Source organism: Populus alba, chromosome 4, assembly GCF_005239225.2.
Source record: "Populus alba chromosome 4, ASM523922v2, whole genome shotgun sequence".
Lineage (NCBI taxonomy): Eukaryota > Viridiplantae > Streptophyta > Magnoliopsida > Malpighiales > Salicaceae > Populus > Populus alba.
Window position 1 is genome coordinate 19,351,047 of NC_133287.1, and position 121,896 is coordinate 19,472,942.

A 121,896-nucleotide genomic window follows, 5' to 3' on the forward strand; every position below is an offset into this window, starting at 1 on the left:
CTTAAGTGTAACTTACATTAAAATACAACTGGTTGAGTGCATAGCATGAATTATGGTGGTAATTATTCTTAGCACCAGAATGAATTATCATGCTTGTAAGTTCCTGTGGTTCCAGAATTTCATAATTACTTGAATATGTGATCGCATCCTTGGTAGTAAAAGTAAAGCTAATAGTAAATAAAATCAAAGTCCCATAACATAGCAAGATACAATTTGTTCAACTGAAATCACGGGTAGTGTGTTAGCTACCTGTGCCAGACCTATGCCACTGAAGGCAGATGGAAACTAAGTTCACAACTCACTAGTCCAAAAGCTACACTCCAAGCAACCTAGTTCCATTCCTCTTTTTGAAAATTTGTTCTTATCAGTTATCAAATAAAATCCCTTTTGAGGTAGCTAGTTAACACTTGAAACCAATTCAAAAGAGTACGAGTTCATATTCATTCAGCTCAGAAGATTAAATTGTGTCATAAAGAACTTTTCAGAGGCAGATGTTCATAAGATAATTGGCAGTTATATAAATCCAAATCCAGCAAATCTAGTCAACAATAAATATTATACAAAGAGATTTCCAGAAACCTTAACCAGCAGAAAAATTTAGCTCTACTAGAACTCTTACGGATGGGTTTCACAAGAAGGTTCAGGTCTGTCTCTAATTAGACATCATCTTGCATCCAACCAAAATACTCAAAAGCATCATCCAAGCTTAAAGATTAAAAATGATGTAAAAAATGATATGATCAGTCTAATTCTTATTACGATTTTTTAAAGATAAATCTTCTTCTGGATAATGTAAGAACCTATTCGGTTATTCTTACCTGCAAATTACATTTGGTAAGATAAAGGAAGGACAGGGATCATGAAACTCAGCTTCTGGAGCAAATTCCCGAACACGTACATATTTTAACAGATTCCTTCTCATCACCTGTAAAATGATGGCAAGCAAATGAGATATCACGTCATTTCTGAAAGACAACTGGAACACAAATATAAATAGTCTTCAAGAGTTTAGCTTCCAATTATAGTTCCTACTCTAAGGTTTTGTTTGTCCATCATGCAAAAGAATGATAAAAAATTTAATTCACTTTTAAATTAGAAAACGAATTCTATATTTTTTTATCTTTTAGATCACAGACAAACAAAACACTACTTGTGGAGTAAAAAGACTTGTTGTATGTTGAAGCAAAAAAGAAATTAGAATTTTGTGCTAGCTCCTATTTATGTGATGTTCTGGTGCTGGTCAGTTGAGCAGAAATTACCAGAACTTCATGCTGCACGTGCTGGTCAAGAGCCAGGACAGCACAAACATGCTTAATGAATTCCAGTGCAGGATCCCCTTTGCGGTTCATGCCCGCAGGTTGCTGGATACCAAGTGAAATCTGTTGGCCATTCTCAGATTTGTTTATCCCCTTCATGTGAAGAACAGTATCTCGAGCAATTCCTAGAAGTTTGTCTGTGAAGTGTGTGCCGATCTGCATATATGAAAATCAAAAGAATCAATTCAAAATTTATGAAGGAATCAAGACATTCATCTTTCACTGACAAATATCCTCATTAATACCTGCCCCTTAATATATTCCACCATGTGTGATTCAAAATTCTCAGCAGCTACAATGGTGATTGATGGAGTACATGAGTTGCCATCACGCAAAGCTTCTCTTGTTGCAGCTTGCTTTTGTGCATAGTCCCAGGGAATAAACATGAATTCTGAGACAATTAAAACGAAATGATCCTGCAAAAGGCTCAAAAGATTATTGAAAAAGACAACCCAGCAAAAAAATAAAGAACAAATCATAGCATAAAGAGAAGTTCCATATTCTAAAATGGGTGGTTTAATATTGACCCAACAAAATCATTATATTAGTTGGCCAGTAAAGTAGTCCCGTGTACATGCCACAATTGTTGCAGAGAAGATACCTGGATTTTCTTGGGCAGGTATTCAGCAATATTCCAGTTTGACACAATATCCACTTTTGGTTCTTTTCTTGGGGAGTGATGATGCAAATCATTGTGAGAACTTTCATCAGGTCTGGCTGGAATGCCACCGTAGTTATACTGTTACCCAGAAAGTAAAGTGACCATGAATTGATTGGAACACGAAAAAACCAACATTTTTTTTATGATTTCAGTAGATTAAGAAAAGGAAAGATCTTTCAAAGCAAATGCAGTAATTTCCAAACAAGAATTCAAACCCTTTTATTAATTTAGTTGTCAATTCCAATGGCATCATTTTGGAGGCTTTTGAAAAAAAAATGGAAAACATCAATTGAAGAGTACAATAATGGAAGGACAATGTCAAAGCTATGTAAATGATAGAAGAAATCCAAATTCCAAATGGAAAAATCAGATTTCAATTCCAATGGCATAATTTTGGAGGCTTTTGATAAAAAAATGGAATTGTCAGTTGAAGAGTGCGATGCTGGAATGACAATGTCAGAGAAATCTATGTAAATGATAGAAGAATTCTAAATTCAAAGCCCCTTGACAATTGACAAAAACAAGGGAAAATCATAGCTTGGGAATTTCTCATATAATGTTGAAATTAGAAAAAGATAATACACCAAATACAGTTTAAAAGTTGTCCAACACATTTTTGGTGAAAAAGTTCATTTCTGAAAGTGTCAATAGCACATCAAAAAACTGAATATATGGAGGATCTGTCACAAATTTATTTATCATGATTGATCACAATCAGTGTCTTTACAAACCTGATCCATAAAGAGCAAGGAATGCCAAAACTGCAATGGTTCAAGCTCAATCCACTCAAAAAGTTCTCTACAATTCAGCAAAGACAGAAGAATTACAAGAAGGAAGAGAAAACGGAGGATATATCTTATAATTGTTGGGCATAACAAACCTATTTTGCAAAGTTTTGAGCACGCTGTCACAGTAAGCCTTGGCAGCAGTTAATTCGAATTTTCCTGTGTCTATGATAACCTTCGAAAAATTGGCAAATATGATTGTGGCACCTAATTTGCGTAATTCAGCCAACAGCAAAGCAAAAACCTTTTGCATGACCTAAGAATGTAAAATGGAAGTATCATCAACTTAATGGTATGGAAAAATGTCAATATACATTCACATATTGAGAAAGAATTACTACACACCATCAATTAAATGAGATGAGCTAGAAAATAGAAAAATGAGTGAGATGGTGGAAGACTGATATCAGAGATTCCTTGTGACCCTAATCTAATGGTGGGACATTTTCCTCGTGGCACAAAAATATCCGTGTGAAGCCAGCATTTACCTTGTGGAGTATGCGGTGAAGAGCTGGATCATGAAGCTTTGATTGAGGGCTGTGACATTAAAGCAAAAGAAATGAATAAACAAATCCAAAAATAACAGGTGTATGTTAAAGATTATAGCACTACGACCTGCAAAGCCAACGATACAGATGTTGTAAAATTGCATCAGCAAAAACATTTCCTGATGTAACTGCATCTGCAAGGCACCTCTGGATCAGCTGTTTCAGGACACGCAATCCAGATGCAGATGAGGTAACCTCGTCAAAGCCACTCTGATCATAAAGAGTTGTACTGGAATTTATGTCCTGGTCGAATCCTAACAAAGCACCTCCTTCCATTTCATTTATTTGGTTACTTTTCAGAAGAGCATCTACAGCCAGGTGATGTATCTGCACAGAAAAATTTACTCTTGGTTACTTGCAATCAAGGCCGATTAGCATCTCCCTAGATCACACCCTAAATAAAAGGAGAGAATGACAAAAAAAATCTGAACCTTTAATTCGACAGAAACTTTCCTATATGCTCCAGGGTATGTTAGAACAGGTTGTTGGACCTATTTCAGAACAAATAGTGAGTTCACAAAAAACAACAACAAAGTAAACAGATATTGCTACAGAAACAAGAAAAATCCAAAGTGTACTGAAAATAAGTTCAACTAACTTTCCTTACACAAAGAAAACAAAATTATCTCCAGATTTCTACAACTTAGGGGTTTTCCTAATTTTGTTTGCGATTATTTGAAACTAACCTCATCAGCAAAACATGTAGATTCTTCATGATTACCTCCTAAATCTGGAACACCATCATCAGATATCCAAAGCACCTGCAAGAATTGATACACTTAAGCTGGAACGGAAAAAATTGTAAAACAATTTGCATATATAAAAGTAACTCTTTGAGTAACAGAAATAACTGTGGCTGGTTTGCTGCCTGCCATCAACTTCAGCCTCTCAGAATAAATGCACAAGTGCAAGAAAATCTTAATCAATTTACACAAAAATGGAAGCTATTGTCCCATTAGAGTACCTGTTGTTGATCATGTAATGCTCTCGAAAAGAAGACATCTGCCGTGAATATAAGCCAGTCAAGTTCAAAATTTCCCAAGGGTACCTGCACAGCAGATTTAAAAAGTTTATATTTATATAAGCAAAAGGGACAGATGGACTAACAATTTGCTCCAGAAGAAAAAAATTACATGGGCATATCTTGAGAGAGAAATTCTTTCATTCAACCACTGAGATGATGCAGCAGAACATTGCATGCCAATTTTTGCAGATGCTTGTTGCCACCCAAGTACCTATTCAATGCATAGCACAAGAATTAAGCAGTGAAAAGAACGTAATCCGATGCAAAGGAACTTGTGCATGTGAAGAAGCTATTGATTTAGCATTATATTACCTGATACTGACTATCACGAGCATTCGAAGGTATGCTCACACAAGGGAAATCATCAAGAGCTGGTACACCTGACTTCATCAAGTGTGCATTTGGGCATTCAATGACAGCAAGTGTAGGTCCATGATGCTTGTCTCTGATAATCAAAGAAAATAAGCAAGCATATTTTATTTGGCTAGCAAAAAACAAATGAAATCTCATCTGACTATATCTAGATGATGGAAGTTCAGCAAAATCCTACAATATAGCAGATAGGAAGTCACTGATATGTACTCAGAACAAATTCAGGAATTTAAAGCCCTTCAGGAGTTTTAAATGCACCACGCATGATATTATCACTTAATAGGCCACTTATACATGACAATATCACATGAGCACACATGTGTAATGAAGACACCATTTTATTACCTACATGTCTTTATGAGTTTATAACATTGTGGAAATAGTAGACATAATCCATTCACTTTTCTATGCAGTTGGTGAGGAGATGCAGCATCCATGATGATGCAACTAAATCATATGGAGAGATTAATGCAACAGCTGTCCTTAGAATCTTATGTGTTTTATCAAGATTTTGAAGCTACATGTTAGCTGCTATGAGTAAAACCTGAGTTCGCTAATTGTTCCTTGTAAAATCTTTTCAGCATCCCTGACATGTCCAACATAGTCCACCTGAAATTAGCACCCAAGATTAACCACCAAACATAAGAGCTACTGCAGTAGAAGAAAGCCAAGATAGCAAGCCACGTAAAGAAAAGGAAGGCTACCAATTCACCTTGAAAACAATACTATTCCTAGGAGGTATTGCTTCAATTGACAATGCTTGGCAAGCTTCTCGAAATTGTCTTTCAAGAAAAGATGGTGTTATATCCTTATTTTGGTAAGGATTAACAACCACAACAGATACCGTCCCCAATGCAGGCAAATAAATGACATATATAGCACGTCCTTCAGAGATGCTGTAGTGGGTAGTAAAAAAATGAGCAATCAGCATGAATACTAGGCTTCAAGATAATAATGAAAATGAGCAGGATAGGAAAAGAACCTGACAACAAACTTAAATATTCTTGAAGAAATTGGATTTATTGTTTAAGAAAAATAGCATTTAACAGAAAAATATGCAGTTTAAGTAACTAAACCAACCTGCTCATTACACATAAGATAGAAACAGTTCAATAGTTCTTAACACCCCACTCTCTCTCCCCTCAGGTTACCTATCCAGTTCCAGATGTTGTATGCTGGATTGATTAGTTATGGAGCATTTAAAATCCTAAACTATCCATCTTCTATGCTAATGATTTAAATCAAAGACAAATAACAGTGAAATATGCTCAAAATAGAAGAATTTTAAAGCTTGAATTAAGGAAAGGCCTCCTGATCAGTTTTTAACTATTGAAATATTAAAGTACTACTTAGCCTAATCATATATAATAAAGCAATATCTCTATACGGTACAGTGAGTTACCTATGATATATGTAAAAGAAAGATATCGATTGCTCCAAATAGGAGCATTCTGTTGTAGTCTTCATATGCAGCTCACTCAGACTCCAGCCATCCTGGGCATTTCGTTTTTTAGCAGTTTTATCCACTTTACAGACACAACCAATTTGGATTACTGCATTAAACTCCAATGGCACCTTTGATTCATATATCCCCTGATCAAAAATTTTAAATTAAGAAAAATCAAAATTATATCACAAGACAAGAAGACTGCAACTGCTGCAGTTTAATCAATTACCAAATAAAATCTTGCAATTTCAAAAACTATAATAACCCTCTCATTAGAAACTTGCTAACAAGTGCACTTTACCTAGTTCATGAATCCACATGTTTTGCAGAAACGTTTGAATATCCATTTATATTTTGGAACAAAAAGGAGAAAATAGCCACTAAAGCAGCACTATGAAATATCATCTTGAGCAGAACTATAATTCAGCAAAACATGTAAACAGAAGTATCACAATATATAACTTATCACATCCATGCCATGACATTAATTACTCAAACGCAGTAACGATATATATTTCAAAGGAGGATTAGATCACAGATCATCACAGCTGAAGGTCACTAATAAAAACTTGTAAATACTTTTCAGTGTTGGAATACCTTCTTAAAGATTCAAAAGTGAAGTTAGTGACAATAAAATATGAGATGGGCAACACTGAAAAGATCTCCTACAAGACAAAGGTGGAGAGCTCAACCAGATCAGGTTTGGTATCCACATGATTCAGTAATAATCTCGCTCTTCATAACAATTAGTCACTCAAAAGTGTGAGGGCCCCGGTAACAATAAGCAAGCGTGCACAAAGAGAAATATATCAGAAATTGAAGGGCCAAGTCAAAGGAATTTGTGTAAAAATAGAAGGGTTGTCTGCAGTTCCTGAAGCATGTTTCAAGACTGCATTAACATAAATCTTATTAGGGAAATACATCAAACACAGATCCACCTCAATGGCATCTGCACATGAATACCCACACAGTGAGAACCATGTGAAGTTCAGCAGCATATATGCATTCTAATATGCTTACCTCCACTTCTGGGTCTGCAAGAAGAGCTGCTAGTTTCTTGCTTTCCTTCCTAAACTTGTCTTCATCTACAATGACCTATCGAGGCATCATAGCTCAAAAAGAATTAGAATGAGAGGCAAATGGCAAGACCAGAAATAACCACCTACAAGTGATGTACTATAGACATACCTCAACTAGGTTATAGCTTGGCCTTCCATGAGGAAGCGTCTTAGTGACACGCCTACCAGGAAAATTTTCCATCACGGGTGCTTTAGAGTTGAGGTAAAATGCTCGTGGAATAGTTATAGGAATCTTAAGCATGATTCCATCCACAACAACCCATGCAAAAAATTGGCCACAACGTGAACTTGGAAGTAGCTGTATTATCTGAACCCAAGAAGAGATACAGCAGTCACAAAGCAATAACAATGGCCAAATGTTCCAAGTTCATTGCTACCAATTTTTTTAAATGACAGAAATTACAAACCTGCCAGTGGCATCGTGTTAGGGCTACTTCATGTGTAGTAAAATATGAACCAACTCCAGTTCTTCGCTGAGCTCCTTTATGATTGGTTAGACCACCCAGCAGTTCAGATGCATCAGTAATATGGTGTGAAGTCCTTGTATTGCTCAACCTACCAAAGTTCACCAAAGCACATCATTAACACCCTTCACAAAAATACCACAACTCACAGTAGAGCATCCTGCAACCTCAGACAGAAAGACATAAGACATGTAGATGAACAAGCACAAAAAAAAAACATAGGGAGGAGCATCCACTGCAAAATCATTGTCTGGAAGACCTCAATGAGCTCAAAAATGCAGTGAACTGTCATATCATAAATTGTCAAGAAGGTCAATCCTCTGACATGAAAAACTAAGCTTGAATCAGAGTGTGCTGTTTTCTTTTTCACAGTGCCCATGGCACTTGAACAATATTTGAGGTCATCATAGGGAAACTTATTCGCTCCTGGACAAGTAGCTAAATGTGTGGAGAGTATTAAAACTAAGCTTGCCTCAAAGAGAGTGAAATATATAAGACTAGTAACATCTCTTTATTTTTTAAGTTGAATCGAAGCCCACAGGACTTTATGCATTCTTAGCTAAATTATAATGTACCTTTGTTTCTTCCTCCTGTCTAAAATATCTTTCCATTTTCTCTTCTTTAATTCAAGCCATCCTTGATAATCTACATTTCTGTCAATATTTTCAGCATAGGAAGTATTGTGTTCTGGCTGTGAAGACAATTCATGCACACTATCAGTTTGCTGTTCTGCAAAATTCAATTGGCAAGTTTTCTTTGCTGAACGTTTTTCATTGACATCATAACAACGAACAATTGGTCTAGGCCTATTTATAGAACTGCTTTTGATTTGGAAGTCTTCCAAATCTTTAACATTCGCCTCATCATGATTTGTGATGGTGCCATCATCCATCTTTCTGGAGAGATCATCCCTGCTGCGTAAGTTGAAGATATCAACCAATTTCCGCTGACGAAATTTGTCCTCCTTCTCACGAACTTTTCTGTGCAGCCAATCAGGATGAACTACCCTAGGAACAGGGTTGGCAACCTAAAAAGACACAATTCATTTCAAGAAGGCTACAAGAGGATACATGTGTTCAGCTGCCAAACAGACAAGCCATCTAACCTTTTGCATTGCAGCAGGAATTGTAACAATTTTTTGAATTGCTGAACCAAGTCGTTGCTTGTAATAAGACCAGTCAATGATGGAGCGGATACCAACATCTGAAGAAGTCTTGAACCATTTTCGTAAATAGAACTTCACTATTTCTGCAAAATGAAAATGTATTCCTACTCTGTAAAGCACATAAATGAAACAGAAAGTGATCAGTGGAAAAAAGGTTGAGCTTTACCGGGATCAGTTTCAAATATTGCAACAGGAACAGCACGCTCACTAACAGGAGTTCCCTGCACACACCATAATTGATTAATTAAAGCAATCTTGAAAACAATCATCCATCCAAACAAAATGAAATTATATTTTAAATACTTGAAGAGGCATGGATGTAGCACTGGTAAATTGATCGATTAATCTCGACCGCTTAACCATCTAACAAGATTTATACATGGATATGGCAGCCAAAAGATATTGTTGAATAATCCATATTAGTCAAGTGGTAGGTATGGGGTATATTGCCTTATCATGAATGTATGGGCCTGTCCTCCCAGTACATTAAATCATTGGGTTGATTGCCATCATGACAGAGATTTAGGAAATTTCAAGCTTCACTTGGATCAAAACATGAGGGTGTAAACTCAATTTGGGTTCAAGCTTGAGCTGTATGCGTGAATAACCAAACCAAACTCAGATGTGCTCGTTTTTAGCATGCAAACTGAAACAAAGTTAAACATCAGTACCATATTCCAGATATAATTGGTTACTCAATGTTGTAACTCAAAGTGTAGACTATTGCCCAAAGTTTTCTAATTAGTTCCCTTCTCAAGGTAGTTTCACATGGAAAAACAAGGTTAAATCTGTTTGCGCATGATCCAGCTAATAAACAAGCCTAAAAATGAGTAGCTTGCATTCATTTATTAAATAAATTACCTGAACCAAACAAGTTCTGGGATCAGACCCAGGCAGGTCATGAAGAGTTTGGTTCATTCGCAGGCATAGATACTAACAAAGCATCATAGTCTGCCATCAATTTAATTTCATTTTTGTTGTTAAACCATAGAATCAGCCCACTTGTTGCCTGGCATATGGTGAGGATGAACAATTCAACACTCGATAGTATGGCTAAACTCAATAGTCTAAGATATAAATTGTGATTCTTTGATCATACTGAAACCTATCTCCAGTTGCTTAATTCCACAGCAATTGTGGAAGTAAGATGGAGCTAAAATGACAATTAACACTATAAAATTCTTAGAGCCCCATGCTCACCTAAAATAATCAGTATTCAGTGCATCATTAAGCTAAAACAAAAAACATACCCTTGGTTCACATGCAACTATATACTGGCAACGCAATCCTTTATCTTTAACCATTGTATCACCAAGAAAATCAGCAAGACGCCTAGCAGTAGTTACGGCACATGACTTTTGTTCACCATATTCGGACAAGGACTTGCTCATTGTACTTGATTCAGATATGTAATCAAGCAACTCACTGTCAGCAATATCCTTTCCTTGATTCTGAAACAAGAGTGAAACGAGAATAATACAATTAAAGGAATTCCCACTAGTAGCCCTTGAAATAATCATGCATTCAGAAACAAAACATCCTCAGTTTAAAAGGAGAGAAAGGGGCATGCAGGAGGAAAAGGAAAAGGAAAGGGAAAGGGAAAAGGAAGCTCGCAGAGGAACTTTGCAGCATTGTTTCTTAGGGGAGATCATTACTAAAACAAAATGATTTTTTACATACATCAAGAAGATCCAGCCAGCGGTTTGCCACAGCAGCTACAGCTGAGTAGCATTCCTCTAAGGTTGACCCATGGAGGAACTTGTCGAAAAGCTCAGCCTGCAAGCAAGAAAAGCATCTCATGCACAATCAGAAAATATTCTTACTTCAATAAAAAAAGATGTGGCATCTAAACACACATTAATTATGAAAAGCATAAAGTAGAAGGAAGCATCAAGACTGAGTTATATTTCAGAACAACTCCCTCTATAGAATACACAAACATTCAGGTAAAGACTTCTAGCATTTAAAGTTGCAATCACCTAAAATAAATGTATTCATTTGCTCATAGTATATAGTGATAAAGACATGCATAAATGCACAGGGGGGAGAAGTCACAAGAACATAAGCCCACGCATATAAAAAGATAAAATCTAAATTTAAATGTCATCTGTCAGGAAAGCAGTGTATTCAATGAGCCCCTCTTTACTCTCTGTTAAATATAGTTTCTATAATTATCAGATTAGTCATTGGAAGTTCATGGATTCATGAGATTTTTTTATGTTGCCAATATAAAAGTCTTAAGCGAATGTGCTTCACATTTACAAATATTTATCTGCTGCCACACTTTTGAAAGCTCCATAAGAAGCAAATGGATTTTGATGATAAAGGAAAGAAAGGAAGAAGTACATGGCATTTTTTTATGCTGCCAAGATTAAAGTATTAATTGAATGACATGACCATATAATTTATAATCATATTTTTTTCCAGCATTTTGAAATAGTTTTACTTATTTTAGATCTACAAATTCACCAAAAGCACATGCCAGTATGTTTCGCTCCTTGACTGAGACAGAGAGCTACCACCGCCACATGTGCACTGCAATTCAACTTGCATCTTCTTATAATATTATTTTCACATGGCCTAACTGGAGAATAGACTTCTGTGGGAATACAAAAGCTCCAGGAGAATTACTTTTTAGAATTTTACAGTATAAAATTAATTAGTTAATCTAGATGGAAATAATTATGGCATAACACCATAACAGTCCAACTGGTTGGGCCCCCTGTAACCACCAATCTTTCAACAATCAATTTTACAGGTTGAACATTCTAGTTTTAGACCATTTTTAAAAAATCTTTTGAGATGTAGAGTTTGTAACTGCAGAACACAACAAGATGGGGAACAAGAGATACCTGGAAAACTTTGATGAGCTTCAGCTCACCTCTACGCTTGATCTCAAAACCTTTCAGCTCTGCAAGGGTTCCATCATCATTGAAAACAGCATATCGCTTCTTAATTAAAATTCCTTCTTCCTTGGAAGCAGGAAGAATCATTGCCTATATCATACAAAAACAAAATGATAACAGAATACCACGAAAAAATACGCATTTGTAATTCAATGACAACATGACAATTCCAAATTACCTTGTATGGGCCATCCACTTCAAATTCAATTGAGCATTCACTATGAGTTGCATATGTTTTATTTACAGGGTCTACAAGTGTCTGTTTAAAAAACGAGTAAGATCATCATATGATTGCTGTAGTTCCAGTGAAAAAGAAACTCATGATGACATAGAGAATTCCAGAACCACCACAACAAGAAACTTGTGGAAGTAAGACATGTAGGAACATAATCTAAAAAATATAGGTCAACCTGGTATTGTTCATTTGTGTTGTTTCTAGCCACATCGACATTGAGCATAACACATGGATACGAGATTGTCAGCTTTTTCTTCGAGTCCCTAAAATTACATATTTCCGAAATGAAAGTTATCAGAGAAGAGATAAAAAAACATTTCCAGTACTTTAAGGACTAGTTTTATACAAATGAAGAAAACAAGATGCATAAAGCAATGATGACGTTATCACCAGTCATAATTATGTACAGACATGCAAATCATAAAGGAGCAGCAGCTTACTTTGTTTTGAAAGTAAAGTTCTCTGGAAAACATCCAGGGAGGACACACCAAATACCATCTGTGTCCAATTCAAGTGGCTTTCCAATTTTATCAACAAGCAAACGAGCATTCTGAATGATTTTTGCTCCTGTATATGTAACTACACCAGCCATTTCCATTGAATACCATCTTGCACCCCTAAAACACAAACAATTAAAGTATGATGCAAACATTTCAAAGACACATGTAAACAACCAAATACATGTTATGATATCTGAAAGAATCAGAAGTCACCGACTCACTTGCGCATGACATATCCATAGAATGAATTCAGAATACATTTGTGAGCAAGTTGCAACGAATCATAAAGCACTACCATGTCCTGCAAGTATCAATAAGCAAAGGTGAATAGTATGGAAAACTAGCTCCATCAAAAGACAAAGTGACTATCAATATTGAAAAAATTGGAGAATAGCCATACATGTGCTTCTTGGATCTTAATAGAATTTCCACTAGCCTTGGCTTCTGACAACTTCCCCTTCCAAACCTTATTAAGCCCTTTATATTCATACCTTCTATCTCGAAAGCTTGAAATAAGGAAATAGAAAGTATTAAGAGGTTATTTAAAAACAAAAATATGAAGTTTCAACTACAATTAAATGCCTGTCATGCTTTCAGAAATAAAATGCAACAGTGCACAGAAAGAAATGACTGCTGAAGTAAAAACTAAGCACAGAAAACAAATGACACAACAAATCCAAATTGCATACCTACGAACAGTGTCTACATAAAATGAGTTTTCCCGCATGCAGATCCCGGCTTCTCGAACTTCAGTAACAGGTTTGTCGAGTACCCGTTTATATGCCTATGGCAAGCACAAACTAGTAAGATAGATATTGTTTATGTTAGGCAAAAAAATTTAAGCAGACAAACAGACCTTTTGACAGTATTTCTTAAGACGCTCTTTCAGCTTTGATTGTTGATCCATCTTGGACAGATCAAGAAAAGATTTTGAAAACTGACTATCAGTGCCATCAACAAACTCGGATTCAATTTGCTTCTTCAAATGATAATAGTCACTGAAATTGTGAGAAGTGATGTCCACATGTTGTTAGCAATTATCAGCATTATGCCTGATCTCACGCCAAACAGGAAAAAAAAAAAAAACAAAAACAAAACAAAACACAGGGAGATAGAGGAAAAGAGTGAACCTTTTCTTTGCCATAAATATCTCTCCACGCCAAACCCATTCAAGCTTCCGTAGACAAGTTTTGTCTGGGCGGTTGAAGTCACAAGCAGTACAGATCTCGTCTGTAACTATAGACGGGGGCTGCAATTGAGCAAGAAACCTCACTACATGTTGATTGCAAAGATTTGTACGTGAAGGGAGAGGGAAAAACAGAAAAGAAAAAAAATCAAAGCCTCTTCATTATGTGTATTTTTTTAGTGTGCTTCTCTGTGTATGTCTGATTTGATGGAATACCTATGATGTACAAACTAGAAAGATGGTTCTCAGAAGGCCAAATGATTGCCATTAGAATTCATCAATCTAGTATCCTGACATTGTACAGCATGATGATTGATTAATATCATATAGGAAGAAGGCAGGACAATGAATTCCACAACATGGAATGAGTAGCAGAGGGCAGAAGAAATGAAGTAGACACTCACATAAGCAAACCAGAAAATTCCAGTCACGTAATGAATAACCAACTAGCCATAAATAACAAAGACTCTGGTAGTGCAATGGAGTAAAATGCCAACACTCCCAAACAAAGTTATTACTCTTTACTGTCCCAGATTTGAAGACAAAAGGAGCCTTTCACTCTTAATACCTTCATTCAACCCAAGCTTGACATATTCTTTTTTCTTTTTTCCCAAAACTATTGAATACTAGTAGAAAGGGCAATTTTAAAGCATAATATATAGAAAAGAGTTTTTTCAAAAACATATCTAAAAACAAATCAAGGTACAAGCTTCTTCACTAAACTTGGAGAATTCTAGTGATGGTCAAGATCAGTGCTGCATCATGATCATAAGATGAAACAAACATGAACAACTCCCATAAACATAGAAGAATCCTTCTACCCTAAATATTCAAGGCACTTTCCTAAGATGTGGGGAACAGACTTCGAGACCTATAACATTAAACCCCATAGCTAATTTATGTTTACTTCGGATAAATGATGGTAGGACAAAAGGCAGTCTTCTGGCTGCCTTGATTCAGATTCTAAGTTACTAAAGGAAACATGATGAGATTATCAAACTGCATCTTATCGTCAATTAAAGCAAATTAAGCATTAGATGGTAAGACCTATAAATACTTCTTATGATTTCCACATATTTCCAATACATGATTATGGCAAGTCAAAACTGTCTGATTGTTTATAACACTTATTGGATTCCAATTACATGGACTTTAAACAGCACAGCTCCAACTTTGCTCATAGTGCAAACCCTATATTAATGTAATGGACTGCTGCATGTTGCATTCAAGTATACATGATATTGCATCTTGACATTCAGTTATAGATACACCATTTTCATCCCATACAGCCAACCACCAATTTTTCACACCAAACACTATTTCCCCATGCTGATATACTAACCAAAATGCAAAGATAAACAAAATTAAAAAAACATGAACTGTTAAAAAAAACTACTATTCGTACTTATTAGCCATCTTACCTGAAGCCTGTTTGTTAAGATAATGTTTGGATACATTGCAGCCACATCAAGATGATAAATAAGTGGACATTCTTCACGAACAGGTTCATCTCTCAAACACACAAGCTGAACAAGAAGAAACATTTCAGGAATGCATATTATCCTCTCGATATCCATTCTTATTGCATGTAATTGTGCATCTAGGCTATAACATTATCTTTCCCAATATTTCATAAAACATGAAGATGGCAACACCACAATTCAGAGAAAAAAAGGAATAATTAAGTAAAACAAATAGTTGACAACATAAGACAAATGTCTGCATAACTGATTGCACAAGATAAAGGATTGTGAGTAAGATTTTTTGTCCATATGATAATAGGTGAAGATCTTATTAGAAGGAAGAGAAACCAGGAATATCCTCCAAAGAGCAAAGCAAAACAATAAATAATAAAGAATACAGAAATCCATAAACAAGAGAGGCCAATCAAATCAAATCAAATCAAGCAATGTTGAGAACAGTCATGGCATAAGAATGAAAACATTTGATTTGAGAGAGTATCAGCACCTTTTCCACGATAGCATTCTTCACTTCATCATAATTGGAGATTGAATCCAGGTCCATCTTACCCTCTACTCTTATAGCATATTGCAGATCTCGATCAAGGTTTTTGATAAGTAGCTGGAAATCAAGCATCAGCCAAGTAGGAACTATGATGTTAATTATGAAATTGTTTACTAAAAAAGAAATATTGAGTCAGGCCCAGACAGAGAATGCCTTGGCTAACATGAGCTGAAAATGAATCCTATTCAAGAAAATAATTTTCATAACAAAACAATACACATTAATGTATTCGGGCACATAAATCATTTTATTGGCACAATTTGAAATGTTCCAACTATAAGGAATGGCCCCTCTGCAGAATAAACGCACAGGTGAAAATGACACTTGAGAGCATAAAAAATAAAGTTGTATCCGGTGTGTTAGTCTTATCAATTGCTTGAAAGAAACACTCACTTCATAGGCAGAAGGATCAAGCTTAAAACTGGTTGGAAGATCAGATCTGAAAACACCACTTTCAAGGCACTCCACATGACCCCCTATATATGTCTCGCTCTCAAGAAGGTGACTCTTATAGAACTTCTCTTGGTCAGATTGGTGCTTGTTAGGGCAGATAACATTTGCCATATACGCCTGCAGAAAATGCAATAAAGAAGTGAGAGACAGAAGGAAACTTAGCACAATGAACAAGCACCATAGAGTTCACAAGAACCCACCTGCACCATTAGAAGCATTTCACAAAGCGTCCCACTACCTTTGCGTAAGACCTCATCTGGTGACATAGGAATTATGGTTGCGAGAGAGAAAATGAAGGGGTGCACATAGGTCATGTACAAATAATAAGTTGCAACAGCATCAGAAACCGAATAGGAGGCCATCATCTATAATAAATTATGCAAAAACAAGACAGTATTAGGATTTATTCAATGTAGAGAATGAAGATTAAACAATCTTAACTTAAAAAGAAAAGACAACCGAGCTGTGATTCATGGAAAGAATGCAGAGGGGGTGAAAACGGACAGTGCTCATTGCCAAAAAAAAAATGCACTAATCAATAATGTTTCAGGGCAAGTTTCTTTGGTTTCCACAAACTAATACCTGAGGCTTTTCTTTAGCAAAGCGAACCATGTCCTCTGGATTCACCTCAAGCGGATCATAACCCAACTTTGCCTTTGTAACTGCCTGAAACAGATTAAAGAAAAGGAAGTTAGTAACTTCTCGATAAATAATAAACGGAGAGATACAGCAAGCTTAATTGCAAAAGTAAACTACAAATATTACAGGAGTAATATAAATGTGAAGTGCAATATTCCCCACCCGAAGACTAAGGGTGTTATTCAGGCAATTTAGTCTTCCAGTCCTAAGAGGCTTTCAACCAAAAGAACTAATAAGCATTTTAGACATAATCAGAAATAATCACAATTATAGATCAGTTTACCCAAACAACTGCTGTATCAGTTGGGTCCATGTCATATAAGACATGACTTGTTCCATACTAATCATGATATGCGAAACCCTTCTTTCCTATCCAAGTTCAGGATCAACTATGCCTAACAAGTGACAAACTAAAAAACAGGCTTCCTTTATAGACCATACTTTTTTCTCAGGATATGGACTAGTCCTTTAGAGTCTTCGGAAATCCATGTACTCCACTTGTTCAAACCAAAAGGATCGCAAGTGAGTGTTTGTTGGGGTATTGAGTTACTCTCGAGCAAAGAAATGCAAAAGAACTTGATGCATTTAATTCACTAGGTTTTACTTTAGAATTGTAACTTCACATGCAATTTCCCAGGTTGAAGAATATTTATTTGACATAACCAAAAAAAAAACAGTAATCAAAAAGTAACCATAAGACAAACGCATCTATCATGCATTAGCTACATATCCTCTGAACAGAATTTTTCAATGCAAGAGAGACTACAAGGATAAATCCAATCATGAAAACTTATATGATGAATAGGGGAGCAAATTCATTGATGGTTCCAACTTAACACAGAAAACATTTCTAATAGCATTGCTCGAAGTATTACTCAAAAGTTATGCTAAAGATTGAAAGTGCATATAATCTTCTGCCAGATAGTGTGTGCACAAGAATAAACCCAGAGTCTACAGTGACATCTTTGTTTAAAAAAAAACCAATAGTGCTATTGTTAAAAAACCCCAAGAGTACCATTGCTATACTGAAGACCCAATATCCATTTGATTACTTCAAATAGTCAGCACAAAAATGATATACAAAAAAAAATGGCTTTAATTAAAGTACAATAGCAAAGAAACCATGAAAACTTAATGCAAAATGCTTGAAAAACAGTTTTCTAACAAACAAAAAATAAATTCATCACAAGTGAAAATGTCAAAAATAAATGTTCGCACCTTAAGGCCTTGGCTTCCCTGAGGCAAATAACTATCACGTTTGACCCAAGCAAAACAATCCAAATGGCAAGCAAATCTAGCACGGCACTCCCCTTGATTCTTGTCACATGAGAATCCAACCTCCTGAAAGCTCAGTTAAGAAAAACAGGAAAAAAAAATTAGCAATAAGTTAAACGCTCAACATAAAAATAAACATGAATAGATTAATTTATAATTGAACTTAAGAAATACAAAGTGTCATCCTTGAGATAGAAAAATGAAAATTGCTAACCTCAAAGCAAGCAACAATTAACAAATTCAGAGAAAAAAAAATTAGCTAACAATGCTTTCAAAAAGGAAAGGATAAAGTTAAGCTTCCCATAGAAGTTAGAATCAAACAATCCTCCAGAAGTAAATGTACAAGAAACATTATTTTCCTAGAAAAACATCACTGAATTTTTTCTAGCAAAACAGGAAAGACAATGCCAATTCCTATAGTTTGAATTTGCCATTTGTTGTCTAACAACCAGAAAAAAAGAGATCATGTCCCATCAAAAGAATTAGGTTCGTAGGAAAGAAACTGAGCAAGAGTAGCTTTAGATTTTTCCCTCTCAATTTCATAGCTAGTGAAAGCACTAGAAGATGAATGCCTGAAGACTAAGCCTTAGTGTTACTTATCACAGTTATGTACCAAGAGATACACTGATAACAGATAAGAACAACGTGGAGCCAAAAAAATACTCAAAAAATAACAAAGTTAATTTTTAATCTGTAGGGAGTTTATGCAAATAACAAAAAGCACAGTGCTTGGGTTTATCTGATGTTGTTTAAGTTGTGACTTTTTATCAATACAAACAAGCTAAAATGCTGAACTCAAAGTTCCAAGTGGATGCAACAAGAAAAGGCTGCTTACATCACTCATCTTGAAACCGTGATAAGCTGCTCTGCTTTCTAGGAAGGGCCAGTCAAAATAATCACCATTGTATGTAACATAAATACCAGGCTTCACATCTCGCATGTGGGCAAACCACTGTTTAAGAAGCTCAACCTACAAGCAACGACAAGTCATACACAAAGAAAAGGATGTGCTACAGTGCAACTAAACAGAGAACTTTCATTACCTCATTTTTCACATTTGTCACTTTGAAACATCCTTCATATTCGGGTTTTGGTGTATATTCTAAATCCTCTATATCTTCCCCCACGCACTGAAGATTAGTGTAAAACACATAGATGTCACGAGTTCAAATATACAGACTGAGAATGAAAGAGAAGAGATGGAGAAACAAATGGACAATCTAAGAGAGATCATGAGTCAATTCTTTTGCAATTGTGTTAATTGAGAAAGAAAATATTTACATTAAAATGCTCTATTTATCAACTCTGGAAAGATTTTAGGATAGCGATGTGGTGCAACTAAATGGATAAGAAATAATCAAGAGCCATTCACTTCAGTTTTTTAGGTTTTATAATCCATGAGAATAGTTTCGGAAAAATGTCAACCATAGAATTAGAGGAGTTCCAAGAAAGCATTTTCAGTGCAGTTCAATCTAATGAAATGATGGTAGTTTAGCATTACCATTGTGCCATAAAGCATAGTAGACTTATCGTTTTATGTATTAAGTGTTTCAATTTTTCACTCTTCACTTTGTTCGACTTGTATTGATTCTATCATTATAGCATGGGATGGTAAAATAAAAGGCTGTAGAATAAGACTCCAAAACATTCAGCAAAAGTAGGTGACAGCAACACAAGAAAATCTAACTAAGGTCATTTAAGATGGTTCAGTCAATTATATGCAACACAGACCATTAAATTGTCAAATAAGGAAAACTGGCTGAGCTGCAAGTTCAAGGGACAAAAAGGATGAGGGAGACCAAGTGAAGTGGTTTGAGTGTATAAGAGGAACATAATTTCTAAACACACCACAGAGAATATGACCCTAAGCAAGGATGAATAGAGAAACAGCTTCAGGCAAGTGACCACAACTAGTTTAGGACTAAGTTTAAGTTGATTTGTCTAGATGTTAAACCAGCCACATAAAAAGCATGCATATATATACATATATATCAATTGCAATATCCTGCAAATTTACCAAAGAATTTTTTACATAGAAGTTACAGCCTTTAATGCACTGACACAGGTGATGGTATGTCCCTTTACATGAATGAAACTTCAGATTTTGCGATTAGATGATAAAGTGAAAAGAAACCCTCGGGCAACACTCATACAAGTCCAAACTTGTCCAAACTCATCAGAACCATATCATATCTCACTTTCATTTTACAATAATCATACATTCTCAGGCATGTCTTCTCACAAAAAAAATTAAAAATACAAAAACATGCATACAAGCCCAGTGGATGAATCTGCTTGTAAATATAGTGAATGAGTAGTGCCAATTGCACTCAGCAAAGATGTATTGAGACAACTGTTATATAGTTGTTAAATAGTGAAAGGCTCTGAGAATGAGAACATGTGCCACAAAGAAAAATCACAAAATGCCATTTTTCTCAAAAGATGAATACAATAGAGAAGATAAAACGCATCTTAGATACCTCTCTGTTGGTAATCAGATAACCTTGTCCATCAACCATGTATGATATCATCATTATCAAATCATAGTCAGCATCTGGAAATTTCAAAGGAAGCTTGGTTGTTTCAATATCAAATGCGCAAACATGAACCTCAGCCCGTTGCAGAAGATCTGTCCTCTTCTCAAGCATGACACCAGTACTAGAGACACTAACATCATACCACTGGCCACAACGTATATCTGAAAACCATGAAATTCTGGGGTTTCATTAATAGAATATGCAACTTCATATGACTGCACAAAAATTATATCATAAATTAGTTTAAAGACCAGCAGGATTGCATAAGAAATACCATTATCAATGGCAAAGCGAACATGGTATGGGACATCATACTCCCGAAGGTCAATGATGCAATCAAGAAAATCCTGAGGTCTTTGTTCCCTGCTAGTCAAACAACAAATTAGAACCAACACCCACCGAAGAATAAGATGCAAAAGGTCAAGCCTATGCTTGCATTAAAATCGCCTGGTGAAAGACAGGCAGTTGTTTACTGAAGAAGGGATCTATTAACTTTTCAAGCATGACAATTTGTTGCTTCATGCATATGAAATGTAAAGTAGGACCAACAAGCTTTTACCTTTTTCCTGTTAATATGGACTCATATGCTTCTGCTGCATCAGACTTTGCCTGATTTCTTTCAACAACATGCAACAGATCTTTCTTGACATCCATTAATTGTTGTACGGTAGCAAAAGATATTTTTAAATATGATTTGTGTAAACCAGACAAATGGTTTTTCTGTCAATGAACATACAAAAGAAATCAGGCATCATTAGCTTGGCAGTGAATGCAGAATAACTTGGCATGCAACCACGCTGATAACAGAAAATGATAGATACTGTTAATCAGCAGGTTGAAACAAATCCAATTCATCTTACCAGGGACAAATATGAGTTGTACAGAGATAAAGAAAACATATAGATTAGAATATTATTTGGAATGATACTATGGAAGAATCTCAGATATACACAACAAGCAGCTGTGTGCATAAATATATGTTGTGTTGTTTTTGCATCTTTTGTGAAACATAATTCTTCTTTGAACAAAAAATCTACACGTAAAGTTATCAAAAAATAAGAACCTTGTGATTATTAACGGCAAAGGGAACAAAAAAGTTTTCAAGGAGTATAATAGTGGATGCAACTAATTCTGCTATCTATGATCTTTTCAATAGCTTTTGTATCATATTGCCATTCCATTCTTTCTGCCACGATCATCCCCAAAATTCTAACTGCAAATCAATGGTAACTGATTAATTCCAATTTATTCAATCCTGAGAACTACTCTGAAATGATATTGCAGGGCATAGTCAAGTCATAAAATATAGAGTCAAAAGTCCAATGACTCATACATCAGAGTCTTGATTGTTCTGACAAATAATTGTCCCTGTGATCACAAATTTGTGAAGGGTTAATAATACCATTGTTTATCCCTCTATGGAACGAAAATTTTCTTTGTTCACTTTAAGGGGAAATGAGAATGGTAAACCTGCCATCAGTAACGGTTGAATTATCTAGGAATATAACTGCTTACTGATAAGTCTTGATGCTAGTAGCAAAGTTACTCCCAAGAACACTTCAATCCTAAGGAATTTAGTTGTATAGTGACCAGTTTTAAGATAGCCTCTCCTAGAACATTTTTCCCTCAACGATCTAAGTAGATTGCGAGTTATCTTCTTGTTGGCTTTGGAAAGGTGCTTCCAAGATTTAGCTGTGAGGCACTTCACTCAGAAGTATCATCCTTAATGATAAGCTCAGGGTTGCATGTCTCATTTTAAAATTGAGCAGAAAGTTTTCACCCTCTCCTCCTTTGTGAGAGTTAAGTTCAACACTCAGTGGATATTGATGCATCCAATCCCACATGTGATTTTGAGATCCTAGCTAGTGATTCCTAAGAAACTTTAAAACTTACTCTACCACTCTGCTTGTATTTGTTAGTGATCTAGGTTTTAATTCTGCTTGTATATAGTTACTTATCTAGGTTCTAATACATGCGTCTAACATGGTCCTCCTAAAACATTCCAATTTTCATGCACCAGGTCTGCCTCAAAACATTTCACGTCAGTTATAAACACCTCTATTGCTAATTTCAAAATCCCAAAAAATAAGAACCTCTGTGTGGAAATTATAATTATGAGATAAACCAATCATTTCAGAGCACCGTTGAAGCTTTAAAATTGCTAAACAAAATCCCAAGTCGTGACAGCAGGCAGAGGAGGCAAAGAAAAGAAAGTGTGATCACAAAAGAGATGCAACCTAAACAAATATAAATCACAGTCTAAAGGCAAAAGGCTAGCAATGCATTAAGAATTAAAAGAGAGAGTGAGAGAGTCACTCACAAGATCTAAATCCTCCTTCTCTACAATCTCAATATCAGCAATTTGACTTTCATATCGCCGTCGCAAATAGCCCTCCACGTCCATTTCCATTTTCTCCTACAACATTCGCAATTTATCACCACATCACCAACAGCATCAGACAAGCATTTCTAACTGAAATCAAAACTCCAACAAAAAAATAAAAAAATATAATCAAAGGCAGGAAAAAAAAACAATATACCTTCGTAGCCGCGTAGAAGTATGGACGGAACTTGTACTTCGACTTGAAAGCCGAACCATCCTATAATTCAAGAGAGATAGTAGTTCAAGTAAATAAAAAATAAAATAAAATAATTCAAGAATTGTAAAAAACAGTTAGAGACTTATGTAAAGGTTCTTCACCTGAGAAACGAAGTAGAGATCGACGCAACTATAGACTCTACCAGTCTCCTCATCATCCAAAGAAGACTGCAAATCATTAAAGATTTTTAAAAAATAAAAATAAAAAATGTATTATTATATTGAGGTGACAAAAAATAGGGAAAGTTCGATTGACTTACGGAAGAGAAAGTGAGGAGCCAACCGAGACGTTTATCACCTTCAGTGAAGAGATCAAAGCCAAGCTTGGACTCCAACTCTTCTTCGGCGGTGCGCATCAGCTTTTGCTTCTTCGAGCTCCGCCGTAGGTCCTTGCGGTCCCATCTCCGGCTCTCGCCGTTCATTTTAGGATCTTGATGGGATTTTTAGTGGAGAGATTGCGATTTTTAGTGAGGAAAAGGAATTGGTTTGGAAAACCCTTGTGGACTGTGAAGGGATTGGGGATGTGATGCCGGGAGGGTGAAGTAGACAGGGATCCAGCATTTTCCCGCCCAAATACGTTGCCCTTAATTTTAATTTGTTAATGACGTAAATATCCCTATGGAATGGTGTAAATTGCAGAGTCCGTATTCTGTAATGACGTAAATGTCCTCTCTTTCACTGCTTTTCTCGGGTGGACCAGGAAGTCAAAGGACAAAGGGGAAAGAATGGATTTGCGGTGGTATTTTGCGTTTGTATTTATTTATCATTAAATTTCTCTAAATCACGTTATAATTTTTTCTATAAAAAAATATTTTCTGATCAATAAAAAAATATTTTACAGTTAAAAAAAAAATTTATCTTGATTTTAAAAAAAAAAATTCCGAAAAAATTTAAAAATATTATATTATTTACTAATTATATTAAATTTGATCCTTAAAATTTTAATTGCTATATATATTTTTTATTTTAAATATTTATTTTTCAATTTCATTTATTAGAATTTAATTTTTATATTAATTTTGGTCCTTATTTTTGTAATTTTTATTTATTTTTTCCTTATATTTTTTAATTGAAATTTTTTATTTATCAAATTTGATTCTCATTCTTTTAATTATTACTTATTTTATTTGAAATAATTTATGAAATATTAATTATTATTATTATTATTTTAATTTCTTCATCTTTCAATTTTTTTATTTTTTAGATTTTATCTCTGTTATTTTGATTATTATTTATTTTATTTGAGATAATTTATGAAAAAAAATTTAAATTTCATTATCATTCAACTTTTTAATTTGTAAGATTTGTTCCTCATTATTCTAATAAACTTGAAAAAATAAAACAGTAATAAGTTGTTTTCGATGATATAATAAACACTAGAAAGTGTTTTCCAACTTATTTTTCATTTTACTATCAAAAATCAAATTCATTTTTCAAAAAAAAAAAACTATTTTTTAGCAAACAAATAGAGCCTATTTATATTATGTTGTGATGATGAGTTGAGATATATTTGTATGGGTTTTAGTTTTTTGTGTTTTAAAACTAATTTTAAAAAATTACTTTTTTTATTTTAAATTATTTTTTTATATATTTATATATGTTTAATTAAAAATAATTTTTAAAAATAAATCGAGGAGAGTTTCTATAGTAAAGGGGCAAAACTTGCGCTGTTAAAGGATTAAAAATTCCTCTGTTATGCCTGCAGCCACACACAGCATATAACTTGTCCCCGATGGCCCCTTAAAACAAAACTCGTGCCCCCTGCTGGAATTGGTTGAAGACTGCAGCATCAATGTTGCATTTCATATAACCTTCCCCTGGCTTGCACCATCTAGGCCTTGCCGTGTTACTGATCACCTCACTTCTAACGTGTCCAGCAGCTTGAAGATGGGCTGACGGAGCTGCCTTCCATTGCTCATGAAGCTCCAACCCCAATCTGACAGTAATCATTACAGCCTTGACTGCCTTAGAAAGTACTGTACGACCCCTCCAGCCATTTATCCGCTTCCATAACTTATCTCTAATAAAGGAGAATATCACCTTCTTGTTCCTCCCTGTAAGAGAAGGGAGTCCAAGGTATCTCCCATGATTTAATGGTGTGTGGACAGCTGGTATGTCAGAGATATATTGCTTACATTCAATTCTGACATTAAAACTGAAAAAGATACCGGACTTCTGAAGGTTAATCGATTGACCAGCTGACGCCACCTCGTATTGCTGTAACAGAAGCTTCACCGTGTTGATTTCCTGGGCGTTAACCCGAACAAGCAGAAAGCTATCATCTGCAAAAAATAGGTGATCGAGACACTGAAGGAGCCACCTTGCTAATTTTACAGCCATGGATAGCCCCACTGTGTTCAGCCTTGTTGAACAAAGCTGATAATCCTTAATTCATTACATAAGATAAATAAATATGGAGAAAGAGGATCTCCTTGCCTTAAACCCCGAGCAGGAGTCACAGGACCAACTTATCTGCCATTCAAGATAAGTCCACCCACGACTCCGCAAACCCGAGTCTAAACATCATCCTCCTTGAGAAACTCCAGCTGATGCCATCATAGGCCTTACTAATATCGATCTTGAGAGCCACCACTCCCTTCCTACCCTTAATAAGCCTCCTCATGTAATGAATAGATTCAAATGCCACTGTTACACTATCTGCAATTGCCCTTCCTGGTACAAAGGCTACCTGGTTAAGAGACACAATGTTCGGCAAAATCACCTCAAACAACCCACCACAATAATTCACCACCACATCCCTCATTCCTTGATTCCCACGTTTCATGCACCGTGCCCACTTCGTCTGTGAGTCTATTCAGCTTCTTCCTATTCTGTCTGCCTGACGCAGCATTATGGAAGTATTTTGAATTTTGAGTGAAAATTAAAAAATTTATACATATATATAATCAAATAAATTAACAATTATATGTATTAATAAGTGGAAAAAAATATATAAATGACAATTAAAAATAAAAACTGGAAAATCAAGAGAAATGTTTAAATTAAAATATTTAATTTCACAAGATGTGATATTTATACGGTTGTATTTGCTAAATTTATTAATTGAAAATTTATTTAATCAAGCGATTATAAAAATAGAAATGCACATTAAATTGATTGGATAAAAAAAAAATATGCAAAACTAAACATATTATAAATATTATTTGAAAATAAATTTCTTTTTATTTTTAAAAATAAAGTTCATCTATGCAAGAGATTGAAAAAACATATATTAACCATAAAAACCTTTTTAAAAATTAATTGTGCAACTAAAACAAATCATCATTTGAAATAGGTTTTCTAAATAACATAAAAGAGAGAAGGGATATTAATCTAAATATAAATAAAAATAGGATTAAGGTTAATTTTAAAACATATAAAAAATAATAATTTTTCTTAAACCAAAAAAAAAAGTAAAATAGCGTCCACAGTAAAACTTGTGGGATAAACCTGGATCATAAACTCAACCAGGTTTAATATTTTTTTCCCCTTGAATTTATAGCAAACCTAAAAAAAGTAAACAATGTTGTCCCATGGTAAAACATGAGGAGGTAAGTAGTGCGGTTGTTCAATGTTCACCTCACATATTTTTCTTTTAAATTCATAGCAAAACCTTGAAAAAAAACAATAATCACTATTGTCCACAATAGAACGTAAAGAGATTAACAATACTTCTACACAATATTCACCTTGCGCACTTCAGTTTATTTAAGGTGAACCTATACCATGCACTCTATAAAGTTTTAATGTCCCCCTTGAATTTATAAAAAACTTGTAAAAAATAAACAATGTCGTTTATGGTGAAACACAAGTGAGTAAATAGTGTGATTGCATAGTGTTCACCTCATTCATTTCCCTCTTAAATTTATAACCAAAAAAAAATAATGAACAATGATGTATTAAAAAATAAATAGTGGGACTGCATAATATTCACCAAATACATAAGTAATATATATATAATATATATATATATATATATATAGAGAGAGAGAGAGAGAGAGAGAGAGAGAACACTATAATATTTTCTTCACATGATTGGTGATATTTTATTTATATTTTATCTTAACATGAAAAAAATAAATTGATCACAGTGATATTTCAATTCTAGTCATCTCCGACAAGGCATTATAGCACGGGAGTTTGTGTAAAAAATTCAGGTAATTTAGAATTTGATAAAAAGTTACATGAAAATAACACCAACTATATAAAAAAAAACATATTAGAAAAGTAATGTGATTAAAACACATTTTTTAATAGTGGTTAATCTGAACAGTTATTTTAAATGGTGGCTGAACATAGTTGCTATTGAAAAATTCATAGCTATAATTTAAAAAGATTTTGGTTTGAGGTTACTTTATAATTAATTACTAGCTAGGTAGCATGCACTACACCATGAGCTCAAGCCTATTTGAATCCTGCCAGGTCTAGTCCTAAGCAAATTTGGGTCTTATCTCTAGGATGGCACCCCTACCCCCTAGCCTTATCATATCCTTGTCAAAAAATACAATCTACAGTGAAAATTCTTATAGTCCACAATGAGTGCCGCCCAAGCGCCACGTAGCGCCTAGTTTGCTCGTGTCCAATACCTAATGCTATTTTGAATCGTGTATTGTCAAGCCCAAAACTAGTCTTAGGCCATGCCTAACAGTGCCCAAGCCAAAGCACCACCTGGCACTTGGATTGCAACGCAAAGGAAGCATGTCAGTGCTTAGGATGTCCATCCTTCGGAGGAAACCCAAGTGCCACATGTCCTAGTGTAGTCCTTTTCATAATAATAATAGTTTTTAAAAATTTATTAATGATGATAATAACACCTACACTCTTGTAAATTTTAATGAAAATAATAATATTTAAAATATAAATAATAATATTTTTAGCAACAATAATATGAACAATTATAAAAATAATATTATTTACAACACCGAATATAATAATATTTTAGAGATGAATACTATTAATTATACTAAAAAATAATATTAATAGAACAAATAATAAAAGCTTTAAAATCAATACTGTTAACCAGACTAAAAAAATAATAATATTTGTAATACCAATACTATCAATTATACTAAAAAAAATATATTGAGAAATCATATAATTTTAATATTAATTGTACTAAAAAAATAATATTGACAAAACAAACAATAATATTTTTACCATTAATACTCTAAACATTAATTATACTACAGAGAGAATAATTTTAATACAACTATACTAAAAATATAAGCAGCCCAAGCACCATATGGCGCCTACACCCATGAGAAAGGAAATCAAGTGCCATGCGGCGCTTGACGGCTTGCTTGTGGGTGTGACAACCAAAGCTCCACAAGCGCTCTTAATCTGCCCCAGCGCTCAAGGCTAGGCAGACAAAATGCCAGGTGGCAACGCACCTATCGCTCTGGTTTGCCGGCAGGTATAACAAGTGTCCGGGAGGCTTGTCTCCAGGCTAACGCCCTTGCCCCCCGACCCAATCACACCCTTGCCAAAAACAGTGCAGTCCATCATGAAAGCTCTTGCAATCCATGGTAAAAGCACTCACAATACATCCATAATGAATTCACTCACAATGAACAATATTCCGCGCTGCAGTAAAACACTGATCGGTTTTAGTTATCGTTAATAATTTTTTAAAAATATATGATTAAAATTATCTTATTAAAAATTTTCTAACAATATCGAGTTTGATAAAAATAAAGTCATGATAACCCTTTATTTCTTTCCCTTATAACATCACCTCCTTTTTTTTTTTAAATGTAATTTGTCAATTAGATCCTCAAAAAGATTTTGGTTAACTTTTGTTCATGCTACTTAAATTTTTTTAAAAAGTCTTGGAATATGGCCAACACAACTACTGTTTAAAATATCAGTTTTGTACAAAAACACAACTCAACACAGCAATTGCTATTTAAAATAACCGTTGTATATAAAAATGATATTTCTAAATGTTGTTGTATTTAAACAATGTCATTTTCTAAATATTTTGTAATTCGTGTTACTTTACCAAAACTCCAAGTGAAATACATTATTTTTTCAAATAATTTAAAAAAATACGATGAAAATTCAAATAATTAAAAAAATATGATGAAAATTACCTTGCAAGTCATGGGTTTAAGACTAGTTATTTAAATGTTGTTTCAATGGAAAAAAAATAATTTACGACGCGGTTTGTTTTTGTAATTGGCAAAAGCCTTTGTAAAAATTATTTGTTGTTGTAATTTTAGATTGTTTTAATGTGATGGTGTTAAAAATAAAATTAAAAAATATTATTTTAACCCATTTCAAAACAAAACACTTTAAAAAATAATTATTACCAAAATTTAAAACAAGATTTTTTATCCCTAACCTAACATTGTACATGTAAACAAAATTACAAAAGAAACTTCAGGGGTTACAATGCCTGATTTCTCTTTCCTGCATATTTTCAAGAATTTTTTCTTTCTCAATATTTTGAAGAATTAAAGAGAGATTATTAAATCATTTTTATGTTTTAAAAATAAATTTTAAAAAATTCAAATATTTTATTTATTTATTTTAAATTAATAATTTTTTTGTATTTTTTAAATTATTTTGATGTATTGATATAAAAAATAATTAAAAAAAATTATATTCTAATATATTTTTAAATAAAAAACACTTTTAAAACACAATGTCCAAACACCCTTAAAAAAGTCATAACACCCACAAAGCGGTTTCTCAATTTCCTTGACTTGTCATAGTGATTAACCTTAACCGTGACAGATACATTCCTCTTTCTTGAACCAAACATAGAAACAACAAAACCAGGGATACAACCGCCAAAACAAATAATGAACGGACAAGATTTAATCACGAGAACTCATTCTTCAAACGCCCTATATATATTGGCTTGTAAGCCGTGCCATCCGTCTCAGCCTTCAAAAACCCTAGCAAGTACCAGTCTCTAGCTATTTGCTCCCAGCCCCTCTTCCTAAAAATACAATGAAGGTTGTAGCCGCTTACTTGCTCGCCGTTCTCGGTGGCAACACCTGCCCTACCGCCGAGGACTTGAAGAACATCCTCGGATCTGGTAATCTCTTCGCTCCCTCTCCACATTATGTTTTCCTTTTCCCGTTACTAGATCCTTATATCTTTTTTGGAAAAATGATCGTTTTTTTGGTTTTTGGATTTCCAGTTGGAGCAGATGCTGATGATGACAGGATTGAGCTGCTGTTGTCCAGTGTGAAAGGAAAGGACATAACTGAGCTGATTGCTTCCGGAAGGGAGAAGTTGGCTTCCGTCCCTTCTGGTGGCGGCGTTGCTGTCGCTGCCGGTGGAGCTCCAGCTGCTGCTTCCGGTGGTGCTGCCCCTGCTGCCGAGGCAAAGAAAGAGGAGAAAGTTGAAGAGAAAGAGGAGTCTGATGATGTAAGCGCCATTTTTCATTTTCATTTTTTTGTATTTATGAAATTGATTTTTATTTGGTTTTTGCTCTGTTGGTATTAAGTTTTTTGACTGACTGGATATTTTGTTACTGTTGTTGCAGGATATGGGTTTCAGTCTATTCGATTAAGATGTCCGGTTTTGAGGCGGTCTTGTTTTTCATTTCTCTAGTTTTGTAGTTGGATAATTTACAAGTTTTTTATTTAGTTTGCTACTATGATATCAAGATCTTGTTTGAGCTTCGGATTTTTGGATTTAAGATAACGGAGTTTAATGTTAAATGTTTTCAATATAATTGTTAATTTTGGATTTTGGTTATGGGATTGTTTGCTGGTTTTGTAGTTTGTAGTAGATGTGTGGAATGATTGGTTGTTGCTGTTGTTGGGCGCATTCATATTTTCTAGAGGGTTTCAATAGTTGGTTTGATGGTTTTGCCTATCTTCACAGCATTGTGGGTTCATTTTCATGCCTGGTGTCATGGTCTTGCTGTTTTTTTTGTTTGTAGTAGATGTGTGGAGTGATTAGTTGTTGGGATTGTTCATATTTTCACGAGTGTTTCAATAGTTGGCTTGATGATTTTGCCAATTTATGTTATTGATATTAATCAGGGTCTGTATTTTCCCGTGTTTATGTTGATCTTTGTTTAATGGTTTTTCCAAATTTGACAGTGTTGGTGGTTCTTTTTCTGTGCCCATTGTATCATGTTGTTTATGGTAATTAGGGTTTGCATTTTTTCCATGGACATGTATATATATTTTCATGAGAAAATGAGAATCAGATTGTTCCTTGTTTCTGCCAGTTAGTAATTCGAGTCGTAGGAAGCAAAATAACTTTGTAAAGCAATTGACACCACAATACTAAACAAGCACATAGTTATGAGAATGCTAGTCTAATCATAGGAGTTTGTGTGATGAGTCCAAACCTATAGATGTATTAGGTGTAGTTTTAGAAAGATTCTTTTACCTGGAATGAGGTTCTTTTGTGTATTGGCTTTTTGAAACAAATTTGAGATTGTTGTTCACTCTGAGTTTATTTGTAACTTGAAAGTTAAAACTACTGTCCTCACCAGATAAACAACCATTTATGCCAGAACCCGTAACTGTTTGAGGACGACGTATTATCATGGATGTGTTTAGTCAGGAAAACTCTTTGTTGAACTTGTTGCTTGATGCATAATAATAATAATAATAATAATTAATGTGTTACCTGGTTCGTGCTTTATGATTGGAATAGGAGTTATCTAATTGTTATAAAGCCCTCTGCTGCTAGTGCCTGCTTGTGCACCAGTCATTTTATGTTTTGAACTTTTTGACGTAACTTAACTTGGCGGCGAGTCTTTTTCCTTGTACTTTAGAACTCCGTTGTTTGCATGTTTGAAGTGCCTGTTTGGCGTTGCCGACTATTGGTTATTGCTTTGGATTGTTTTGATGTTTTTGTATTTTTAAGTCAAAATTTCTTAGTCTCGTGGCTCAGATAAGCTGGGCTTCATATTTGATTATGTTTTGTTTTTTGAGGTAGTTTTTGCTGTTATTGAATTTTAGTTGTGATTAGTTGTATTTAGATATGTATTTGGTAACAATTGTTGCAGAAGTTTTTTGTGGTGGTGTTTATTTTTTTAAAAGTTTTTTTTTTCAAAAATATATTAAAATAATCTGAAAGTATTAAAAGAATAATTAATTTTAATCAGAAAAAAAATAAAAAATTTCTAAAATTGCCCGTAGAAATTTAAAAAACAAATAAGATTTTAGGATTTCTCATGAAATTTAATTAAAAAGGTATATAAAATTTTTTGTGCAAAAAATATTTTGAGTGGGTTTTCATCACAAATACAAAAGTTAACCTAGTGAAAACAGCCTTCAGCAGTGATATATTCAAAGTTCAAACACTAGATGATGAGGTTTCTCAAGTGAAGCTTGAGAACCTTGCCTAAGCTTTCAAGTAGATTAGTAGAAAACAATGTCTTTGCACTGTGATTTGCAAGATTTTTGCCATTTTTTACGGAGGACAAAAACCTAATGGGCTCAATCTAAGTAGATTAAGTGAATGACGTTAAAAAACAAGTCATTTTTTTTTTTTAATTGATGTCCAAAAGAAAAGGCTATTGGGGGAGGAAAAATAGATATGCAGCCCTGTAAATAGAGTTGTAGAAGATGTAGGCTGCTGCTGCATGTGTCGAACATCTGGGCTCGTTTCTAATTTAAACTCGTGGAAATGATAAAGGCTATAATTGTTTTCTACTTAGGCCCCGTTTGTTTACAGTAATGTTGTTTTTTCTTGGAAAAAATAAATTTCGAGAAAGTGAATTCCAAGAAAGTATTTTTCGATGTTTGACAGTGTTATGAAAAATAAACTGAAAAATAATTTATTATTAATGAATTAATTTTTTTCAGGTTTATCTAATATATATAAAATATTTAATATAAATATTTAATCACTTTACAATAAAAAAATAAAATCTAAAAAGTATAATAATGAATTTTTATTATTATTTATATGCTATTTTCATATATAACTTATTTTATAAAATATAACTATATATGTCATATCATATTATATAGAAAATAAGCCTATAAAATATTTTTTAAGTAAAACCTATTAATATATTTTTTTCAATTTTAAAAGCTTAAAATAAGTTTTTTTTTTTCATATGAAGAAAACCAGATTGGTTTTTTTTTTTTTTTTTTTTCATATGACAATATTTGCTTGGGGAGCATTTTATGATGTTGAGTGCACCTGCAAACTATGCTCATCTTGCTGCATTCGAGCTCGTTTCTACATGGAACCAGAGACATCAGATAGTGAATCAATTGCAAGTGGTATGGCTGGTGGACGTGGAGGTGCTAGTGCGGGTCCCTGAAGGAGAGATTTGTTTCAAGTGAAAAAGGAAAGTGTAAGGAAAGTGTTTTCAAAGAATAAAAAGTAGAAAACACTTTCCTGATGTTAAAGTTAACATTTTTATTTGACCAGAATTTGATTTTCTTTGACTCACTTTCCATGTATTTGCCAAACATGGAAAAGTAAGGAAAATGATTTCCAGGAAAGTGAATTCCTAGAAACAAACGGGTCCTAGTTTCACAATTCTTACTTGTAGTTATTTTCAGCAATCCATTTCCCTACTCTCAATCTTGTAAATGTATACTTAGTTTCTGTAACTTTTTACTGGGCAAAACAATCAAACAGCCAAATCAAACTGGACTGCACTCTCATTTCTATTTGAATTATGCCCTTATTCCCTTCGGTGCTTTGCTTAGGATGACAATCAAATGTGCTGTCCTGTATATGAATAAACCTTGTAGGAGGATGTTATTTTTCGAGAGAGATGTTGGATTTCAGATTTGCTCATTACAGTTCCTTGAAGGTCTACCCCTCGCAAATTGTTAACTGGATAACTTCAAATCTTGGGGAGGCATTGTGTTTGCAGAAGCCGTTCATGATAAGTCCAGAATTCGATTGTTATGAGCTTATGTTTATTTGCCTTTTGTACGCACAGAGAGCAGAGTTGGCAAATATTGGTTGGGTTTCTAGCGTTCATGGTTACTGTCTAGCTGATTTCCAATCTAGACCAAAAATTGCCCTGGGGAATTCGGGGGATTGAAAATCTTCCTCATGTGATAAGTCCTCTCCCGTTTGTTTCTTGTCTGACTAGATTCCTGGGAATTGACAAGGCCAATTAATAATGCAAAATGTTACTTTCTCCTTTATTTTGAAATGAAAAGGGAAGATTTACACATGCCAGGTCGAACACAGTTAGGAATCAAGACTACAATAACCTTTTAGAATGGTTCCTCATGAAAAAGTAGAGGGCTGAAAAGATTTTCATTCCGCATTAACTCTTCTTCTCCATGGTTTTTTGGTTACGAGGAGTGGAATACGGGGGCAGTGATTGAAACTTGAAAGGTTTTTGGTGCTCAATTGCACGGGGTTGTTTGGTATTTACGGTAGTTGTTGTGGTTGTGGTTTGAAAAATTTTTTTTTATAAAAAATAATTTTAGTTGAGGTTGGTTTGGAAAAATATATGTTTAGTTAAAACTGTGATTGAAAAATTGAGGTTGAACAAAAAATAATTTAATGTATTTCTGGTTAAGAATGCTTTTGAAATTGAGGTTATCAAAATATTTTTAAACAATATATATTAATATTTATGGTTTTTTAATTTAAATATTGTAGATTTAACAATTGTTATTAAAATTATGAAATAAATAATAGACTTTATATTAAATATTTTTTGGGGATTGTGATAGCCATTAAACTATCTACAATTCCATCAACGTATGAAATACAATCCGATCAAAGACTATAATTTTCACAAATTTCTTAAGAGAGCGAAACAACATCATGTAAAATATAATCAGGGGGAACAGAAAGTTTGAGATTGCGATCAAATTCTACAAATACTACGTCATTAAGTGATCTCCGTCAATTAATTTATATAGAATGTTATTAAAAATAAATATTTAACACTAGTATTGTTTCGAAAATAATCTAATTAAAAATAATAAAAAATATTTTTTATTTTGTGAGTGAGTCGAACCAATTCAATGTATTTTTAGCTTTGACAATTGGACCAATTCGGTCAGAACAGTAAAGAACATGGGCTAGAAACAAAATAGGTCATAATAAATAGTGGAGCATTGTTCACGTAGATTTGGGGTAAATTCTCAACACAAAGAAATAGTAAAGAGCTGCTTCCTGTAATCTATGACACAACCTCATATAAAGAGTGGGTCCTACCAAAAAAAAATTATGGTTTTTTACTTATAATCAAATAACAAAAATTAAATAGCTGCGGATTGAATTTTACCCGCGCAACTACAATGCCAAAACGAAAACACCAGCGAATTCAGATCTAGTCTGAGCAGCGTGCACTATCTGCCAGAAACCGAAGCCAAGTCTTGCATGTGGACTTGGCCTTTACCAACACTACTGGGACCAATCGTAATATATCAGCTAGTATGCGCAGATGCAGCAGCAAGAAATACAACAGTAACGTTTTCCAGTTTCCAGGTTACGTCAGGGATTAAGTTGTAGTTGCTGTTGTTATGCATACAAACAGGATTAAAATCCCCAAAACATTATCATTTCTCTCAACTCTGCTTGTTTTGTTCAACAATTGTCTTAGAAGAAGGAAACTATGCCATGTGAAAGATCAGGAGGTAACTAACATATATCCTTATATTTGCTACCCTGAACCAGCTAACATAAAAAAAACATGCTAAATGGGCAAATAATAATACTCAACAAAAAATATTAATGGTCTAAAACAATCTGAACTATGAGTTCCAGTAACTCTTTATTTACATGCCCATTGCAGATAGAAGCAGACTCTGGTCTTCCACCGAGTCAGCTGACACAGCAGCAGAGACAATTCAGGACTCTATTGTCGGCCTCTTTTAGATTCACCGGAAATCATAGTTCTCTCCATCTGTGTCCAAATCCAGTAACAGATGGTGAACAATTTTATTTGTAAAGAAAATTTACTATTTTGGAAAAATCATAAACAAGACAGGCAATGGTGATTAAAACTAATTGAAAACATACAAAGAAGTAAGAGAGTCATCTTGCTTTTTATCATATTTATTTGAATCTCATGGATTACACTCTCTTTAATTGATTGCACCCTAGAGCTAGCCTTCTACTTTATGCTTTATAGAACACACAATGGAGAGATATTTGTCATGCTTCACTGTATATTTGACCTCATTTCTCCAAGAGAGAGGAAATCTTTCCTGAGAGCTGATGAAAAATAGGCCTGAAATGAGTAACCAGCTAAATGCTCGATAGAATTTGGACAATCAGAATGTGATTTTAAGAATTACTACCAATTACTACAAGATTTGAAAATAGAGAAATTTTCTAGACTCCGTAAAATCTAATCTTGCTATTATGTTCTTATCAAGCATTCCACCTGAATATAAAAGATCAAATTTGACCGGGAAAAAAAGCCAAGCCAAGCAACATTACCTGCAAGATGATATTGAACTTCTCCTTCAAAATTTGATATTCATCCCTGGTCTTGCCACAAGCTGCAAGGCACCTGAAAAAAGTGAAAAAGCCTTTAAAATGACAAAGAAAGAATGGTATCCAGGATTTCAGCATCATTATGAATATCAGAAAGCACCATTGAAGTGGAGAAAAGGGGATGAACAGCAGAAAATGTTGCCGTCCAAGAAGTTTTTCAGCTAGCACACTATCCATCACAAGAGAGAACCCAGACAAGATTAAAACCTTGGGAAAGAGTTAATCATTTTGGCTGTGATTATGGGGGGTGGTTCAGGGGTTCAAATCCAACTGTTTAAAATAATAAAAAAATCCATTTAATTCCTCCGAATCCTTCCACGGTTCCGCCAACTATTTAAAGAGAGAATCTGTCTTCCCTTAACCTGCGATACCAGCACGCCACGGTGACACTCATATGAAAACCACAAATCAAATGGTACCATGAAACTAACAACATGAAATTTTTTAAAAACCACGACTATATGTTGGTCAGAACATGACTAAGCTATCCAAAAAAATGGTAGAGCAGAACACACGACTGAAAGCACAAGGTACCACATGTGTTTTTCAATAAATTATTGAAATTAAAGTTAGCCATAAAATCTATAAAAATTTAGCCACTACTGTATGAAAATACCATCGCTGAAAAATCATATCTAGAAATACACAATTGAGATTAATCAATATAAACTCGTAAAGTATGGTGAATAAATGAATTAAGGTAATGAAAGAATGGCGCTTTGTTCACAAAGGAAAATTAGAAGAAAGGCACTCATCTTACCTGTCCTTGTCCTTGTCTTCACAAGCATATCGGAGCTCACGACAAGCAAGGGCCATCCTATGGCCACCAATACTGTAACAAAAAATGCACACAGAGGACTAAGATTCAGTCTACCATCTGTGGATCAATTAAGGATCAAGTGCCCATTTAATGGCATTGCCTCATGAACTTTTAGAAGCAATTCTGGCGACTGTACTGGAACATGCAATGTCGAAGTGGGAAAGCAAGATTGGGAACTTGCTTTTAATGCATCACAAACAATGATAAGAAGAAGATGGTATTGTAATCTCAAGAAATTACAATTCACAAATCCATTGAAACATTGTGGGTCAGAAGCTTACTGGTCTTATCACCTTAAATTCAGTTCTACCTTTTGATTATACATGTCTGCCTTTATCTCTCTACTTCTAAGATGAATGAAGATGTGCACATGCTAATTGATAAGTTCTAAATTTTTGGTTCCTAACAGCAGAAAAGGGATACATTGAATGAATCACACCCGTGTAAAAGCATAGGTCATAAGTTCATTTGCATAGACTGAATTATCAAGTATCAAATGTGTAGCATCCATGATATGATTGTTTCTAAATGAAGCATTTTTTGCTGCTAATGAATACTTCATAATGTTTTGGACTCTGAGATATAGCAGCTTCCAACGTTCTATATAATCACCTGCAGCGACACCTGTGAACATGTCTATAAAGCTTCTGATATTTCAATTATGTGCCGGCCACAGGTAATGCATACATTCTTCTCTTTAGTTTCCAACATTTTGTTAAGCGTAATGCAGGACACGCGCGCGTGCAGTTGACTATATTGATATTACCACATGCCACCTAATATTAATAAGGAAGCTTTCCATATGGCTTTAGACATGCTCCAAATTCCATGCATATAACTGTCTAGAATGGAAAATTCTCAACTGAGAAAGGAATAAACTGGAATGACAAATAATCAAGTTTCTAACAAATTTAAATATCAATGGATGTAAAGAACAGGCTACCAAGAGCTAGCGCCTCTGATCTGGTGAACTTGGTCAATAATTCTGGAATAGTTGATATCAGGTTCATTTCTGATGACAGGACAGGACAGTTGCTCAGAAATCAATTAGAAAATGGAAGAATAATAATATTTAACTAAGAGAATGCGGTGAAATATTTTTGAGAATTACAAGTATCTGATCAATGCTGCTATGGCATTTTCAGCATCACTGCAGAATGTGCTGACCAAATCAATCACAAACTGAGGGCTCTCTCTAGGTAAATCAAGGATTTCATCAAAATGACTGTCCAATATCCCCTGCAATGAACAAAAGAATTAGCCAGAATATACAAATCGTTTTAGCATTTTCTTGGAAAGAAGAATCAGTGAAAAAATCGAGACAATACACTAATAATGAAGCAAACCGTCCATTTCCATAAGATTAGTCACAAAATATCCAAAATATTTACAATATTTTTTTCTCTTTTAGTAGGAAACTTCACTTCTTTTATTGTCAATGATGAACCAAAAACTCACCCTTATCCTACTTGTATATATGGCATGAAGCCAAGAAAAAAGGAGGAAAACTTCACAAGAGGAAAAGGATGGGCTTCAAATTCTAATTGTACATTACTCTTTTCTTTTGGTAGATTTTATTGAGAAAGCAATTGAACTCTTGAAAGACACTAATGTTTTCCCTTTCTTTTCTATCCCTCTTGAACAGTTTCACATCAACCAAACAAATTACACACACACAAACACAATAAGATAAGAAATGGACCATGTTCTCTAGCAAAAACACGAGAACACAAAGAACTTAACAATGGCAGTACTACATCCAAAAAGAAAGATACAGAGGAAGATAAGCAAAAAGCAAGTGAAGAAAAGCTGATGTCTTCCTAGCAAATATACGCCATCAAGATTACAATTCAATATAAGATCACACCAAATTAGATAAAGAGAAGAAAAGGGGCTGTACTCCACCTGCTCATGCAAACTCTTGACAAAGTTCCTTTGCTCTTGCCAAACATTAGAACCCCCCATTTTTGTTCTACAAGACAAAAGCTAGCACAGAAGAAATACGGGAACACTCAAAAAGAAATGAATACAAAGCTAGCTCTCGTTTATTGACAACTCCCTATTTTCTAGTGAGACAGCAGAGAATTGAGAGCATGCAGTGTTGAATATAGTTCTTTTTGCGAGTGAGAGAGAGAGAGAGAGAGAGAGAGAGAGAGAGAGGGTGGAAACTGAAAAGGCAGTTAGTCACTCTGGTATCTAAATTTGGCAGGAAACCTGCACTCAGCTGTCAGCTATACGTGGTAACGCCTCCCATGGAACAGTTTAAAAAAGAAAATGTAGGATGAGGACAGAGTTTACGTGCTTTTCACTTCACGCTCTTATCCACGCACCACCAAAGATAAATATGGCTTTAATTCATAAGCTTATCTTAATTTTGAACCTTTCTTTTCAGAAAATATGATTTAAATTGTTTCATGTTTTGGGTGTTAGATGGTTTAATTGCGAATTAGTTATTTAATAGTTATCCTTAATCGGCCAAAGAGCAGGCAGTTGCGTTAGAGAATTCAACGTCTTCTTTACCCTTTTTTTCCTAAAATTTCAAGGACGCATTTTAGGAAATGTTTTTAGAATTTAGTTTTTTTTTGCATTGTACTAAACATTTTGGGTTACAATTTCTTCCACTCCTATTTGCCATATTTTGACTAAAAACTCATCAGGCAATCATATTTTTAGGGAAAAAAACAATGATTGACTAAGAAATTTAGGGTAAAAAAATATTTCATACTGATTGAATTGCAACTTGAAAGTTGTGCTGCTTACCCTATTTAAGTAATTAATAAATGGGTTATAACTTGAAAAAAAATTATCTTATTATTCCAAATTCATATCCATATATATCTTAAGTTTGTTTTCAAAATACCTCTCTGTTGTGCAAAATTTTAGAAGGGCAGACCGTTGAAGGAATTTGACTTTGTATGAAGATGGACGAATTGAAGAAACTGGAATGAAGCCACCAACCTGCTCCCAAGTCTTGAGTATGGGAAAGGGGATCAACAGAACTAGAAGTCTAGAACGACAAAGCAGAAACCTGTGGACCCGTGATGTGCAAGAGATTCCAGAAAGGGCAAAGGGTTTTAATAAGTGGAACAAGCAATGCTAAAATCATTAGAAACAAAGCACAATTTCTCTGGTTGTTGTAACATGATATCACCAAGAAAATCAGCTGAAGAAATCCAAGAACCAAACATGACAGAACTCAAAAATGTTCTACTTTTTTATTCATATTTTTTTATGGAGGAGAGTCCATCTAGAACTGGCACTAAAGCAATGGGATTGATGAAAAAACTACACTAAAGTTGAAGAGGATAAATGGGAGCTGTGTACACAAATTGTTCATATAATATCACAAAGCAGGGTAAGTAAGAGCACCAAGGAAGGGCGGGATGGACCTCTTTGGAGGCGTCTCAGGTTGTAGAATGAATCTTCCTTGCGGTCTCATTGACAAGAACATACAAAACCTGGCAGAGCAACACAATTCACAGTGAGGCAACTTACAACACTACAACTAATGTAATTGTTGAAGATGCAGAAAAAAATGTTCTTGGGCAAAATGTGGGAGATATTTGGATATTTTTCATCCTTTAGAAAAAATCAGTTGAAATAAAATTAGCGAGTCACCTTTTGTGAACTAAATTGCCAGCATAGCAAAACCTTTGGCAACCCAATCCATCCCAACTGATAACAGGAGTTGAACTTTGTCTGATCAACGATTTTGAAGAAATCAACACCACTCAGTTCATTTAGAAATCTTCAGTTCAGCTCTCTCAACTCCTATCAGAAACATTAAATTGTCCTCTCCTTATTTCAGGGGTATAGTTCTTAATAATCAAAAACCTTAGGATCGCAGATGAGTGAATATGTCTGATGTAACTAGCTGCATCTTTCTTTCGGTGCCATGGAAATTGGAAACTGTATGAGATATATTAGTTTTTTTTTTGAAGTGGTAGTTCACATGTTAGCAAATGGACTCAATTGATCATAGTGGAAAACAGCATGTATCCTTGCCACATAATATGGTTTAGTATGATCACAGAAAGCATTGATTTGCTGCTCTCTAAGGCAAGAGTACATTCTTCTAAAAATTATATCCCTTCTTTGTGCCTTCCGTATTCCCCAACAAGAGTTGCCAAATCATGAACAAAAATAAAAAACTTCAAGTAAGATACACTGCAGGCAAGTGAGTTGAGAGATGAAAACAAAGCACTTACTTTGACACGTGATTCTTTGCCACACCATCAACCATATCAATATAGATTCACCCCTAAAAGAAGATTATACTAAGACTTGGGGACAGTCACGTTTAGGATTTTTACATCTTGGCATGGCTTGTCTGCTTTGTCCACCTTCTCAATAGCCTGTCATCAAAATGCATCCGCTCTATGTCAGATGAAAGAATAGGTACTGGGTAACATGCAAACAAGCGTAAAGCAGGTCGCAAGGGTGTGTTTATCCAACCCAGGTTCTAGAGCAATCTGTCCATGGATGCTAGGACAATACCCAAACTAAACTGCTATAAATCTCCCTTGATCAATATATAGGGGACGGAAGTTAATGAAGAGATGGAGCAAAACGACGCCATCTCTCCAAAGCACCATCCATCAAATTTTCACATGCAGGAAATCATAAAAAAATTAACAGAAAGAAGAGGCAAATACTAGTGGATACAGAAGTACAAGCTCAAGTTTACCTGTACAGCATCCATTCCCTTCACAAATCTACCAAACACTGTATGCTTGTTGTGCAGCCATGGAGTGGCCACTGTGGTAATAAAGAACTGAGAACCATTGGTATTTGGGCTTGCATTGCCATCAATACTGTGAAAGGCCTGTCGTATCGTAAACTGCAGAACAGAAATATTCATCCAGTTAGTTTACAAGTGATGACAGGGGAAATTAAATACAGTAACAGGAGTTGACAAAAGAATCAGCAAGAAAGCCACATGACCACAGGAGTGGAGGTTTTTCATTGAGCACTTCCCTACCTTTAGTCGCATCCTCAGGTTCCTCCGGTTCTCTCTAGCTATTCGCACCATTAAAACAATCTTTAAAAACAATGTAACATTTCAGATTAAGCAACAATCCAAAGTGTTGGGGCAAATTTCCAGTGCATAGAAACAATGCCAGAAATACATCTTTCCTAGTAAAAAGTAGAAGCGACCTAAATATATACGAGCATGCTAGTTGGCTCTTTTGGGGAAAAATGATCTAATAGGTGGAAAAATGTATGACAGAAGTTGTTTATCCTCTGACATGCGAACCAGAAGTTACTTACACTTTTCTCACTTTTACAAATCGCAACTGCTTTTCACATTGGTGAATTTGCTTTGTTATTAATTATTGGCCATGAATCAATAACAGTAATTTTACCCTGCATTTTGCATGATCAGCCACATGATATTGATATTCCCTCATTCAGTGATCGGACGGGAGCTTGACAAACAAGATGATCACTTCCTCTTCGACACAAGCATTCAAGGTGAAGTAGAAGCGTGTCAAATTCTTGAGGACACAAGTTTCCCTATATCTGAGTTGGACACTCCAAGCAATCTTCAAGTGATTGTTGAAGATGGTCCTATAAATTCTGCCTTGGGGGCTTCAGTGGAAACAAAACATCACTCTGCTCCTGGAACAGGCTTATCTGGAAAAACAAAATCGAAGAGACAGCCTTGGGAAGAACAGGGTTCGGGGAAAGGTCAAGGAATTTGTTAAAATTTTCAACCAGGAAGTTCCAGAAAAACCCAACTTTGATCTTAACGACTCACAACATCAAGATTCTAGACGAAAGGAAAGGAGCAAATTCAGGACTGAGGATACCATAAATGAGAAAATACACTCGAATATTGTGTACGAGAAGAACATGCCAGAATGCTTCAATCCTGGTACTCTGCTGAAAATGATTTTGCATTTATTTTGTCAGATTTTAGCAACAACAAAGTGTTTTTTGTTAACCTCAATCAGTAATTTTGCACAGTAAACCTTACTTTTATGTAATTTGCTTTGCCTGGGGCTGCAATAACAAAGTGTTTTTTGTTAACTAATTTTTATTAATGATAAATAAACAAGAAAAAGTTTAGACATGAAACAAGAGCGAGGTCTTCAAATAAATTGGTCAATTTAACTAACCGGCCCGACCAAATCTGTACAACAACCCCCGCATCAACTAGAAATTAAAACCCGAGAAATTCCAATCCTGCTAAAAAAAAAAAAAACAACTATCACCTCCTCTGCTACGCTCTTTCGAGGATCTTTTAAAAAACTAGTAGTTTGATAAAAGTTTTGGGATATAACACAAGAGAGGAAATATTTAGAAAATAATATAATTTTAACTTAATTGTTATTAAAAAAACACAATTTTATTAATAACACTAATGATTATAAAAGTTGTTTAAAACCTGTAATTGTAAATTTGTAATAGCCGTTGTATCATGATGTTGTTTCTGAGATTGTGTAAGAAGTTCATCCTCTTTAAAATTACAAAAAAAAAGGTTGAAAATTTTAGATTCACTAGGAGATGGACATCTCTCACCCAGAAAACTATCGAATTGTATCTGCTGTTGCTAAAATCTGACAAAATAAATGCAAAATCATTTTCAGCAGAGTACCAGGATTGAAGCATTCTGGCATGTTTTTCTCGTACACAATATCCGAGTGCATTTTCTCATTTGTGGTATCCTCAGTCCTGAATTTGCTCCTTTCCTTTCGTCTAGAATCTTGATGTTGTAAGTCATTAAGATCAAAGCTGGGTTTTTCTGGAAATTTCATTGAATATTCATAATACTTGACATTTCATATTTAACATGCTCGTTCTCACTCACACATGTATATATTAAAAAAGGAAAAAAAAGAAAGAAACATAAGAAATTTTAGAAAAAATCATATTGATAGTTTTTCTTGTATTGTTGGATACATATCTATGATTATTTTTATATAAAAAATACAATAATATAATAACGAAATTACAAAATCATAGAATATTTAGGTTATGTTTGGGTTTGAAATTTAAGTTATTTTTTTTTTTAACTTTTAACTAAGGAAAAATAAAAATATATTTAGTTGGAATTAACTTCTGACATAAATTAAAAATTAGTTATAAAATTGATTTAAAATCTTGATTTAATCAAAAGTTAAAAGTTAAAATTTTAACTTTTAATTTATGAATTATACCTTATATTACATTCTTTCTTAAAATGTGCTTTGAGTCATTTTCTTAAACATCCTTCCAACTTAAATTTATTTTAACTCATCTAGTAAATATATAGATAATGTAACAGTCAGGGAGGCCTCGGCATCATGCACAGAATGTTAAAACAGTTCCAACTTCATGGCATATAGATAGCACCACCGATTAACGGACATAACCCCGATTAAACTGGTGCCTTGAATGATAAATATGTTCTGTTTACTTGTTTATATGTTTTAAAAATATTTTTATATTATTTTAATATATTGATATCAAAAATAATTTTTTAAAATTAAAAAAAACAAATATTATTTTGATATATTAATAAAAAATTATTATTTTAATATATTTTTAAATAAAAAATATTTTAAAAAACAACTATAATTACCCTCTCAAACAAACCACGCGGTCTTTAAAGATTAGACCTCACTGGAGAATTATTATGCAAGAATCATGTGACCATTAAAGCAGAAAAAAACGAAAATTCTCCTAAACCTCCAGCCTAGACGATTTCTCTGTGCCCCCAACAAATCACATGGGCGGAGGTTGATTTGGTTTCCACAACCAAACACCCACACACCAGCAACCATTCCCTCGTGGCCTGGTGCTGGCCATGCCCCCGGGGCCCCCGTGGACAACCTATCAGGCGGTGCCACTAGCTTTGCTCTGGGAAGTCAATGCCATTCTTATAATGTTTATATTGTCAGGATCCAAAATTTCCGACACTTGCATTGACCGTGAAAACGGAGAGGTTTGCAAATCACCGCATAATTTCTTATATAGAATATTGAAATAATTAAGCAAGTGACTGCTTCGCTATTGCTCAACAATCTTCAATCATGGCTAAAAAATAATCAAGAAATGACCAGACTATTGTGAGGGGTATTTATTAATTCTTTTGCTCAAATTACTAATAATATTCTACAGGGGTCTCAGGACAACTTTCATCTGATACAGCTGCTGTATTAAATGGAGGAGGAACATATGGTGGAGGTGTACATCGCAACAATGCCCAATTAACCCCTTGGAAAAAAGGATGGTGCTTGACTGCCGATGCACCCATGGTGGAACCCATTCGTCTTGCCGGATCTTTAACCAGTAGCTGCGAAATAAGGTCTTTTGCTGTGGCAGGCACAACTGGTTCTTTAGGGAACTCGAGCGCTCGAGCCACGATATTAGCTAGGGTTAGCTCATGGTCAACACCTCTAAAAGGCGTAACCCCATAAAATAGTTCGAACATGAATATTCCTAGTGTCCACCAATCCACAGGACTACCATGGCCCTCGCCGGATACAATCTCCGGCGCCAAATACTCGTGGGTCCCAACAAATGACATGGACCGAACATCAACGGGCTCGGCTACGAACTCAGGCCCACCACGGTTGCCCATCTTCTTCTTGCGTTTACGTCTTGGGTGGAAACATGACACAGCAGGGACTATACAGTTAGGAATAATGCATGAAGATGAAGTATAACGAGGATGCTTAACCAGGTAGTCATTTTTCGGGGCTGCAGCAGCGTGGTTTTTGTCGGAGATGATCTGAGGCGTTGACGTAGAATCATCACATTTTAACGAGAGGTCAAAATCAGTGAGCATTATATGACCATCTGATCGAACAAGAACATTTTCAGGCTTGAGATCACGGTAAACAATCCCCATCATATGAAGGTACTCTAAAGCCACAATCACCTCCGATGCAAAGAACCTGGAAAAATCACCAACAGAACACTTGAGTTACTATTAATTAAGAAACCATTTCCTTGTTAACCCTCTATTTGAAGCAAACCTGATCACGAGTAGGAAAAAACAAAATAGAACAATGCGATCTCGAGTAAGGGTCCAACGAGGACTTCACAGTTCATCAAAAAAGGAGATGACAAGTGCCTGGAATATTTTGATGCAAATGTAATGATACATTTGAGCAAGAAAATAATTGAGATGCTGCACGACTCCTGAGCATGAAGCAGAAGGACCTAGCTACAACTGCTAAATTGTATATTGGCATCTTGGATTTGCAGGCTTTGATTATCATATCATTAAACCTCACAAATAATTAATATTTTTACTCTCTTTTTGTTTCATGATTCATACCCCCCAACGACAAGGGACCTACGTCCACAGTATCTACACTCTCATGCGAATAAGGAGACACTGAAAGTATAATTTCTTGACATGAAGGGCGGAGAAGAAAAGCACATAAAGATTCTGATAACATGTCCTTCTGTATTTGCATATTCGTATTTTGGAGTTAACTTTTCTTTTTCAGTACAATGTCAGAACTTTTCTTTATTCCTACCTTTCCATGTATCAATGCATCTCAATAAATAAAAAAGAAGAATTATTACCAAGTTATTGCATTAAGAACTGTTCTTCTTCTTTATTACCCAGTATTTTCTTCAAGCAAGTAATAGATTTCTGGGCTACTTTGTCATCTAAAACCTCTCACTGGTCTCTCGTGCACCTACTCCTATATCCATTGACAAAGGGAAAGGGCTAAAGGGACATAAAATGACTGAGAGGAGAGGCATAGGATGTCTGTTTGTAAAATATTGGACAAAGGAACTGGAAAACAGATGGTGTGGAACAAGGGGCCAAAAAGCAACGAGATAAAATTGGGGCCACCACTCACCAGCGCTGGATAAAGTCTCCGAAGAAAACCCAGAAAGCCAGCGAAAGATGACGGAAAGCTGTGAGCATTCAAATTTCAGATATCCTGGAGATCTTTCTGTTTCTTCCAAATAAGAGCAAACTTTTTTTCATAGAGCAACACACAGAATTCCATATATGAATTCACCAAAGCAAAAGGAGAAACCACTACTGTTCTTCCATGGACCATCAATTACCTCGTGAATTTCTCTCATTCATTTTTTTTTTTATCCTTCTCTGGTTCAGCAAAAGATATGCAATGCTGATCAATATCCAATTAACATCTCCCATGCCTTGTAAATTTTCTCCAACGAAATTGAAGTTTTTCATGTTATACATCCTACTCTATAAAAATACAATTGAAGTTATGAACCATTTTTAAAAACAATGATATCGACTCCTAGCATTGACTCAGAAAGCTGGAAAGAGGTTAAAATTGAAAACCATTTTTTTCCTAAAAAAGCAAGACGTACATTTCCTGTACAAACATGACGTGGACTCAACAATGATGATAGGATACCATTATTATATATATGATAACCTCAAGCGGCCTTTTGTCATGAAGATGTTAGGTGACATCCATGTACATATACACGTCCGACAGTTGATGTCCAAGCTAGTCGATTACCGCCATTATAAGCAAAATTAAGACGGTTGGTATTACTAGCTACTAAATTTAAAACAACCAATTGCGACAGTAATTGCAACCGGTACAAATTTCTCAATTAATGAAATCAAAACCACCACGCTTTATTAATTACTATTCAGTAACTGGCACATGGTATCAAAACATGTACATGAAATTCTAATAAAAAATTGCTATGCGTTTTTTTTTAAAAAAAAAAAATTCTTAAGAGCACTTTTACTATTTTGTTATTTATTATTTTAAAATGAATTTTACTTGAAAATATATTAAAATAATATATTTTTTATTTTTAAAATTTATTTTTAACATCTAAGTACCAAAATAATTTGAAAATATAAAAAAATAATTTATCCTCAAAATTAGAAAATCAGCAACTCAAAAAATTAGATTCAAAATGAAACATTATACAGGTTATAAACTTTGAGTTGATGAATCAATTCAAGGGTTAAATTACTAGCCTGAGTTAGGTTTCATAACTAAAAAGAAAGCATAGCCAGTGATGATGATCCCTTAACAGCCGTGGGAAGGAAGTGATATTAATCTAATTTATCCCTGAAGTTATTCAAGAATGCCATTTGACAGTTACTTAATAGTTAATAATAATACGTAAATTACGTTCTTAGCATCTTGCTTCATGATTGACTCTTAACCCAATAAAATTTAAAAAGGCAAAAAGTCAAATATCAGTACTTGGACGGCACCCGCACGTGATCATCCCCCCCCCCGACAGAAAACAATACTCTGTTACGACAAAGACATGTAAGTCCTGTTCACTCAATGCACTGGTTACTAGTAAAGTAACTGAAAAGATGAAAAACACGGTAACCGATCAGCCAGGTCCACGTCCGCAGAAGGCACCGTGCCTTCTCCCGGTTTAAGGTCCCCACCTCCCCGATCTATCACTCCTCTTTCTCTAACTGTTTCCCGAATTCGTGTGCATCGAGAAAAGATATTGAAATTTAATATTTTCAAATAAAAGTGGAAATGCTAACTCACGCACCTGACGGCGGTTTCTTCGAATCGTTTAAGAGGCTGGCGTTGACGGAGAACATGAAGGTCACCGCCGGGACAAAACTCCGTTAACAAACATAGCCATCGTTGAGAGTCAATACAAGCGTATAATGTAGGCAAAAACGGATGATCCAGAGTTTCAAGTATTTCCCGCTCAGTCCTCGCTCTTCCTTCTTTACTTCTGCTAACTAACTCCTTCTTATCCATGATTTTCGCCGCAAAAACCGGAGATTCCTTCTCGTTAGGTTTAGCTTTGAGTTCGACTAGGTAAACGGAACCGATGTCGCCGGAACCCAGGCGGAGGGAGAAGCGGAGATCAGAGAGGGAGAGAGAGTGTTTGCTTGTGGATTTAGAGGAGAAAGATGTGTGAGTGGAGGGAGCAGGAGTGAGTGAGGCGGAGAAGGAGCCGGAGCTGGTGCTCCGGTGGAGTGTGGTTGCTGTTGTGGCGGTGGATGTGAAACTTATGCTTTGGAGGTCGTCGGCTAAATCGTCCAGCCATGGAGGAGGCTCCATTGCACAGGGAGGGGGGGGGGGGATAGACAAAGAGAAGAGGTGAATAAAATTATAGAGAGAGAGGGGGGGAGATATGGTTTTTTGAAGAGAGAGGGAGAATGGGCCGTATGGGCCGGTATTGGGGAGGAATGGTGGGCCGGGGATCTGGAAAGACATGGAAAGTACTGTGCCTAATTATAAGGAGATCATGGTTTCTAATCAATAGATTGCGTCAATCTATGATTTTTGTTTGGTATTGTTTCTATTTTATTAAAGAAACTTTTTTTAATCTTAGCCAATCTTCAAGGAAATAAAAGGTAGAGATGGGATTGATTGATGATTACCCTTTTGCCATGTGTTGGTGAGTCTTTGGGGTAATAACTGGTCAATAATTTATAGAGGTAAAATTCTCACATCCTCGACTGTAATTTGCAGAAGCCTTGTTTGTGCTTAAGGGTATTTCATCTCTCTTCCTTTTATTTTTATTTTTATTTTGAGCTAGTTTTAAATTAGATTATGAAGAAATTAGGGGTGATTACATGCTCCTTAAAATGGTAAATAGGGTGATTAGAGATTTAAGTATTAGGAAAGTGGAATTAGGCTTCATTGAATCATGAGGAAGCATTGCTATATTATGGTTTTAATAAATTATAATGCAAGCAAAATGCTTAATTAATGCAATTTAATGAGTTTCCCCTAATAACTTCCTTCCAAGTTCCGGGAAAAACATTTAAGAATGAATTTGGTGGTAGACTTAGGTGTCATTTGAAATTAATATTTTTATAAAATTTTAGTTTTTTATTTTATTTAAAATTAATTTTTTTATATTTTCATATTTTTTAATAATTCAATATTAAAAAATAATTATTAATAACTTTTCAAACTCTCGTGTTCGGCCGGCTTCAACCCAGCTCTATTCTCTTCTTTACATCGGCATTTGACTTCATTTTACTTTGGCCAATAATTAATCACGTGCCACCATCACTATCATTTTTGCTCACATGAGATACGTGTCTTAAATCTTAATCACGATTATACGAGGACAATCCTTGATTATTGTGGATTAAAAAGCATCATTAGTCCAATTCAAGACAAGAAACATGATTCCAGTTTGGCAATAATTTCACACTAATTAGGCTGCTGTTTTAGCTAAGATTTTCTACTGCCAGCCAACTATAAACAATAGTTAGAGATATGGTAGAGGCTGTGACGAAGTTGTTGAAAAATTTCACAGAAAAATAAACTATCCCCAGCTAATGAATTTTGGGAATATGTTGATCCTGCAAAATAAATCTTTTGTGAAATGAGATATACTTCGATGCTCGAGTTGATATTTGAACTTATTTGATCATGTAATATTTGAACTTATTTGATCATGTAACAAGCATGTAAAAAATCAATAAAATAAAAAATATATTTTTTTATTTGTAGAGAAGAGATGGCGAGAGTTTAGTGTTGTTCAGATCAATCTTTCTTCTCTCTCCAACTATAAGAATATTCGGTATTTAAAAATATCTATAAGAAAATACAATATATATTACTATCCATAAATAGTAATAAATAGTAAATCAAAGTGAGATAAATTAGCTCGGTTAGACAAAAACTCAACTTGATTGAGTCTCACTTAAAGCCTGTTTGGTAGTGTGGTTACGATTATTTTTTAAATAATTTTTCGTGCTAAAATGCATGTTAATGATATTTTTTATTTTTTAAAAAAATATTTTTGATATTAGCATATCAAAATAATTTAAAAACACTCAAAATATATTAATTTGAAGTAAATAAAAAAAATTATTATTTTTTAAATACAAAAACAAATAATCCTTTAACCAAATTTTGTGAAGCACGATGTTTGAGCTGACCATGAAAAAAATAAAAGAAAAGAAAAAAGAAAAGAAGATAGAGAAAAGAGGGTAGCTCGGTTGGGACATTTATTATTTTTTTTCCTGTGCTCATAAATAGAAAAGAAGAAGAAGACACAATTAAACTTGGTTAGTTTCCAGCTTCTATTTAATGTCATAAAGTCTTTTTTCTTTCTTTGGCAAATCTAAAAACATTGCTATAACTACTCAAGATGTTTTAATTTTGCCAATAAACAAAATTTTATTTCAATTTCACCCTTAAGTTTCATAAAACTATAAATCAAATATATATCTCTATCCATAATTGATCATAACTCACATCTATATTATTTTTTTCTTCCCAATAAATGATGTTGTTTTCGTTGAGAATTCAACAACTTTCGTCAAGGAATCCCAATAAATTATTTAATTATTTTTTCATTTTCTTACTTTTCTCTCGCTTTCCCTTTCAAATTCAAAAGCCTAATTAGATGATGGTTTTACTTTTCAATTTTCATTGATTCTGAATTAAAGAAAAAATAAACAAATCAAACAAAAACTAGCTAGTGCTTAAATTGATCCTTCAATTTTAAAATAGTGTGATCTTATATACAGTTATTTTGGCCTAAAATCACTTCGAAGTTCGAACCATCATATGCTTGACCTTAGCACTTTTGATATACAAGGGTCAAATGAGACGCTTTTAATGTTAGTTATGCTTTTAAAACCTCTAAATCTTTCCAGCGTTCAATCAATACAGGAATAGGAATGAACAAAAAAATAAAAAAAATAATTAAATCAAGAAAATTAAAAAAAATATATAACTGAAAAATCCAAATCGTGAAAAAAACCGATTAAAATTTAAAAAAAAACTAATCAGTTCGGTTTTGGTTTAATAAACCTGAAATTGAAAAAATTGAGCCTAACTGAACTCAAATAAAAAAAAAACGAGCCAAATAAAAAAAAAAACCGAGTCAAACCGAAAAAAACTTAGCCAAACCAATTTGAATTTATTTTTATTCAAAAAAACCGAACCGAAACTAGTTGGTTTGAACCGGTTTTTTTTTTGTTTTGTTTTTTTTTAAATTTGATTTAGTTATTTTTTTTTATAAAAATCGAATCAAAGCGAAAATGATCACCCCTACACGGGATGATGATTGGTGAGAGAGCATAATTTCTTGAGCTTTTTCAAACCCTATACCTTCTAGTTTATTGCAATTCAATGTAGTTGTGGAACGCTTGCAATTAATTTAGGTTCGGCGTCACTTCCTCTTTCTATCTTTTTTTTTTTTTTTTATGTGATTAATTGCCTAATTAGTGGTAATTTCGGTTTGCAATTTTTAATGTTGAAAGATTTTGGTGTGATGACATAATTTTTTCCCTAAACCAATGCTGACCCCTACTTTAAAAGCAGAGGGATCAAATTGGACAATTAGAATGCAACTATATTCTTAGAATTTCAATCTTTCCGACATTCGGCCACACGCTCGATGATGATTCGATGAAAGAACAAAAAATCCCAATCTTTTGCATGCAATTAACTTGTGAATCAATCAAGCTAGTATAAGCGTTGAAAACACCTTTTTAATTTTTTTTTATATTTTCAAATATTTTAATTTATTAATATAAAAAAAACAAATAAAAAAAGCCACCGCCATGGTATTAAACACGGTCGTAGTCGTAGCCATTCTTGGGAGACTTTTGGAGTCGGACAATATTTGAGCAGCGATTGCCATGCTAGTGTCCTGCATGGCTGTGATGGAGACATGAAATTTGGCCGATAACACATGTTCCGACGAGCATGTCTTGTCCTTTGCAAGGATGGTCGTCGGTGGAGTTCACGACAGCACGTGTCTTGTTTGTATGGACACGGACGACAAGCCCCTTTTTTCTGGTTTGAATTGGCTAGAGGCATGCCCAAGTGTTCCAGTCGTTTGATATCGAATTTACTAGCTGGCTTGCTGCTGGATATCAGCGATTAATCTTCCTCTTCAACCGTCCCCACTTTATAATGCCACTCCCACGAAATGCCATTAAAGCTTTGCTGGAAGATGAATAAGCTTTTCGGGGGGGTGGTGTTACAAATAAGAAGAGTTACATTATCACCATATTTTAATTCTCTCTCTTTTTTATAATTTGTGAAGAGATAGAAGAGAGAAAAATAAAAAATAAAATGAAATAACCTCAAAGGAAAGAAGATGGAATGGGCCATCGAAACCAAATCGTGTTGAAGAGGCAAACACATTCTTCCAGCACGCATCCCAACATAAAATATTACCAATCAAGCAAGGAAGACCTGTGAATCAGACCAGGGATGACAGAAACAAAGTTGCCAAGCCGCGCCATCACTGCAAATTGAAGGGACAAAGAGATGCACTCCCATTGGTGGCTTCAATTGAGAGGGAAGGGCAGGGCGGGTGAGTGACAGGCAGATGCAAAATGAGATGATGAGCCACACGCAATAGGTAGCAGGCCCAAATGGTAGATGAAAAAATTGCCCAAGAATGAAAACAGCATCACCCAAATGGATGGGAAAAAAGCCGGGCTAGATAAGTTAACCCTCGGCCTAAATGGTTGTTCCAATAAATAGGTGCTTCTGTCTTGATATTCTGCGTTCCAAAGGGTATTTTTCTAAGTTTTGAGTTTTTTTAATTTAATTTTTTTATATATATTTTTAGATCATATATTAATGTTAAAATAATAATAATAATAAATATGAGCACTCTAAAGACATGGATTACTTTTAACTCCAGCAGTAAGAAAGTTATGTATATCATATTCTGCCATTAATCAGGCAACCTATCTGTAAATCATTCAATACTTCATTGACGCTTCATATTGTAATGATTTTTTCAAGGGATGGTCTCAATTAGTCTTTAATTCACACGCCAATTCTTAATTGCATCCCCAACTTATACACACGTTGATCCTCTTAATTAAATTACATATCAAGATTCATCAATGTTTTTCACCCAAAGTATTTGCATTATGCACTAGAACAACATTATTTCCAAGAGAAGTTACCGTTTTTTCATAAAATTAGCAATTTATCATGATTCTAGATGAAAAAACTTTATTGAGGGTATATTGTGTTTATATTCCAATTTATATATGAAAAAAAAAACATTCGAGAAATAAGTAACAGGTGGCTGAGATCAGCTAGCCTTCTTGTTCAGAATTGTGGAGGTAATTGGGGACATCCAGGGACCAAAGCATTATTGTTTTAGTTCTACTTTTATGCTAAGATTAAGGCAAGCGATGTACTTTTTCAGGACATGAAGAATCATTAAAAATGCATATTCGGGAATTTTGAAAGTACATTTCCAAATGGAGCTTACTTGGAATTCTCTCGTTTGCTATAGAAAAAAGGTCGCAGCAGAAAAGGCTTCAAGTTCTTGACATTTACACTGTTCCAGGAATCCAACGCACATTCAAAGAGAGATCACAGCACCCCAGCTAACATTCATCATGATGGTTAAAACAATAAGGCTCTCTCCACCAAGTAAAAAGGAAAGGGAAAAAACTATTTATTGGAGTGTTATGTTTTAGCCATAAAAGCACGTTGCTTTAGTTCATCGGGTTTGATTACTTTTTGCAGTGTTATCATTGTTAGAGGATAATCAAAATCCCTCTTCTTTCCAAGGTATCATGAGAGGGATCAAGTTCAGTGGATTTTCATGGAAGCATGTGGTAGGACAGGGAGATCACAACATGCTGATTTCTCGTGTCCTTACGAACCTTTTTGTTTATTCACATCTTGCTCGCTTTTTTCAGTCAACTTTTTGTTTATAATAGGACCGCAGGAGAGGAACTTTATGGGAGGGAAATATGAGAGAAGGGTTCTGTAGCATATGAGAGAAAAGAAGAGACCCCTAACGTCTCGTTTGGTTTAAGGATGTTGTAGGATTTCTTTCACCTTAGGATTTGAGATGTAAGTAATATATATTGTGTTGGGTTTGCTGAAAAATCTCAAGTCTCCGAGAATACAAAAAATATTATGTTTGTTTAATGCTCAGAAACCCTAAATTCTTGAAATATAAGATACATGGGATGTAAGTAAATATATATTGTGTTTGGTTTGTTGAAAATGCTACATTTCCAGGCATTCAAGAGCATGGACAGCTAGATAGCAGCCCTGACATTTCTAAGAGGTTAATTATTTCCCTCAAGGAGTGACATGTTTAAACTAGTTGGAGCCTTCTTGATAATATTCCCACCTGTGTGTTTTGCAACCAAGCATGTGAGAGAGTAGAGATCATCTGTTCCTTGATTGTTCATTTCCCAAAACAATTTGGCAAAAAATCTTGCAAACATTGCTTGAAATGTGGGTGATCGATCACTAGAACCGGGAGTTTGATCGGGCTAAGCTGCATCTTCAGAAATATATAACCTTTCTTTTACCTGCTCTTGATATCTTGGTGTGCTTTTCTATGTCTCTTGGCACAAGAAAAAAGTATATATATATATATTGGCATTCATACTAATTTTATAGTATTGTACATAACATGGTATTCATAGTAAAGAATAGGCTATAAAACAAGGTGAAGATGCCATTAGAAACCTCTAATTAATTAATGAGTGTTGAAGAGTGGTAATGGTTGCTTTTTAAAATGTGTTTTTACTTGGAAATATATCAAAATATTTTTTTTAAAAAAAATTATTTTTAATATCAATAACATCAAGATGATATGAAAAAAATATAATTTTTAATAAATATGTTTTTTTAAAATATTTTTCACTAGTTAGCTTTGTAATGTAAATAGAGATTGACCCTTACTTTTTTTATTTATTTATGAAACTTATCCATTCATGGAAAAAATATACAAATGGTCTTCAAAACGTTGCAGGATTTATTTTTAAAGTTCAGGTGAGTATTGCAAAGATTCAGTTGAAGCACGTAAAGTTTCAAAATATACATTGCGATTCTTTTCAAGTCAATTTGGCAACGAAGAACCTTGCCTTTAGTTGACTACAAAAGCCTTTTATGTTTTTCGTGAGTTTTAAAAGTGTTTTAAAAAAAAATAAAAATTATTATTTTTTACTTCAAATTATATATATTTTTTATTTCTAAAAAAAATAAATAGTAAATACACTCCCTAACATAATTGAAGACTCGTCGGTTACCGCGCCAACAGCACTTTAACGTTTGCTTGTGGAGGTATGATCAACCAATGGGTCGTTAGTGCAGATTGGAACTTGGGCTGTGTCAGGCTTTTTGTTTCCTCTGTTCCTTAGATATTCACTCTCTCTGTTACTTGCTAGTGGCTAATAATGTATTTGGACCGGATCCAATAAAAACATAATCTGAAAGGCAGTGGAAACATGTTTAGTACTGTGATGTATTAAAATATATTTTTTAAAAATTTTAATATTAATATATTAAAATAATTAAAAATAATAATAAATGCAAAACAGCTAATTTTATGACGACTGTTTTATTATTAATAACTTCACATGGAATATGTTTGTATTAAAATATTTTTTTAATTTTGATATTAATATATTAAAATAATTAAAAAATAATAAATGCAAAACAACTAATTTTATGATGATTGTTTTATCATTAATAACTTCACATGGGATATGTTTGTATTGTATATTTAGGGGCTGTTTGTAAATGCAATTTCCACAATTTTCATAAAAAAATAATTTTTATGTTTTTTTAATTGTTTTTATATTCTGATATTAAAATTATTTTTTTAAAAAAATATTATTTTAATATACTTTTAAATAAAAAATATTCTAAAAAATAATTATTATTACATGATATCATATAACTAGTCATGTACAGTTTGGGAGTTGATGTTACATCCTCCTCTTATAAGCACCTAATTATTAATTGCTGAAAAAAAAGTTAATATATCTTAAGTTATTTTGTTTTTAACTAATTAGATATGTCCAAATAAGTTATTTTAAATAACAAGATTAAATTCATATTTTTAACAATATAGGATATATAAATATGAATATATCCTTATATTGTTAATACCAACTCTTAGATTTTAAGCTATCAACGATCCTTTTAATTAATTAGAAATTTGTCAGATTTCTAAATTTGTTATCTAAAAATTACCAGTTCAAGTCTTATAAATTTTAAAATCACTTGAAGCTTACATAATGTCATTAATTTTAGAGCTTATAGAATTAGTCGAGATGCATGTAAATTAGTCCGGACATCAACATTATTTTTTTAAAAAAAAAAAACTAGGAACTGCCCATGCATATAGGTTGGTCACTGAATTGAGTGGGCTTGATATAGAGAGGAGACCTATTCCGAAACAGAAAATTCCCATCTTAAAATTGATAGTAGGAAATAAATTAGGGGAATATTGGGGCAAATCTAAGGAAGAATTCTCTTTTTCCTTGCAAAGAGGTGACAAAGGTCTCGATTTGAAACAGAAAAACACTGATTTCAAACTTGTCTATGTTCATAGAATTTATAGAAATTTATTGTCATTCTTTTTTTTTTTCCCCTCTCCTCTCAAGAGTAGTTTTTGAGTGATAAAATTCTGGATGATCTGCTTATCAAACACTAGATGGTAATTTTAACTGAGATCAAAATATTAACAATATTAATACTAATATTAATATTAATATCAAACACTGATAGGGCCTTCAGGTACACCTGCCTCTGTGAAGTTTTATTCAAGCATTTAGACTTGGGGTTGTGGCCGGCAAGGATAGGAAATAAACTGGACGGAAGGTGGTGTTGAGCGCTAAACACTGTTCACACATCTGTGTGTGTGTGTGTATATATATATATATGTATGTATGTATGTATTTTTGTTAAAATTTTAATTTTTATATTTTATTTTAAATTATGTTTTATATGTTTTTGAAATATTTTGATATGATGTTAAAAATTTAAAATAAATATTATCTTAATATATTTTAAAAAGCATTTTAAAAAATAAATATTACCATAATTTTAAATACAAATTTTAATTTTAGTGGAGCTTTTAATTAAAATTATAGAAAAATGAATATAAAACATGACCTCGGGGCATGGGCAAGTTGAGTTGACTGATTTTTTTAAAAGAATAATGAAAGATTGTTTTGATTAATTTTTTTTAATTCAGAACTGAATTTTTATCATGTTTTTTATTTGGATTTTTGACCGGTCAAAGCTGGGTTAATTCCTTTAATTATTCCTTAACCTAGAGATTAACTTGCCGGGATAGTTGGGTTTTATTATAATTATCGAAAAGAAAATGTTGAAGTGATAGTATAATTGGTGACGTGGTTTATTTATTTAAAAAAAGAGAGGAAGAAATAAGTCAATGGGTTCTTTAAAGGATAGTTGTTGGATTTTTTTAAATTAGTTAAGACTCTCCTTCCGTGTGGTCCTCTTCGTTACATTATGACCTTAATTAATTAGTTAACGAAACAAAACTAAAGAGACTAGAATACACCTTAACGTAGACAATCCCAACCCACAGCACAGGTAAACGTAGCGAGCAGCATTGGGTACCCAATACCCACTCCTCTCTGTTTTTTTTTTTTTTTTTTTTTTCTTCTATATATATATATATATATTCACACTGTCTCTCATTTTTCCGCCATTTCAGAGAAAGAAACAGGGAAAAAGATTGGTTGACATTTCGTTGTCAGAGAATAGACTTTGACAACATTATGGTGCAAAGTGGCAGGCTGATAAACACACGTTATTTGAGCAGTTATCATGGTTATAACTTATAACTTATAAGAACCGACTTAGGATAGACCTGTACAAGGTTGAGGTTATAGGTCGGGTTTAAGGGAATATTTGGCAGCCCAGTACAATCATGCAGACCCAAATTCTTTATCTAAGTTATTAAGGGTACGTTTATTTTTTTAAAAGTAATTTTTAAATAATTACTTTTTAAATTTTTTTATATTTATTTATCATTAAAAAATTTGATCAACAAAAAATATTTTTTGATTATTAAAAAATACTTTCCTGTTAAAAAAAAAATTAGTTTTATTTTTAGAAAATTATTTTCCTTTATTTTGGGCAGAAAACACTTTCCAAAGTTGTGAAAAAATTAAAAATATCATATTATTTGCTGATTATATCAAATTTGATCCTTAAACTTTTGATTGCTATATATTTTATTTGAATCTTTTCTTTTTCAAATTCATCCCTTAAAATTTGATTTAATTTGATTTTTATATTAACTTTGGTCCTTATTTTTATGATTGTTATTTACTTTTCTCTTATATTTTTTAAATTGAAATTTTTTATCTATCAAATTTGGTCCTTATTATTTTAATTGTTACTTATTTTATTTAAAATAATTTATAAAATTGTAATTATTATTATTTTAATTTCATCATTTTTTAATTTTTTTATCTGTTAGGTTCGATCTCGATTATTTTGGTTATTATTTATTTTATTTGAAATAATTTATGAAATTAGATTTTTTTTAATTCCATTCTCATTTAACTTTTTAATTTGTAAGATTCGTTCCTTATTATTTTAATAAACTTGAAAAAAATATTAATAAGCTATTTTCTAGCTCATTTTCCATAATATAACCAAATATTGGAAAGTGCTTTCCAACTTACTTTACATGACACTACAAAATATCAAAAAATAATTTACTTTTCTAGAATTCATTTTAAAAAAAAACTACTTTCCTGCAAACAAATAGGGCCTAAATTGTTCATTTTCTCTCTCTATAATAATTAATGGGGAGTTCTAATTCCACTTACAAACAATTCATATTGAAGTATTGGCATCCAACCACTCAATCAAATAAATAACACCTTTAACAATATCATTAATGCATACCATCCACTAAAACAAACTGCATTTATCAAATTATATACAACTTTTTCTTAAATAAATATCTTGTTGCTACGAGATAATAACATATCCATATTCTATTTTTGGCATCAAAATTATACATTATCCATGCAAAACAATATAATTAACTATTACATTTGTTATAATACAATGATTCTATCCAAAAACTAGCCATGTATTAATCTCAATTTCTCAATTAGTCTGATATACGATAAATCCCGGGAAAACACAACACTCATATATAATTATCCATAATAAAACTTAACAATAAACACTTTATATCCCTTACAAGAATACTAAGTGACTTCTAATGCTAATCCTTATGAAAGACATAAATTAACAATTCATATACTTACTTTAATCACTTTTACCATAACCTAACAATCCTTTTCTTTTCCATAATCTTACCTAAATCATTATTCTTTACTACTTTTTTATAAGTCCTTTACTTGGACCTCACTTCCATGATTTTGATATTATCATCAACTTGTCTAGACATGTGTGCCATACTCTATATTCTCCAATTCATGACAAATTAAAATTGCATTTTCTTATTAAAATCTTTGTTATTAACAAGGCTACTCAATTAGCCTTTATTACTTTGAGATTATGTTCGCTGATTTAACTTACCTAGAGTCTCCCATACCCATAGCCACCATGAGTTATATTCCATAAACTTCTTTTGAAGACTCAATGCCCGAGTTATTATGTTTATAACACTATCTTCCATTATTCTGTTAGGATGGAAGTGAATTTCTCTTCGAGGTATGCATCATACCATTTCCTAAAGAACATGTACCTTCTTGTATATGGTTTTATCATTCCCAAACAACTTTAATCAATATCTTGATTAATTAACTATACAATTTGATCATAGGATGTTTGTTGCATTACTTTTATGCCCCTTTCTCTCTTTATCACCTTTGAAACATCGTTTTGATTGCAACCGTAATACTCTAAAATTGTTTTAACAACTCTCTAATATACTATACTTTTATCCTCCTAAAACAACCCCAAAATAAATTTTATATGTAAGTCATAACAACCCTTTGAAATACCTTCCATTGTTGTTCTAAAAACAACCGTTATTTTATACATGAACATATTGCCAATATAACTCTAAACTACATCTAATCCTGTTACAGAAACAACCCCTATTTCATTAGACATGACATCAAATAGATGGCACCACATATAATGGACTGCCAAAGCAACTTTTAATTTTAGTCCACATATGACTAAAATCTTTGTTATTAACAAGGCTACTCAATTAACCTTTATCAGTTTGAGGTTATGTTCTCTAATTTAACTTATTTTCTTTGCTAGCCAACTAATAAGTGAGATTCTCTCACCAATGAAGTCCCCCACCTATTTGTTGCTCTAATCCCTTATTATACGATTCTTGTATAACTCTATTTCTTACTTTTATTCTTCCCAAGAAATGAACATGTGATTCTTATATAACTCTATTCTTGTATAACTTTAATCCTTTATATTATGGAATATTCAAGTTCTTTTTCTAGATACTTTTTTTTTAAAAAAATTTCAATCATAAGTATGCTACTATGACATGTAGTCAACTATCCATCCTCAATGCCTTATACCATTAGTCACCACCCATGTAGTGGGTTAACCAATCAAACTCTGATATCAGTATTGAATGATATCATTAGTCCCTTACTACCATTAACATCTTTCTTTCTCTTTTAAGTCATTCCACGAGTTATTCTTTTCATTATCTTTTCTTGTCAATCTAACTTTTAACCTTCATCCTCATGGGTAGCAAAACAATTTTAATATTATTCACAATAATACCATTAGTCTCAATACACATGAATGATTAATCAATCATATCCAACATTATAAATCCAAGAACATATCCCTTTATATACCAATAAACATCTTATTTACCCAAATCTTCTGATAATAATACCAACAAGTCGATTCAATGACACCTTTAGCCCCACTTGTGGTAACTAATCAAATAGAAATATCAATTAGTCATACATAATGATGCCTCTATCTCCATTTAGGACAGTTAATTAATAAATTATCTTGACAATCAGTCACACTAACACCACTAACTCGTTCTAAGGCAACTAGTCAATTATATATCTTAGTAATCAGTCATGCTGACGCACTAGCTCTTCTTAGGACAATCAGTCAATAAACCATCTTGGTTGTCAGTTACGCTGACATTATTAACTCCTTCGAGAGCAACTAATTAATAAATCATCTCAGCATTTAGTTACACCGATGCCATTGGCTCCTTTCATGGTATCTAGTCAATCATATATCCCAACAATCAATCACACTAACACCACAAGCTCCTTTTAGAGTAGTTAGTCAAATTGATCCTTTTTTAATATTAACATTTTAATATATTATGCCTATTTATAGAATTTGTAGCTTTAAAAACTTATGAACTTCTAAGCAGAAAAAGATGCAAACCACATATTTGAAGCCTCTTTGTGTGTTAATGTTTTTAGCTATTATCCTACTCTGGTAACCTTCCTTGCTTCAACAAATACATATACCAATTACTATAGAAACATTATTCTGATTTCCTTTTAATTTATACTTTAAGCCAATTAACAAGGAATGCTTTAGAATACCATGCACATTCAAACTTTTCAAAGTCACAGTTTTAAGGTTCAACTTGTCCTTTGTTTCATGCGCATTCATTCTTTCCCTCAATAATGTTTGATCAATAGTTTAAACACATCATGCAAAAGTCAGTTTAGCTTGTCAAAGTCCTTATATCGACTACAACAATTATGACATTAGTCTAACCAAAACCTATTTTTGTCATTTTTCTTTACATAACTAATTATGTCTAAAATATACCATACGCCCCTTTTAAATTCCTTTTCCTTCAAATTGAATTTTACACACAATCATACTCATTTATAGTATTAGTTTATAGAGAAATCTTAAGATACGTTTCAACCCTTCCCTCTAAAAAGGTTTTTGGCCAAATGGCCTTCCATTAATGACCTTAGATTTCCCTTTGCTTTCTATTATAGAAAACCATTTTAATACACCTAAAAAACTTTATAATACATGTCTAAATACTTAAGCACATAATTAAACAAGTCTACCCCCATGTTCTCTAGTTTAGTTGAAACCTCAAGGATTAATTCATTGAGTCTCCATACAAGTTTCTATTAGTTTTTCTTAATCAACTCATTTAAACACATCACAATTCAATAGAACCCCCATGATAGATTGAAACAGTAAACTCAAAACCCCTTTACCTTTACTTTAGCCGAACCCAATCATATACAAGTTATAGGTTCTTTTTTATTCTCTTTATTCCAAATTCATTTTACATTATGTCAAAATCATTTTAAATTATTTTTCACACAAGTTTTTACATAAAAGAATCATCTCCTTCCGTAAAATATTTAATGGTCAAACTTACCCCAAAACAAAGGTTTCCCTTTTAAAATATTATGCAATCTTTTTCATATACAATTTTAAAACATGTCATATATGTTTTAGCAGCAATTCAAAGCAGAAAGTTCAAATCCTCTACTATATAGTGTAGGCCGAACCTAAACTAAATGAATCATGATTCATTCTTAAAAATTTCATGCAATTAGCCTTACACACAATATCAAAACACATTATATAACATGATTTAACAAAATTCTCTTACCAATTCAAACCAAACAATTCAAATCCTACCCACCAAGTTTGGTTGAACCTAGCATCAAAAGGGAGACGTGATTTTTTTTTCCCACAATTTTCACATTACACGTTAGTTTTTCATGCCCAATAACATTTTTTAAACTAAGTGCACCATCATAAACAAGCCAACATAATTAACTCAACATTCCATAATGCAATTTATACACACCATGCATTAAAACTTGTTAAAAACCTCAATCATTCCTTAAACAATGTTTTTTACCTTTTAATAGCAATTAATTAATGAGTTTTATGTAAAGGAAACTCGAACTTTCTTCACTTTTATCTCTTTCTCTCTAGCTTCCAATTTTTTTTTTCCAAGATTTGTAACCCTTTTTTTCTTCTTGATTTCTTCCTTTCAATCACCTAAAAAGTGTTTTTTTTCACTCAAATAAACTCAAATACTTTTAAATCTTTGGTGAATTCTCTTTTAATTTTGATCAAGAACACAAAACCCTCTCTTCCTCTTTTTTTACCCTTTTATATTAGTTGGACAACCTTTCTTATAAGGGAAATCTTCTCTTATTTAATATTTTTCCATCACTTAGTTATTTCTTGTATCATTTATATATTTTACCCCGTTTTCTGACTTAACTCGTAAGGTCTTCCTGACTTTTGATTAATAAAAAAAATTTAATCTAAGGTAAAAAATATTTAAATAGAATTAACATAAAATTTCAGCCCTATCCAATTGCTGAATCGATAGTTTCTGCATGTTAGTGTAAAATTGGTTCAGATTATGATTCTTCGTAAAAAATCTGAAATTTCTTATTAAGTCCCTACATAAATCGTATGAATTATTTTACTGAATCCTCAAGAATATTTCCTTATCTTAAATATATTTATCTTTTTTTTTACCATTTATTTTATTTACGGATTTATTACTGTTTCACGGTAATGCTATCAATTTTTAATTAGTGCCTGAACCATTGTTCTTTACTTTTCTTTATACTATCATTTCTTATAGTTTATTCTTTACTACTATACTAATTTCCTGAGATAGTTTTTTTTTCCTTATTCTTCTTATCCATCAAAACTCACTACCATTTCGCCAATATTATGAATTCTTAAACCAAAATTTATACTTCTTTTATTAACTTCCTCAACACCTTTAAATTTATCCATGGAGGTCATGCTCTATATTGCACATTTTATTCAAAATTATTTCCATCACTTATTAATTTCTTCTCATCCTGAGTGTCTATTATTCATTGAGTTATTACTATCCTTAACCCTATTTTTACATGGGGGTTTATAGTTTTTTTGTTCATATAAAAACTAAAGCATCTTGATATATTTTTTTAGTCAGCTTATAAAATTTTTGTATCATGGCTCACTTAGCATAAATGAGTGTGACATGGTGCAAGTCACATGTTCGAGAGCTAGTGACAACATTTATTTTTTGAAGTTTTATTCGTATAATTGTTTTTAAAATAATCATCCACCTCCTTAATCCAAATAAAATAAATAAATAAATCAAGGCCAAGCGTATGGGTCTAGCCCTTTGCTTTTTTTTCCCCCCTCCAATTTTTCCCTTTGTTTCCTTTATTTGTTTTTGACAATCTAATTTTGGTTTTACTAGATTTGCCTACTCTTCATATTTTACATAATTCTTAAATACTATTATAATTCTTTATTTTGAATTTTAATAATTATTTTTTCAAGTATTATGTATCTAATAATAATAATAGTAATAATAATAAATTATTAATTTTTTAGATGTATTTGAACATGATTTTATCATATTTATAATTTTTTTAGCTTTCTATCATGAAAAAATGTGGAATAGTATTTTGATATTTTTTGTTAATTTGCTTTAACAATCATAAAATATTTATTTTTTCAATAAGACAATGATTTTAGTTGAAAAAATTATGTTAGTTAAGATAAATAAAAAACATGTTAATAGAAAAAACTATATTAAAAAAAATAAAATTAAAAAAAACTATATTTTCAAGGTTAATAACAATGCCAAAAAATTTCTTGAAATCTATGAACATGTTTTCAAAATGGTTTTATTTTAGAGGTTATTGACAATACCAAAGAATTTACAATCTATTTTTTTTACATTTAAATAGTTTGAATATTTGAATTTCTATAAGGTTTCATGATGTTAAGTACATCATTTTGATAATATTAACTTGTTTGGCAGTGTGGTTGTGATTGTTTTTTAAATAATTTTTTGTGTCAAAATACATGTCAATAATTTTTTTTTAAAATTATTTTTAATAACAACACATCTAAATGATTTGAAAACACTATAAACGTATTAATTTAAATTAATAAAAAAATAAATTTTTTTTAAAATTTTTTAGAAAATAATTTTAAAAGACAGAAAGAAACAGGCTTAAGTCATACACTTGAAATAGGAAATTCTTAGAACTTACCTTTACAGCAAGCGAACCGATGGGGACTGATCTGTTAGACCAAGGAAAGTACAGGGAGTGGCAGGTAAGATTTTGAAGATCAGACACTCCACACCAAGCACGCGCTTCGTTCGAGTTTGAAGAGCCGGCCACTGATAAATGTTGTCAACTCTGTTGATAAACAAGTGTTGTCATCCAATCACTACCCAACAACAGAAGAAAAAGAAACAGTAAGCTACTGGTACTTCTCGTGATTTGCATTCTAATCTTTCTCTTTCCTCATTCACTCTCGCACCGCTCTCTCTCGTGCCCTAACTCCTAACCCTAACCCTAATCCTAACCCTAACCATCATCTCTACTATTTCTTTTCCTTCTCGACTTCTTCTTGTTACTCAGCAGCTGTTTTTCGATTCTGATTGGTTCTGATCTTTTTCAGGTAAGGAGCTTCTCTTTCCCACTGTTTTTTATTCCTTAACAGAACGGAGAGCATTTTCTTGTACTGTTTTCTGTTTCTATTTTTGGCTTTCTATTTTTTTTTTAGTTTCACTTTTGAGCTTTCCTTTCCTTTTTTTTTTTTTTTAGATATAAGCACCGATATTTCATTTTTTTTTTTGTTATTCTTCCTTTTCTTTTGATTTATGAAGCACGTAACAGTTTGCTCTGTGATTTTATGTTTTCTGTTTCTTTTTGAATTTTGCTATTATGAATATTAATATTTAATCTTAAATCACGCATTTTGAATTTGTTAAGTTGATTTATGTTTTGTGATTGGACAAATGGTGTGGTGGGACTTGGGATATTAAATTTTGAAGTGAAAAATCACTTGCTCTATCATGCTTTTTTTTTTTTTTTTAAATTTCTAATAAAAAAAATCTAAAGTGTTTTGATATTCGAATATACAAGCATGAATTGGTGCAAAAACACGTTTTACTGGGCTTGATTCGACATGATTAGCAAGATCTAGGACAGTGAATTCGAAACCAAGTGTATTTATTATACGATTTTTGATTATCAAATGCAATGTCCATATAAGAACTGAAGAAGATTAATACTTTCGTTTGGTACTTAGTAATGATAAAAAATATTGTTTGATTTGAAGTGGGAAACCTTTTTTTGTTTTGTTTTGCTGTAGCTATGTGAGTGCGAACGTTGATTGTTTGATCATTGTCAGTCATATGAATTGTTGGTAAAGAAAAGCTATGAGTGCCAAGTGTAGTCATAAGAAAATCTTTCAATTTATGGTCAAATAAAACTTCTTTTCTTTTTTGACAAATAGTGGGAAACACAGGTTTGGTAAGTTTCAATCATTTCTGGAAATGGGGTTTTGATTGCTATTGATGTAGAACTGTTGATATTGAATTTAACTTGAAATTTTTGTATGGGAAGAGTTGGTTTAACCTGTGCCTATTTTTTTTGGTTTATAGAATGAATAATTTTCTCAATGAATTGGTGGTTATGGCAGGATTTGGATGATCCATTTTGAGGTAAGAGAATGGGTTTTCACGGGCTGTTTGGATTCAGGGATTGTTATGTCTGAAGATAATTTCCAAGGATATGTGATGTCTGTGCTGCTTTATCTTCAAAATGCTTCCTTGGAATTGGGTTAATATAGTTTTTGCAAAGTCTGTTTTCTGTAGTGTTTGAGTGAATATCGTGGAGATGGATGCAGTACCCAGCATTTCTGAAATTGTTGAATCAAATGAAGAGTTAGATTTTGAATCGAAAATGGATGAGAAAGCCAGGAAGCATTCTGTTCTGAAGTTTGGTAGTCGGTATTCTATTGAAGATGACATCAATCGTCTTTTTAAAGCAATTGAGATTAGAACTTCAGCTAAGCACCAGGATGAAGGTGTTAAAGATGCTTTACGGAAGAAAGCTATGAAGAGACCGATGAAGGTTGGTTCACCTCAAATGTCAGGAATTGGAATTTCAGAGCCTGTTAGTTTGAAGCAGGCTTTGAGAGGATTGTGCATCTCTCAGGCATCGGAGATGGCAGCAATGAAGCGATTATCAAGACCAACAAATTCATCAAGGTCCTCAGAAGTTGGAACTATCAAAAGGTTGTACAGGGCAGTGGTAGTTGAGGCTGATGGATCTGTGCTCCCCCTAAATGAAGGTAATGGAAATTTGGTGGAAATTTCTCTTGTACCAGAAAAAATAACATCAAGTTGTTCTGAGAAGATGTTTGAATCCTCACAAATGGTTAAGGCAGAGTTATCAGATCAAAATCCCCATTCTTCCCGGGATCAGATTGTTCCTCTACCTACAGGGTTTGATAGTCAAATATCAAAGGAAGAAATCAGAGAGCTTAAATCAACTGATTGTTCATCTACCAGTCATGTTGGTGAGAAGCTAAAGGAGGTGGTTGAGATTGCTCCAGCCTCGATCAAAATTTCCGTCAAAACTCCAGTGCCAGAGGAGGAGAAAAACCAGTTGCATGCTGCTTCTTCACTTTCTGTGTCTGGTTCAAGCCCTGGACATACGGTGAATAATTCTGTATGTAACAGTCCATGCTTTATGAAGCCAATCTTCAGGAGCAAGAACTTCATTAAGAAAAAAGTAAAGCAGGATTCAGCTTCTGCCTCTACCAGTTCCAATCCAAGTAGTAGAAAAGTCAATAGTGATCTGAATCCTAGTACAAGCAATTTGGACAACATGGTGCATGACTGTATTCTAGAGAGTGTAAAGAGAGAAGGTACAAAAGCTTCTCCAGCTTCTAGCAGTAGAAATAATAGCACTGAATACAATTCAATCATTGCTGACACAAGTTCAAGCAGGCTGGGTTCAAGTCTGAATGGTGTTAACAGAACTGGATCTATATTGGCAAAGGTAGATGAAAAATCAAGATCAAGAGAAAAGGGGGAATTCTCACAAAGTTCAAAAAGTAGCATCGGTGACTATAGTAGTAGCACAAGTATTAGTGATGATAGCAATCTAAGTGGTTCTAGTCATAGTGGCAGTCGGCCGCACATGTCAAAGGACTTGAGGTGGGAAGCCATTCGCCATACTCAGAAGCAGCATGGAAGCTTTTGTTTGAAACATTTTAAGCTGATCAAGAAGCTTGGTTGTGGGGATATTGGGTCTGTTTATCTTGCTGAGCTAACTGGTACAAATTGCCTATTTGCTTTGAAAGTGATGGATAATGACTACTTGGCAACTAGGAAGAAGATGTCTAGGGCCCTAACAGAAAGAAAGATTTTGCAGATGCTGGATCATCCTTTTCTCCCTACATTATATGCCCATTTTGTGTCAGATAAACTCTCCTGCCTGGTTATGGAGTATTGTCCTGGCGGAGATCTGCATGTGCTGCGGCAGAAACAATCTGGCAGGAGTTTCTCTGAACCAGCTGCAAGGTACTAATTTCTATTTAAGTTCTCATAAATTTTCCAGCCTTGCACTTTACAGTGTAATTTATTTATTCCACCAATAACCTATTTTTCCTGTTATTCTCTTGGACACCCCCCCTCTCTCTCACACACGTGCATGTGGGTTGGGGGGGGACAAAAACTTGCTCACATGCACACTGATGCATGCATCTGCATGAGCACACAGACAACACACTTGAACGCTTGCATATACAACCCCAGGATAAGAAATCTGATTTTGGTATCCTAAGTGACGTAGTCCATTTATTTCTCACTCACATTAATGCATTTCAATTTGTGAATGTAGTTGTCCATTGATTGATGACCAAATGATGGCTGATAAATTTTTTGTGACTAGCATTTCATCCCTATAAAAAAGGGAAAAAAGGAGTTTTATGTTGAAAAAGATGGGCATTAATTACAATAGGTTATTTGATTGGAAACCTGAAATTTTAGTCAATGGCGGGGGCTCTCATAATCAATTGGGGTCTAATAGCTGCCATTCTATTGAATTTGGTGTGCCTTAATGGTATACAAGAAGCAGATTAATGGAGAAACAGTCTTATTGGTACATAGGAAGATGCAGCAAGGTTTAAAAATTAATTTCTTGAAGTGAACTTATGGGTTGAAGATTTTGGAAGCTAGTTATAGATGGTATAGTGAATGGATGCACGTGAAATTGTGCTGGTGATGTGATTGTTATGTCACATCACAACTTGGAGAGCCAGCTTATTGCTATGAGACACTTGATAGCTAAAGAAGGATCGATATTTAACTCCCCAAAAGCAGTTCTGATTTTAGGAGCACACACTTGTGAATTTCATTGATATAGAAGTAAATATATTAGAAGAGTTTTGCTTGTACTTGGTTATTCTTAACTTAATTTTACCCCTAGTCTCTTCAATTCATTTTGACGCAATCATGTCTGTAGGTTTTATGTTGCTGAAGTCCTTGTTGCACTGGAGTACTTGCACATGCTTGGAGTTGTTTATCGAGATTTAAAACCAGAAAATATTCTGGTCCGAGAGGATGGGCATATCATGCTTTCAGATTTTGACCTGTCACTCAGGTGTGCTGTTAATCCTGTTCTACTTAAATCATCTTCACCTGCTGAAGAGCCGACAAAAAAGATGTCGAGTCCATGCTCTGAAGCTAGCTGCATTGACCCATTCTGTCTCCACCCAGCCTGGCAAGTATCATGTTTCACTCCAAGACTTCTGTCAGTTGCTGCAAAATCTCAGAAGTTAAAATCTGACCTGGCTGCTCAGGTCAGCCCACTGCCACAGGTGGTAGTGGAGCCAACTAGTGCTCGTTCTAACTCCTTTGTCGGAACCCATGAATACCTGGCCCCTGAGATCATCAAAGGCGAGGGGCATGGCAGTGCTGTTGATTGGTGGACGTTTGGAATCTTCCTGTTTGAGCTGTTATATGGTAGAACGCCTTTCAAGGGGTCAGGAAATGAGGAAACATTGTCCAATGTTGTGTCCAGAAGCCTCAAGTTCCCCAGTAACCCTATAGTTAGCTTTCATGCACGTGATTTGATTAGAGGGTTGTTGATAAAGGAACCTGGGGATCGGCTAGGATCTGCAAAAGGGGCTGCAGAGATTAAACAGCACCCCTTCTTCGACGGCCTTAACTGGGCTCTGATACGGTGTGCAATTCCTCCAGAGCTACCTAATCAATGTGATGTTGGAATTGCATCAAACACATTTTATCAGAACAAGGACTGCGCTAAGTTCAAGGATACAGCAGAGCTAAGAGAGTTTGAGATGTTTTAGCCCGTACTTATCTGATGTGAGAAACGGAAGATGTTGAATTTTCTTTTCCTTTTTTAAAAAATGGGGTTTCTCATCATCAGTGTAACTGGTATATATACATATTTATGGCATATAGTGTAAATGTGATCTGAAAATCTGAAAATTTGCGGCAACTTATTTAGTATGAGATTTATGTATACCTTAACTCTAGTTTAGAGTTGAAATTGAGAATGTGGAAGCGGAGAAGCATTGCTCTTATTTGTCTGAGCATTGAAGATTGGATTCTGCATCATTTTTCCATGGTTTGATCGTGTTCCCTACTACATTCTAGCTTTCTGCAACTGTTTCAACCATCTGCTATCCTGTTAATGGTTTTTGTTTGTTAAATAACATGGGGATTTCGTCTAACATTTAAAAGGTTTTTAGACAGGAAGAAAATAACAGGAAGTGAATTTGTTTATTTATTTATTTTTATTAATATGAATATCTGGATAGCTTGTATACATGCAGCCATGGCTTGGACACCCTGCATGCACACGAAGGGCCAAAATTTCTCTAATGTGGTAATGCTTAGCGGAAGGGAACCGTTACAATGTTGATCTGGATATCTTAGCAAGTTTACTTCCACAAATTTATTGATGTACAGTGAAACAGAGAAGAAAAGAGAAAACCCGACCCGCATACCCTATTCACCAGCAGCCATTTTTTTTAATTTTGAAGTCTACCCTCACAGAATAATTTTAGACCAATGAAATCCCAACATACCCACGGCAAATTACTGTCATCACCATATCCTTTGCCAACACCTCCACCCTAACAGGAGTGATGGTTAGGACATCAGTAACAACCTTGTATTACAACAGTTCTCCTAATACTAGGTTTCCATACCCATCTCTAAATTTACAATTTTGCCACAATGCCACTAAACTCCTCTCTCTGAGAGCCCCATTTCCTCTCATTAATAAATACCCATTTCTCCAATTTTCCCATCTTCATCACAAAAACCCCACAAGCAGTGCTATCGATTTCAGGTCCTTGGTGATCAAAGCATCATCATCATCAATGGCTTCCTCAACAGAGACCAAACCTTTCGCTGTTCTTTTCGTGTGTCTAGGCAACATTTGTAGGAGTCCAGCTGCTGAGGGCGTGTTTACTGATATTGTTAACAAGAGAGGACTTGATTCTAAGTTCAAGATTGACTCTGCTGGCACCATTAATTACCATGAGGTAAACATATCTTTCTAAAATTCTGTTGCTTTGATTGTAGAGAATAATGAAAAATAGCATTTTATGGAGAGTAAATGATTCTTGTGTTGTTTGTTTTGGTTAATAAAGGGTAATCCAGCAGACTCAAGAATGAGGGCAGCTTCTAAAAGGCGTGGGATTGAGATAACTTCCATATCAAGGCCCATTCGACCGTCTGATTTTAGAGATTTTGATATCATTCTTGCTATGGACAACCAAAATAGGGGTACGAATGATTTTTTTTTTTTTGACTTCCTTTTGATTTGTTCGCTTCTTTAATTCTTTTTGATAATATGTTGTTATATTTGAATTGGGTTTTGTGCAGAGGATATAATAAAAGCTTTTAATAGGTGGAAATTTAGAGAGACACTTCCTGATGATGCACACAAGAAGGTAGGCGAAAGATTTGTAGGGTTTTGGTATGAATTTTTGCATGCAGGCATTATAATTTGTTAACTCTCGTATGTTTTTGTTGTTTTCGCAGGTTAAGCTAATGTGTTCTTTTTGTAAGAAACATGATGAAACAGAAGTCCCAGATCCTTATTATGGCGGACCACAGGGTTTTGAGAAGGTAATGCATGGGAATTTGAGATAAACCCTCAGAGCTTGTATCGGAAGTTTGTGAAATCTTGATCGAGTCTTCAATATCAGGACTTAAGTTGCTTGATTGTTCTTCATTGAAATTCATTTAGAACAATATGTTGTGATTGAATTAGTTTATTTTAAAGAAATGAACTCATATTTTCTTCAATGTAGATGTTACTGCTTAAAGAGGCAGCTAAGGTATATAGGCTCACCTGGCTTGCAATTTTTTATTTACTCGTTGCTTATATTATTCCAAATCAGAAGTCACCTCTTCGTCAGACTACTGCTGTGTTTGTTGATCCTTCAGTGCATGTTGCATTATAGATAATGCTTCTGTCTTCTGTTGTTAGTTATAGGACAGATTTTCTTAGCCCCTTTCTTCAACTTCCTTCACCTTGCAACCCGTGGTGTTGCATTCGTGTAGATGGTAAGGCTGAACTGCTTGTATCTAATCTATTCTCTCGACTCTTAACTTCCCTGCTTTAATTTCCTCATGATAGGTTCGGTGACCACTCACTATAGAAATTGAATATTTGTGTAGTCATAAAAATTCTCAAAGTTTCTTGATTGATTACTGTCAAGATAATGGTCTTCCTGTGGAAGATGATCGAGCAGACTCCTCAATTTCTGTTTCTAGAACACTCTTAATCTAGCATATTCAGTGCATTTGTGGTTGTTACTAATCTCACGATCTTTCCTTTTTATCACAGGTCTTGGATCTACTTGAAGATGCTTGTGAATCATTGTTGGACAGCGTTTTGGCTGAAAAAAATTAACTTGTGGTTAAATGCTGGTTGGTCCAACCTTTGGCTTTGACATTTTATTAGTGATTTAAAGCAACTGCATATAATCTATCAAGAGAGGGGGCGACTTTGAATGATCTGGGAGTTAGGGTTTTGTGTCTGTGTAGAGAAAAAAGATGTTTTTATATCTGTTTGCTTTATATAGTAAGGTTTTATTTTGGTTAAACCGTTTCAGTTCAATCGATTCACACTCTTAAAATCAAAACTGAACCAATTATTTTTTGGTTTTCCAATCAGTTTATTATATTTTTTTTCTAGATTTAGTTGTTTTGATTTTTTTTGGATTTTCTCAGTCGTTCAGTTTTTTTTTTCTCTCACCCCCTCTTCTCATTGTCATCTGACCAAGTACACATTCAACATGTCTTTCGAACTCTCAAAGCACCAGCCAGTGCACATTTGTTGCTATGCTGGTTGAATGGGCGAAGCCTTCGATCAAAGAAATTCTATTAACCACTTGTCTGCTTGTGTTGTTGAGAAAATAAAAATGAAGGGCAAGGAAACAAAATGCAGGTTTACCCCCCCTGCATTTGACGAGTTGATCAACCACTCCAAAAAACGTTTGTGTTATTGCTACTGTTTTAATCTCCCAATGAGGGAGAGTGATCGACACCACTCTAGCATTTCTACTTGTTCATGTCAAACTCATATGTTACAGGAGAAACAATGGTAACAAAGCACCAGCATCTGCATTTCTTGGTGCAGAATACTATCAGTCTCATGCCTTCAATTCTGTATCTATATTTGCAAAATTTGGACAAGTCTGTCTAGTAGCCCTCTTCTTAGCTTCACAATACTTGTCATACAATGAAGGGCTGCTTGAAGATTTTCCTAGCACGTTTCCTCCTTGGGTTGGCACTAATCAAAGCATTTACAAGCTCTGGATCCTCTTCATTTACGAAAATCTTTGCTGCACTAGGGTTGGCAAGGAAGAGTTTTGCCACGAGGTAACCTGAAATCGACCAGGTTTGAAATAAGTGTGCCTGTTTTCCAATAAATCTTGCTCGCTTAGTGTCATAGTATTCTGGCCACTTGTCTCTAGATATGCGCCTCTCAACAAGCTGGACTGCTCTTTCAGCGATCTCTGGTCTATTCATCTTTATGCATGCTATAGTAAGCTGGAAGAGGACCCATAAATAAGTTAGTTTGAAAGAAAAATATATTCTGCCAAGTGCGGAGAGAAAATGAGAAAAAATTGCAATTAGAAGAAGCACCGCAAATTTTACCGCTGTGAAATATAATATTACTTATCTAACATATTCAGCACTACATTCTCAAGAAGGAAAAGAAAAACCTATCCAGTGCTAAAATATTGGATGGTGCAAAACAACTGTACATTTAGGCAATCTAATGTTCAACATTAAAGGCATCTAAAATTAATTAAAGAGACAATTCACTTATAGGTCATAAAATACAAATTGGGCTCAAACTACCTACTTGCATTTCATCGTTTAGAATGCAAAATCGGTAGGAAAAAGGAGGCTTAGCCGTTTCTAGATGGAGTGGAGATGGGCTAATACATATTCAAAGTGTGATCAAGGACTCTTAACAAGCTTAACTAACTATCAGCTGCCTTAAGGCATTGGGATATTATGGTAACATAAACTAGCAACTCTTCTGCAGCGCCATGCAACAAAGTAATTGGCATTTGAAGTCCCTTTATCTGTTTGACTATATGCTATGAGTGGGCGTGGCATATACAAAGCCTAGAAAATCTATACGGCAGGCACAGTAAGGGACCGAATATCTGGGGAAGAAAGAAATGGAAATCAATCATGCTCAGAGCCAAAGGGAAATGCAGCCTCTGGAAAATTCTATACAAATGAGAACAGAAATATAAACAGGGCATGGCATTGTTGGGAACAACAGTAAATGCTTCTGCATTAATTATCCATACCAGTCAATTTCAGGATTGCCAACAAGAAATTTGGTTATATCAATCTCAAAAAGATTATGTTCCTAAAATAGCGAGAGTTGCAGCATTGGGATATTTCAAGAAAAGGTATCACAATCAAAAGTAGTTGAATAATTCAATAGTGTTTAAAAATTGCCCAAAAGTTTGCTAACATGATTAAGGAATTGGGTTTCACGATTCCCATAAAGAAAATGCTATGAAGATGGTACATCTTAGATATATCATGCTCTAAGAAAATAGTGGTTTTAAACCTTGATTTAACTTTAGAACACCAAACTAACCTGCCAAAGCAAAGTTGGCCAAGATCCTCCATTGTGATAAGACCAGGCTCTGCAGCAAAATAACAAGTTCAGAATATGCAGCAAGAACTAAAAGAACCTCTTAAAGTCAAAAGAATAATAAGGATATCAAAAGATTTAAGTTAAAGCATCACGTGTTCTTGGGATCGCTGCCAGTGATGATCCTCCATTCCTGGCCTTCAAGAGCAGGATAGCATATTTTGATTGGCATTTCAGCCACTAATTCTGCCCATTTTGCTTCAATAAGATCCAGGATGGCATGGGACTGATCCAATGTTGCAAGACTACTTACAATAGACCATAAGTTTCCAAGAGTAAAGAAACGGAAATCCATATGAGCTGGTTGCAGATTTCCAATCAAATAACCTCCTTTGTTGGGCATGAATTCAACCAGCCAGGGAGGAATCTGATCTGGATAGATATTAAACTTATTAACTGCATCATAAGAGTATTCCTCTGTGGTATAACGGTATATTTCATTCAGTTTTTTCAAATCTATCCAGTAATATTCCCTGATGTGGAATGAGAGGGCAACTAGACGATTGTTAAGAGCTCTAATGAGGTCAGCTGATCCATCCTCTGGAGCAAGCATCTCACGTGCACAAAGTAATGCTGAATAAAAGAGTGCCTGCAAAAAAAATGGCAATTTTATGTGCAAATTTTGCCACAGTTTTTTAGTTTAAGAGGCATAAGCATTATTTATAAACCACAAAGTTTGAATTAGCAGCTGATACAGGCACATAAGACCTCTGAACCACAACATCACTCGTCCTTTCAGATCAAAACTATTTGTATGCATTAGGTTGGCTAAAAATATCAACCGAGTTTATCTATCACTTGTAGGTAATGAAATAACATGAGTGACTATCATATTCACATTCCGGATGCAAGACAACTTTCTAACTTTTAAGCTTATAGTTGCTTCTGCACTGGTTAAGACTCTCTGATAGATTAGGTGAAAAGAGAGTATCTAGAAACCTCATGTTTACATGAACCAAGAGTAAAATAATAGAAAAAGACAATACACATTGCCCCATCAGTTAGGACCAACACCCAAGTAATTTGATTGAACTTTGACTAAACATTATGCAAAAAAGTCCCAATAGAGGACTAGAAAAGCAATGGAAATTAATTGGAGCTGGACAAATTCTTGACTGATCAAGATATCAAAATGTGTCTGGAGATTAAAATAAAAGCGAGAGCAACTACCTCTTTTTTCGTTTCTTTTGTGTTTTTTAAGCACAGGAACAGTTGTCATTTTAAAGCAAATGTCATATAAACATGATTGTTCTAAAAAACTATAGGACACAAAATAAAGGAACCATATAAGAAAAAAAAAGTAAATAATTCCTCACTTTCACAAGTTACACTTAGCATTTATATTTTGGGAGTTTTAACCTCAATCTCCAAGGGATGTCCATGAATTCCCATGCGACGATCTATCATGCAAGAACCATCTGTCACCAATAAAGTTGGAAACATGTCAAAACCATCAGCAAGACACAGCCTTAAGATCATTTTCATCCCAGTTTGCACATCGACTCTCTCTTGCACTGAAAGATCCCCAGAGCATTTTCCATAAGCTCGTAACAGTATAATCCACCACAATCCTGACAAGAAAATCACAATACATAATGTTCTAGAATCCAATAAAAAATAAAAGAAAAGAAAATGGTGATGGTTCCGAATAGGCAACTTCTTGAAATCATTTCCTTTACCAGAATCAACTGGAGCAACTCGGCCAATAGCTGCTTCACCAAAGTCAGCATCTAATACCTCTTCAGTAGCAGAATCCTCACTATCAAGGGGAACAGTGCGCACCTTAAAACTGGCAGGCATAAGTCCCTGACCAGGGCTATAACAATCCATGGTTTTCTCCCAACTCTATCACAGAAGAATTACTCAGCAAACTTATTGAACCTAAAATAAAACAAATAAAACTCATTCTTATTCTACTTCAAAGAAATTTTTAAGGTAACATAACCTACTCGGCATGAATTCAAAAAATATAAATTCACTAACATACATTCCTCAGTAAAACAAAACTAACATAACAAGCTTCCAAGAAAAGGTACCTAAAAATCAGAACATAAGATGGATAACTTTTAAGACAGATCATCCCCATTTGAAATAATAATTAAACAGTACATGAGAAATGGTCCCTAGATTTGCCGATTTAATGATTAAAGCTTCCCAGTTGACATGTTAATGAAAATCATTGGATGAGGAGTTTTGAAAAAGAAAAAAAAAAGTTGACCGACATAATATTGGTCCCACAGTAAGAAGACTTGCAGTCAGCCATTTCAGTGAAATTCACTGTATGGAGTTTGACAAATCAACCTTTTGGAATATTTCATGAGCAATGGGTTTGTCCACAAACTTTTGAGCAACTCATACTGGTTCAAAGAGTTTAGAAGAGGGAGTGATAGGTAAGATTTTGGATGATGTTCATTGTTTTCACGATTTACTTCTTAAGAAGGAAAGGAAATTCCAGAATTTTAAAAATCAATCTGTCTAAACAGTTAATGAGGGATAAAGTACTTTTCTTGCTTCTTTACAAAATTCTTCACTTGATGCTTTTCAAAGGGTGAATAACCTGACTGATATTCAACTGTATTCAAAATGCTATTGTCTTAGAACATTGTTTTCCAATTGGAAAATGCCTACCCTCTCATTTTCATCTACATTACCTTTTCTTCTTTCTTAATTAAGTTCCATCTTCCACAAAAAGGAAAAAACTGGCAGACCAGTACTAATCCTAAACACAGAAACAACTGCAGCCTAAAGACCAAAAATTTAAGAAACAAGAAAATGATCTTTACCCTGGCAAAGACAACTAAAATATAGAGCAAATAATTTAAATAGTTAATAAGGAACTAGTGAAGTGATAAATAACATTACCTGTAGTTGAAGGGTGTACAGGATGAAATTCCTCACAATATCATACTCTCCCTTCAAAAGGAAAGCTATTCCAGACGGAATGAAGTCACGAATAAAAACCTGATCATAGTTCAGAATGCTAGTACTGTTTGGATCATTTGCAGCAATTGTTCCAATTGGATTACCGCAGTAACTAACAACCGAAGCACGGAGTAAATCCCATGCTTCTTCCTCAATCGATTGCGTCTCTTCATTACCCTTCAATGCAAAACTTCCCCTTTCAAAAATATTTGTGGCACCGTGAACGCCATTTACAGGAAGCGAAACTGGGCTCCATTCATTTGCAGTTGCCCCTCCAAAACTTTCAGCCTTTTGGCATTTGCACCTCATAGATTCCCACCTGTCAATACATTTCACCTTCCCACCAGACGTCACAGCACCTACACCCCGACTCGTGCATTTCCCTAACAACCTCGTCCCATTGTTCAACTTTTTGTATACCAAACCTCTATTCTTCCTACGTTTTACATCAGAGCAGATCGAAAGCACGGAATTCAAACCGCCGAAAGACAGATCAAAACGATGCGGGCAAGGTAAACCACCAGATAACACTTGTAAAACCGTCTTTGAAGTAGCCATTTACCTTATAAGAACTATTTCTACTTAATTTCTTCGAACCCACCAGGTTAGAAGATAATCCCCCACTTAAAATATAAATAAACCTATAAACAAAAAACCAAATTCAACCCACTTCATCATAGATAAAATCATATGAATTAATAATAATAATAATAATAATAATAATAATAATAATAATAATAATAATAATAATAATAATAATAATTCCGGTTTGACTACACAAAAAAAACTCACAAAAAATTCACAAAATTAAATTAAATAACAAAGAAAAACGAGTTTCACATATAATTATCTCTTAGTCTCCAGAAATTTTTAGCAACCAAAAAGAGATTAAAAGAAAAAATCCATTTTTTGCATGAAATTGGAGAGGAAAGCAACAAAGCATCTCAGTTTTAAGTGCTGCCGCTTGCTAAAAATAAAAACTCAAAAAGCTTTACTTCGGAAAAATCCTTTCTCACCTTATCTTCTTCCTCCTCTTTTCTCCCTCTCTAGGGGAGTGGGGAATGGTTTCTTTTCAGTTTTCAGACTGTCATCCGAAGAGGAAGAGACTTCTGCTTCAGTTTCTTGGTCGGAACTGTAACGGCAGCGTTTCATGGCTTGGTTGCTTATTGAGACACGACACAGGTGATTCAAGGATTGGTGTTGGGCCCTATCCACTCTTGTCATGTGATACCGGGACGTTTCCCATTTAAAAATCTTTGAAACCTTGCTCAAAAAACTAGGGCCTAGAGACCACAAGGATAACTGGTAAGGACACGTGTGATTTTATTAGATCCGGAAGCCCATATAACTGGCACCCATTTGTCGGTGGATCCATCTTGAGGCCCAGTAGACTAAATAATTTTTCTTATTTTATTTTATTTTTCAGCAAAAAGGAAACCTCAGCACCTTGTTGGCTTCTTTTACATTATCGAGGAAACCCTAATCAAATCCAGAGCTGCGGTAGGCTAATTTGAATTCGTTGTCTTCTATTGAATTCCTCTCACAAACTTCGAATTTCCTTGCTTTTTGTTTATTTTTTGAAATTATTAATCAATTTATCTTTTGTTTTTAAAGCTCAATTACTAACCCTAATTCAGATCTTATAATAAAAAATCACCCAAATTTGTTAATCTAAAATTTAATTTTAGGTTTTTAACTGAGGCAGTGAATTACAGTGTAAAAATGCCGAAAGTGAGGAGAAGCCGGATCAAGTACCCGGAGGGATGGGAGTTAATCGAGCCTACGCTTCGCGAACTGGATGGGAAGATGAGAGAAGGTTGATTACGTGTTCAATTATTTTTTTATTAATTAATTAATTTGCTATGTTTTTTTTTAAGGGATCTTTTATTTTTTTTTTTTTTTTTGCAGCTGAACTTGATCCACATGACGGCAAGAGAAAGTGTGAGGCTCTGTGGCCCATTTTCAAAATTACACATCAAAAGAGCCGATATATTTACGATCTTTATTACAGAAGGAATGAGATATCTAAGGAGCTTTATGAGTTCTGTTTGGACCAGGGTTATGGGGATCGTAACCTAATTGCGAAATGGAAGAAGGTTTTTTTCCTGTTTCTTTAGGGCTTTTATGTTTGGATTCAATTACTTCGCATTTGGGTGTGCAATTTATGAATGTCTGATGCATGAAGATTTGAAAACCTGTTGATGTTGAGTTTCTATGTTTGAATTACAGCCAGGATATGAACGATTGTGCTGTCTCCGCTGCATCCAGCCCAGGGATCACAACTTTGGCACGACTTGTGTGTGCAGGGTTCCAAAGCATCTCAGGGAAGAGAAGGTTGTTGAGTGTGTGCATTGTGGTTGTGGAGGCTGTGCAAGTGGTGATTGATTGCTGCTTTGTCTGAGCCCTCTTTTTTTTGCTACAATCTTTCTGCTAATCGGAAGCCCAGGTATGGCATTTGTTGTAGTAACGTATGGAGTCAATGTAGGAAAGATACTTGGACGGCCAATTGAAGAAGGATGAGATTTGTTTGTATTTAGTTATGACCCTTATGAGCAGGCAATGTATGTCAAAGGCCACCTTTTTACTGACAAACTGAAATTGATGGAAATTGATAATGTGTGCAACCAAAACTCATGTGTGTTTGGAACCAAGCATCTTTTTCATAGTATTTTTCAGAACCTGACCGTAGGATTGTTGAACAACAAGCAAACCTGGTTAGTTTAGTGCCCTACTAACTATATATTGTTTGAGGCTGAAAGGCTAGATTATTTGATGAAATTAAAATAATCGACAAGCTTGCTTGTTTCCCTTCCAAACCAAAAATGTGAAAATGCTTTCGACTTCTGAAATTATTTCATGATGATAGGGAAAACCACGTACTAATTTCTCCAGAAAGAATGCAAATATTTCTTTTGTATACATCCCTGCTGCCTCATTTTCAATGTTCACATATGCAAAGGTGCTGGTTTGATGGGAACGATCAGCAACCTTTTCATCCATAAAATTACGTGTGCTGCCCATATTAATTAGAATCAAAAGCTGCCTCACGCCCACCTTCCCACATACTTTCATGGTTTGGTAAGCTGTTACCCATGTTAAGGCATGTCATGAAAATTGCGTTTCTGTATTTATCACCTCTTCATACTCAGCTTCCTCGCACCACTCTCTTCACACTCAATGCCACCTCCCACTTCAATGGGAAAAACCTGCGTCTTACACTTGTTGTTTGGGCTGTAAGCTACTTCACACCAGTAACATTCCCCTTGGGCTCATCTTTCTGCTCTGAGTGATTTTCTGGTAGGGTTGGTGTTTTTGGGTTGATTTGTTCAGGTTCGGCATTTTGTGTGTATGCGGGTTGGGTGTCTTTGGGAGTAAAAAGGGAGATGGTTTGATGGCGGCTGTTGTGTTTATAGGCTAAGGTTGGTTTTGATGTTAGTTTTGAGAGTTTGAACTCAACTTGTTCAATGGCCTCATCCAAATTCTTAGGTTTAGTTTGAATAGCAGCGTATTGTAGATCAGGTTTCTGGCCTCCTATAAAGAACTCTCAAGGCTGAATAATCGGTCAATGGTACTCTTGTCCTCGTATCACCAAACTGCTCCAAATATTCATAGAAATCCCCATCTTGAACTAGCTGCTTGAATCCAAATCTAGCCATGTACGATTGGTGCCATATTAAACCTAGGGAATTCAAACTTAGGGTTGGCCAGAGGGTTTATAATCACACCACTACACTCCCAAATGAGCCAAGATTCGTAGACCCAAATCTCGGAGGTTAACTATATAAGGTGGTGTTTGTGGAATATGGGAAGGAGCACATGTGGAACAAGTGGTTGGTTGGTGAAAATGGTGGCCATAGGGTTCGGTTTGGGGTAGGCTCTGAGTTGCAACTCCTTTATACTGAGCTTTAGTTGAGAATCCAGGCCATAGGGCCTGGTTCGGTTGCGTCATTGAAGCCAAGGCAGGGGTAACTCCAATGGGTCTCTCAACAGGGGTACCCCGAACTGATATGGGATGGTTGGTATGTGTGGACACCTTAACAACAGCAGCGTTGGTGTCTAGGTTAGTACTAGAACCTTCAATGGGAGGTCCTCCCGCGCCCCCCCCCCCCCATTTTGAGTAAAAGTTTCTGCAGATCTTCTATGCTAGTCTTAGTTTGGCTTGTTCAAATCGGGATTCAATAGAATCAATCCAATTTTGATACTGGATTGTTGCAATTCAGAATAATGAAAAGGTGCTCAAGTAAGACAGCACAATAATTTGAACATCCAGTTCATTGTCAATGACTATACATCCATTTCTTTGCCAAGGAAAAAACAAAAAACTGGTCAGTTGTATCTTTAGTTCTGTGCCGTACAGAAATAAATCAATAGGAAAATGCCTCATTCTTTACTTTTGCCCTATTTTATACAGATTCTTGATCTGCACAACACATCGTTTCTCGGTCTCAAAACCAAGTTTATCCAGGTCAGTTGCAATTCCCATAGAGCCATGTAGAACATTTTCTATGGTGTTTGATGGCACTCCCTGAGTTTTCAAATTCCTGCAATTGTAGCCATGAATACCTACTTGCTGAAACTCAGTCCTCACAGTTTAGCTCTCAGCATAAAGCTTGTGAAGCCTTTTGTGGTGATTATGTGCTGGATACCTTTTTTTGGGTGCTGAAACAAGGTTTAAATACGAGTGATTGAAATTGAATTATACAATAGAGTAAACTCCTCTCTCCCATTCCTCTTTATTTAAGGTGTAGATGCATTTTAATTCAAGTCTCTTCAAAGATCTCCCATAAAAGCCTTACCAATTAATCAACTAACTATCACCAGAGAAAGACGTCTCTGAAACAATGATATGTAGAAAAACAATTCGAGATAGCTGGCCTCCATCTACAAATTCCCCCAAAAAGGAAGAAAGGGAAGGGAACTTAAACCTGCCAAGTGTTAATCAGGCACACCTGCATGCTGGCTTGAGCTGGCCTCGTCCCTGCTCACACCACAGCGCTGGCCAAAATACAAAAGCTGGAGTTCTACTTTCTAAAAATTTTGGGACACTGCAATCTTCAGAACCTTTTGAGTTCTTGAAGATACAAGATAATGTTGGCAGTTGGCTGTTAAATTTGTTGAACATAAAATCAATGTGGGCCTAAGCAGCACCACAATTGAGAAAACAGAATAAAAAAGGGGGCTAGCAAAATTTGCTTCGATTGAATCGACAACCGTGAACATTTTCAGCTGGAAAGTCGTGGCCTTCAAAAGTGGATACTTTCTCATGTATTGAATTATCCCTGGTCCCTTCATTTAAATTAAAGGTAAGGAAAGACAAAGGGAAAACCTCAAAAAAAGCCCCGGTAATCTCAATTTTGTAGGGATCTTGTCAATTAAGGATTTCCATCCATATTTGATCATGGATTTCATGCTTGTCTTTTATTTTGTAGGGATCTTAACATTTTATGTTAAAGAATTCTAATAGAGGGCCCCAATTGAGTAATCAAAATTGTTTAGGAACAAAATTGACAAAAATATAAAATTATATGAGGATAAAATGATATTAACTTAGAAGCTGGGGATATTCCAAGGCTTGCCTTAGAAAACTTGCATCCTTAATCACAGCCAAAATGATTTGAATTTCTTTCATGTCTTTTGAAATTGCAAAACAAATGTCAAAGTCCCTTAAGGAGTGTTGATCAAAATATGTAGCAACACAAGACATCGAAAACCAAAAAGATTAGAAGTGTTAAAGTGAAGATTCTTAGTTACAATTTAAAAAATGGGAGGGTAATGATATGCAATAAAGGCAAGCTAGCTCTGCAATCTCTCCTAAGCTGTCTTGTCCCTTAAGGCTCTCGAGAGAAAGAATAGTGTAGGTGAGCCCTTACTGTCCACTCCACAGACAAAACTTCCACCTAAAGCACCCTTCTTCTTGAAAAAAAAAAAAAGAATATTTACCTCTACTTAAAGACCCTTCAACCAAATCTAACTCAATTACATCATATCTACATAATTAGTATTATGCATAAGAATTTGAAAAAAAATCGATTGCCTATGATAGTACTCTATTTCTTCAAATATACACTTGATAATGATGTATTATGTTACTAATTAATCTACTATCATTTGGCATTACCCTTTAAGACATGGTAAGTACTGTATTGATTACACTAAAAATACCTCTACTTAAGTATATAATCTGTCTTGTCAGTGTATACAAGGATACTAAATCAACGAGACTTGGTATTTTGCTAAAATAAATTTGTCGACATATATACCAGCTTAAGAAAATATCCATCTACCAGAGGAGGCCCATCCAGCCATCTATCAAATAAACACACGCTCAAAAATGAGATTTCGATGCCATAATTTGAGGTCATGTTCATTTTGAGTAAAGGTGAAAAAGAAGGTTATGGGGATTTTTCAAAGTTAAGTCTTCATTCAACAAAGATGAAATCCTCTTTTTACCTTAATGATTAAAGGAGATTAGGCAGATTGGTCATTCAGCTCAATTTCGTATTTGTTTTTGTTGTGAAGTAAGCAAGATGGTTTCACAGCTTTAAAGCCAGCTTTTGTTTCTAACCACCTACAACAAGAGAAAGAAAGCAATCATTCCAAAGAGAAAGAAGAGCAAAGAAACAAGAGAGACACAAGGTAAGGAAGCATCAGCAGCAGCATTACAAGAAAGAAGAGAAACAAAGAGGGTAAAAAATGACGACACAAAAACCAATATTGGAGCAACAACAATCACAAATGCAGATCAGAATGATGAAGAACCCAGGTATTGTCAGTAATATGATCAATGAAAGCCCACTATCAAGGGATGATAAGGATGATGAGATGTCAAGATCAGCAGTGGCTATGTTTAGGGCGAAAGAAGAAGAGATTGAGAAGAGGAAGATGGAAGTCAGAGACAAGGTTCATGCTCACTTAGGACGTGCGGAAGAAGCAACTAAACGATTAGCAGAAATTCGTGAAGTAAGTTTATCACAATAATTACATATTATTTACTTGTTATTATTATTATTTCTTACACATATTTCACTTGCCATCAATTCCCCCTTCGTTTAGTATATATCTGCATTGCTGTGGGGAGATCACAGCAAGGAAAATTTAATTTAATTTCTTTTTTCCTATATATGTGTGCTGTTTTTCTTTTTTTTGGAGATTATTGTGATTTTTAAAGGGAAAAAAAATATTTTGTAGGAGCTTGAAGCCCTGACAGATCCAATGAGGAAGGAAGTTTCGATGGTACGTAAGAGGATTGACACAGTCAACAGGGAGCTGAAGCCTCTAGGACTGAGTTGCCAGAAGAAGGTGAGATTAAGATTTTGGCTTGTTTCTTCTGCAACGATAAAGACAATATACAAATCAGACGGTCCAATGCTTTTACTAAATTATCAAATAAAAACTCAATTATCTAGAATTTGTAGAATAGTTTAATGGATTTTCAACTGCATGATCCCTACGGCAGGGCTCTAGTTTGATCCTGTTGCCACCTTAAGAACGAAAAAAACTTCATGGAATATTTTAATGCTTCTTAGTTAACTTTGATCACAAGTTTATACACTAGTTAATTATGCACGAAGCAAAGGATATGAGTGGCCTCTCGGAATATTTATATGATTCCAGGAAAGAGAATACAAAGAAGCCCTGGAAGCCTTTAATGAGAAGAACAAAGAAAAAGCTCAGCTGGTTTCCAAATTAGTGGAGGTAATTAATTATTATTATATTAGTTCTTATAAACTTGATTGATTGATGCTTGATTAGTACTTAATCTCGATTTTTAATTACTAACATATTTCTTTCTCTTCTTTTCTTTTTATCAACTGGTTGGTTAGCTGGCGAGTGAAAGTGAGAAACTGAGGATGAAGAAACTGGAGGAACTGAGCAAAAATGTTGAAACTTTAAGCTGAAGTTTTGCAAATAGCAATAGCAGCCATTGTTGTGCTAATTTGTTGAAACTAGAATCGTGTCCTTGGAATTTGGTGTACATCTCGTTATTTCTACGATTTTTATTTTCGAATTTCAGTGGTTTTTTCATGAACATTTTCTCTCATAGTTATAAGACGTTATTAATTAAGGCTTGAGTAGGAGATTGGTCGGGTCAACCAATATATAGACTAAACTCTAAATTAATAAATCATCAAACTAACATAATATACTGAATTGAATTTTAAAACTATAGTATGAGATCTGTTTAAGAGTAGGATTGTGGTTATTTTTTAAAATATTTTTTATACTGAAATATATTAAAATGATAATTTTTTTATTTTTTTTAAAAATACTTTTAAAATCAACATATCAAAATAATTTAAAATATATATAAAAAAATTTAAATTTTAATAACAAGTTACAAATATTCTCAAAATATAAGTGCCCACCAGAGAGGTGGGCGCTACTCAAAATGTCAAATTTCAACGTTCTCATTCTTGTAATCAAATCCAAATTCAAATTGAAGATATGTTTCTTCGATCTCGAAACTGATATTGAATCAAGATTTCCTAATTGTATCAGTAACAAGCCACCAAATTTAGTTGTTTGCAGTCATGATGTGCATTTTCAAATCTTGCACGCTCTGTTCGTAGATTATGTCAACAGCAATACTTTGTTTTGCAAAAGAAAGAAATTTTTTAAAAAAAGATATGCCTTGGTCGAAGGATCAACTTTCTGACAAAAGTACGCTTGAAGCACTATTCTCTCTTTAATCTTGTCTCCCATCTATGGTTCCTTGAAAAGAAGATGATAGAAATCAGCTATTTCGTGAGCGAGGTGATGGACATTACCTCTTTTCAAAGGTATAGTAATGTTTGAATTACGGTAATGGTGGTTATGGTTTAAAATATTTTTTTTTTATTTTTTAAAAATTATTTTTAATATTAATACAATAAAATGATATTAAAATATATAACAAATTTATTTAAATAAAAAAAAATTTAAATTTTTTAAAAACAAAATTTGCACTGTGTTTTCAAACTTTATGTAACTCTTTAATCATGAATACTGAGATTGGACTGTCAAAATTCTTCAAACAACTACCCAATCAAATTCGAGATGGATTTTGGGCAAGGTTATATGAGATATGAGTAGATTGTATTTTTTTTTAATGATTAAGATAATATTATTTTGATTATTTTTTTAAAAATTAACTGATTAAAGGACTGGTTATAATCAAGTGAAGAGATTAATCCAAAAATTTTAATGAATTTGCCATGTTTTTTATTTTTTTAAATTTTTTTCTTCCAATCCAAACTGTTTTATATCCCAGGTCTACCGATGAACCAATTCAAAATTCACAACTATGGTTCCAACATGGGTTTTCTAGGTTGTGGAAATAGGGTTTTTCTTTCTTTATTTTTCTTCAAAACAGTCTTATTTTCACTGAGAAATTTTCTCTTATATTGATATTTGTTTTTGTCAGTGCCACATCATCTAGACATTTTCAATTTCACCTCGCTTTTAATTGTTATTTCCATAAACAGTGTATATATAGCTCCCATTGTTTTTTGCCCCCCACTAGTCCGTTTATATTCGCATCCCTATATTCCTTACATATCGACCCTGCCTCTGTTTGTAACTTTTATTTTAGTCCTTTAGGTCATCTTCTTAAATTGCTGTTTTGCTTGTACTTTCCCCCTCGCATGATTCACAGAATCCTGACACTTTCGCTACATGGCGTCCTGGCATGCATCAGCACATTGAAAAAATTTGGAATGCTGCTATTATCCGATCCCTTACTGGGCTTTTCCGGATTTAGGTAGAATTAGAAATTTTCCTGGAGAAATGAAATTAATTAATGTCACAGCATCTTAGGTTTAGCCAGTTAGCTCATAAATGAACTGGATGGGAGATGGATCCGTCAAGCCAATCCCAAAGTTTGAATTGGTGCTTCACCATATTGATTTGTAGAAATTAAACTAATCCTACTTGCATGCCCTTATAGTATATAACATCTAGATTGTGACAAGGAAGAATTAGGGTTGCATCGATAATTATAGGTTATTTTGTGACGAGGGCTGAATTAATCGATCCCATAGGCTTGTAGATCGAGTTGGTATTTAAGATATTTGATTAATTTTTTAGTTTTAACAATTTAATATGTTATTTTTTAATGATATGGCCGAAAAATCATGCTTGATACAAGCAAAAGGTCACCTCTTCTATAATTGGAGACTCTCTAATAATTAAATAATTAGTATTGTTTGAGAGAAAAAACAGTTATAATTTAAAAGAAAACCCTAAAAATAAATATGACATTTGTAATGGAGAAAAATTGAACCTCTTCTTGAAGGATCTTCCCCTCTCTTTTATAGCTCCTAGGCACTCTTTATCAAAGAAAAAGATTTTGAAGTATCAGTAAAATATCTATGACTCATTAGGATAAAATATCATTCGCTCACTGGGATAAAACTATTCATTATATATTTATTAAGATAAAAAAGAGAGCCTAAGAATTTTAAAGTTAAAAAAAAAAAAAAAACACGCTCTGCACTTGACTGAACCCTAACATAATGAGTAGTGTAACTCATCAAACACACCTATGAGTTATTACCTTTATTTTTTTTATTTTTGCCATTCTTGGGTGGAATCAAACAAAAAAACAATAAATGCTGATTGCTGTTTTTTGTGTGTAGATATCAAGTTCTTTTATTGGATCGGTATGTGAAACAAAGAGTAGATAGGATGATGAAAGCTGGATTACTGGGTGAAGTCTTTGAGATTTACAATTACAATTATGCAGATTAATATACTTGTGGTTTGCGGCAAGCCATCGGTGCCCAGGAGTTTTATAATTTCCTGAGAGTTTACTCTACTGAATCTCTCTGTCGTCAAAAAACAAGGATATGAAGCTGTTGATAGATAATGTGAGGGAAATCCTCAATTCCTCTGATGATAAGAAGCAACTTAAAATTCTGTTGTCCGAAGCTATTGACAAGTAAAAACAAACACAAGACGACTTGTTCTAATAAAATTCTGTTTGCAGAAGCTATTGACAATTGTAAAATTCCTCTTATGATACTAATACATTTTTTCTATTTTTTCAAAATATAAAGTGAGGGATCAAATTTGGGTTATGACAATAGATAAAGAATATGAATTAATACTAGAAATTATTTTAACAACAATAACAAGTCAAATAAAAATAAATTTCAAAATTTTGTTAAACTTATATCAATAGAGATACGTCATAATTTAATAAATATGCTATAATCATGAAGATGGTGCATATTAGAAACAAATCAAGATAATGTTAACCATCATAAGATAAATCGATATATGATAATCGAGACCTAGGTCAATATATTGGTATAGACGAGGGATACATTAATGTCGACATATTTTGGTGTATATTTGATAAATATTCTTACACCCGTAATAAATTCAAGACAAATATAACCATCCCTACAACAACAATACATTTATGATCGATTGTTTATATTAATCTAATTAACATAATTAAAACCACTTTATATAATAAATAATCAAAATAACCTTATTAATTACTAGCTCATAAGTTATAAAAGGCAATTTAAATTAAAATTATGTATGGAAAAAAATGAAATAAAATCTCAAGATATAAAAAAACCATTGGCAAGATGTTCTAAAAAGTCAATTTAAACGAAATCTGCCATTTATTTTCTTGCCCATTCTCCACAATCAAGCAATATATTCAATGACCATGTAATTGTTCTATGAATTGAGTTATATCCCAAAATGTATACAAAGTTGTAAGTTGCATTGACAAACTTGGAGGACTCAATATGCACAACCCAAAAATTTGACAACTCTAAATGCAAGTAATGTGACATGAAGGGTTTAATGATATGAAATTACAAAAAAAAAAAAAAAAAGCAAAAGTAGCAGTGTTAAGAAATTAAGAATGTAAATTAATAACATCACTTTAACTAGAAGAAAGATACATAATAATAAATAAAGAATGAAAATAAATATAAGATTGCAACCTCAAATCTAAAAATCTTCTTGATATGCTCTAACAAGTATAAGCTGCAAATCATTCATAGTAAGATAGCATCTGAATTGTTAAATTTTATGAAATAAAGTACCAATAATTTTTTTTTTAACAAGCATATGATTGAAATAAATTGAAATGCATGATGATATATTGTTAACCAAATTAGCATTCCTTTTATTTTGCCTATACTAGCCTTACCAATGATCACTGCCACTTTACCTTCAAGCTTATAAATTCCAATTGATAGGATGGAGACAAGATATGACTAGTCATGTTTTAATCCATATATTACTTAAGAACTAAAATAAAAAATCTAAAGAAGGTAAACATTACATTTATTTTATAGCAATTTGGTTCAACTGATTCCTAGTTAGCTAGCTACATCAAAGTTGTTAAAGGATCATAAAACTAATATTATTTTCTTGTAAATATAGCAAAACACTTATAATGTTAATTTGGTCACTTAGATAGTGTTTTGTTGTTATCCTGAGACAGAAGGGACGAAGATAGTGGAGTAAAAAATATGTTTGGTTGAAGAGATAGAGACAAAGACATAGGTTTAAAAATAAATCTATTTCTATGATAGTTTTGGAGTGATATTCCTAAAATATCCTTATAAAAAACTCTTAATTTTAAAATTATTTAACTAAGATATGGAAAAATAAAAATAAAAATTATCATGATTTTTAAAACCCAATTTAAAGATTGATTCGGGGCAAAACTCGGGTTACTGGTTGAGACCTATGTCATAGGTATATAAGAAAAAGTTGTAAAAAAATTATTTTTCTCTCTTCTAATTCTTTTGATTGTCGTGACCCTCCCTTCATCAAACCAAGAATTTTAGTTTTTGATCTTGAGTTTTTGAGTTTAAGAAAGGTGGAAGGAGTAAGTAAATGATTCTCTCTCATATTACTTTTGATTATAGTTTGTTTATGGAAGAATTAAAGAAGATATTAGGATTTATAAGGATTATGCTGTTAAGATTGATTCATGATTATTATAGGTTTAAAGTTAAGTGATTGATTTTGGGTGTGTTGTTAGAAATAAGGATTCATGAATTGATTTGATATTGGTTAAGAAATTTGTTTCAACTTTGCTAGAAAATCTAGATGGTATTGAGTTTGAAGATGATAAAATTTTATTTTGGTCATTGAAATATGAAAATTATAGTTTAGTCTCTAAACTTTGGAAAATTATAACTTGACCCCTAAATATATTTTGAGATTCCGGGAAGTATTATTATGAGGTTAAGGATGATGAATCTTAGTTGATAATTGATTTGGAATATTTTCATCTTGGTCCCTCAATTTTGAAAAATTACATTTTAGTCCCTAGACTTAAAAAAAAAATAGGTCCCTGGTTTGTTTCTGGACATAATTGAGGTGTTTATGGGTAAAATTTCAGTATGGTTATGTATTTATAGTTTGGTCCTCCAATTTTGGTAAAATTATGTTTTTATCCCTATTTTTTTTAAATTGTTGTTTTAGTCCCTAACCTTAAGAGGCTAGACCTGTTTTATTTTATGCATTGAAATCTTTTACTTTGATATGATATACATTACTTTGATAATTATGTAAATATCTAGTATGCCTTAATATAGAACTTGTTAGTATCTCCATGCTAACGGAAAGTAATTAGTCTATGTACACATAGTATTCTATATACCTAGTTGGTGAGAGAGGCATCAGCCTGTGACAATTGATCCTCCCACAATAGTCACCTTCAGGTATCATTTAGTCATATTTGACTTGTGTTTATCCATAATATTCAGATTGAAAAAAAAAAAAATAACAAGTCTTTCAAAAGTGGCCTGTAACATGTTAACATTTCATTTGTGCAAACCGACTACAATAGCTATACTTTCAGAAGTAATTAAAAGGCCACTTTACATGTATAATTGCTGGAATGTAAAGATATAAGACAAAAAAAACCCATAATTTTATTTTAAATAAGTTTATTGCAGAGAAACAAAATCTAAACTCTAATAGTTTTCTCACATGTAAGATTACTAATACTATATATAAGACTTAATCTTAAAAAATAAATATGCATATAGGTTTCTAATTAATTATACTTGCTATCTTTGATGCATTGAAATTTTTCCTTGAAAGTTTGAGTCCTTTAATATACTTGTTATTATGATATTTGGTCCTTTAAGATCATGGGATTGTCGACAACTTAGATGCACAGATGCATCAAAGATGAAATTAAGAAAGTGACGGATGAGGTTTTTGTAGAAGGAAGAAAGTAGATGGGGTTTCTAGAGAAGGAAGACGGGAACATATGTGTGGGTTAGGGTTTTTTATGGAGAATGAAAGGTTTCTCTTATGAGATTGGTATGCATGCATGAGTTTGTTTTTGGTTTTCCAAGGTATGCGTGCACCAAATAATTATTAACTCTCAAATTATTTTTCACTTTTTTTTATATAAAAGTGTAATTCTAATCTTTTATTTTTAGCAGTAATTTTTTTGCTACCTTATTAGTGTTAGAGAATAATATAAATAATATATTGGGACATCACCTAACAGTTTAAGCTATTGAGTTGAGATGGTTCTTTGACATAATATCAGAGCCTTCATGACCAAGCGGTCACGAGTTTGAGTCTCACCATCCCTATTTATTTGATAAAAAAATCAAGCATAAAGTAGTGTGGGCCTATGCAAGTTTTAAACCCAAATGGCTTTCACTTGAGGGGATGTATTAAAGAATAATATAAATTATATGTTGAGACCTTACTTAACAACTTAAGCTATTGGGTCGAAATAGTTATTTAACAATTATAGAAACAGAAAATTCATTGTTATTTCTTAATATATTAGTTTTTTTTAAAAAAAATATTTATTTCTTTTTTAACAATGGATTTTTTATTGCTAATTTATAAATCCATCACTAATATAAAAAAATTTAATATATGTTGCTAATCCATTGCTAAATCAGCATCTGAAAGCAAACAAAGAAATGTGAAAGCTCAACAAATAGCTTGAAGCTCTTTCAATTTCAGCCGGTACAACCTTGGACCATGCATGGTATTTCTTGTTTTATGTTTCAGTGAGTTCATACCTCATAGTCTCATACAGGGTAAGAGACACGGCTAAAATGTCAGAGCTTAGGTTTTGATAGTTCAAATAGACGCAAATGCATGGATAATAGTACAGTCGTCTTTGGTCAGCGTGAAAAGGTATAACGGGTTTGGAAATGTGATTGTTGTTGTTTTTTAAAGTGTTTTTTATTTAAAAAAACATGTTAATAATATTTTTTTATTTTTTAAAAAATTATTTTTGAGATCAGCAAATCAAAATGATTTAAAAACATCAAAAATATATTTAATTAAAAATAAAAAAATAAAAAATTTTAATTTTTTTTAAAAACACTTTTAAAAAGCACTCTCAAACACCCTCGTAGTAGTGTCATTGAGTACCAGCTATATTTTGTCCACCTGGGGATCTTTACCGGATCAATCCCCCCCGGGAAGATACATAACGGTGATGGACGAAAACGTAACAGGGTTAGTCATCAATCAACGAGCGATTTCTTGATAAGATTGTTCAACTACTCATGTCTGTATTTCTCTAAATATATTCAGATTTTCACATTTAGTGTACCATATTGGTTTAGTTAGAAAGTTCGAAAGGGTTAGGAAAAAGTAGTGGTCGCCTTACAAGATCAAGTCTCGAGAGGAAAAAAAGACGATTGATTGCCATAGAGGGCTCAGAAGTTTCATCTTCGGAGAACTTTTGGCGACACGTTTTAATTTCATCTACTGGAAGTAAACATTAATTAAACTAAGAAGTAAATGCCATGCATGTTTTAATTTTTTATATGATTTTAGGTGCAATTCATGTTGTTACATGTCTGATACATCACAAAGTAAATGCCATGTTTATATATATATATATATATATATATATATATATATATATGATTTTAGGTGCAATTCATGTTGATGGATGTCTGATATATCACAGTAACTACACATACTTGTATTAATTCAATTACAGTAAAAGATTGTTAAGCTACTTTAGAGTATTCCCAAATCTTTTTTAAGTTTATTTTCCATGAAAGAACTCAAGTTTGAAAGAAAAATTCTTTATAAAATAGTTTTTTTCCATAGATTTTTTTTTTAAATATCAAAATTATAAACTATTTTATCCCAAACGAGAGAGATAGAGAGTCATTTGATTACTTTAATGGATTATGTTATTTTAGGATTTTTTTTTTTTTTTCTTGTTTGGACCATAATTACAACGACTTCAAGTAATCATAGTAAGTTTCCAATTATTGTAACAAGAAAAAAATCCCCATCATATCCTTATTAATTAATGTGTAAGTATTTTAAAAGAATATTTTAGAAAAGATTGTATTTCCTTTGATTAATTTTCTCCTACAAGTAAGGGATTTTTTTTATTTTTTTTTTGAAAAACGGAAAACTCTTTCCCTTCCCCTCTTTTCCTTTCGATCTTTTCTCCGGTCCCACGACTTCCCTTCCAATTCAATGAATCTACATAGACACATGATCAGTATACGTATCAGGTAGTGCTACCATATATCAGATGATCGAAACCAGGAGCGGTCCGCATCAACATTAATCAAAACGGTACCCATCAACAGTACTGGTCCCATTAACCTGCCTCTTCCTAATAATTCAAACTCCACCATCTGTAGACCTCATGATTTTGATTTACACACGTGGAACACTGATCCTCAGTGTGTTGCTCGTGTAAAGCCGTGTGTTTTCCTAGTCTACTGCGCGGATTGAACATTTCTCAGAGGAATTTGGAATGGTCTAATTAATGAATCCCATGGAGAATGGCAATGACACTCTCTCCTAGCTATTTCAACTACTAATATAAGCATTGCAACCTCACTCTATCGAGCTTGACTTGCATTGCTTTGAACAATTAGACTCTCCTTTTGTTTAATGTCTAAATGGAATTTGAGAATCATTCATCATCATCAATATCTTCATTGCGTCAAAATTTGTCATGCAAGCCATGCAACAACCCCATTAATTATATTTATAATCTAAAGCAAGCACAAGAAAGGCCGGTTTGTACAGTCTTGAAGAAGAAGAAAGCAGGAAGGAAGAAGTTCAAGGAGACTCGACACCCGGTGTACAGGGGGGTACGGAGGAGAAATGGGAATAAATGGGTGTGTGAAGTGCGCGAACCGAACAAGAAATCAAGAATTTGGTTAGGGACCTTCACTAGCCCAGAAATGGCAGCTAGGGCACATGACGTTGCTGCCTTAGCACTCAAGGGAGAAACTGCTACTTTAAATTTTCCTGATTCAGCTTTGATACTTCCTCGAGCGAAGTCTTCTTCTGCTAGAGATATCCGAAGAGCTGCGCATGATGCTGTTGAGGCCTTTATACCTAGGGCTTGTTCGTGTTCTTCCCCCTCGCCATCTCATCATAAGAACTTTTCATGGATGACAAGCTCGAGTAAAGTTTTGAGTCCAGCTTTAAGCGATCTCAATCCACATGAGAAGGGTATAGAAAATGTTTTCAAATCTTCATTAATTGGCATGCAAAGTGTTGAGGTATATGGAAAGAAGGCTCTTAACGATGACCCCTTTTCAATGGTCATGGTGTCATGCCCTAACAATTGCTCGGAGAAGGTGTCCCCTCAACCCAATGCACTGTTCTTTGATGAGGAGGCATTGTTTAACATGCCAGGATTCCTTGATAGCATGGCAGAGGGTTTGATCCTAACCCCGCCAGCTATGCAAAGAGGATTTAACTGGGATGACATGGCGTGTTCTACGGACTTGACATTATGGGAGGAGGACTAGCTAGATTCTTGGTGATCATAATTTAAAATGTTTTGCTTCTTATTTTGTTTTTGATTTATCAGCATGCGGCTATAGACTAGTACATAATAAAGTTAGGACAATTCTTGATCCTTCAGTATATCCAGCTTTCTTCGGATTCATGTTTGAGATCTTCAAGGTATAAACCTCAAGAACCTCAAGTTTTAGCTATAGATCTCAAACCCCCTAACATTAATGTCTTCTTAATTTTCATGTTCATAGGCTATAGCTGATGGTTTGCATTAATCCTCTTCTGTATTGAAACATGATCTGCTTAATTCTTAAACCACAAACTAGATTTAACTTCCCCTTTTTTCCTTCGATTTATGTTATGTTGAGAGAATCTGATCCGTATATTTGAATTTAAGTATAAAGATCAACTATATGTGATCGATATGCCTATACCCTCTGCCCTATTGGAAATACTTACGAAGTTAGGGTTTGTTTAGTATGTACAAACAAATTAACAAAGCCACTTTTTCAGGCCAGGTTAAGCAAGAATTTAATTTATACTACAAAAATTTATTTTCATGCTTACTGAGTACACACACACAGAGACACTAGATGTTTAATTCACAGATTTCTTTATAACTCTCCTACTATTTCTATTTATCTCATGTCTTCACAGTACACTTTTATGGAATCAGTATCTTATTTCATTTCACATTCATTAAAAAATAAGAAGAAGAAAAAAAGGGGGATCCCTTTATCTATTAATAAATATGTAGTTGATTTTTGGTCACTGGCATCTCTTTTGAATAAAATAAAATACCTAGAGATCATCTTTCAACTGGATAAAACCAACTCGGTCTCTAGAAAAAAATTAACTTGAAAACATGCTCAGTGGTGGAGCCAGAAAATTTTAAATAAGAAGGTAAATTACTAATAAATATTTGATATTATATACTATATAGACATGTGTTATATGTTATATATAAAGAAATCAATTTGAAATGCATGTACTAACTCATGTCAAGCAAAATTAATTTAAAAATATTTTTAAAATAAAAAAACCTTATATTATAATTATTCTTTTCGAGTTTTCATATTTTAAAACTGCTTCATAATGACTTCATTCTTAATTTCATTAAAGATATTATTTCTCAATATATATAATTAAACTTTTATTTATCTATTTCTAAATCTTACAGGAACTAGTGAAATTATTGACAACAATTCTTTGTTGACTTCTTGTTTTATACAAATGAGTTTAAATATAAATATAAATATTTTTTTTAATTGTGTCCCTAATTTTTTTGAGTTATTCAATACTTCATTTTTAATCACTAGTAAATTGATTACCATAATTTTTCATATGAAATTTATAACAAAATACATATTAATTCATCAAAACTCATTTCAATTCATATTCATATGCATAGAATATATCCATACACGTATTAATTTAACAAATCCATAAATTATCATAAACTCTAATATTTTTAATAACTAATTATTAAGGAATAAAACTAAAATTAAACAATGAAATAAATAGAAAAAATGAAGGAAACTCACCTAAAACATAAAGCATAAAAGGTTACTTAACTAATTAATAGTTTAGAACTTGAAGAAAAAATTTATAGAAAGAAGAGAGACAGGAATAATAATTCAAAAAAAAAAAAAGCTTGGATCAATTACTAGTTAATAAAAAATATTAAACTTGTTAAATTATTATATTAAAATTCTAATATAAAAATTATTTTGAAATAAAAGGATTAAGGGGGCAATTGCTCCCTTAATCACCATTGTGGCTTCGCCACTAAGACATGCCTACGTATGGTCCTCCCTAAACAAGCTCGTCGATCAGGCCATATGACTGAACGAGTAAAAAGTCAGGGCTTGTTTGTTTTTGTATTTTAAAAGTGTTTTTAAAAAAGTTCAAAATTTTTTATTTTTTTATTAACTTTAAATTAATTAAAATATTTTTAGAATTTTTCAAATCATTTTGATGTGTTGATGTCAAAAATAATTTTATAAAATAATAAAAAAAAATATCATTAATATATATTTTAATACAAAAAATATTTGAAAACAACTATAATCAGACTGTTAAACAACTCTCGAATTCGAGAAACATGGGCACGTGAGTCGATGCCAATTTTCAAAGGAAATTATAACCCCCTCCTTCCTTGCGCATCATCTTTTGTAGAAGCCTAGAGGATCCATCAGGCTACAACACCCAACAACCGAACACTTAACTGTCTTCTTCTGGACTCCCGAAGTGCAAATTACACACAACTCTACTCTTAGACCTTAGTAGCCGCATGAGAGGAAACCTGTATCTTCACCGAGGAGAAACCCTAGAAATTTACACCTTTCTTTCTAGAGGATCCACGGCGACAGAGGACAAATTGTGTGTCCCCACGCCATACAGCTTTCAAACGTAAGTGCCCGAAGCTAGGCATGTGAGAAGAGAATATTGTACTAGAAAGGAAGGAAGAAAATTTGTTTCGTGTTCCCGAAAACAAAATTTGTAATTATGTACGTGAAAAATGTGCACCAAGTTTCATGTGCTCGATCGATAGTGGGACTTGGAAATCAATGGATCCCATGACATGATATATTTGTCATGCTAATATGAGTTAGGAGTTAATTTAGCTAGATTGGGTTTTTCCTAACATGATTTATATATAGCTAGAGGAAGAAGTGATTGTTATCATTATATAGCTACACGAATATTTATGTAATTAATTTCCTCTATTTTTTAATCTTCTTACTTCACCACTGATAGAATTTGAACCTAAGATTTACAAAAATAAAAATTTTAAATTTTAACCACTAAATTTTCTTTATATGCTAAAGAACATTTATACTTACCCAATTTACAAAAAGCCAAATACATTTATATCATGCCTCGATCGGTTTAGATACGCAAGCATCATGATTTTTTTTACGATGACAATGACATTATAGAGAATTCATTCCAATAGTCATATATTATAAGTTATTTTTAACGTTTAGTATGGTTAGTGAATATTAGATTATTGACTTATGCTCTGTTTAGATACGAAAGCATTATGATTTTGCTTACAATGATAGATAGATTATAAAACAAATATAATTCTATCAAACACATTATATAATAATGAATTCATGACTTTGATCATGTGACTAATATAATTTTATAGAGAACAAATCAAAATAAATTATAAAACTTAATTCCCAATCGACCATGTTAAATCCAATATTGAACAATGAGATTTGCAAAAATTTTAAGTGATAAATGACACAAAAAATGAGCCAAATCATAACCTAGGTTAACATTTTTAGCACCATTTACAAGTAATGAGATTAAAATAACCTAATAAAAAGCAAACAAAAAAATTACAAAACATAATTCTCAATCAAAAACATTATTAAATGATGAATTTGAAAAAAATTCAATTAAAAAAAATTGAGTTAACCCGCCAAACTCGCGACTTTGATCAGAAGAACAGGGTAACATAGTAAAAAGCAAATTCAATGTTGAATGACTTGTGATCTGGGTCACGAGACCAAAATAACCTCTTATAAAAATAACAAAAACAAAAAACAACTTAATTTTACTAGGGTAAAAATATAAAAACCTGTGACCTTGATCATGGAACCAAAATATTCTCATAAAAAATAAGTCAAAACAGATTATGAAACTCAATTCTCAACAAACTCAATATTAAATGATGAATTTAAAAAAAATTAAAAAAAAGACACAAATAATAACCCGAGTTAACCTGTTAAGTATCATTCATGAGTCATGGGGCTAGAATAACCTAATAGAAAGCAAACAAAACAAATCATGAAGTCTGATCTTCAATCAACCCAATATTAAATGATGAAATTAAAAAAAAAATAAAAAAAATTGAGTCACTGGGTTAACTCACCAAACCTATAATTTATATCATGAGAGCGAGATACTTCAATAAAATAAATAAATTTAATATTAGAAATACTCTAATAAAATAAATAAATTTAATACATTAAAAAAAAATTAAAAAAAAAAACATTGATTAAAAAAAAATATTATTTCACGTCATTCCCTTGAATCAGTATTTTATGAGAACCGGAAAACAAAACCGGTACAATAAAATCTCTATACCGGTTGTTTTAAGTTTTAAATTTTATTAAAGCATCCATACTCCAGCCAGATTCTCAATTGCAATTTGCAAATCAAAAGCAATCCTTCTTTAAACACCAACCATTTGATTCTTCATAAGAAACCAATTCCTTTAAGATTTCTTATCAGTTTAGTTATGTATGGTCACGATTATATAGCTAGATTGTATTTATATGCATTATTATATATATGAGATTGTATTATATGCTGAGATTTAATTATGTTGATAATATATTAATAATTAACTTTGAAGAAAGAAGAAAACAACATAGTTCTTTACCCGTTCAAAAGCACATCAAGTGAAAAAGTTTGTGTAATATATATATATTCTGCTCAGTATCTTGGTTTAGACTTTAGATGCTTGCGATGAAAGAACCATGAAAAGAAAGATTAGAACTTTTGATCCTTTTGTGCCTAAAAGATCAAAACTTTTAGCTGTACAAGTGAGTGATGATCATAAATTATTTTGTTTCTTCGTTGATTGAAAAATTTTATTTTGCTATCTCTGTGTATAGAAACAAAAGTTAATTACTGAACTTGTATCTAAACAAAAGCTTGCTTTGTTAATTACCAGAAACTTGTATTCCTCCTCCTCACAAACTTGTATTCCTTTTATTTATTAATTAAATTGTTTGCAATCATCTAACATGTCTAATTTTTTATTTTGTAGAATTTAGTGGAAAGTTACATTTAGTAATGGATGATAATTAATTCAAAAGTTACTTTGATGGTAAAATACTACTTTTTTATTTTTACATATTCTAATTTATTTTATCATGTTAATAATTTTAGATCTTGATTTTCAGGTTTTGATGTATTACGGAATCAAAGTGCAATGTCATCTTGATGTGCACACAGCATGACAATGTTAAGTCCTTTTGGGCTGCATGAGAAGATTAGAAAGACTTGCAACATATTAAAACAATATTAGATAAATGAATATTTAGTGACAAAAATATTAAATATATTATTATAGAATTTTGTAACAAAAAATATAAAATATTGACATTAATTATAAACCCATTAGAAAGCTCAAAAAGGCCTTAAAAAGCCCAAAAAAGCCTTAAAAAAAGTCGAACCGAACCGAAACCATCCGGTTTGAATCCGGTTTTGAATTTTTTAAGCAGAAAAAACCGGACCAACCGGAAATGCTCACCCCTACTTCGTGGCATCCTTGGATCCAGGTTTTTTTGTGGCTGGGAGGAATTCGTGATAGTTTTCAAGGGAGCTTCCAGCTCCATTATCCTTCGAGGTGACGGGCAAGTAAACAAAACCTCGTTTTCTTATAATAATGTCACCATTACGTTGACTAGCAATTTGCTTTGAAGGTTCTTTGCACGTTATGGAGGGTCCAATGCCGAACCCACTTGGCATTAATTAATGTCCATGAGCCATGCCCTCGACTAAAGTCAACTTCAACAGTGCATGCTTTCATGGCATCTTGTCTTCCATCTAGGGAAGGCGAGGAGAAACAGTAGTGGTTACAACTTGATTTTCGAGTGGAACTCGGGACAGGTGCTCAGTAGGTTGCCTCCTGCTACTTAGATAATGCAATGAGAGATGAAGAAGTTTGATTTTCTTATTATATTGTAAACCACCTTGTTCTATTTCCTTGAAACTACTCAATCTGAATATTTTATTGGATATAATCATATTTTGACGTATTGAGAACAAGTCCAGAGGTCGGGAAGAAGCTAGGAATAGGTTTGTATCTTCTGCAGAGAAGGTTTGAAATGTTCAGCAACAAATCTACCAAGTATAAATTTATAAAATAAATAAATTGACCTCGGAATAGTTTAATGGAAACCAATACAAGTTGAAAAAAATGCCGGAACTTTACTCAGAACTTTGAGCTTCATCTTTTTCTTTTTTTGCTCCAGGTTTCTTCCCATCTAAGAAATTCCTAGGGGGATTTTAGAGTCTGAATAAGATTATTTTTGCGAATTGTGATTAGAATCTGCTGAAATTCTCTGAAGAAATACATGGAAACAGAATTAAGGCTCATCGGAGACCAAAGCCAGGAAAATGCAGGAACCTCTGATGATCATGTCACTAGCATCATGGAGGCAGACAGGCAATGGCTAAAATCAGTGGAAAAAAAAGACTAAGCTATTGCCAAAATTGTTAAACAATTCAGCCGGCAAGAGCTCTTGCTGCATTTTTAGAGTGCCTCACAGCCTCGTCGAGATTAACAAGAAGGCCTATCATCCCCATATTGTCTCCATTGGTCCTTACCACCATGGCAAAGTGCACCTCAAGATGATCGAAGAACACAAATGGCGGTTTCTTGGTGGTGTTCTTGCTCGAACACAGCAACATGGTATTGGGATCAACGACTTCTTCAAAGCCATAGCACCGATTGAGGAGAAGATAAGAGATTGTTACTCTGAGACTATTGAATGTAGCAGACAAGAATTCCTTGAGATGATGGTGCTTGATGGGTGTTTCATTATTGAGCTCTTCTGCATCGTTGGAGGGATAGTGCAAGGAGATATTGATGACCCTATATTCAAAATGACACGGATGATTTTCTTTATCATGCGTGATCTTCTCAAGTTAGAGAACCAAATTCCCTTCTTTGTTCTTGAAACTCTGTTCGAGACCTCAATCTTATCTTCAAGAAAACAAAATGTTTCATCCCTTACGGTACTTGCCTTGAAATTCTTTGATCATGCTGTTCAAAGACCTCCTGAAGTCCTAAGAAGGTATAAAGACATTAGGGGGGGCCATTTACTAGATTTGTTTCGCTCGACTATCATCCCTTCATCCCAAGAAGTGCATAGAAAGATCAGTCCATTCCTTCAATTGATTCAACCTGCCAACAAGCTCCATCAAGCTGGAATAAAGTTCAAGCCAAGGGAGACTGACAGCTTCTTGGACATCGAATTCAGCAATGGAGTCCTTGAAATCCCACTTTTAACAGTAGATGATTTCACTACGTCTGTCATTCTCAATTGTGTTGCATTTGAACAATGCTATGCCCATTGCTCAAACCACATTACAAGTTATGTTACCTTCATGGGCTGCCTCATCAACGCCCCTAGTGATGCGGGGTTCTTATGTGAGTACAAAATAGTTGAGAATTACTTCGGAGCCGACGAGGAAATTGCTAGTTTCTTCAATAATGTTGGCAAGGATGTTACTTTTGATATTCAGAGGAGTTACCTGTCGAAAGTGTTTGAGGATGTCAACGAGCACTACAGCAACAATTGGCATGTTAGATGGGCAGAGTTCAAGCATGCTTATTTTGACACCCCATGGTCCTTCATATCAGCTTTAGCTGCATTTGTTCTACTCGTCCTCACTATGATACAGGCCTTCTTTGCTTTCTATGGATATTTCCGTCCTCCTAAACAGTAATTACATTCTGTTGTTCTATCTTGCAAATTGTACAATCGGAATACACTGAGCGATGAAAAAACCGTTCTCCTTGCAACTCTTTGCTGTCTTACCAAACTCTGTAGTCTGCAGTCTCAAGTAATGATAGTTTTCATAAAGTTTATGATGACAGTTGTACATTAGGCTTTTGCTTGCTCAGAATCATTTTTCTGCGCCTAATTTGACAAAGGAAAAGGCAGCCAACGGATGAAGACTAGGTAACTTTGTTGCATTGAGTGATCTATATACATTCCTGCCTTCCAGGTTCTGGTCAGGACTGCGAGACAAATAAAATAGAGAACAACTCGAATTGCTTATTCTGTAAGAGAAGAGAATGAATCCCAAATGTTGAAAGAAGAGAATGAATAAAAAATGCTTCTGCCGCGGCGGTTGTCAAAGAAGCTTGGAATCATTGCCGTCCTTTTCTTCCTTCTTTGTTAGAGAATCGCTTAGTTTAATGGGTAGCTGTTGAATTCGTGATTGCTTTTGGTTCTTGGTTTTCTTGATGATGAGTGAGTGATGAGACAGGTTGGGTATTTATAGGAGACAAAGAACAATCTGATATATTCTTGATGATGAGACTTGGTAACTGATCGAGGAAGATTCTGGGCCCAATAAGAATCCGAAGTCTGATGAAGTTTCTAGTAAATTCTGGATTTAAATTTATGGACATGTTTTTTATTTGGGTTTGATTTCTAATGAAAGCACTTCGGACATGCAAAGTTACACAAGCAAGTACAGAGCGTAAAAATATTGAGATATTGCAAGAAACTAAGATTAGAACTTATTGAAGAAAAGCATTAGACTTCCACGTCAACACATATTGCAAAGTCCACCTACAGATCGGATGACAGAGTTTTACAGATTGCAAAGTCCACCTATAGAGTTTCAGTTTCACTCCAACACAAGTTGTAGAACTCATTTCTATTGCAATTTCTTTACACTGCAATTGATAGGATAATATTTAATAGTGTAATATGAACATTGTTATCTTTTCTTACTTCATTGTAACCCGTTGTATATAAAGCTCTGCTACTGTAACAGTATTGATATTGATATGAATAAGAAGAATCTTCTTCCCTTTTGTTTCTTCAGAACTCCAGATTGTTCTAGGAAAATCAGAATATAATTGACGATGTCAATTCTTATGATGAAACAAGAACTGTTATTAGCAAAACTGTTTACTTACATAATACATTTGAACACTAAAGAACCCAAAATTCTTACAAACACATGATATTCAATGCGCATTCTCTCATTCAGTTAACCAGAAATTTCAATAGCCTTGACACCATCACCAGGTTTCTTGAGCTCCTCTTTAGGCACAGTCACAGTAAGAACTCCGTTTTCCATAGAAGCCTTGACCTGATCCATTTTCGCATCCTCGGGCAGCCTAAACCTCCTCAAGAACTTGCCACTGCTTCGCTCCACCCTATGCCATGTATCGTTCTTGTCTTCCTTCTCTACATTCCTTTCTCCGCTAATCTGAAGGACCCTGTCATCTTCAACTTCAACCTTTACTTCCTCTTTTTTAAGCCCTGGAAGATCTGCCTTGAAGATATGGGCTTCTGGTGTCTCTTTCCAATCCACGCGGGTGTTTACAAAGGCTGAATTTTCACGAGAAAGGAGAGAATTTGAGGTGGCAGTGAAGGGAGAGAAGACCTTGAACGGATCCCAAATGTCAAAAGAAGAGAATGGATCTATAATGCTTCTGCCTCGGTGGTTGTCTAAGAAGCTTGGAATCATTTCCATCTTTTCCAGAAAATCTTGTAGCTTGATGGGTTGCTGTTAATCACCTGACTAGTTTTCTTGCTCTTGATTTCTCGTTGTCATGTGAAATGCGGCACGGGTTGGTATTTATAATGAGTAACGAGCCATCTGGTACATTCTGGACGGTCGACTGGGACCTTGTTTCAGGAACATTCTGGGTCTACACCCAGATTTTAATTTGAGAAATTGAGGAACTTACTCGAAAGTTCCTGTTTCTTCGTGGCTGTAGATTTAAAATGAGGGCCGATTGGGCTGGAATTTATAATGGGCCTAAGCCTTGGTTTCGTATTTTGCTTTTGGGCTTTGTAATGTTTGATTTCCCTTTTCTATTCCTTGCATACACCAGATTATTTTTCTTTTGTATCAGTTAAATATAGGGGTGATTTATGGATTCTGTTTTAAGATCCTAGTAAAAATTTTCATTAAGTTATTTATGGGTTGGGAAATTTCTTGGTGAAGACAACCCATGGATCATTGTAAAAAAATTCAATAGTAACTTTGAAAAGCTTAAAAAATTGTAAAAATAATTCAACTCCATTGTAAAAAATCTCATGACAAAAAATCTTAAAAAACCATACCCAAATAAATAAATAAATAAACCCATTAAAAAAAATTAGATTTTATCATTTTAGAAAAAAAAAAATTAAAGTAACTTGTTTTTAATAACGTCTAAGTTTAAACCATAAAAACACTCAATTTAATTGTTTTATCTTAAGTTTAAAACCAAATATATTTTTAAAAAATTATTGTTAATTTTAAGATTCATCATATCAGGTCACATGATTGTCATGTGATATGTTTAGCAAAAATGCTAAATAAATACGTGTTTTTGTTTTTATGTTTTCTAAGTTATTTTTTATTTTTTAAAAAATATAAAATAAATGTTTTTTTTTACATATTTTTTAATAATTTTGATTTGTTAATATTAAGAATCAAAAATATATTTTTAATTAAAAAAAAACTTTTGATATACATTCTACACCACCATACCTATAGAATAGGTGTAGCACAAACTCTAATCCTAAATTACAATTTTCTAAATCTTATTATTATTACTTTATTATTACTATTATTATTATTATTATTATTATTATTATTTGATGTACAAGGAGAGAGAGTGCATTTCTCATCATACCTATCCGTAAAGCGAAGTTCTTGAGATGTTGAAAGAACTATTTGTCACAATGGTGGAACCACTTTTTCACAATTGATTTTGCTTTAAATTATTTTTTTTTATTTTTTTAATATATTAATATTAAAAAAAATTTAAAAAATAAAAATTATATAATTTTAATATATTTTCAAATAAAAACTATCTAAAAAAAACAACTTCTACTCGTATCTTGTGCCACCCCCGAAATGTGATCAATCAAGGGCAGCGCAGTTTGAAAATGACCATCAGTTTACAATGTATATGGTATCCTTTTCAGCTCATTCACTATAGAAATTATGGGTCACCTTCAACTCTAATTTCCAAAAGAAAATAACAAAACTAAACAGCCAAGAAAGATGGGACGATGCATTCAGGTTGCACATACCATCTTAACACAGACAGGCTTCAATGGCAGCATCAGGGTGCAATGACACTCATGCGGAGAAAACTGAAGTCGAAAGCTTGCAGGTTCTTAGACCTTTGGGTCCCTAAGTCGGAGGAACTGAAGGACTTCCTTATCTGTACCATCGACCAATGCACGAAGGTCTAGCAAAGGCAGATGATGATTATGTCACCGAGGCATTCTGTTGGAAGGTTAATCTGCTGCAATATGTTTAACAGTTATTGTTCATGTATTTATTTCCTTTTATGATTCATTAAATGTAAATCAAATCCCTTAGAATTCTGCATTATTGTAGCATTGAATAGCTTTATTATTTTTTAACAGTTACTCATATAATCATCTGTATATATTTCTCTCCAAAGGTTCAATAAAATATAACTTTGCAGATTCAATCTCTTCTTATTCGATTTACATGGTATCAGAGCACACGTAAATTGAAATTCTAAAATCAAAATTCTGCATTCAAAATCCTTCATAAACATTCTCACGAAATTTTGCCTTCACTGTCATGGCCAATGAAGAAATCAATCTATCAAGTCCCAGCACCATCGCTGCTCCATCTGATTCGTCCAAATCAGACCTTGCATCAAACTTCTGCAAATCTGACATCTCAAACCCATATTTCACCCATCACTCGGATCATCCAGGCCTCATCCTTGTCTCCAAATCACTGAATGGAGATAATTATTCTGGGTGGAAAAGGGCTATGACTCTCGCCCTAAACTCCAAGAACAAACTCGGTTTTATCAATCGCTTAATTGAAATTCCTTCAGAACAGACTGATCCTGAAGGCTATGCTACCTGGTCACGATGTAATGATATGGTCCATTCCTGGATCATCAATACATTGAACCCGGAAATTGCAGATAGTGTAATCTATTATCCCACCGCACATGAAGTCTGGGAAGATTTACAGGAACATTTTTCACAGAGCAATGCGCCTCGTATATTTGAAATTCAGAGGGACATTGCATATCTTCGACAGGAGCAGCTCTCCATCTCCTCATATTACACGAAATTAAAAGGTTTGTGGGATGAATTGGCTTCATACACAGACACAACACATGGAACGCAGGCAGACCAACAAAGATTAATGCAGTTCTTAATGGGTTTAAATGACACTTACTCTGCAATTCGAGGCCAAATCTTGCTGATGAATCCTCTGCCATCCATTCGCCAAGCTTATTCTTCGGTATGTCAAGAAGAAAAGCAACGATTTCTCAGCGTTGCACAAACGGAGATGGGTGGGAGTGCTGCCATGGCAGTACGTTATAATAATCAAGGAAAAAGAAATTTTATCTCAGAAACAGATCGCCCACAACACTCCGTGAATCGCCTCTCTCAGCCTCGTGATACTCGACCGCAAGGAGAACGCCGTTTTGACCAGGATCGGCGCCGTTTTGGGTCAGGAAGGGGACGACCCCAGTGCACCCATTGTGGAGAAATGGGGCATTGGGTGCAAAAGTGTTTCCAGTTAAATGGGTATCCACCGAGACACCCTAAAGCGAGGATGAATGGGTACCCGATTGGAAATCAAAGCACGATTGGAAATCAGCACTCAATTGGAAATCAGCACAATGGTTTTCCCTTAGCTAACCAGGTATCTGAAATGTCCCACAAAGATGAGGTAAGGCCCACGGTTTCGTTGTCAGAAACTCAACTCAAGCAACTTTTGTCACTCCTAAATAATCATGAGGACAGTTCTAGCTCAAAAGCCAATGCAGTAACAAAGCCAGGTTTGTCTGAACTTGATAACCATAACTGGATTATTGATAGTGGGGCTACTGACCATATCACATCTTCATCTGAATTGTTGAATGAAAATAAGGACTGCTCACTACCACCTGTATTGTTACCTAGTGGAGACAAAGCAGATATTATTGCGAAAGGGTCTTTACCCTTAAATTCAGTCTATTATCTGCATGATGTTTTATCTGTGCCTACATTCAAAGTCGACTTGATGTCAGTCAGTCGTTTGACAAGGAGTTTGAACTGTTCAGTGACTTTTCTCCCTTATTGGTGTATTTTGCAGGATCTGGCTACGAGGAGGACGATTGGTTTGGATAAACAGCGAAACGGCCTATACTATTTGGTGGCACTAGCGACAAAAAAGAACCTCACCAAACCTTCCTCAACCACAAATCATCCTGCATGCTACCTTACCCTCTCCTCTACCGACCTATGGCATAATCGTCTAGGACATGTCTCACCTTCCCGTTTAAGTTTTCTCGCTAAATTTTTTTTGAATTTTTCCGTTGAGTCAAAAAATGCTTGCCACATATGTCCTTTGGCTAAGCAAAGTCGTCTATCTTTTGGTACTAGTACTATTTCATCTACCAAGCCTTTTGATATTATACATTGTGACATTTGGGGTCGTTATCGACATTCATCTATTTCTGGCGCTAATTATTTTCTCACCATTGTTGATGATTATACACGTTTTACGTGGATATTTTTAATGCGTCACAAAACTGAAGCACAATCAATTTTACAACATTTCTTCAGTTATATTTTCACTCAATTTGAATCTCGCATTAAAATTTTTTGAAGTGACAATGGTGGAGAATTTATCTCACTTCGATCTTTTTTTCAAGATAAAGGTGTCATTTTTCAAACTTCTTGTGTTTACACTCCTCAACAAAATGGGGTAGTGGAACGCAAACACCGACACATCTTACAAGTTGCCCGTGCTTTAAAATTCCATGCTCAACTCCCTTCACAATTTTGGGGAGAATGTGCCCTCACGGCTGTCCATATAATTAATCGGCTACCTTCACCGGTTATCTCTTTCAAAACACCTTTTGAACTTCTCTATTCCAAACCACCCTCATACTCTCATCTTCGCGTTTTTGGTTGTCTCACTTATGCCACTAATGTTCACACTTCTCATAAATTTGACCGACGCGCCATTCCTTCTATTTTCATTGGATATCCAATCGGTCAAAAGGCATACAAGTTATTTGATTTATCAACAAAAAAGGTCTTTACTAGCCGGGATGTAAAATTTCATGAAAATATTTTTCCATATGCTACGGTCAACCCTTCCCATGTGCCCCATTATTCTGCCCAAAACTCATCAACCCACAAATCTGGACCCCTCCCGCTTCCAGCCCCGCCCCATGATCCCTTTGAGCCTCAATTTCGGCCCAGCCCAGAAACCCTCACCTCAGCTCAAACTCCCGATCCCTTACAAAATCACCTTCGGCCCAGCCCAGTTCCCCTCAACTCAGCCTCACCTCCGGATCCATTACATCATCACCTTCAGCCCAGCCCCTCTCCACTTATCCAAACCGAGTCCACGCCCTCTCCAGCCAACGACCTGTCATCCACACAAACTTCCCCAAATCCAATTCCACAATCTTCGTCTCCACCGCTTGAACCAATACCCCTCTGATCCCTCATCTCGCCTGAACCTGACCCAACCCACACCTCTCCAGTACCTACAACTTCACCTCCAGCGGCCCCACGTCGCTCCAGCCGCCAAATTGTTCCTCCAATTAAACTCGCCGATTACTTCTGCTCCGCTGCTTACTCCGATCAATCGACCTCCCTCGTTCCAGCTCCGATCAAAGGTACACAATACCCACTGTCCAATTTCGTTTCATACCACAGATATAACCCTGCTTATCACTCTTTTGTGGCTAAAATTGAAACTGTCACGGAACCAAAATCATACTCTGAGGCCGCTGTTCATCCCGAATGGCAACAAGCCATGCAGACCGAACTACAAGCCCTTCAAGCCAATGGCACTTGGTCACTCACCCCTCTCCCAGTTGGTAAGACCCCGATTGGTTGCCGTTGGGTTTTCAAGGTCAAGCATAACTCAGACGGGTCAATTGAACGGTTCAAGGCACTGCTTGTGGCGAAGGGTTTCACACAATTAGCTGGCATTGATTATCAGGATACTTTCTCCCCAACGGCCAAGATCATCTCAGTTCGGTGTCTATTAGCTCTGGTTGCTGCCCGTGGATGGAATCTTCATCAACTTGACATCAATAATGCATTTCTCCACGGTGATCTTCACGAAGAAATTTACATGTCTCCACCGCCTGGGCTTCGAAGACAGGGGGAGGAACACTTATTCTGCCGTCTACACAAATCATTGTATGGGTTGAAGCAGGCATCACGGCAATGGTTTGCCAAATTCTTCGAGGCCATACAATCAGCTGGTTATGAACAGTCAAAAGCCGATTATTCTCTCTTCATCAGAAAGCAAGGCAAGTCATTTACTGTTCTTTTGATATATGTAGACGATATCTTAATGACTGGTAATGATCCCGTGAGCATAGCTGATATCAAGAAATTCCTGCATAGAAAATTTCATCTTAAAGATCTTGGTAAACTGAGATATTTCCTTGGTATTGAGATTTCCACATCCAAAGCTGGTACTTTTATCTCTCAACGAAAATACGCATTGGAAATTATTAAGGATGCAGGTTGCTGGGAGCAGCTCCCATCAATACTCCTATGGAACGCAGCCTAAAATTGTCTGACAAAAGTGAGTTACTCAAAAATCCAGAGCGATATAGGCGATTGGTTGGGAGGTTGATATACCTCACGGTTTCAAGGCCAGATATTACATATTCGGTTCACATATTAAGCAGGTTTATGCACCAACCCCGAAAGGATCATTGGGAAGCAGCTTTACGGGTGGTGAGATATCTGAAATCTGCTCCTGGTCAAGGCCTCTTCTTCTCCGCAACCAGTGATCTCAGACTGCGAGCTTACTCTGATTCTGATTGGGCAGGATGCCCACTTACGAGAAGATCGACCACAAGATACTGCGTATTCCTAGGTCCCTCACTGATTTCATGGCGATCAAAACGACAAAAGACAGTGTCTCTATCTTCGGCTGAAGCAGAATATCGTGCTATGACAGGAGCTTGTTGCGAATTAACGTGGCTTCGTTGCTTACTTAAAGATTTGGGTGTGTTGCATCAACAATCAGCATTATTGTATTGTGATAATAAGGCCGCGATACACATTGCAGCGAATCCTATTTTTCATGAACGGACGAGACATATAGAAATGGACTGTCATTTTATAAGGGATAAGATTCAAGATGGTTCTGTAGAAACAAGATTTGTGAGTTCTGAAAATCAGCTAGCCGACATTTTGACTAAGCCATTGGGAAAGGAATTCTTCATTCCTATGGTCCGCAAGTTGGGATTGCAAGACATCCACTCTCCAACTTGAGGGGGAGTGTTGGAAGGTTAATCTGCTGCAATATGTTTAACAGTTATTGTTCATGTATTTATTTCCTTTTATGATTCATTAAATGTAAATCAAATCCCTTAGAATTCTGCATTATTGTAGCATTGAATAGCTTTATTATTTTTTAACAGTTACTCATGTAATCATCTGTATATATTTCTCTCCAAAGGTTCAATAAAATATAACTTTGCAGATTCAATCTCTTCTTATTCGATTTACACATTCAAACAACTTCCTATGCCAGATCAAGAGAAACTTATAGAAGAACTTTCTAACCAGCTTCATCAAGATGTTCTGGTTGAAAAGTTGTTCGACGAAAGTGAAGATGTTTCACAGAGCTGCATATGAAGCTTCCATCGGATAGCCGCCAAGGTTTCAATAATTCGCCGGAGAAACTATTCAATCAGAGGTTCTTCTTCAGAGTCTCTATATTGATGCTTGGTGTTTGGTTAAGGTTACCAAAGTCAAAGCCCAAAATCATTTTTATTTTTTTTTTGGAAATTGATTATTAGCGTCAATTAGCAACAGAGAATAACAATCCAGAATTTTTAAAAATCAATTATGCACTAGTATCGTTTTAATTAAATAATGCTTTTTTTAATGTTAAAAACACTTAAGAATTAACAATATTTAATAATTTTCTCCGACTGCAGATTCATAAACTTACAAATCGAGGTGTTTTGCAGGGTTGCCATTGAAGCTTCCCTTTAATAGCTACAACAGAATCGAGAATAATTACAATCAGTGTTATCCTTGCAATACTATAGGCACACTAGTTTCTGGAACAATTGTTTCCGGGATATGTGAAGGATTTGGTCAGCAGATCGTTCAACAGATTTTTGAAGGTATAGTAGGTGGAAGTGAAGAGTCTTCTTGAACACTGGAGTTCTTCAAGGTGAAAACCCTGGATTTGCGATGAGCAAACGAAGTGGGAACTGGTACGACTTCTGCAACCACGCAGTAAAAATAGCAGGCTATTGAAGGACGTTACAAATTTGATCGTGGCAATCAAATAGATACGGTAGCTTTGGTGAGAATCCGAGACTGTACTTTTGATGTTTCTCCTAGAGGTCTTTTGTTGCTCTTATGAAGCCTTCAGGATGATTTTTTTTTTTTTAGTTTAATATGGGTGTCCGGGACAGCTTGCGCGCACCGCATTCAGGATAATTTTGATTCTATCTATATGAAGTAATACCTATAAACTACTAATTATTGTAAGACGTTAAATATATTTATTGTAACACAGGATGAGATTTTAATTATATGATAAGTTTGTGATCATAGCGTTGGCTTGATGGGGTTTGGATTTGCAGTTAAGGCTCCGTTTGTTTGCAGGAAAGTGAATTCCTTTTGGAAAGTGAATTCCAGGGAAAGTATTTTTCGATGTTTGGTAGTGTTATGAAAAATGAACTGGAAAACACTTTCTAGTGTTTGGTTATGTCATGGAAAATAAGCTGGAAAATAACTTATTAATATTTTATTTTTCTCAAGTTTATTAAAATAATGAGGAACAAATCTTACAAATTAAAAAGTTGAATGAGAATGAAATTAAAAAAAATATATATATAATTTCATAAATTATCTCAAATAAAACAAATAATAATCAAAATAATAGGGATCAAATCTAAAAAATTAAAGAAAAATGAAAAATGAAGAAATTAAAATAATAATAATCAACATTTCATAAATTATTTCAAATAAAATAAGTAACAATCAAAAGAATGAGGATCAAATTTGATAAATAAAAAATTTCAATAAAAAAATGATAAGAAAAAAGCAAATAGCAATTATAAAAATAAGGACCAAAATTAATATAAAAATAAAATTTTAAGAGATGAAATTGAAAAATAAATATTCAAAACAAAATATATATAGCAATCAAAAGTTTGAGGATCAAATTTGATATAATCAGCAAATAATGACATTTCTAAATTTTTCACAACTTCCAGAAAGTGTTTTCCCCTCAAATTTTTCAGGAAAACACTTTCCTGAAAACCAAGCCAAATTTTCCTTTTACTGGAAAGTGTTTTCCATTGACCAACTTTCCTACTGGCAAACAAACACAAGAAAGTTTGGAAAATACTTTCCCGGAAATCACTTTCCGGAAAACAAACACAGCTAAAAGGAAAACACTTTCCTGAAAACCAAGTTAATTTTTTTTTTGGACTAAAATTGACTGGAAAGTGTTTTCCGTTGACCGGAAAGTGTTTTCCGCTGACCGGAAATTGTTTTTCGTTGACCAACTTTTCAAATGACAAACAAACACAGAAAAGTTTGGAAAATAATTTTTCGAAAACTACTTTCCAGAAAACAAACAAGGCCTAGGAAAGCCTTCCTCTGTCACCAGAATTAATGTTCTTTCAGAGGCACTCTATGTTGAAGTTCAAGGCGATCAAGAAAGTACAAAATAATATTGTAAAGAAACTTCACAGATTGTTGAAAGAACTTCTCTGATTTTGAGGATTGGCAAAACTGTTATATTACATTCATAATAGATTGAATCCTATGTGCACACTAACAGTGACAGAGAACTTCCAACCACTTGTAAAAACACAAAAGAACAATTCTTACAGACACAGAATATTCAATAGGCATTCTCTTATTCAATTAACTAGAGATTTCAATCGCCTTGACTTCAGGTTTCTTGATCTCTTCTTTAGGCACAGTCACGGTAAGAACTCCATTTTCCATAGAAGCCTTGACCTGATCCATTTTTGCATTCTCAGGCAGCCTGAACCTCCTCAAGAACTTGCCACTGCTTCGCTCCACACGATGCCATGTATCGTTCTTGTCTTCCTTCTCCACATTCCTTTCTCCGCTAATCTGAAGCACTCTGTCATCTTCGATTTCTACCTTCACTTCCTCTTTTTTAGGCCCCGGAAGATCTGCCTCGAATACATGGGCTTCTGGGGTCTCTTTCCAATCAATGCGGGTGTTGACAAAGGCTGAGTTTTCACGAGACATGAGTGAATTAGGGGAAGTGAAAGGGAAGTCTTTGAGTGGATCCCAAACGTCGAATGCAGAGACTGGGTCGAAAATGTTGTTGGCTCGCCGGTTGTAAAAGAAGCTTGGAATCGTTGCCATCTTTTACTTCTTAATCTTCGTTTACTTGCTGCTAATTTCTTGATTGCTTCTTCTTGTTCTTGATTTTTCTGTGCTAGAGGCGGGACAGGTCGGGTATTTATAAGTAAAGGAGGCATCTGGTTTGTTCTGGACGATCGAGTAGTACGCTGAACCAGGAGGATTCTGGGTCCAGCCAACATCAGATAAGATTGAAGAACTTTCTCGTAAATTCCTGAGTCCTCGGTTGTGAATTGAAAATGTGTGGATTTGATATTCAATTGGGTTTGATTTTTTAATGGGCTGAATCCTTTGTTTTCCTATTTTTCTCATGGGCCAGTCTACTGTTATCATTGTTTTCTTTTTCTTGCCTTCAAAATATTTTCAGCTTATTTTTACATTTTAAAATATTATTTTAATATATTTTTAAATAAAAAATACTTAAAAAATCAACTGTTATCACAATAATATATAAACTTTTAATACATGGAAGGTCTTGTAAATGAATAAAAGACATAAATCATGAAAATAAGAATTTAATGTATAGACATTACTTAGAAAATAAATAATTTCGTCCTCTATTTATTTATTTATTTATATATAATTAATGATTGATTGATAATCACGTGTAAAAGTTGAAAACTATCTATTATACTTTTAATCAGAACACCTTGTATAAATAAAAATGACCGATTATTTACAGCATTAAAAACTCATTTAATATTGTGATAATTTTTACTTTTTAAAAATAATTTTTTTATAATTTTGATATATTAATATAAAAATAATATTATTTTAATATATTTCCAAATATATAACCAACACTCCATATATATTAAAAAAAAGTCAACGAACTAGTTGCATAATAGCTTCGATGTTATGCTGAGCAGCTCAAAACTTAAAAACTAATGGTCATCGACTGAAGATTCTCAGCTCTTTATTATCCTGGGAAATTCAAGAACTTCAATGTTGCGTGCTTGAAATCTAGGGGTTACCATGATCTTTTGGACGGCTGGATCTGTCACTGCATCCATCTATTATCACCATTATGATCGATGGTCATTATCTCACCACGATATCATGGACGAGCAAGCATGGGGCGTGAAACGAGATGTCGCAAGAAACCGAGTTCCATCTCCAGATTATTCAAGCTAGGAAATTAGAAGTATACTCGATATGATGAACAATTTATGTTCTGAATGCATCCTTCTAACTCTTACGCCTCAAAGAGATTTACAAAGGGAGGGAAGGGAAGATCAAAAATCAAGATACGCACAAATTTACAAGCAACCAAGAAAGATACAGGAAATTTTATTAGCAAAACTTTTGATTACATTACTCCTCTCTGCATACTGACGAGGAGACCAAACCTTTCAATTACTTGTAAAAGAGCACACGAGCAAAAAAGACACACAATTCTCGAAAGAGGTATTATCTCGTTCAACCAGAGATTTCTATAGCCTTGACATCAGGTTTCTTGATCTCTTCTTTAGGCACAGTCACAGTAAGAACTCCATTTTCCATAGATGCCTTGACCTGATCCATTTTTGCATTCTCAGGCAGCCTGAACCTCCTCAAGAACTTGCCACTGCTTCGCTCCACCCTATGCCATGTATCGTTCTTGTCTTCCTTCTCCACATTCCTGTCTCCGCTAATCTGAAGCACCCTGTCATCTTCAACTTCGACCTTCACTTCCTCTTTTTTAAGCCCTGGAAGATCTGCCTTGAAGACATGGGCTTCTGGTGTCTCTTTCCAATCAATGCGGGTGTTGACAAAGGCTGAATTTTCACGAGAAAGGAGAGAATTTGAGGTGGAAGTGAAAGGGAACTCTTTGAGTGGATCCCAAATGTCGAATTCGGAGAATGTGTCGAAGATGCTGCCGCCTCGGCGGTTGTTAAAGAAGCTCGGAATCATTGCCATCCTTCTTCTTCTTCTTCTTCACAGAATCACTCGTTTGCTTACTTTGATGGGCTGATACTGATATTTTGACTGCTTCTTGTGCTTGTTTTCCTTGATGTTGTACGAGAGAAGGGACATGTTGTGTATTTATAAGAAGTAAGAGGAGACATCTAGTGTATTCTGGATGACGAAGTTGGACGCTGATTGAGGAAGATAGACGAACTTTCTCGTAAATTCCTGAATCCTTCTGCCTGTGAATTGAAAATTAAAATGGACTTGGTGTTTAATGGGCTTTTATTTTTAATGGGCTCGGGCCTATTTTGCTTACAGGCCCTCTACTGTTTTAATTTTTCTTTTTCATCTTTAATTTTCGGTTGTCTTTTTCATAGAAATAACTTTTGACTCAAGGATGGGTTTATTTAAAAAAAAAAAATTATAATTAGGAAGATCCTGCAAAACCGGTTAAACACATGAATTAGGAAAATAAAATTTAATGTTTAGAGCACTTAAAGGTAAATATATCAAAAGCTATTCTATGGTCTATTAATTTTAAGAAGGGGGTAAAAATAAAAAGAAGGAGAAAATCATAAATTTATCCATAAAAAATAAAAATAAAAAATTTATCTAATTTTGAAATCTCATTTTTTATTTTTATTTACCTTGATTTTAAATTCGAAATAAAAAATAGAAACAAAGAAAAGAAATAAAATCGCAACCAAATCCATCAAAAATAATAAAAATATCTTTACCTATGCTAAAAATAATGTTTCATTTCTATTTTTCTTCACTCTTTTTTATTCTTGTATTTATCTCTCCGTGTGAACAATTCTTGAATAAACAATATTTTATAAAGACATAAATGCCATTAAAAATCAACTTAATTTTCCAAAACTAGATCTCTGATTACAACATTTGAAGTGGGCTTTGGAGGTAGATTATTAAGATTCATGTCATCATGATCCACTACGGAACACCTCCAAACGAATTTATAGACCCCGGAACTTTAATCGTGGGTTTGGAATTCGCAAGATGCATCATGTACTTTCGTAACTCCCTGAATTTCTGTACAATGAATATCACTTAAAGCCATGAACTTGGGAAAAAAACAAGGAAAATCTTTAATTTCTTAGATGGATTTCTATTGCATTGAGGGAATAAATAAATAAATAATATTTTAATATATTTTTAATTAAAAAGCATTTTTGAAAAACACTCTACACTACAGTACTGTTTATTTGCTGGAAAATAGTTTTTGTAAAGTGAATTTCGGGAAAGTGAATTATTTTTTAATATTTGATAGTGTAATAAAAAATAAGTTAGAAAACATTTTTCAATGTTTGATTATGTCATGGAAAATGAGTTAGAAAATAACTTATGAATGTTTTATTTTTTTCAAGTTTATTAAAATAATTAGGATCAAATCTTACAAATTAAAAGGTTGAATGGAAATGAAATTAAAAAAAAATTCATAAATTATCTCAAATAAAATAAATAATAATCAAAATAATGGAGATCAAATCTAAAAAAAATAAAGAAATTAAAAATAATAATAATTAATATTTCATAAATTATTTCAAATAAAATAAGTAATAATCAAAAAAATGAGGATCAAATTTGATAGATAAAAAATTTCAATTAAAAAATAATAAGGGAAAAGCAAATAATAATTATTAAAATAAAGACCAAAATTAATATAAAAATTAAATTCTAAGGGATGAAATTGAAAAGCAAATATTCAAAACAAAATATAAATAACAATCAAAAGTTTGAGGATTAAATTTATTATAATCAGCAAATAATATAACATTTCTAAATTTTTCATAATTTTCAGAAAGTGTTTTCCGCCCAAAATAAAAGGAAAACACTTTTCTGAAAATCAAGTCAAATTTATCTTTGACTTGAAAGTGTTTTCTGTTGACTAATTTTTTCTAATAACAAACAAGCACATGAAAAAGTTTAGAAAATAATTTTTCAAAAATCAATTTCTGAGAAACAAACACAGCCATTATAGACAAGAATGTTTGTCAGGAATATTTTATTAATTATACAATATGCAACCAAGAAGCTTATAGTCAAGAGTGTTTGTTTTCATTTTTAAACTATTTAAAAAAGATTTAAATGATATAAAAAAATAATTTTTAAAAAATAGTTAAATATATTTTTAATTAAAAAATATTTTTCTTGTAGTTACCAAGCACACACGCTAAGACCTCGAATAATTTAAGGTAAAAAAATTAATGTAATTAATCATGATCACGTTGCCAGATTAGCTCGGATCATTGGCAAAGGTAGTGGCCAGCATTTCTTGTCAATTGCTTTCTGTAATGGCTATTAAGCTAGCTAATGGCATTTTAAACAAAGATGGTCAAGATCTTCATGTGGGCATGCTTTCTCAATAATTAAAGAAGATTGCTTGTTTGGATAGTCCAGTGTCTGTGGTTTAACCGGCAACTCCAGCCACAAAGTAAGAGAACTACTTATCAATGTTCAGATTTGAAACAACATGTGAAAAAAATATGAAAAACCTTTGTTGAAGCTTGTTGATCAATAGTGCTTGGCTGAGAATCTAAAACAAATCTTTTGAATTTAAAATATTTTAAAATAATATTTTTATTATTATTTTTAAATTATTTATAATATAAAACATATCTAAAAATATTAAAAAATAAAAACATAATTAACAATTGTATGCTTAAATTTCAGCACTGAGGAAAGGAGTACTGTCAAAACAAAAGTACTCTCCACTCCAAAATTGTTCCACACACATCAAAAACAAAGAGAGCAGAAGGCCTGTCATGTGTGGTGATCATGTCTGTGGAAAAAAGTTAAGATCACACTAAGATTTTCAAATTTCAAGCAAGATACATGGCACTAAACATCAAGGACCCCATTCATGTGCAAAAGCTAAGGGTCAAGACAATGGAAACTGGACAATTTTTGCTGCGAGGTGGAGGAAAGAAATTGCTGAGTAGTGGGTCGATAGGCCATGCAATGCATTTATTGTACTTTTTATACATGTTAAGCAGCATTTGCTATCCAAGAAAGGGTCCTGATGTTTTGCTAACCCTAGCTAGTGGTGAAAATGCGTCTTGGGGTGTGACAGCAGTACTGGACAGACAAGACTGTCGAATTTGACACATGAATAATATTTGTGTCTATATATTCTAGGTTTTGGTTGGGGCATTTGGTGCAGGAGCCATGGGAGAGATCAAGCACTTAGTGGTGGTTAAGTTTAAGGAAGGTGTTATGATCGAGGAAATTATAAAAGGGATGGAGAAGCTGGTTTCAGAGGTTGATCTTGTCAAGTCCTTTGAATGGTGAGTCCATTATTTTTGATATTTTTAGTCAATTCAAGCACTAATATGTTGCGTTTTGGTCTTGACAGGGGAGAAGATACTGAAGGTCCAGAGATGCTTACACAGGGCTTTACTCATTCCTTCTCCATGACATTCGACAAGAAGGAAGACTATGCTGCATTTCAGAGCCATCCTAACCATGTTGAATATTCTGCTGCATTCTCAGCAGCTATTGAGAAAATTGCAGTGCTTTGTTTCCCATATGTTCGTGTTAAGCCAGCTGCATGATCTAAAACTTCTCATCATGATGATTAAAGGCATAAAACTGGTACTTGTATGTGTGTTATAAAGTGTGAAATCATTATGTGTTTGCTTTGTATAATTTTTAGTGGCTGTTTCCTCTAGCTCACTCTATGGATTCTCAACTTCTATATCGTGGAGCTGTTTTGTGTTCATCCTGCTTTTTTATCATCTTTCTGATGAACAGACAGGTTTCCCTACTGTGAAATTTACAAGCCCAGAATCATTTTCTTTCACTTGTCACTGCAGAATCTTACACCTGTTAGTCAAAAGGTGATAAAATTTACTTCTTTTTTTTTTAACTTTGTTGCAAAACCTCATGTAACGTAATCAATGATCCATCAAAGATTGGATTAGCCTTCATCTTGAATGTCCCATCACCCTTGTTAACAGCACTGTCTGCCTAGCTCAACCATTCTTCTCAGATGGCACAAGGAGTTTCAAATTAAAAGAAAAGTGTAAACAGACAAAACAAATGACAGACTAAAATTGTTCTATGACTGCTTTTGCCTTACTCTATTCTCAA

At 34.0% G+C, this 121,896-nt stretch overlaps 16 protein-coding genes across 22 annotated transcripts in view; 9 read left to right on the plus strand and 7 right to left on the minus strand.

The window, feature by feature from the left end:
- LOC118060100 (DNA polymerase epsilon catalytic subunit A) overlaps nt 1–23,777 on the minus strand; it is a 24,669-nt gene extending 892 nt beyond the window's left edge. The window contains exons 1-48 of the mRNA XM_035073239.2: nt 23,477–23,777; nt 23,319–23,384; nt 23,158–23,217; nt 22,938–23,033; nt 21,177–21,337; nt 20,892–20,980; nt 20,561–20,778; nt 19,124–19,210; nt 18,916–19,050; nt 18,024–18,146; nt 16,749–16,832; nt 16,367–16,531; nt 16,107–16,283; nt 15,657–15,770; nt 15,110–15,214; nt 13,633–13,751; nt 13,359–13,500; nt 13,192–13,286; nt 12,903–13,008; nt 12,724–12,803; nt 12,443–12,619; nt 12,178–12,265; nt 11,946–12,026; nt 11,714–11,857; nt 10,542–10,637; nt 10,112–10,312; nt 9,028–9,082; nt 8,802–8,944; nt 8,272–8,723; nt 7,640–7,787; nt 7,342–7,539; nt 7,174–7,248; nt 6,109–6,299; nt 5,419–5,602; nt 5,251–5,315; nt 4,647–4,779; nt 4,444–4,545; nt 4,275–4,358; nt 3,997–4,071; nt 3,742–3,801; nt 3,378–3,637; nt 3,251–3,299; nt 2,858–3,018; nt 2,709–2,775; nt 1,918–2,055; nt 1,562–1,732; nt 1,260–1,472; nt 819–925 (exon numbers count right to left, since the gene is read on the minus strand). Of these exons, the coding sequence (XP_034929130.1) occupies nt 819–925; nt 1,260–1,472; nt 1,562–1,732; nt 1,918–2,055; nt 2,709–2,775; nt 2,858–3,018; nt 3,251–3,299; nt 3,378–3,637; nt 3,742–3,801; nt 3,997–4,071; nt 4,275–4,358; nt 4,444–4,545; nt 4,647–4,779; nt 5,251–5,315; nt 5,419–5,602; nt 6,109–6,299; nt 7,174–7,248; nt 7,342–7,539; nt 7,640–7,787; nt 8,272–8,723; nt 8,802–8,944; nt 9,028–9,082; nt 10,112–10,312; nt 10,542–10,637; nt 11,714–11,857; nt 11,946–12,026; nt 12,178–12,265; nt 12,443–12,619; nt 12,724–12,803; nt 12,903–13,008; nt 13,192–13,286; nt 13,359–13,500; nt 13,633–13,751; nt 15,110–15,214; nt 15,657–15,770; nt 16,107–16,283; nt 16,367–16,531; nt 16,749–16,832; nt 18,024–18,146; nt 18,916–19,050; nt 19,124–19,210; nt 20,561–20,778; nt 20,892–20,980; nt 21,177–21,337; nt 22,938–23,033; nt 23,158–23,217; nt 23,319–23,384; nt 23,477–23,638 (6,302 nt within the window). The 5' untranslated portion in view covers nt 23,639–23,777. The remainder of the gene's footprint in view (nt 1–818; nt 926–1,259; nt 1,473–1,561; nt 1,733–1,917; nt 2,056–2,708; nt 2,776–2,857; nt 3,019–3,250; nt 3,300–3,377; nt 3,638–3,741; nt 3,802–3,996; nt 4,072–4,274; nt 4,359–4,443; nt 4,546–4,646; nt 4,780–5,250; nt 5,316–5,418; nt 5,603–6,108; nt 6,300–7,173; nt 7,249–7,341; nt 7,540–7,639; nt 7,788–8,271; nt 8,724–8,801; nt 8,945–9,027; nt 9,083–10,111; nt 10,313–10,541; nt 10,638–11,713; nt 11,858–11,945; nt 12,027–12,177; nt 12,266–12,442; nt 12,620–12,723; nt 12,804–12,902; nt 13,009–13,191; nt 13,287–13,358; nt 13,501–13,632; nt 13,752–15,109; nt 15,215–15,656; nt 15,771–16,106; nt 16,284–16,366; nt 16,532–16,748; nt 16,833–18,023; nt 18,147–18,915; nt 19,051–19,123; nt 19,211–20,560; nt 20,779–20,891; nt 20,981–21,176; nt 21,338–22,937; nt 23,034–23,157; nt 23,218–23,318; nt 23,385–23,476) is intronic.
- Nucleotides 23,778–30,082: 6,305 nt separating this feature from the next.
- LOC118060472 (large ribosomal subunit protein P2) lies at nt 30,083–30,929 on the plus strand. Of its 2 annotated transcripts, XM_035073701.2 has the most exons (3): nt 30,085–30,261; nt 30,367–30,596; nt 30,715–30,929. In XM_035073701.2, exons 1-3 carry the CDS (start codon nt 30,174–30,176, stop codon nt 30,739–30,741), a joined length of 345 nt encoding a protein of 114 aa, XP_034929592.1. In that variant the 5' UTR covers nt 30,085–30,173; the 3' UTR covers nt 30,742–30,929. The 2 variants fall into 2 exon arrangements, with proteins under 2 accessions (XP_034929585.1, XP_034929592.1); XM_035073694.2 differs by having other exon boundaries at nt 30,083–30,596.
- A 4,913-nt stretch (nt 30,930–35,842) lies between these two features.
- Nucleotides 35,843–39,562, minus strand: LOC118059827 (histidine-containing phosphotransfer protein 2). Its single transcript, XM_035072797.2, has 6 exons — nt 39,355–39,562; nt 38,561–38,688; nt 38,393–38,461; nt 37,390–37,461; nt 36,573–36,645; nt 35,843–36,033 (listed from the first exon to the last, which is right to left on the minus strand). Exons 1-6 carry the CDS (start codon nt 39,412–39,414, stop codon nt 35,986–35,988), a joined length of 450 nt encoding a protein of 149 aa, XP_034928688.1. The 5' UTR covers nt 39,415–39,562; the 3' UTR covers nt 35,843–35,985.
- A 5,917-nt stretch (nt 39,563–45,479) lies between these two features.
- LOC118060507 (serine/threonine-protein kinase D6PKL1) lies at nt 45,480–49,493 on the minus strand. The gene is made up of 2 exons (XM_035073736.2): nt 48,922–49,493; nt 45,480–46,334 (listed from the first exon to the last, which is right to left on the minus strand). The coding sequence occupies exons 1-2, from the start codon at nt 49,443–49,445 to the stop codon at nt 45,539–45,541; spliced, it is 1,320 nt and encodes a 439-aa protein (XP_034929627.1). The 5' UTR covers nt 49,446–49,493; the 3' UTR covers nt 45,480–45,538.
- Nucleotides 49,494–66,241: 16,748 nt separating this feature from the next.
- Nucleotides 66,242–71,501, plus strand: LOC118060553 (serine/threonine-protein kinase D6PKL1). 2 transcript variants are annotated; one of them, XM_073408604.1, is made up of 3 exons: nt 66,242–66,548; nt 67,537–69,465; nt 70,409–71,501. In XM_073408604.1, exons 2-3 carry the CDS (start codon nt 67,772–67,774, stop codon nt 71,253–71,255), a joined length of 2,541 nt encoding a protein of 846 aa, XP_073264705.1. In that variant the 5' UTR covers nt 66,242–66,548; nt 67,537–67,771; the 3' UTR covers nt 71,256–71,501. The 2 variants fall into 2 exon arrangements, with proteins under 2 accessions (XP_073264705.1, XP_034929678.1); XM_035073787.2 differs by having other exon boundaries at nt 67,575–69,465.
- Nucleotides 71,502–72,008: 507 nt separating this feature from the next.
- On the plus strand, nt 72,009–74,124 carry LOC118060575 (uncharacterized). The gene is made up of 5 exons (XM_035073813.2): nt 72,009–72,461; nt 72,570–72,705; nt 72,805–72,872; nt 72,964–73,050; nt 73,775–74,124. Exons 1-5 carry the CDS (start codon nt 72,060–72,062, stop codon nt 73,838–73,840), a joined length of 759 nt encoding a protein of 252 aa, XP_034929704.1. The 5' UTR covers nt 72,009–72,059; the 3' UTR covers nt 73,841–74,124.
- A 239-nt stretch (nt 74,125–74,363) lies between these two features.
- LOC118060560 (alkaline/neutral invertase E, chloroplastic) lies at nt 74,364–80,269 on the minus strand. Its single transcript, XM_035073798.2, has 7 exons — nt 80,056–80,269; nt 78,980–79,680; nt 77,797–77,962; nt 77,477–77,688; nt 76,213–76,706; nt 76,061–76,109; nt 74,364–74,982 (listed from the first exon to the last, which is right to left on the minus strand). The coding sequence occupies exons 2-7, from the start codon at nt 79,595–79,597 to the stop codon at nt 74,665–74,667; spliced, it is 1,857 nt and encodes a 618-aa protein (XP_034929689.1). The 5' UTR covers nt 79,598–79,680; nt 80,056–80,269; the 3' UTR covers nt 74,364–74,664.
- A 134-nt stretch (nt 80,270–80,403) lies between these two features.
- LOC118060606 (protein BUD31 homolog 2) lies at nt 80,404–81,669 on the plus strand. Of its 3 annotated transcripts, none has more exons than XM_035073843.2 (4): nt 80,404–80,539; nt 80,755–80,855; nt 80,948–81,135; nt 81,269–81,669. In XM_035073843.2, the coding sequence occupies exons 2-4, from the start codon at nt 80,762–80,764 to the stop codon at nt 81,422–81,424; spliced, it is 438 nt and encodes a 145-aa protein (XP_034929734.1). In that variant the 5' UTR covers nt 80,404–80,539; nt 80,755–80,761; the 3' UTR covers nt 81,425–81,669. The 3 variants fall into 3 exon arrangements, with proteins under 3 accessions (XP_034929734.1, XP_034929742.1, XP_034929750.1); XM_035073851.2 differs by having other exon boundaries at nt 80,409–80,539; nt 80,745–80,855; XM_035073859.2 differs by having other exon boundaries at nt 80,451–80,539; nt 80,728–80,855.
- Nucleotides 81,670–81,824: 155 nt separating this feature from the next.
- LOC118060584 (uncharacterized) lies at nt 81,825–87,068 on the plus strand. Of its 3 annotated transcripts, XM_035073825.2 has the most exons (6): nt 81,825–83,364; nt 83,451–83,504; nt 85,559–85,999; nt 86,228–86,338; nt 86,654–86,734; nt 86,863–87,068. In XM_035073825.2, the coding sequence occupies exons 3-6, from the start codon at nt 85,733–85,735 to the stop codon at nt 86,935–86,937; spliced, it is 534 nt and encodes a 177-aa protein (XP_034929716.1). In that variant the 5' UTR covers nt 81,825–83,364; nt 83,451–83,504; nt 85,559–85,732; the 3' UTR covers nt 86,938–87,068. The 3 variants fall into 3 exon arrangements, with proteins under 3 accessions (XP_034929716.1, XP_034929710.1, XP_073264706.1); XM_035073819.2 differs by having other exon boundaries at nt 81,825–83,504; XM_073408605.1 differs by lacking the exons at nt 81,825–83,364; nt 83,451–83,504 and having other exon boundaries at nt 85,092–85,999; nt 86,654–86,733; nt 86,853–87,068.
- Nucleotides 87,069–95,919: 8,851 nt separating this feature from the next.
- Nucleotides 95,920–97,086, plus strand: LOC118059867 (dehydration-responsive element-binding protein 1B). The gene has a single exon (XM_035072862.2). The coding sequence runs from the start codon at nt 95,923–95,925 to the stop codon at nt 96,784–96,786; it is 864 nt and encodes a 287-aa protein (XP_034928753.1). The 5' UTR covers nt 95,920–95,922; the 3' UTR covers nt 96,787–97,086.
- A 5,793-nt stretch (nt 97,087–102,879) lies between these two features.
- Nucleotides 102,880–104,925, plus strand: LOC118060527 (UPF0481 protein At3g47200-like). Its single transcript, XM_073408919.1, has 2 exons — nt 102,880–102,945; nt 103,007–104,925. Exons 1-2 carry the CDS (start codon nt 102,880–102,882, stop codon nt 104,255–104,257), a joined length of 1,317 nt encoding a protein of 438 aa, XP_073265020.1. The 3' UTR covers nt 104,258–104,925.
- A 479-nt stretch (nt 104,926–105,404) lies between these two features.
- Nucleotides 105,405–106,119, minus strand: LOC118060516 (18.1 kDa class I heat shock protein). The gene has a single exon (XM_035073747.2). It carries the CDS (start codon nt 106,025–106,027, stop codon nt 105,539–105,541), a length of 489 nt encoding a protein of 162 aa, XP_034929638.1. The 5' UTR covers nt 106,028–106,119; the 3' UTR covers nt 105,405–105,538.
- Nucleotides 106,120–108,109: 1,990 nt separating this feature from the next.
- Nucleotides 108,110–112,895, plus strand: LOC140955545 (uncharacterized). The gene is given in 6 exon segments (XM_073408920.1): nt 108,110–110,039; nt 111,039–111,488; nt 111,552–111,673; nt 111,752–112,037; nt 112,040–112,103; nt 112,368–112,895. Coding segments are annotated over 6 exon segments (3,282 nt in total). The 3' UTR covers nt 112,798–112,895.
- A 2,279-nt stretch (nt 112,896–115,174) lies between these two features.
- LOC118059842 (18.1 kDa class I heat shock protein) lies at nt 115,175–116,079 on the minus strand. Its single transcript, XM_035072823.2, has one exon. It carries the CDS (start codon nt 115,897–115,899, stop codon nt 115,423–115,425), a length of 477 nt encoding a protein of 158 aa, XP_034928714.1. The 5' UTR covers nt 115,900–116,079; the 3' UTR covers nt 115,175–115,422.
- Nucleotides 116,080–117,130: 1,051 nt separating this feature from the next.
- On the minus strand, nt 117,131–117,907 carry LOC118059833 (18.1 kDa class I heat shock protein). Its single transcript, XM_035072810.2, has one exon. The coding sequence runs from the start codon at nt 117,793–117,795 to the stop codon at nt 117,316–117,318; it is 480 nt and encodes a 159-aa protein (XP_034928701.1). The 5' UTR covers nt 117,796–117,907; the 3' UTR covers nt 117,131–117,315.
- A 2,974-nt stretch (nt 117,908–120,881) lies between these two features.
- On the plus strand, nt 120,882–121,606 carry LOC118059778 (stress-response A/B barrel domain-containing protein At5g22580). The gene is made up of 2 exons (XM_035072755.2): nt 120,882–121,091; nt 121,160–121,606. The coding sequence occupies exons 1-2, from the start codon at nt 120,973–120,975 to the stop codon at nt 121,356–121,358; spliced, it is 318 nt and encodes a 105-aa protein (XP_034928646.1). The 5' UTR covers nt 120,882–120,972; the 3' UTR covers nt 121,359–121,606.
- Nucleotides 121,607–121,896: the final 290 nt, after the last annotated feature.

Excerpts from the sequence above, each read along its gene's own strand:
- LOC118060472 (XM_035073694.2), top strand. The coding sequence starts at position 30,174 with ATGAAGGTTGTAGCCGCTTACTTGCTCGCCGTTCTCGGTGGCAACACC. Across the intron at positions 30,597-30,714 it reads AGAAAGAGGAGTCTGATGAT|GATATGGGTTTCAGTCTATT; the intron begins GTAAGCGCCATT and ends CTGTTGTTGCAG.
- LOC118059827 (XM_035072797.2), bottom strand. The coding sequence starts at position 39,414 with ATGGGGGGTTCTAATGTTTGGCAAGAGCAAAGGAACTTTGTCAAGAGT. Across the intron at positions 38,689-39,354 it reads TCAAGAGTTTGCATGAGCAG|GGGATATTGGACAGTCATTT; the intron begins GTGGAGTACAGC and ends TGTTCATTGCAG. Across the intron at positions 37,462-38,392 it reads ATCAGAGGCGCTAGCTCTTG|TATTGGTGGCCATAGGATGG; the intron begins GTAGCCTGTTCT and ends TTTTTGTTACAG.
- LOC118060507 (XM_035073736.2), bottom strand. The coding sequence starts at position 49,445 with ATGGAGCCTCCTCCATGGCTGGACGATTTAGCCGACGACCTCCAAAGC. Across the intron at positions 46,335-48,921 it reads TTCGAAGAAACCGCCGTCAG|GTTCTTTGCATCGGAGGTGA; the intron begins GTGCGTGAGTTA and ends TGATTTTTCCAG.
- LOC118060553 (XM_073408604.1), top strand. The coding sequence starts at position 67,772 with ATGGATGCAGTACCCAGCATTTCTGAAATTGTTGAATCAAATGAAGAG. Across the intron at positions 69,466-70,408 it reads TTCTCTGAACCAGCTGCAAG|GTTTTATGTTGCTGAAGTCC; the intron begins GTACTAATTTCT and ends TCATGTCTGTAG.
- LOC118060575 (XM_035073813.2), top strand. The coding sequence starts at position 72,060 with ATGGTTAGGACATCAGTAACAACCTTGTATTACAACAGTTCTCCTAAT. Across the intron at positions 72,462-72,569 it reads GCACCATTAATTACCATGAG|GGTAATCCAGCAGACTCAAG; the intron begins GTAAACATATCT and ends TGGTTAATAAAG. Across the intron at positions 72,706-72,804 it reads TATGGACAACCAAAATAGGG|AGGATATAATAAAAGCTTTT; the intron begins GTACGAATGATT and ends GGTTTTGTGCAG.
- LOC118060560 (XM_035073798.2), bottom strand. The coding sequence starts at position 79,597 with ATGGCTACTTCAAAGACGGTTTTACAAGTGTTATCTGGTGGTTTACCT. Across the intron at positions 76,110-76,212 it reads GGCAGCGATCCCAAGAACAC|AGCCTGGTCTTATCACAATG; the intron begins GTGATGCTTTAA and ends ATTTTGCTGCAG. Across the intron at positions 74,983-76,060 it reads GGCCAACTTTGCTTTGGCAG|CTTACTATAGCATGCATAAA; the intron begins GTTAGTTTGGTG and ends GTCCTCTTCCAG.
- LOC118060606 (XM_035073843.2), top strand. The coding sequence starts at position 80,762 with ATGCCGAAAGTGAGGAGAAGCCGGATCAAGTACCCGGAGGGATGGGAG. Across the intron at positions 80,856-80,947 it reads GGATGGGAAGATGAGAGAAG|CTGAACTTGATCCACATGAC; the intron begins GTTGATTACGTG and ends TTTTTTTTGCAG. Across the intron at positions 81,136-81,268 it reads TAATTGCGAAATGGAAGAAG|CCAGGATATGAACGATTGTG; the intron begins GTTTTTTTCCTG and ends TTTGAATTACAG.
- LOC118060584 (XM_035073819.2), top strand. The coding sequence starts at position 85,733 with ATGACGACACAAAAACCAATATTGGAGCAACAACAATCACAAATGCAG. Across the intron at positions 86,000-86,227 it reads GATTAGCAGAAATTCGTGAA|GAGCTTGAAGCCCTGACAGA; the intron begins GTAAGTTTATCA and ends AATATTTTGTAG. Across the intron at positions 86,735-86,862 it reads TGGTTTCCAAATTAGTGGAG|CTGGCGAGTGAAAGTGAGAA; the intron begins GTAATTAATTAT and ends CTGGTTGGTTAG.
- LOC118059867 (XM_035072862.2), top strand. The coding sequence starts at position 95,923 with ATGGAATTTGAGAATCATTCATCATCATCAATATCTTCATTGCGTCAA.
- LOC118060527 (XM_073408919.1), top strand. The coding sequence starts at position 102,880 with ATGGAAACAGAATTAAGGCTCATCGGAGACCAAAGCCAGGAAAATGCA. Across the intron at positions 102,946-103,006 it reads CAGGAACCTCTGATGATCAT|CTATTGCCAAAATTGTTAAA; the intron begins GTCACTAGCATC and ends AAAAAGACTAAG.
- LOC118060516 (XM_035073747.2), bottom strand. The coding sequence starts at position 106,027 with ATGGAAATGATTCCAAGCTTCTTAGACAACCACCGAGGCAGAAGCATT.
- LOC118059842 (XM_035072823.2), bottom strand. The coding sequence starts at position 115,899 with ATGGCAACGATTCCAAGCTTCTTTTACAACCGGCGAGCCAACAACATT.
- LOC118059833 (XM_035072810.2), bottom strand. The coding sequence starts at position 117,795 with ATGGCAATGATTCCGAGCTTCTTTAACAACCGCCGAGGCGGCAGCATC.
- LOC118059778 (XM_035072755.2), top strand. The coding sequence starts at position 120,973 with ATGGGAGAGATCAAGCACTTAGTGGTGGTTAAGTTTAAGGAAGGTGTT. Across the intron at positions 121,092-121,159 it reads CTTGTCAAGTCCTTTGAATG|GGGAGAAGATACTGAAGGTC; the intron begins GTGAGTCCATTA and ends TGGTCTTGACAG.